Consider the following 141,912-nt stretch of genomic DNA (forward strand, 5'->3'; position numbering starts at 1 on the left):
AAACACTGAACCCAGAAATGACAGATGGAGAGGGTGTGATGAACAGGTGTCGAGTGCCCAACATTGTGCTGTCTGCTCTGCCCTTCTCATACCATCACCTGGACAGTAGCATGTTGTCAAGACCTTACAGTGTCTAGCCATGTGAGAACATAGTTTCCACTAAACTCTCTTGAAAACAAGTGAAGGATTCAACAATACCATAGAAGAACTTTATTGGGTTCACCAAAGAACATTTCAGTGGTCAGTTCTTAAAAGAACCATTCTTTCTTAGTGTTGAGAACATTTAATAATCTAAAGAGCCTTTTTCCACTATAAAGAACCTTTTATGGAATGGAACGGATCCATGGATGTTAAAGGTTTGTCATGGAGTCAGTAATAGATAATAATAAATCTATGAATCAAATCATAATTATTAGATGAACAGTCAAAATAAAAGTCATGATTCTGAGATAAAAATCAAAATTTTTAAATTTTGCCACAATTGACTATAATTTGATTCATAATTTTGATTTCTCATTTTGACTTTTTTAATAACTTTGACTTTATCTTATTTTGACTTTTTAACTCAGAATAATGACATCATTGTTGTATCCATCTTTGAAGTCTTATCCCTTTGTAGTAACACATGGACACCCATTTCCATTTTACCAATCAAGCTAAAGCACATTTTTTCCTTTGTCTAACACAAGCACATCAGTCTTATGACCAGGAGTGTCATGCCTGCTTAAAGTCAGGGGCAAGAGGTTCCTAAAAATGCCTTTTGATGTAATCTGTCTTTTAATTATGCATGTCATGAAATTATATGACATCTGATGATAAAAAAGAGGCATCTGCCAGTTTTAGCTTTTCATTTAAATGGACCGTTTTATGGGTCAGTGCAATTTTAATATAAGAGATTTAATTAAGATCTGAAAGATTGTTGACTGTGAGTTCGACAAGGTTTGATTTGATACATCTCTACAAGAAGACAGTTAATATGAAATATAAATGCATACTCTAAATCAATCTATCTTCATCTTCACACATCACGTAAAATGAGTAAACCCCGTATAAAAACAAATACCTCTGTTTAACACTTTTGCATGATGATTTAATGATTTATCTATACAAATAGTTTAAAAGTAAAAAGTATGCAACATGCAAAGGTAAAAGGGTACAAAAATAATTTTAAAATAAAACATGAAACATTTTTATAGTTGATAGCAACAATTACAGCTGAGATTTCCTAAATGTGTGCTCACATTTTTTTAAACTGGATTTTGTCCCATTCTTCTTGGCAAAATTGCTCTTGCTTCATCAATTTGCATGGAGACCATTTGTGAAGAGCAATTTTTAAGTCATTATACAGATGTTCGACTGAATACTCCACTCCAGAACATAAGCCCATTAGTGAATTGTGCTTGTGTACTGAACATCCTCATCCCATGATGCATTGAAAATCGACTTTAGCAGATTAAGAATGATAATACTGTTCAAAAGGTTGGAGTCAGTAAGATTTATTATTATTATTTTATTTTATTTTAGTACTTTTATTCAACAAAGATATACTAAATTGATCAAAAGTGATAGCAAAGAAAAAAATGTTTCGTGGGCAGCAAATCAGCATATTAGAATGATTTCTGAAAGATAATGTGACTCTGAAGACTGGAGCAATGATGCTGAAAATTCAGCTTTACATCTCAGGAGTAATTACATCTTAAAACATATTAAAAATCATTTAAATTGTAATGATATTTCACAATATTAAGTCTTGGTGAGCAGCCTTGGTGAGCATAAGAGACTTCTTAAAAAAAAAAAAAAAAAAATTCATACCAACCCCAAGCTTTTGAACATTAGAGTACATATGCTTTGAATGAGTAAAGAGACCGAGACCATATCATTTTGCAATGCTTTATGGGAATGGACATTCAGTGTGATTCTTGTTTCCTCTATTAGATGTGTGTTTATACTGTACATGGTTTAAAGTCACTTGATAAAATCCCACAAGGGATGTAAAACGTGCAAATATCTGTTCCATAATTTGGAGATATCTAATATAGAAAAAAACATGTTGCCCTGTCTCTGAAGTCCAAGAGACACAGCTGTAGTATTTACAAGTGCCAGTATAACACACCACAAATTACAAGTTTATCATGTTATGACCAACAACAGAAATTTACAGTGTGTGTTTTACAAGCAGATATAAAACACACCAGAAAAGTTATCAGGTGTGCACTGACTCCAGCAGACGGCATTGTTCACATCTTTGTGTGTAGTTAATGTTCTTTGAAAATGCATTAAGTTGAAAATGCATTAAAATTCCAACCAAATGAATGCTGTGTTTAGCGAAAGAGCTCTGTGCTGTCAACTTGATTTCACAAAATTGGAGCAAAGGCGAACTTGACCTCTCTGTGCTGTCAGCTGAAGATGCTTCAGTGGCCAGAAACCAAAAGCATCTATTTAAAATCACAGCTGCTCAGAGAGAGATCGGGAGAACACAAAAATCCTTCAGATGTTTCAGAAGAAGTTGATGTGGAAACATCCATCCAATTAATTCCCAACGAAAAAAATCAAGTCCCACTCAACATTGCAGTTTTACTCTGAAATATGTCACATTACTAAAGTAAAATGGGTTATGCATGAAGAGCTCTTGAATTGTAATGGTTCTGCTTTCTTTAGTAATAGCTCAGCACATGATGGCACTACAGAGAGCCAACGGCATGTCACCAGTTTGATATTTACAGACAATCATTCTCTAGTCCCTCTCATCTCACTAAAGAGCGTGTATTTCATCACACAAATAAAATGAAGGTTCCCTGCAGCTTTCACCTCCTAAGAAAAGCCAAAAGCCCTCCACACAGCTACTGAGCATCAAATTATTCTCAATTAAAATGTTGAATGGCTGAGAGCGGTGTTTTCGTTGTTATTCCCTGAGACGGCATGTGCATGGAGGAGAAAGTGACACTCAGAGAGGAAGATGTGATGGGCATCTCAACACTCAATGATCTCATCTTTGCAGAACGTAACAGCCAGACTCCACTAGAGCTGCATGACAGATCCACAACCACAAAATGACCAGTGGGGATGTGAGCAGAACATGATGGAGAGAGATTTGACCACTGACTCTCCGATGCACACTTCAATCTGATTAGTAGTATTTTATACAACAGTCATTATTCAAAGCAAGAACAACAAGAAGAATACTAATATTAATACTATACTAATAATTAGAGATGCAATGTATTGGGCATTAAAAAACAGCTGATGATCAGGGCTGATTATTTCATGTCAATCAAAAGGGATGCAAAAATGAAAAAGTTTATTGTGTCAAATTAAGCACTGTCCAAGTTAAAGTCATAATAAAGCATTAATTAACACAGTGACATTAATCCTTGTTCTATTTGACCCATAGTTGAAGCCAGGGTTGCCAGATCCATGGGTTTCCCTTAACCAAACATTATTTATAATGCACCTCTCGTCTAATAATTGCAAAGGGTTACTTACCAAGATGTATCATTTCTCATATAAGTGCTCAATCAGCGTTTCAACCGAAAGAAAGACTGCAAATAAAACAGCTTGTGGATAATATTCACTTAACATTGCATTTACCTCAGGAAACTTATCCAGTGTTCACAGTTGGTTAACACTAGAGGGAGTTGTTAATTTGAACCTCTAATATTATGTACCAAACTGGAGGGTTCCCTGTATAGTTTACAGCATTAGCTGGGAGAGATTTTTTTTTTTTTTTAATTTATTTATTTTCCTTAAGAAAACTAAATTATCAGTATTGGTATCGGAATCGGCAGATATCATTCTGAAAAATAAGCGATCCTTATCGGCTGAAAATGTAGTATTCTGCATCTCTACTAATCTCTACTAAAACAAAGTATTTTTGTCTTGTTTTCTATGAAAGCCTGTTTCCACTATGGAATTAAAAGTAAAAAAGGTAATTGCAACTATTTATCTCACTTTTTCCCCCTCAGTAATTAATCTCACAATTTGGACTTGTTTCTCACAGTTCAGAGTTGTGAATTTTGAGATTCACAACTTTCAGAAATAAACTCAGAATTCAGATATAAACTAGCAATTACGAGAATAAAAAGTCAGAATACATAATATATACAGTACAGTAGTATACATTTCCATTACCATACCAATGTTTGGGGTTCAAGATTTCATTTTGGAAAGATCTCTAGGCTGCATTTATTTTACCTAAAATACAATAAAGTAAAGTAATAATAAATTTCTATTTAAAATAACTCTTTTATATTTTAATATATTTATATTTTAATTTATTCCTGTAATGGTACATCTTATTATTAGAAATGATGAAAACAGTTGTGCTGCCTAATATTTTTGTGGAAACCATGATACCTTTTTTTTTTTTTTCAGAATTCAGAATATAAAGTTAAATAGAAATAATTTGTAACATTGTAAATATCTTTGTTGTCATTTATGATCAATTTCTTGTGTCCTTGCTGAATAAAATTATTAATTGCATCAAAAAGTATTATTAAAATAGTATTTTAAAATAAAATTATTTATTTAGTAATAAATTGTTATTAAAATACAATGACAATCAATACTCTTTGTATTATTTACAAATACAAATACACATGCTCCACTCCAGTTATATATAAAGAGAAGCTCTGGACGCTTACTGTGTGTGTGTGTGTGTGTTTACTATATATATATATAGTATATATAAATATATATACTAATAGTGAGTGACGTGACATTCAGTGAGGTTGAGTCGACAGTGACGTGACATTCAGCCAAGTATGGTGACCCCATACTATTAGTAGTGCGTCTGCATTTAACCCATACAAAGTGCACCACACACACATGAACTCACACACCAGTTGTACACACAAGAGGAGCTCTGGCAGCCATTTACTGTGTGTGGTGGGAGCAGTTGTTGGGTGTGCCTTGTGGGCACCTAAGTCGTGGTATAGGTGGATAGAGAATACATGCACTCCCCCCACCCACAATTCCTGCCGGCCCGAGACTCGAACTCACAACCCTTCGATTGGGAGTCCGACTCTCTAACCATTAGGCCACGACTCCCCCTATAATATACATATATATACATATTTATATATAAACACACAGTAAGCGTCCAGAGCTTCTCTTCAAATATCCATGACTAAATGAGACAAGAGTGACCTGTACTTTTTTTTGATAATTCCTTCTTTTTTATTATTCTTCTTGTTTTGTACCAATCACAGTTCATTCCAATGATTAAGATGATGGAAGGGAAAGTGACGGGTGGCGGTGAAGAGGACTCAAGTGTTGTATCAGGACTCAAGTGTTGTGACTCGATGAGAAATTGTGGGCTGCGTGTGATTCCATTCAGAGCTAGTTAACACTCTCAGTGCTTTATATCTGCGGCTGACAGGGTCTTACAGCAAGAGGTGCTCAAACATTCACTGACATGTCAAGAGAAACAAAGAACATGCTAATGAGCTGCTGTTAGTGTATTGATGCACGTGCATCTCTCTCACACAGACCCAATCACCTAGCTGAAAGTAGTTCAAACTGGAATGAAAAATTTGGGTAAAAAGGATATTAAGAATATATATATTCTTAATACTGCGTTGTTACAAAGAATTTATACTATATGTAAATAAATTATGTTAATATATAATTATATATATATATATATATATATATATATATATCATATATATTCTATATGTATAGGTATGTGTGTGTGTGTGTGTGTGTGTGTGTGTGTGTGTGTGTGTGTGTGTGTGTGTGTGTATGTGTGTGTGCTTAATTAATATTTAAGGTTTATTAAATTAAGATTAATATTTAGATTGTATATATGTATATGATTTTATACTATAAATAATGTATAAATATCAAATAATTCATGTAATGGTTTTATGCTAATTTTCAAATTTTATTACTGTTGCTGAGATTATTTTTAACACCACATATAACTTTTTGGGTTTTTCTCTCAACATATGCCCATACCTGCATATCAATATATATATTGCTTTAGTAAATGTAAAACGTACAGTTTCAGATGAACGTTGGTCCATGGCAGAGGTTACAATTAATTCTCAGCCAATCCTTTTTCTCTCATCTGCTTTTTTTTCTTTCTTTTTTTTAACAATTTCCATATTCATTTGTCCTTAGAAGCTAGAAGAACTCATGCGTTTCATGTCTAACATGAAGTAAAGAGGAGCACAGACAGGGCTAATGAGGTCTCCAGTGGTTTTGTCCGGGTCCAACTTTCACTGCAACACCAATGACACTTTAGTTAATCCAATTACTCTTAGATCATGATCAAAAATGCATAAACCTGTGAAATGATCCCATCTCAGAATGGCTGTGATGGCCTTGTTACAGTCCTCTCCACCTAGACCTTCTGTTTTTGACACTTTAGTTAATCCAATTACTCTTAGATCATGATCAAAATTGCATAAACCTGTGAAATGATCCCATCTCAGAATGGCTGTGATGGCCATGTTACAGTCCTCTCCACCTAGACCTTCTGTTTTTGAGGAGGTTACAGCCTTAAATCTTTGCATTTATATATATATATTTTTTTTCAGACATTTTTCAAGTATTTCATGCAAAGTTTCCAATTTCTTGTGCTCTGTGCTCTACAAATTAAGCTATGGGAATAACATGACACACGCTTGTGATTGTTTTTGTGGTGCATGAACAACAATCTACAGGTTCTTCAGGTGCAATTCTATATCTGTTGTGCTTTTTAATATTCGGACTGTCCTATAGAGTTAATCAAACTTTGCTTAATATTGAACTTCAGGCCGCTGACAGACAGAGTCGGCGAGTTTTCTTTTGTTACGGTCAGCGCATTTCAATAAGCCTCCACCACAGAGTTTGGATGAGATAAAGTTTATTAATAATTTACAGCCTGTCTTCGTGGCCTGAGCTATGCCAGATCATTTCGGCTAAAGCACACGCCTCAGTCTGCTGTCTGCTTTCTGTCAAATGCAGCTTTTATGTCCCTATTTCCAAGGTCAAAATAGTTGTAGCATGAGATACACAGTGAGAGGTCACATCACAACACTCGGCCACTAAAAAGACTCTCAGAGCTGTGTGGATTTCAAAGACTCCTTCAGAAAGGTTCAGAACAATCTACAGAGCAACCCATCTTGCTGCTAGCCCTATGACAGCTAACTTCCTGTCTCATACAGTGTGGCCTAGAGAGAGGATGCATGGGTCAGATGCCATTCATAAACATAACACTCCACCATTCAGATACAGTGCGTGTCAAGAAGGGTGAGTTACATACTGTAGCGAACACAGATGTGCTTAAACTGCAGCTATATATATATATATATATATATATATATATATATATATATATGTGTGTGTGTGTGTGTGTGTGTGTGTGTGTGTGTGTGTGTGTGTGTGTGTGTTTGTGGAATTAAAATAATAATGTACAATATGTGAATAAATGTAGAATAATAAATGTAATTTGGAAACATATGTTTTAATTATAAATGTAAATACTGAATAATAAATCATAGAATATAATACATGTAGAATTATAAATGTAATATGGAAAAATATGTAATAATTATAAATGTTAATACTGAATAATAAAACATAGAATATAATACATGTAGAATAATAAATGTTATAAATAATGAAAAAACTAAACAATTCTTGACAAATCTCAGAATATGAAATATGTCAATATTTTATCCTAAGCTGTCTTCAGTCAAAAAATTAAAATAAATAAATTAAAAAGACATTACATTTACACATTGAAGTCATAGGAAAAGTAGCAAAAGTTAGTGAATACACAGTGAAAAAGTTATATACTATAATTTACAAGACTACACTTTAATGTGACTTTCATATGCTTTCATATATTTAGTTTTACTAAATCACAACCATCTCTGTGGATCTTTTATTGTTTAAAAATATAGTATGTATAAATGTTCAACCTAAGCTAAAGTCCTTTCATAAGAGAACTTCTGGAGAAAACTTAGAGCAGATGATGTGCATCTAGTCAGGGTTCCTCAGCAGTACATCAGTATTCCCTTTAAAGTGAGGCACGTGAAGGCGTTCATCAGCTGGCTGTAAGATTGTGGCTCATGGTGGGAGTCTGATGTATAGTTTTTGTGTAAAAGGGCGGTACTCTGACAGGGACACAATGAAAAACAACCCCTTCTACATACGGTCCTGCCAAACTGTCAGTGAGATGGCTTCATCTGCCATTCCTCACAGCTGCAGGATACAATGAGCCCGCCAGCAGATCTGAGCTCAGAATACACAGAAACACAGACTCCTGAAAGTCACCAGCCTGCACGAGACTTTAAATAAATGTCAATTACAGTGCTTTTGTAGATTAAAACCTGCGCTGGACTGTCAAATCCTTCATTTATAAGAGTAAAGATATTTGGCATCGCTTCAGAGTTTTGACATTAAAGTTGCAAACTCCCTATATATATATAATATTATATTGTATTGATATATATATATATATATATATATATATATATATATATATACATGCATTTTGATATGTTCCTAGAACCAGACTTAAAAACAGGGGTGAACGCGCATTTGCGGTCATAAAATCAATAACATATAATATATATAAATCAATAATCAATCTATCCTCTCTCTCGCTCTCTCACTATATATAACTTAACATTTTTAAAATAAAATATAAAAATAAAGTAATACTGAAAAATGTATATATACCTATATATATATATATATATATATATATCTACACACACACACACACACATATTAAAAACATTTTAATTTTAAAGTTAAACTCTGATGAGTGATGAGTTGCTAACTTAACATTAAGTTAAAACAGAAAATATAAAAATAAAAACTTTATAAATAAAACAAAATTAAATATTAATAAAAACTAGAATAATATAATACTAGAATAAATACTAAAATAACACTAACTAAACCTTTTGTTACTATGAATAAAATTAACTTTAACTTAGATAAAATAATAATAATTTGAGATTTGATAATAATAATTATAATACTAATAATAATTTCATCTAGTTGCAAGGTAATGTTTATAATTTTTAACTTGATTACTAAAATAAGAAAACTGAAAAAAAAAGAATAAAATTCTATAACAATAAATAATAGTATATATACATACATACATACACACACACACACATACACACACACACACACACACATATATATATATATATATATATATACACTGTATTTAAATAAAGTATATGATAATATAATATATACATATGTATGTGTATGTGTGTATTCTATAGATATATAATACTACATTACAATAATAAATAATAAAATCACACTATTAGAATTGCAGAATGGCATTCTACTCTTATTATTGCATATTATTGTATATAATATGCATGTGAATTGTGCATTAACACATTTCAAAATGCATGAATTCAAGAATGCAAAATTAGGACCATTTCCATTCATGTACATAATGTGCATAAAGTTGTGTAGAGTGTAAACCAAAAAATGAAATCAGAAAATACTTCCATCAAAGTCTTGGAGCTAAAAACAAAGCAATGCTAACTTTAACATTAGTTAGAAACCACATGGGTCTTTGTGTTTAGCGTGGACAGAAACACGTTTAAAGTGCCAATGATAATTTTGCTGACTGTCTTTGTCTCCCCTGATTTAAGCAAAAGGGGTTTGATATCTGTTTTTGATATTGTTCAGCTCAACCCAAATAAAGAAATCTCTTGAGCCGCTCTCACCTGCACTCGAAAACAATTATGGCAACTTGCATTTTCTCCAGCATGCACAGACACTACATCTGAGCCGGTTCTGCATTGCTGTCCCAGTTCTTCACATCAGAAGGAAAATACCCAGTCCACACGCTCAGTGGGATCATCCTCTTTACCCTTACATTTTCAGTGTTTGTGAGAAAGTTTTATGAAGAGAAAGCTCTATTGCTTGTCCGCGGCGCTCTCAAGTGATTTGCTAAGTACCTCTGTAAAGAAGTCTTCTCCAAAGCTTCTGTATTTGGTTGGATTCTTTATCAGGCCTGAATGCGCTCTAGTGGATCTGGTAGATGTCACATCTAATGACTTCTTTTTTGCCATCTTGCATGGCTAAAAAAAAAAAAAAAAAAACACTTGATTAAGCAAAGAGAAATACTGAAACAAAGTCAATTAAGATACACAGATACACAGAAGCCTGCAGACATTTGAGTTTATCTGAGTGTTTCTCAAATAAATAAATAAGCAAACAGATGCAGATATACTACAGAGCAAAAGTTTGGGGTCGATATGATTTTATAACGTTTTTGAAAGTAGGCTTCATTTATTTGATCAAAATATTGCATCAGAACAATATTGTGAAATATTATCGAGTCAAAATCTGTTATAACAAAAAAATGGAATGACAGTAATAATGGGTAATAATGGAACAACACTTTTAAAAAGATTGTTCATGATTATTTAAAACAGCATCTGCATTCATCGGTTTTCATAAAATAGTTTTGTTATAAGACACAATAAAAACAGCTTTGTGAATCAAAATCACTCCTTTCCTGTAAAACCTATAAAGATAAACTTAAAAAAATAATTAAATAAATAAATAAAAATAAAGAAAATAAAAAAATAAAAACTGATTCAAAAACAAATAAAATAATAATAACAAAAACTATAATATTATCTAGACCAGTGGTTCCCAACCACATTCCTGGAGGCCCCCCAACACTGCAGGTTTTCCATGTCTCCTTAATCAAACACACCTGATTCAGATCATCAGCTCATTAGTAGAGACTCCCAAGACCTGAAATGGGTGCGTCAGACAAAGGAGAGATGCAAAATGTAAAATTACACTGTTTTAAGCAGCCATTACTTCAGTCTTCAGTGTCAAATGAACCTTCAGAAATCATTCTTATTAATATCAATGTTGAAAACAGTTGTGCTTCTTAAAATTTTTGTGGAAACTGAGATACATTTGTAAAGGATTATTTGATTAAAAAAAAATAAAAAAGTTCTAAAGAACAGCATTTATTTGAAAAAATAAATATTTTCTAACAATATAAATGGCTTTAACTTTTGATCAAATTATTTATTCCTTTCTGAATAAAGCATTAATTTCTTTCATAAAAAAAAATATTAATAATAAATAAAAATGTTATGGTGTTCATGTCTGTAAACACATTGCATTACAAGTTACACAAACAATAGTAGCAGTGATGCTTGACTTACTGTAGCAAGCACCACTAACAAACATGTGGTAATTACTGAACATATACAGCATATAAATGAATTTAATTTCACAAATGGTTTCATATTTCAACCCCAAGAGCCCTGTTTTCTGAACCACCTGTTCTGCTGCTCTGCACAAGTGGGTGTAATTGCTTTTTGGATGAAGTAGCCGACGTGCTGTATTGTCTCCAACTATTTGCATGGCAGTGACAGAAAGCCTTTTATCCCATCTATGTTATCGCTGCTATCTGTAATACAGATGCCAGGTCGGTCGCCGGTTTTGGAGTCAGCGATGATCAGAGGCAACACAAATAATCAGCCCCCCCGCTGTATTATGGAGATTGCATCTGAGGGAGTGACTGATTGTTCCCAGTTTATCTGATATTTGGGGAAATGGATTATTCAGACGCTTTAACAATTGTCTGCGGAAGCCCGTGGCGAGAAAACTCTTTCGCCTGATCCTGAAAGATACAGGCCCAATGTGGCCGGACGGCTTTCTTTATACCACATGGGAATTTAGAGAGAGGAAATTTCCTGCCTCTGAGGATGAAATATATGTACAACAGATAGATTTATTTATTTTTTTTTTTTTTTTGCCATACATCCAGTTGTTTGTCATAGAGAGAGAGAGGGAGACCGCTGTATGTTTGTAGTGTTTTTTTTTTTTGACTTCTGTTTTGATGCACTTGCAGCCAGTCTGAGTCACACGGATGTTATTCAGCATCTTCTGAACATGAGCACGTTGACATTAAGCGGTGAAGAGAAAATGCCATAATGGAGAATAAATATAAAAAGTGCTGCAGTTGCACACATACAGTAAGGTCACCAAATCCGGTAACCTGTTATGATTCCTTGTCAGCTTTGGTGACTCTACTGTATATCTGCAGCTTTACACAACAGAGCAATATGCGTTCTAAAACACAGAATAAAGATGTTTAGACATCACCAGCTGTATATCAGTATATCTGCAACTGTTCACATCACAGCAAAATGTCGCCAGACTGAATTTGGTAACATTAAAGCCACTTTATGTGAAATAGAAGAGATATGGCTTGAGATATGGCTTGAGTTCCTCCTTCAGTGCAAGTCTGTGGGATGTTTTTGCCCATTTTATCATCCAGCAGGCATAAATAGTAAAAAAATAACAATAAAATAAAATCACATTTCCCCCTCAACATGCTGCACAATTTAAGATACTAGTAAGTTACATGAGCTATTAAACAGAGTTAGAGTGTAGAAATATTGGATATAAGAAAATATAATTTGGTCAGAACTGCTGATGGCTTCATGATTCACAAGTGACCACACACATGTATTAACAGTTGAAACCGAACCCATTGTCCATGGCACACAATCTCCACCATGGAGACAGGTGAAACACCAGTCTATATAGCACCACACAGACACACATATTGAGTAGCTTCAACACTGATAAAAGGAATAACCCATTTGAGTTAAATGAGGTTGTTCCTCTGATGGAGCAAAATGACTTGAGTTACAGGTCTTAAGTAAAGTACCGTTCATTAGCTCTGTTAGTCATTAGCCTTTGCGAATGGATTAGACTCGTCTATCCAAAGCATCTCACTTATTTATTTTACAGGGTCTTTTTGTAACTGTACACATGTACACACCAACCACCTCCACTAAAATAATAAGAGGGGCAAAATAATTGAGGGGCAAATTACACTGAAGCATTGGAGATTGCATCAAACAGGTCAAGACACAAAGTGTGTGTGAGAGAGAGACAGAAAAATGTGTGATTGGAAAATGAGTGCGACATTAAAGCAAGAAGCTTTATGATGTTAAATGGAGCTCTGGCAAATGTCACTCAACCCTTGAAACACTTTGATGAATCAGACATGTCACCACAGAAACAAGGTTTTATTGAGCTCTTAAATATTCAGTTTGGTCTTCTAAATCATTCCTGTCAGAACTTTGGAAAACCATTTTTATAAAAAACATTTTTAGAAAATCTTCTATTATTAAATCTTCTAAATCTTCTAAGGTTTGCTGTTCAAAGGCACCTTAAAGAAATACTTTAAAATTAACTAAAAATGTGCTCACCCTCAGGTCATCCAAGATTTAGAGGAGTTTGTTTCTTCATGGAAACAGATTTGGAGAAATTCTGCATTACATCACTTGCTCACCAGTGAATGGGTGCCGTCAGAATGAGAGTCCAAACAGCTGATAAAAACATCACAATAATCCACAAGTAATCCACTCCAGTCCAGCAGTTAACATCTTGTGAAGTGAAAAGCTGCAGTTTTTGCAGGAAACAACTTTATCATTACGGCACCCATTCACTGCAGAGGATCCATTGTTGAGCAAGTGATGCAATGCTACATTTCTCCAAATCTTTTCCGATGAAGAAACCAACTCATCTATATATTGGATGGCCTGAGGGTGAGCACATTTTCAGCAAATTTAAATTTTTGGGTGAACTATTCCTTTCACATATACAGTATGCTCACTGTCCCTTATTATCAACATCCGTCAGATGTACTTGATGCAACATATTAAAATTGAAAGTAAGTCCATAATCATATTTGCAAATATTACTCTCACCAGCAGGATTTGAGCACTGTATATTTGATAAGTGTTTGCATTTATGCATGTGGCAGACACTTTTATCCAAAATAACTTACAGTACATTGCATTCAGGTCATGCATTTTAAGTTCATGCACTTGGAAATGAATAAATAACCCTGAGATGGCTTGCATATGCTGTTTGCTATTGTAAAATGCAGATATTTGAGTTATTGATCGCATGCATATTCTGTTTATTAATTACATACTTGCATTTGTACTCTATTAATGCTTTGAGAAACCATTAAAAGCTCAATATCAGCAAAATGACTTAAGGTTTCTGTAGAGGTGAATAACTCATTCATAGGTATCTCATACTGAATTCTTTCCAAAACTGATGTAAAGGAAAAAGATGCATTTATGCTTATGGAAGCAACACTAGTTTGGTCTGATGCTCATTATTTTACATTGGCTCACCTCTGCATGTTGTCTGATATTGAAATGCTGTAATTTTTGTTTTTATGGAGTATATTAATGTGTGTAGGAGAATAGTGCTGATATGTATTGCTAGGAAATGTATCAATGTGTGGAATAGCTGAGTTCCTGTCAACAATTTTATTATAGTAATGGTTTAATTTCAGTATTTGTCTATTCTTTTACCCACAAAAATCTTAACATTTCTGAGAAACTGTATCGGAGTGCAGTCGTTTTCCATTTTAGCTATAATGCATGTCGAAGTGTTTTTTTTTTTATAATGCATGTCGAAGTGTTTTTTCAAGTGTTTTTTTTTAATGTTTTTATTAGCCAAGGGAAAATGATTTGCTTGCTTTGACCTTGTTGATGTGAGCAGGATGGAAAACAGAGAACCACTGGAGAAGATCCATTTTGGATCTTAAGGAGACCATCTGTTGGTAGACAGAGCTAGCGTGATGTTTTGATGACCCACAGAGAGAAAAATATGGCTGAATTTCATAGAAACATGTCCAGGTCACATTAACTCTAATTTCAAAAGAAAAACACATTTTTCCCCTCATTGCATTTGACTGTGTACTCTAGAGTTTTATTTTTATTTTTTTATTAATTTAAAAAACAGAATAAATTATAAACATCACTCCACATGAAATACTACCAAAATACTTTTTAAAGATAATTTATATAAATGTTATAAAAACAATTTAAATAAAGGACAAGAGTTCCAAAATATTGAGTTCCAAATTTTATTTTATTTTATTTTATTTTATTTTATTTTATTTTATTTTATTTTATTTTATTTTATTTTATTTTATTTTATAGTAATTGGACAAAAATGACTTTTTTTTCAATGAAATCCATTAACTATACTTTAGTTTGATAATGTTTATTTATTTATTTTTATATATATATTTTTTACAGAACTTTATGGTACTAAATTATACTTATGGGATAGCTATGATGAAATATATTTCCAAAACATGTTTTACCATAAAACTGCAAACTGAGAACATCTAAGGGATACTCCACCCCAAAATTTAAATTTTGTCATTAATCCTAACCCTAACCCTAATGTTGTTCAAAACCCATAAAAGCTTCGTTCATCTTTGGAACACAATTTAAGATATTTTGGATGAAAACCGGTAGGCTTGTGACTGTCCCATAGACTGCCAAGTAAGTTACACTGTCAAGGTCCAGAAAAGTATGAAAGACATTGTCAGAATAGTCTATCTGCCATCAGTGATTCAACTGTAACGTTATGAAGCGATGAGAATACTTTTTGTAAGCGAAGAAAACAAAAATAACGACTTTATTCAACAATTCCGTTGTTAACAGTCTCCTCTGTGTCTCTCCATGCTGCGTATGCTCTTCTGTGTCATCCGCGCCACAAGGATGCACTGTTTTCTTTCAAATCAAAGCTAAATACATGTAGAAACAGCACATCATCAGCATACGCACCTACCCTGCTCTTCATGGTGTAGGCTTGATTTTTCCAGGTTTCAGACACCGTTTGTCTCTACAGCATGGGAAGAGCAGTCACAGTGCAGGAAAGACATCACACTGGATTTATGGGTGACTGAAGCACAGGGACAATCAGGTGTGTAATCATGATCTGTCAGTGTCCTCTCATGAGTCTGAACCTGAGCTGCAGACAATGACATGAGGAGAGACAGATCATCACAATCACAGCCTTTAATCATACAGTACATAAATGCATGAACAGACACCTCAAACAAGCATGTTTACACTGGACAAACTCTTGCATTTAAAATCAGAAAAACAACAAAAGAATGAAACAGGTTCTTGTTTTGTATAAATGTTGAACAGTAGCAATGCTAATGGAAAATAAATCTATTCAGTACTACCCAATATGCCAAAGGGTGCAGTTTTCTCCAGTATGGTCTATGATTGCATTCAATACAGTTATTGTATTTATGGATGAGATATTTATGGACAGTTAGTAAAATGCTAGCTTTGATTTATGAATGCACAGGCATGTATCTGATGTCAATTTAAGACTTTTGGTAACTCAGCCAGTGATGTGTTTGTTAATTAAATACTAAAACTATTTTAAAAATTTTGTTAATTGAAATAGAGCTAAAAATAAAATAAAATATTAGATGAAAAACTTAGACTTACACTTAAAACTTGAAAATCAGACATTTTGCAACTAACTGGAATAAAATATATATAAGTATGAAAATTACTGAAGCACTGAAAAATAATAAATTATTAAATAATAAATATAACAAATAAAAAATGATAAAAATGACAAAAGCACATAAAGTACAGTAAAAATAAAACTTAGTTTGTATATATTCTATATATATATATATATATATATATATATATATATATATATATATAGCATTTAAACAAATAAATTAATATAAAAACCAAAAGTAGAAAAACTGAAATAGTATTTTCTTGTAAAACATACTCCAATAATCTTTATTTACCATGTAAATTTTTACAGTGTATAAAAATAATTAAAACTATAATAACACTTGGGTAACTCAACCATAGCTAAGCCACACAGAAAATATGCAAACTGCATTTTAAATTAAATTAAAAACATAAATATGTAACAATGTTATTTAATACATCAACAATTCCAGCATCTTTCCTTCCTTGCAGTACCTTGCATGTCTCGCTCCATTTTTGATCCCACAAAATGAATTGAATAATACCCTATAGAAAATGAATCGAACATGGACAGCTAGGTTTCCATTCACTCCCAATATCTAAATCACAATATTTATGCATTTTGACTTTTTTATTGTCATCAGGTATATGCACTGTACTATGAAGACATAAAGAGACAAATGTTCATGTTCATTTCGCCACAATGCAAATGCAGCATGAAAACATGCATGAAATCCACTCCCTCCATTTTAGTGAATGCCACATATGAGCATAAATGATTGAATTTAGATACAGATGAAGACACTACTATGCTCACATTTTAATTGTTAAAACATTTTAATTGTTAAATTAAACTAGTTACATTTAAACCAATATGTCCATGTGGAATAAAGCAGTATAAATCTTATGATGTACACTGGAGGCCAAAAGTTTAGAATAATTAGGATTTTTTAATGATTTTTGAAAGAAGTCTTATGCTCACTAAGGCTGCATTTATTTGATGAAAAAAAATAAGTAAAAACAGTAATATTGTGACATATTATAACAGTTTAAAATAACTTCTCTGTATTTTAATATATTTCAAAATTTTCAGCATCATTACTTCTTCAGTGTCACATGATCCTTCAGAAATCATTCTAATATGCTATGTATTTATAATCATGGGTCTGTAGCATTTGTAATGCATCTGCTTGCACATGTCAAAATTATAACTCACTAACCACCATTTATCTATATCACACAGTACAAGATCAATAAACATAGCTGAACAATGCAATGAAGTCAGAAATGAGTTTACAACAAATATCTGACACAGAAGCAAAAAATACAGATGCAAATTCAATCAACCGTTTCACAGCACTTTTGCATGCAGTGTTTCAGCGAAAACACCAGCGTCTTACTTCTGTCTCACTGTGGACTGTGCCTTATTAAAAAAAACACACACGCACTATTTTCCCAATTAGCATTGCAGTAATTCAACCTACAGAAATCAGCCGGTAAACAAAATTATGTTTTAAAAGAGATGTTTGTGCACATTTTCTATTGATCATGGCAGCAGTAATTCTGCTGATGATCAAATGATGGAGGACAACATTATGACTAGGCACACATCCAGACGTACGCTGCACTTTTGGCATTTTAAAGAGACAATTCTACAGTCTGGATTACAGATTGAGTAATGCATTAAGGTCCTAGTAATTTCGCAACATAGCAACACAACCTAGGACTCAGAACTGACCTGTAAGATCAAGAATTGCACAGCATAAATGGTTTTAATGCTGAATTTGTGAGAGAATCTGCTCTGTTTACTTGTTTTAGTGAATTGGGCACTTAAACAATGCAGGCAGCATGTACAAATAAACCCTGCAATTCATTTTTAATGCATTAACCCCTAAAAAGTGCAACAAAAAGAATAGGCCTGATTATATTATTTTCGTGGATGAGTTTGTATCTCTAACCAATATAGAAAAACTATTCTTGCAGAATCAATAACCTATATGAAAAACACATATGTTCCCGATATTGTGTTTAGACAGGATATGCGATTGTAATTTCTCACTAAAGGCACAGTATTGCTAAAGACCTCAGGGTCAGAAAATAATAGAAAAGACAATATCCTTTAAAGTGGTTCACATTAGTGACATGATGCACCTGGTGGGTAAGCTCATAAAATGCAATCAAATATATGAAGTTGTAAGACAATTCATATTAGTAATGGAACCCGGGCTCTGCCTAGAAGAGAGAGAGAAAAAAACAAACAAACAAAAAAACCTATACATACAATTTACTGCAGTTTCCAGCACATAGAGCCAGTAATAGACCAACAACATTTGTTCGGTTTTACACAAATTTTGATTGCATGGGCAGATTATTGATTAATAAAGACTTATTTTTGTGTGGTTCCTTGCATAATTCTGTTATGATGACTTTAACATGCTTTTACTAGTGCATGATGTGCAAACTAATACATTTTAATGTTTGCATCACATAATCAGCTCCTTACGTATGGCTTATCTGATTTGCTTGGCAGTGCACCCGGTACAGTACTGCACTTGCATGAATCACAATAAAAGAGCTCAAATAAATAGTCATAGAAGCAATCTAAAATGTTTTGCTTCAAGTAATGTATTTTTATCTCACGTTTGCTTTAGTTAACACTCTCGGTTAGGTTAAGGGTAGGGTTTGGAGTCGATAACAGGGCTAAAAAGGTCGCTAGCTGATGTCCCGGGGGCTATTGTGTCAGTTTGGCTACCAAAATGCCTAACCAAAATTTTAATTACAAGGTCAAAATGCGGCAGGGATGTTTATATGAATGTATCTTTGAAGGTAACCGACTGTGTTCAGAAAAGTTTTCAATGGCATTTTCATTTCATCTTACCTGCAATCCCTGATAAAGTAGTGTGTATATATATATATATATGTATATATGTATATATATATATATATATATATATATATATATATATATATATATATATATATATATATATATATATATATATATATATATATAATGATCTTTCTAGGTGGGCTAGTTAAAATTTTTTCCAGGCTACCAAAATCTGAGGAGTGCCTAACTGAAGGGCTACCAGGGATTTTGAAAATTTGCTCGCAAATTAAATTGCGAGAAGAGAAAATTAAACATGCTATTTAGCACTAGACATGGGACATTTCTTTAGAAAACTGCTTTGAAACATGCTACAAAGAACATAATATAAATTTGCAATCATTTTATAACCACAGGCATGTTTCTGTATGACAAAACTGCATCTGAAGTAGAGCAAAGAAAAATAAATAATAAAAATAAAAATAAAAAGATAACACTGATAGGGCCTCTTGTGGAAAAGTGAAGCAAAATGTACCAGGAGCAACATATTTCAAGTTTTTCAGAAACATAGACAGTGACACATATTTCCAATGAGCTGGAATCATATACTAGTGTTTTCAGCAGACACTGTTAACAACCGGCCCTACAATGCTTGCAAAAATGCAACAGTGGACACGCTCACGGAACTGACCTCCTAGATGCTTCGGAAGGGATTATGCCTTTAATGAAATAATCCTCACCTGATCTCCATCGTGTTCTGTGTTTGATTCGAGAAATTGTGTGGGTGTTTGGTTCTCTCTTTGAGTAGCAGCCGAGTCGATGTCACGACGCACAGCCAATTACTGTGCCATACTGGTTGTCCTACGCATCACCAAGGTGCCAACCTGCCAAAAACAAAAGGTGTGAGAAGCGTGAGCCTTTGCCAATCCTGTGCGAGATCTTTTCCAAGCCTTTTGTATTATGTATGTTTCTTTAAAGTTCTCAACATAGTACTCACTGAGGCATAACACATTCTAAAATTACTAACCATCTAACTGGGTGCAGATTTAAAAAGAAAACATGTTTCGAAACAGGTGGCTTTCCCAGCTGGTGCTCTGGAGTAGCGTTCAGTATTTCTCTGTTGTTTACAGGAAATCAACAATGACTGTACTTACTTTTATTAAATTTAAATTCCAGGTCTATTTTCTAGGTTTATATTCGTCTTAGAGTATACAATCACAAGTGGTCAGTCATTTACATCTAGAATTACCATGTATCTCATATATATCAAATGCATATGTTGATAATGCACAAAAACAGTTTCTCCAAAATATAAGTAGCCTAAATGTCATAAAAATAAAATAACAAATGTCAGCAAAAGGCCAGTGTGTTATAAGATATGGTCTGCAAATTTTAATCTAACTATAAATGTGAAATGAGTTACTTTAGTGGACATTATTGGAAGTTTTGATTAGATATGATAATCAAAAAATGTATATTCATAACATCATTAGATTAATAGAATGTACAATATGTATATATACAGTATATGTGTGTATATATTTTTTATAATTTTGCATTTAAAAAATATTAATACATGTATATAATATAGAAATGAATATGATAAAATCCCCTTTTCTCTTATTTTGAATGTTATCTCTATTTATCATTTATAATTCTATTTTTATATTATAATTTATATTAATAATAATAATTTATTAATAAAATTTACAATACAAGTTTTTTTTTTTTTTTTTTTAAGAAGTAATACTTGCATTCATAGTCTTTCATCAAAACGTAATAGCTTAATTACATGTTTATTTTTTTTCAAGATATACAGTCTTTGGGGTAGAAGAAAAGACTTTTGACCCTCCTCTCAGATGTTTCATTTTTGCAGATGGACAGCAACTCCGACTCCACTTATTTAGACAGCTTGTGAAGGAAGGAAGTGAAGAATTGCTTTGTCATCTCATTTAAATCCTGTCCATCCACCAACCACTGATTGTTTCACCTGCCGACATCCACCTCGCTGAGACGAAATGCCTCCAGGAAAATGAACTCGAGGGGGAACCGAGCACTTAGATTGTTCTGGCAGGGGTGAACTGGGTTGGCAGGGTGTTGTTTGTAACACACTTTATTTTCCCACCACATGCTGAACTTAGCAAGTCAATCGACAGATCAGCATGAGGGCTATTTGGAGGCTGTTGCCATGGTTTTGTTAAACAGTGGACTAATCAACCTCTTCACACATAACGATAACTCACTTTCACAGCTAATGGCTATAAATGCTATAAAGTTTTGCTTATGTTTTCTTAACCAGGACTTCGGGTTGGTGATATAAAAATCTGTCAAATGGTATAAATTTTTTGAGTACGTTGAGTATATTGTGTGTTTTCTGTACTATTCTGATACACTGCTGAATCTTCAGTACCAAGGTATAAAGAGATCATTTAGCCAAGAATGTATTTTGAAAGTTAATTTTCTCTGTGAATGTGAATACATTTAGATAAAAAACAGTATAGATATATGAAAATGTATAAAATATTAGTAGGTGGCCAACCATAGTGTGCTTTCTACCGCCGCAAGCTATTGTTATTAAACAGTCCTTACTTACATATACTGTATATATATATATATATATATATATATATATATATATATATATATATATATATGTAAGTAATGACTGTTTAATAACCATAGCATGCGGTAAGAGCCTTTAGTGTAAAGGTCTTTCTTTACATTTTTGATGCGTAGACTGTAGCCTAAAACTATCCCATGTTTTGAAATTAACTCACTGTAAATTTTCTAATGGTTTTTAAGTATGTTACAATGTTATATTATAATGTTGTTGTTGTTTTACTTCGTCATTTCATCTCGGTTTACAAACCAAAATTTTACAATTGCAGTCAGTTTGCAACCTGTGCCTTTGCGCCACCTGGCGGTATACGCAAATAACACACGACTGACTTGCAGTTAATGCCGCGGCCCTGCGGCGGCGGTACACGTGGCAGTATTACCCATTACTGTACATATTCTTATAAATATTTTTATTATATGTTAGGGGTGACCCCGAATAGTCAAAGATTCAATGCTTCCATAGGAGAAGCCTGATTCGACTACCAATCTCACGGTATATTAGCCTGGGTGCCAGCCCGAACCCTGCCCACAACGTCAGGCTAACGGTATATACCAATCTCATCGAATATTTGCGGGGTGTTATGATCATGCCATTTTGGCTATATAGGGGTGCTCAAATGTCTGATTTCGCATAGAACATACCGGTTTTCTCCCAATATAAACAGCCTATTTAAATAATGCTGTAAATAAGAATCTGAAAAGAAAGAAGCTTCAAATAAATATTTTAACCTGCGTGAATAAATCCAACCACCCCTATAGATTTAAGTTTCACTTTCCATAATTCGTGACCTACAGAGGAGCAATTGCCAGCAGGGATTTAAAACTTTAACAAGACTCAAATTGACACAGGTACTGTAGAGTGAAAGACTAGATTTTTTTTCGATCAGGTAGGGTACCATCGATTTCAAAACATTATTGTGTATATATTATCTCATAAAAGATGCATTTGTTTGAATTGCACTGCAGTAAAGCACTTCATTGTAGCTACTACGGTGATAATCTCTTCAGCGCGCAGCGCGAGCAGGACAAACAACAATGCAGAATATTAATAACTATGACTGGGACTGTCATATACTGTACTTAACAATTATAATGAGAACACTATTATAATAAAATGCTGTGAACGCGTCCACAAAAGGAGTTCATTCAGAGCTGCGCAGACATGTTTGTGCATTCAGGGCATTTTGTGCCCGTAAGTCGTAATATTAATGTTATGTTGTATAAATAACAAAGCATATTCTATAAGAGGAAAATGATGAGTTAAATCCCATTGATTAAAAATCTGTTGCTTCATTCTACTGGTCATCTTCAGCGTGCACAGCTCAAAACAGAAATGCAGACCATTAATAACGGCTGTCATATAGGCCTGCATAACGTTAAAATGAGAGCACTATTGTGAAAAAAAGTGAATTCTTAGGGTTTCGCTGAAGTTTAATGTTAATCTTTTAATCAAAACATAAAACTTTTACTCCGTTTGTATCTGTGAGGCGTCCGTTACACGTTTTCTCTGTGTGTGTTAACGTAATTATGACTGTTGACTGTCTGATTTGACTCTTGGTAATGTATTTTGCCCCACCCCCAAAGCATAGGATTCAACTATCAGTCGAATATCGGCAAGATTCGAAAATTCCAATTCGACTATGAAAATCCTGAGTTGGGGACACCCCTTTATACACGCACGCACACACACACACACACACACACACACACACGAAAGAGAGACAGAGCACACAGATAGATAGATAGATAGATAGATAGATAGATAGATAGATGGATAGAAAGCTCACCCTGAAGCAGCCTTGAATGTGTTAAAAAAAACAAACAAACAAAAAAAAATAACAGCAGCTCAGCACTGATTAGCAAGATTTACAGAGTAGAGTTGCAATGAAAGAGTCACGTTTTGCCACACACCACTAGAGACAACACATAGAATACAGAACTAGCAATAAAGCGTTTCTACACAGTCTGCTGCTGATGAACCAGAGAACAATGTACAATAAAATCTATGATTGTACATCAAGTAAATGCCATAAATGGTGTTGTGAAAGGTCAGTGTGTTGTATAAGAAATGGATTGTGAAATTTAAATCACAGTTGGTGCAAGAAGCATTGTCCTGAGCTGCAAGGTTCAGTGACCAACACTGAGTTTCAGCATGTGTAAATAAACTCAACTAAACTTGCATTTGGAGCTAAAACTGATGAATAAAAAAAAAGAAAAAAAAAGAAGAATCAAGATGTTACATTCTAATGGCAAACCATTTATAAAAAAACGCCATCACAGCTTGACTCCATTTGCCCAGACACTTCGTCTCCACCTCCTTGTCTTTCCTCCGTCACAGTCCTCTCATGTTTACTTATTTCCTCTCCGAACACATTATTCCTGCATTTACTCTGCCAATCAAATCTACATGCCCATTACTGAATGGAGACTGGAGCGGATCACAGCTAATTGTTTCTCCACACATCAGAGCAGTGATCTCACACATTAAAGAGGCTCTGGCTCTGAAATGAGAACAATGCAAGAATCTGTGCATGTTTGGAGTAATAGTAATTATTCTAATAGCCAAAATGATGAGTTTAGAGAGAGAGAAAAAATAGACAGAAACATTGCAGCAAAAAAAGGCCTGTTTTGACAACATGATCACTTATTAATCTTAAACTGCTTTAAGTCAGACAGATAGGACACAAAGAGAAGAGAAAACTCAACATGTTGTCAAAAAGCAGAGATGACAGTAGGACAGTAGGCCTTCTTTTAGTAACTGAGCTGTTCTGAAGGGTTTTTAGTCATTAGATACAGAAACTGACTAAGTCTCGGCTCAAATGACAAGATCAGAACTGAGCTTACTGCAACAATTGCTCTAATTCAGAGTTGGAAGGAACAGTTCGTCCAGAATGAAAATTAAGTCAATTTTAATCATCCTCATGTCATTTCAAACCCAAGTTTGATTTGTATTTTTTCTGCCGAACACAAAAGGAATTTTTAAAGAATCTTAATGCAGCAATTTTCCCCTCAACAATATTTCATAGTGATCATGAAAACTCCAAAAAGACAAAAAAAAAAAAACAACAAAAAAAAAAACTTCAATTTTATATAATTTTAAAGTTGTTTTTTTTAAATAAATAAAAAAATAAAAAAATAAACATGCATATAAGAAGCATTATATATATATATATATATATATATATATATATATATATATATATATATATATATATATATATATATATACATTTAAATAAATTAAGAGCCTGAGCTTATCTAATATGAGCAGGTAGTGCATTCCAGAGTTTTGGATAAAATAAAAAGCAATATAAGAATAGCTCACAAAATCACAAAAATAGTGTATTTCCACAAGCCATTTTGTTTGTCAATATTCATTCATATTTATTTATTTAGCAGGCACTTCAACTATCCAAATCAACTATCTGGGTGGGAAGGTTGTTTCACCAGCAAGGAACCACATATTCAAAATTCAATTAATCTAAAAAAATGTCTTAAATTTTTTTGACCCCCTAAAATTTTATTTCATTTTCTACTGCCCTTGCTTTTTGTTTTGTACTGATCACAGGTGAAGTCAAGGCTGGTAGAAATTTGGCTCCATATTTGGTGGAGCACAAATTGTGGGCTGGGTTGTGGGCTGGGCGTGTTGAAGGGTTTCCCAGGGGCTTTCTCTTTGGGCTGTGTGGGAAGGTGCAGATTGGTTCCACCGCAATGCAACCCACAGCGACTGACTAGGCCTCCTCTCTCGCAGTTTGTCACCAGCCATGCGCCAAACAGATGGAGCTCAGGCAGCGTCATGCCGTGCCATGAGCTACCTGGCACTGAAAAGAGAATGAGGAAAGGGAGGGTGGATGAGAGAACTGGCGAGGACTCATTCTGCAGTCGGTCTGACTCTACTGGATTCTGACATTGTTGATTTCCAACATCTTGATCTCTTTCACAACTTCTATCAGATGTGGTCCATCCAAATTAACCTTTACAAGGCAAGAATAACAACCTGGATGTCAAGATTGCAAATGCATGGTAAACTATGCTCCTCGAAAATCAGGCTTGGCTTAAACAAACACCAGTGCTAAATTCAAGACGACTACAGGAAAGTCTTCTTGCTTCAGAAAGAGAATCAAAATGGACATCCTAATAGCAACCTTGGATCAAAACCCCTGATTTGCAGAGCACTTTGTGGTTCATGGATATGAGGTCCACTGTATAAAAAAATAAATAAACAAACCAGTAAATAAATCACAAACTGAGACCCAGTGGATTAGGATTAGCAAAAATATCCTACTACATACTGTAAGTAACAAGTAAAAAGCACCAGCAAAACAGAATCAGATAAAATAACTAAATAAATAACTAAATAAATAACTAATATATATATATATATATATATATATATATATATATATATATATATATATATATATATATATATAATTTATTTATTTATTTTATTTATTATTTTACCAAGAGACATGAAAGAATCAGCATCATATTGCTAAAAACAGATAATGTATGAACTCATAAAATGTATACCTTAAATGTATGCAACTTGCTTTGGATAAAAGCCTTTGCAAAATACATAAAAATGTGAAATGTCAGGGCATTCACGGTTATCTTTGGAAGAGTACAAGAATAGTAACCCAATTAGATTGAGCATTATTATTAAAACAATAAAGGGAAATTATTAAAACACTGGACTGAAATGAGAGTAAAAGTGGGCAAACAGGAATGCAAAATGGGAATAGGCCCAAAAAATGCCTCAGTCTCATGCTGTTCCAAACCTTTAATATTTTTTTCTTTATATTTTGTATAATATTAAAGGGATAATTAACCCAAAATGGTTATTTACCGTAAAATTCTTTTCCTCAGAAATCTACCACAGAAGAAAGTCATACAGGTTTAGAATGAAAGGATGAGTACATATGACAATTATGTATGTATGTTTGCATGTATGTGAAAAAAAAGGCACCATAAAAGTATCATTCAAAATCCTTATGACTCAAGTCTTCTGAAACAAAACGATAGCTCTGTGTATGGTAAAAACTGAAATGAAAGTTGTCATTTGCAGAAGATCGGACAAGACAGAATAAATGGTGACTTCAGCTGACATCATGCTTGACAGTAAATCACCATCCACTTTCTTATGGAAAACAGAAGCCTGGACATTCTACAAAACTTCTGCTTTGGTGTCCGACGGATAAAAGAAAGTCATAAGGGTTAGAGCATGATTAAAGGCAGGGTAGGTGATCTGTTTCAAAAACATTTTTTGTTATGCTTTATGAAAGACTCTTCACATCAGCAATCACTAAGTTAAGTTGTTTAAATGTATTAATATCATCTGTGGAAGGCATGGGACCATAAAATGTTCCTCCAATCATATCCCTCGATCCGAGGGCTACGACAGGTTGTCATCAGTGTGTTCCATTATGCTACTGCAGACCGAGTGAGAATGGAAGGTGTTATTATTGTAATATTCTGCGCTTTGTACTGTAATGTTTTCTCAATGTTGAATGAGATATGAGGTTATCTGACTCCACCAACGCCGTGTCGCTGGTTAGCATCTGCTCTGCCTGTGTGCTTTCATGTGTTTTGAAGAAGGATGGCATTGGAGAGTGATTTGCAGGGAGGGTGGGATCTTATGCTTTCAAAGCTAGCTTGCTATTGCTAACTGCCTACCCTACCTTTAAATGCTTTGATGTTTTGAGAGCTCTGTTCCTTCAAATTGAGAATATAAAGAACAGAAGAGCTGACACCAAGAGCGACCCAACACTAAGAAATAAGTTCTAACAATGTTAAGACTCAGCAGATGTAACCTTCCCAGAGACGAGTACAGGCTGTTCTTGTCTGCACAAAGAACTAAGAAGAAACAAAACTTACTTTTTGTAAACTTACTGTACACAAATTAAGAACACATTCTTTCCCCATTTTGGAAAACCAACAAACTCCCATACCTGCTATGAAAATGCCCAGAACGTGCAAACATTGCTGCAAGGTATAAGGGAAGTCAATTTGTAAGGACCTGCGGGACACAAACTCTGCTAAAAGTGGCCTTACTCAGTCAAGATTGGCCTCTTTAGATATTAGTGTAAACGAACAGAACGCATTCAAGAGCAGAATCCACCAATAAGAATAAACACTTGTGCTAGTCCTAAGGAAAACCACCAAATGCCTTCTAATCCCCATCTGTGAATGATAAAGCATAACACTTCTAGTTTTGGATCAAAAGGATAACTTTACTTAACTTTTCCATTTGTTCGTGCATGGAATCAAAAGCCTTTGCTTTGAACAGCAGTGGTCTGGGCACAATGGAGTCTGTGGATTAATCGACAAGAAAATGTGTCTTTCAGTCGAACAAATGCTCTGGGCCCGGTTCCCCGATAACGCTCACTCTTAGCGCGCTAAGAAGACTCGAAAGATATATCTTACCAAAGTTGTTTATGTTCCTAAGTGTGTTCCCCGAAGTGTCCCTTAGGAAGCTTCTTTACACGCTGCCTCTTACGTTCGACATTACAAAGGCGCTGTCCCAAGTGAAGGTGCTGAATAAGTTGGCATCGATTGCTCAGGAATCGATTTTCCACTTCACGCGAAGGTGCATTACAGCGTTAAGAAAGACAACACGTTCTATGCAAATGAAACATTCCTCAAATTATTCCAGTAACATTTATTTTAACATAGTTTAAGTTATCCGTAATATATAGACTATTAATTAAATTGTCAGTAATATGTTCACACAGTATGTTATGACGGGTAGACGAACCGGGTATCCCTCGCTAATCATCCACCCTCCTTATCCCGTTGTGCCACTTGTGCTGCTTCTTGACATGGGTTTAACGTCTTCTAAAAATTATGTAATACACTTTTATATTAATGGTAAGGTACTTTACAATCAGAATTCCCCGGATGTAATCCCCGGCATGGCCCAGAATCGTGCCATAACGTTAAGAGAGAGGTTAAGGAATAGGTTAAGAACTACTTAGAGATAAGAACGTTTTGGGGAACCGGGCCCTGGTTGCTTGATGTTTTTCAGATTATTTTGTGTGAGCGGTGCTCTGAGATGCAAATGAACTTTCGAAATAAATCTGAATGCCACATGGGGCAGAGATGGGGGGAAATGAAATTATAATTAGTAATGCTCAACAGTGACTTCACATGAAGCGAAAGTCAACATTAATTCTTCTGGGATATTTTCGTTCTTCTTTGTCTCACACAATTTTCTGATGAATTTTTCCTCTATTATTGATAGGACATTTGAACTTTTTCAAATAGTGAAAAAAGCAGAATAGCTGGGTCGTTATATGATTTAGGGTACATTTCATGTCAAGTGGTGATAATTCTATATTTTTATGACGATTTTCTTCAGAAACATCAAATTTGACCAAATAAGAGAATGCATATTATAATCACACAATTACATTTTGTGCACCCTGGTTTTCATGTTTGCTTTAAATTGCTGTTATGTCCCTTAAATTACAGTTTCTGCAATGTCCACTTTTTGACTGGATGAATCTCGACTTTAAAATAACAAAAAAATGTAAAAAATCAAGATTATCTAATTTATTTCTGTTTTATTTTATTTATTTATTTTTTATTTTCAATAATCTAAATACATTAGAATAGAAAACATATTGAAAAATAGATTAAAAATAGATTGAGTTTAATTTTAATTTACATTTGGTGCTTTAACTTTCTTTGTAATAAGAAAATAATACATTTTACTGTCCTCAAAAAATCTGTCAACTATTACTGTTACTAACCAAACGCCCCCCTGATAAAAAAGGTTAATCACAAAACCATGTGACTAGTATCATGTGATGTAATTTCTTCTGCAGTGGACATTTTAAAAACATTACGGTAAATGTCCTACTATTTTTTTTTTATATATTTAATTTTCAATTATCTATTATCAAGGAGTATATTAATTGACCCTACGCAAAGATAAATAAATAAATAAATAAATAAATAAATAAATAAATAAAATTGGCAAATCAAGCCTGCCATTGAAATTATGAGTCAAAATGGTCAAATGTTACAGCCCATACAGTTTGTCCATAACATAGTTGAGAAGCCACAGCATCTTTTTCTATGTAATATCAAAATGGTGTAATTATTAAATTTCAACTAAAACCAACAGTTGTTTTATTGAGAAAGCATATTGTTTTCACGCTTTTCTCCTGATATAAAATGTACCCTAAATTATAGAATGACTCGGTTCTATATTCTATTACATGCGAATAATGCTCAAAATCTAGCAAATATATCACGCTGTCAAAAACTGTGTGGTCTCATCTAATAGACAAAGCACCTGAAGTAAATCGCTTCTGTTTTAGCCAATGATTATTATTAAGTCCTTCTGGATGACAGAATAAGAACATGTATGAGAGTGTGATAGAGAAAAAAATTGGACAATCTGCTGCCACATCTAACGCTTGCACAAAACTGTCAATTAAAACATGATGCCCAGATGTTTGGCTCCCTTCGTTAAGTTTAATCGAGATTTCTCCATCAGTTATGAGCTAAGCTCTCATGGTCCGTATCAAGCGACGATTGTTCAGCACTTTATCAAAGTGGCAGTGTTCTAGAATGCTACTTTACAGGGACAAAAGCAGTTGGGCGTCCATCCTATGTTGTTTGATAATGACGTTTCCTCAAATTACTCGCCAGTAGCTGATGGGAACCCTGTTAAGGACTCGTTTTTCCTTCTCACCCGAGCGTGGATGTTTGAAAGTGTTGGCTGGTCTACAATAAGAAAGCCTCACCTTGAATCTCATCTTGGAAACCAAAGCAAACAGACAGAGTTCAGATTAAAGACTCTGTAGGACTGGGTTGTGTATGATCACACACTGTGTGATGGTAGAAATGCAGAAATACAGAAATCTTTGGTTTGTATCAAATTCCAAATAAAAAGAGAAAATAATCAATTGAGACGCAGTACCTTTTGTTTAAGTATTTGGTTCAACTGTATTATTTGAAAAAAATAAATAAATAAATAAAATGTGCATAATTATTTAATATACAGTTTAAAGAATCACGCCCATTTAAAATAACCACATTTTGTTGCTTTGCAGCCTGAAATGAAGACAGACACAGTTTTTGTTTTATCCAGCTTTATAACATCCCAGTGAAAGATATAACACCAACATGTCATAAAAATAAATAAATAAATAAATAAATAAATAAATAAATAAATAAATAAATAAATAAATAAATCTGACACAAGGAGATGCTGCTTTTTCTAACTCAGTGTTTCAGGTTTTTTTTTTTTTTTTTTGGTGTTACATATTTCACTTGGATGTTAGAGTTAATATGGCTGGATAAAACAAAAACTGTGTCCGTCTTCATTTCAGACATTTATAAAGCTGAAATATATTAAATAAATTTTGTTCACTGAACTTTCTATTCATCAAAAAATCCTAAAAAAAAGTATCATGATATCCACAAAAATATTAAACAGCAAAAAACTGTTTGTAAGTAATAATTAGTACCAGTATTACCAATTGAGCACCAATTATTATTGATAAAAACTAAGCATCAAATCAGCATATTAGAATGATTTCTGAAGGATCATGTGACACTGAAGACTAATGATGCTGAAAATTCAGCTTTACATCACAGAAATAAATTCCATTTCACAATATATTCAAATAGGAAACAGTTATTTTAAATAGTAATAATGTTTCACAATATTACTGATTTTTTTCTGTATTTTTGATCAAATAAATGCAACCTTGATGCATGTTCTAATATTTCTAATATGCATTTTCTTAACTTTTAATAGTTAGTATTTATTTATCATTATGATTATTATATACTGTTAATAGATTTTGTTCATACAACCTACCTGTGCTTATAACTTTTCTCTGGTAAATAATAGTTGTGCCTTGCCCTCTTTTTGTGCGTGTTTAGAAATAGCAGAAGGATGCGGAGTCTAAATCTCCTCTAAATCTCAAATCTATCTGTGCTGCTATGCTGGAAATTACAGAATGTAGTTCAAGACCTCTTGCTGAAAAACACAAACACATTTAGAGCTCATACAGATTACATGACTGGACCCTGGGGAGATAACACTCATCTGTGAGTGAGACTGCACACGCTGACATTGGACAGGGGCTTTATCAAGCCCAGGGGTATTGTGGGATACAGAAGGACCGAACAGATCATCGCTCAGGGGACCAGGGCTCCGGGTCTGCCTTTAATACCTGCTTGCATTGAGCAAACCCAAGCACCTTTTCACATTTCCCTGTGGATGGATGAGTGATTGCTCTCTTCTCATACCACACATACTGGTTTATGCACAGAAAGAGACGCGCAACCCTCGTGGGCTAGACAAAAGCGCAGTACTGAGAGAACAGACTGGCACCGGAGAACAGTCAGGCTCATGGGAGGCTGGCGTTCTTTCAAGACATGAACAAGGAGTTAGAATCCGGTGCCTAAAACGGTGCTCTGATTCACAATCTACCCCAAGGTGGTGCTGTACTATTAGCAATCTTCTGGTTTCATATTGTTGCTGCCATTTGAATTTTTGCCCACATTTGATAATGACACGCAGTGTGTGTGAGGCTGAATTTGGAGAGGAAAAATGAGTCACATGCTGATGAGATCAGTTTTCAATATCACGCCTGCTGAAGTCGCGTAGTAGGAAAGCACAATGGTGACTTAGAAATGTGAACTCAGATCTATATTTTAACTGGGTGTCTGCATCTTTTAACAACTGCTTCTCAAAAATACAATTAAACTGCAAATGAATAATAAAAATCATTGATTAGGCTCAGAGCTGCAGTTTTGCAATCTTTACAGCTTATAAAAAACAAAATTGTGAATGCTAAAATTAATATTACGACTGCTAATTGCATTTCAGAGCACTCTATGTGCGAATGATTAACAGCTGTGCTGTTAATTTCAAAACTGACATGCAAATCACCATTTCAATTAGTGGTCATTTGTTGTGAAGTCCTGACCAATCTTCATTCAGAGCTTCCAGAAGGCACACAATACAACAATGAAAGCCTTACTGTGCAATTAACATTCAATTGCATTTCCCCCCCACAATAAACAGGTACCTATAGCCATAAACTCCAAGTGAAGCATGCTTTAAGACTTGGACATTTCCGCTGTAGAGACAAATACATTTTAACTTGGCAATTTGGAAAGCAAAACAAAGAGTTTTAGATCTTTAGAAGTTATTAATAAAGGGTGTTACACAACACAGCAGATTTTTAGAGTTGCTTATCTACAGAACATGTGTAGTGCAGCAGGTATACAGAAGTCTAGGCTAAAACCACTTCAAACATGACTCACCATCAGAACTCATGTGTTCTTTGTAGTTCATCAAAACAGACTTGTGTAGCGCAATTTACAAACAAATGACTCTTAAACCGGTTCTTTAGTGAATCAAAAAAAAAACAAATGTGAAACCATTGTGGATAGATTCATGAGAAAATGACCCTTATGAGCCGGTTCTTTATAGGCAATCAACACATAGGCTACAGCGTAACCACTGTAGTCTGATTCTCAAAATAAACTTATCAGTCGATTCGTTTAATCAGTTGTTCAAAAAGACAAGTTGCCAGTTTTATTCAGTCTGCCGAATTGAATCAATCAGAGAGGTTACTTTATCAACATTCGACTCACTGAGCTGGAAGTTTTCATCAATGAATGAATGAATATTCTCATATAGTGAAGGAAACTCTGAAAAACTGAATTTTATAGGAAACACTTATATGATATTTAATATCATCTGTAAATAAATATGTAATTTCCACATTTTTCATGAAACTTTAGGAAGAAATGCCACCGATCCCAAATGCATACATGACTATAAATGCACACGCATGAGAACGTGCTCACTGAAAATGAATATGTCAGATGATTATGATAGATTGTGAGAGTGTAATGCACTGCAAGAATGATGACTAGAGTGAAATTTACATATGAAAAAAGAGTTCAATCGGAGGTCTTCTTCGTACATTACTGTAATTTTCACTTGACTGAGTGTATGATTTGATTTTTTGGTTATGAGGAAGACAGTTTGAGCCATTAAGTCGACAGATATGCTGACAAATAACTATTGGTTAACTAGGGTTAAAAGAGTATCTGTTTAAAGACTTGCATCACGTGGATGTGGCACATCTATTTTTGTTACCGTAAAGATATCACCGCATGACATTTGTAAATGTCATCAACACTTTTGCACTCTTCATCAAATACAAGCAATAATTTGGTACAGACGTGTGTGTTTGTGAGCATAAGCATGCGAGGAGCAGCAGGCAGTCAGTTGGAGACTCAGAAAATGTCATGAAGGGTTGATAGTGGCTGTGTTGAGTATAAAGGAGCTGTGAAGCGAAAAGACACATTACTGTGACATTAAAGAGGTCTGGGATGTGCTCATAAATCAATGCGAGACGTGCTGAGGCACCACAGATGATGTGCTTTGTGTGAGAGGGCTAAATGTGTCTTGCACAGCGAAGAAAAAACCTGTATGATCTTGCAATCCCTGGTTAAGAGTCAAGCTGACCGGAGATGACTTTGCACCTTGTGGATCTCATATCAATCACATAATCAAGAAACATGTTAAGTGATAATTGAAATTCACATGTGCGATGGGCCATGCATAAGAGGATCGTTCATTTAAACATGAAATAGGTCAGTTGCTTACAATGATTTGAGAACTTTATATGTTCACTGACATTAAACTGACCCTCCCATTAGACAGAATGAAATTTCAAAGGGTCTGTCATGTGGACTGAGGGTTTATTTTTATCTCGAAGACCCACAACCAACAATGTTCAAGTTTATTTAATTTTTTGTTGAAAAATTTGAGCTGTCAGCATAAAAAAATGCAATAAATAAACAATTAATAATGTTTTGTTTGATAATCAGCATTTCATGTAATTTATTTAATTTAAATTTTTTATATATCACTGATACTAGTTTAAGTATCATATACTATTAGTTTTTGTTAATATTTTGAATTAGATTGCATTTTAGATTTTATGTTTTCACTTTAATTTGAAATATATATATATATATACATACATACACTACACTATTTGCTGAATAATACAGATTCTCCTGACTATTTTAGTTTAGCAAATTTTAGTTCTGCAAGATGTTAGAGAGAAGTTTATTACTTTTACACTTATTAGATATAAGATGGTATGGATATTGGAGAGGAATTTGAGAAGATTCATATTTTGAATAAACAAACAAACAAATAAATAAATAAATAAATAACACATAATTATGCAAGATAAACCTACATCAGGCACAATGACACTGGTGTTAACAAGTATAATGGAGTTTTGTAGGCATCACTAGAAGTCTAATAACCTGCCACTGTAAAGCCTTGTGGAGGACATCTTTAAGATACAGTTCAAAAATGCACTTTACCGGAAATGCAAAAACAACCAGAATGAGCTGAATAGCGTTAGATGCTTTTTAGTAAACCCTGTGTTACAGAACAGCATTGTTTACAGGCTGATTAGGTAAATCATTTGGTCTGCCGTATGGACTAATTGGCAAATTTGCAGTTTTCGTGCAAATTTTCTAGCTGAATAGAATAAGCTAAGAGGTTTGTTTGTAATCCCTATAGAGGTCAGAAATGTTTCGGGAAGTGATTGTCTTATGATGGTCTTATGAGAATTTGGAACTCATAATTAAAGTTATTATTTGTAGAGGTTTGTCACTGGAGCCTGTGAGTTTTAGCATTTGAGGATCAAACTATTATTTCGATTGACAGACTGACGGAAAACGACTGGCCGACTCTCTATGCCAGCTCAGTTTTACAGACAATTGTCATCTGCCGGAGCCAGGAATAAGATCACAACCTTTCAAACAGAAATCAGTTCTATTGTAGAGCTCTGTAAGGATGGAAGATATGGCAGCTATATAAGCGGACAGCTATTCGCCTTGCAATAATGTAATTTAACACCAAGTGGTCTTGCAACAATCTCTGTTCAGACACACTCAAGTCATTAGCTTTTCTTTTCTTCTTTTTTTTTTTTTGTTCAAGATGCATTGTCTTAGATTGTGTGGTAGGGTTTAAGATTTAAGTTTAACAAAGCTGTGTAACACCGTTTTTTTGTTTGTTTGTTTGTTTTTTAAATAGAGGCCTAATGCAAGTGAAATAACTTTCATTCAGTCTTCAAGTTTCCATGCACTGATATTTTGCACTTCTAATTGATATATTTTCTTATCTGACATAAATTCAAAAAGACAGCTTGAACAATAATGCAATCTTCAAATGCATCCAATGTAGCATAAAGACAGTGATTACAAACTTCATAACTGACATCATGATACATCATGCAAACTGGGAAGGTTTAAAGGAATAGTTCACCCAAAAATTTACATTTGCTGAAATTTTTCTCACCCTCAGGTCATCCAAGATCTACAGTAGATGAGTTTGTTTCTTCATTAGAAGAGATTTGGATCCTCTGCAGTGAATGGGTGCCGTCAGAATGAGAGTCCAAACAGCTGATAAAAACATCACAATGATCCACAAGTAATCCACACCACTCCAGTCCAGTCCAGGAATTAACATCTCGTGAAGCAAAAATCTGTGCGCTTGTAAGAAACAAATCTATCATTAAGATGTTTGTACATTCAAATGAGTCTTTTATCCATAATATTGTTTTCTCAATTGAAAAAGTTGTTTTGTCTGAATCAGGAGAGAAATCTGCACAGGTCAAACACCATTTCCAAGCTAAAACAGAACAAAATAGTTCTAAACAAATATGTGGGTGGATTTTGATGTTAGAGGACAACAGGAGATAACTTTTTCACTTGAGGAAGTGTAATTATAGATTATGGACTCTATTTTGTTCTAAAGTGAGAATTTTAAGTGAACTTTTCCTTTAAATGCCAAATACCCTATGCTGCCCTGCTCTCATCATAATTTTATCATAATAATAATAATGCTAGCTAGGAATTGCTGGATATTCCAGGAACCAGTAGCTGCACAGGGTGCAGTTGATCGGCCATTATTAAAGCCCTGCAGAAATCAATAAAGTCCTGTCACATTAAGTGGATCTGTATTCCCGGCACAAACAGGCTGGAATTTAAGTACTTACCTGGACGCAGACTGGAGGATCAGTACCCAATTATTGTTTTTAAATAACCAGTGCGGAAAGGGACGGTAAACATTGGGAGTTTGAGTTATAATATTAATTTTTTTCCTGTGGCTGGAAGTGCCTGGAGCGAAATTCCAATCACGTTAGCTGAGGACACTGTGGTGCGTGAAGATTCATGCCATGGGGAACATACAGTATGTAATTATGCAAAACTCTCTCTGTCATGCAGAAACACATATTCATATGCCAAATGAGATTAGTATATCAGCGGCACATATCATACATCATATGCATCACTATAAAAGATCCATTATCCCAATCCAGCATGGAACACAGCAGCAGAGATATTGGTATGTGATGGAGGTGGAGGTATTACAAACAATCAACACTTTAAATCTACCACAGTACTCAGAAGAGACTGTAATTTACACCAGAAAAATGTGGTTTGCCAATCTGAAGTGCTCATGCTGAAACTACCATTGTATGTGGAAGTACATAAACGCAATGAGAGTAAACAGTGATAATGGTGCTGTATTAAAGATTAAAGTTGCTGTGAGTTTAAACATGTTCAAGGCAGAGAAAGGGGAAGAAATTAGGAAATTGTAAATAGTTTGTGAGGCCCCTGCAAGCATTTCTCTGTATTACTCTTGTTTCATCTGCTAAAAGTAACTAACATTAACATCAGAATTCTGTGAATCGTGTTAGTTAACTTTAACTAAACGACTAAAATTACTGTTTCTTCAATATAATTTACAATGCCTATGCATAACTGTGCATAATGCATGATTAAAGTTCTCATGAAGCTAGTCACTTTTTATTTTTTATTTATGAACTTAAAGAGGAGAGAAATTGCTGTATTTTATTTGACCTTACATCATTTAAACATAAAAAGACTAAAATATATATTTTATACTAAAATAAATGAAGACAAAAAAACAAAACAAAACAAAAAAACCTTAAGTTTAAATTATTAGTAGTATATTATTAGTATATTCACCTCAGCATCCCAGGAATAAATTGCATTTTAAATATATATTCAAATAGAAAACAGTTATTTTAATCTGTAATAATTGTTCACAATATTACTGTTTTTACTGCATTTTTCATCAAATAAATGCAGCCATGGTACGAAACTTCTTTCAAAAATATAAAACAAAAATCTTACCAAACCCAAACTTTTAAATGGTAGTATATATATAACACCTTGCCTTACAAGATTTCACACAGTTTTCCGAAACTCCAAGCACTTGTGCAAGAACACAACAAATACGTGCTCCATGGGAATCAGCATGTACACCATTTCTTTTTGTTGTGCTGTCATTAATGTCAGACATGGAGCCATCTCTGCGGAGTTTGACCTCAACTTTTATCTCCGCACACACAAAGGTCCTGGACTTGCCTTCCAGAGTCTCTTCAGATCCTCTATTAGCGATCCCCTTGTGTGGTGAAGAGCGGCCGACAGCATTCATATTTAATCACTACAGATCAATTATTAAACTCTGGGATCTTATCCCCCTTCCCTGGTGTGAAACATCTAATAGGATTGGACATATCCCATGACTCCTTCTCTTTCCTCCTCTTTTCTTTAGCCTCCCCCACCCAAACGCTCCCCCATTGAGGAAATTTGATGTGGAGCAGCAGTGGCACTCTGTTGGAACACTACCGCAGGGCTCCCTTTGCGTTCTGGGCCTGGAGCGAGGAAACCTGACCTGATAGTCTAAACAAGCCCATTTGCTCTGGATGAAAGTGTGGTAAGCATGAAATGAAATCTCTTCATCTACTCATAGTGATGGAGGATAACAGTAAATAAGGAGACAGAATGCATGTTACCGAAAGAGGAAAATGGGAAGACAAAAAATGGGAAAATTATCATCCTCATTGAGTTCTTTAGCAGACTGCCTATCATGTGTTCAGCAAAACGTGTTTGAAAACAATCATTTTTTTTGTTTTGCAATGTGAGGTGCTACAAGGTTTATTATAGTTGACTAGAATTAACAAGTAAAATTTATTTCAAAACAAATGTCAGAAATTACTATTCAATTTCATAAATATTTACAAAGTAATGGCAAGTAACCGACTGAATTTATGCTGCGGCACCCGGGGAGCAGTTGGGGGTTCAGTGCCTTGCTCAAGGGCACCTCAGTCGCGGTATTGCCGGCCCGAGACTCAAACCCACAACCTTAGGGTTAGGAGTCAAACTCCCTAACCCTTAGGCCACAACTTCCCCACGACTTCCAAATAACATTAATTAAAACTACATAGACATATAATTACTAAATGAAAATGTCTAAATCTTAAACTGAAAAATTAAAATGAAAACAAAATATAAAAATAAATTCAAAATATTCAAAAGATAGATAGATAGATAGATAGATAGATAGATAGATAGATAGATAGATAGATAGATAGATAATATAATAATGATAATTACAAATATATAACAATAACTATTTCATCATTGACAACCACAACAATTCGATTCCAGTAATGTTGTTTCTCTGTGCCATTATTGTTATAGTTGGGACTCTGCTATTCTTACAGTATGATGATCCTAAAATAACACTGGATGACATCCAACACCTGAAATGCACTCAAGTGGATTCTAAAAGTCTGTTGCATGCAACTTGTGTGTCACCTTTCCAACAACAAGGAAAATAACTTGAGAGTGACAGACATACTTCCACAACTCCGTTCCTCTTTCCTTTCAGCTCTGTCTGTGGTGCTCTTTTTTTTCCCCCACTGAAGTAATCCCTGGAGGTGCTGATATTTTATGAGACACGAGGGCTGCTTGAAAAAGACATTCAGACCCATGGCGGACTTTAGAGAATGGAAAAGCTCTTCGTCTTCTATTCCTTCCCCGTCTGCTCCTCTCTGCTGCTTATTTCAGTCATTGTGGTTGAATTGGAAACCTTTTGTTGGTAGTCGCTGCTGTATACAGTATGTGCATTTGTGAGCAAAAGATGCTTAAACATATGTACATGTCTATATGTCACTTGAGTGGAGTGAAATAGGCTATTCAGTGAGGGAGGGACTTTATTAGTGACCATTCTTTTATTTACACTAATAAAATAAATTAGAATTTTGGTTTCATGTTGATTTTAAATTCCAGTTCAGCTAAAAACAGGAATCAGAATTGTAAACTTGTAAAAAAAAAAAAAAAAAAAAAAAAAAAAAAAATCTGAGAAGAAAGTTGCAACTATCTTTTTTTTTCCTGTGGCAAAAAAAGTCAGAATTGCCAGAAAACAAAAATAAGATATAAACTCAAAATTGTGAGGGGGAAAAAAAGTCAGAACATTTTATTTCTTTTTGAAGTCACAAAAGAAATAATGTTGTAGCTTTTTTTTTCTCATTCTGTGGAAGAAACAGGATTCCATAAACTGCCATAATTGTTGTGTTGTAAATGTAGACATAATAATGAATGTATTTTTGTTTTTCCATTTATCATGCCATTATGAATTACCCCTAAATATACCGTCATGTTCAAAACTCAGCATACAACTAATTAGAAATTTACAGAAATATAAGCCGATTTAAAAATTTGTAATTAAATACATTTTATTAATAATAAAATAATTTTTATTCACATACATTTTATAAAATAAATATTTAATAAACAAAATAAATATAATAAATAATTTAAGAAATATTTATTTTTTGCACCATTATAGAATCATCCATTTCCCAGAATGCTCTATTATATAATTTATAAGTTTTTATGCATATATGTATTTCTATAAATGTATAAATATCACAAAACATTAGTACAATTTTTTTTTTTTTTTTTGTCAATATTAAGCTTAAGGAAATATGTCCAATTAGTTGAGGATAAAATAAGTCTTTAACATCAGGGGATACAGAAGCATAATTATTCCAAATTAATGGTGTTAATTTATGTATTGTGTCAGACTAATGAAATTCTTCTGTAATTCCAATTCAAAATCCAACTCTAAATTTCATCCCTCAATTTTCTTTATTTAACCTTTATTTTTCCAGGAAGGTCGCATTGAGATTTAAAGAAAATCTCTTCTTCCAGGGAGTCCTGTATGAAGGTCGGATGACTTCCACCCATCTTCACTTCACTTCCAGATGCAAACCGCTTAGCTCTGCATCAGAATGCTTTTGGTTGCCAGGCGACAGTGGCAAGGTTTTTTTTTTTTTTTCTCTTTTTTTTTCTCAGTGATAAAAATTACTCTCTGTAGCACAATAGGGGTCTGCCACAAGTGATGGAGTCCATTAACAAGGTTTAAATGTGCAAATATGAAGTAAATTAATAAATAAATAGCAATCCAAAATTGTCATTATGCAAAAGGTCTTTAAAGGTGGTCACCATTAGAGACAGGCTTCGAGGCTTGGCTTGTTTAATTCATCAGTAGCTTTTCCAACATCTAGAAATGGATCACATTTTTTTCATGTTGTTTTGAAGGTTTAATGAAGGGATACAGCTAAAACTAAAATAAAAACTACTTTAAATCACTCTTAAATTTACTGTTACTCCCAACCTCAAGAATGTTATCACTCTTTTTTCTTAAAACAGCAGCAACAGTGATGTAATTTATGTTCAATAAATTGTTATATTTATTATGAATAGTAATGGAAATAATAATAAAGTGCATTAATGGCCACCCACTTCTTCAGTGGCAATGGTTTTAAGTGTTTTAAAAGCATAGAGAGATGGACTTGACTACAGCATTTGCTGTGCTTCATAGGAGTGGGCGGAGCTCTGCTTGTGGCAATTCTCTGATTGGTGGAATTTTCTCTAAAGCATCATGGGTTTACATCATTGGATTACGCTCGTAGACACGATTATTTAAAACATAAGTTTAAATAATAATAACTGATGGCTTCAACAAAGGCATATACCATCAATTAATCTCAGAGCTTACAGTATGTCCTCATGGAGAAAATGAATGCCATTTTTACTTCCATGCCTGTTCCCCTCTATTCTTACACCAAGTAATATATATAATCAGTAAATGTATGATGTTTTTCTTTTTAAAACCCCATATCATAAAAGTACAGTCTATGTGATACAAAGCACTGCACACAAACTTTACAGAAAGTAAAAAATTGACATTAACAAGACAGTGAAGATGAAAATGTTCAGTGGGGCTGGTAACGTGCGAGAACAAAAAAGTAAATCTTGTCGAAATCAGAAATGATTTCTAAAGTCAGGAGGTGGAGAAGGCATTCCCAAAACTAGAAACAATTGAGCGCAGTGCTCTTTGACATACAAATGAGAGACTTCAAAGGCTTCCTTCGAGAAACTGTCAGCTACACACGACAACTATTATTCCCTGATGTGTGCGCCACTCTCCCGGAGAACTGTGGCTCTGAGCTCAGCAGAAAAGCATGCTTGGTTCTGGGTGCGCAGAGAAACAGGGTCGCGGCTCTCTGAGGTTTTTAACCTTATTTCTGAGGATCCAGTAAAGCCTCAGTCCTCCTAAGATGTTATCAAGTGCCTGAAGGGCAGAGAAATACAGTAAGTATATTAGGGTTACCAAACATGCCATTTTCCCAGGACACGTCCTGGCCAGGATTTCTACTGTATATTGCATAAAATATTGAGGTTTTGGCTTTGGTTTCCTGTTTTCATACTTAATTAAGGTAATGATTGTTTGACCAATAACATGCAGACATTGTATGTAATCAACCGATCGTGGTGCGTGAAAAGTTGGGATTTACAGAGAACGGTCAAAGTGATGCAAATATGTTTACATATTAGTGTTCGAAGCAGCACTGAGCGTACCGATCGGTGTATGACATCAAAGTATTGTGAGAGCGATTCAAAAGCACAATAATCTGTCTGCTCTCTAGAGCTCTCACGGTACTTTGTCATACAACAATTGGTCTGCGCTGCGCAAACAAAACCAAAACGTGGATATTTTAGGCAATATAGAAATCTGGGCCAGGACGTGTCCTGGGAAAATGGCATGTTTGGTAACCCTAAAGTATATACAACAGCATGTAGTCTGATAATTTTAACCATATTTTGAATGCCATTTCCATAATGTAATCTGCAAATAATTTATGAAGTAATAAAAGATTATTGGAGGCCATTTTACAAAATGCTATTTCACATCAAAATTCCACAATGTTACTTGTCGATTCTTTGTAATTATTTGTGACATTTACTAGCAATACCTTAGTGAATTTTTTTCAAAGCCAGTTTGAAGAAACTGAAACGGAAAATTAAGATTTTTGCATTGTGACCTTATTTTTATGATTTTCATTAAAAGCAAATTTACTCTTCTTACTCTTCATTAAAAGCAAATTTTCCTTCAACATTCTTATTACTTTAATGCATTGTATGTAATCATTACTCTCAGTGGTGTTTTGCATACTTTAATGTAATAATAAAATATAAAAAATAAAATAGTGTAAATTAATTTTATTGCCATAAATTTAAGACAGTAAAACAAATATTAGCATGATGTATTTATTTTAATGGAGAAAACTAGATTTTTTTTTTTTAATTACTTCCAAGCATATTAAATTCCAGAATTCCTATTACTGCTATGCATTGGATGTTTTACTTAGTCTCAATGGTAATGATTTGCATGCTTTTATATAATAAAGACTACTAAAATCTGAATCTGTGGGTGAAATTTAATTAATATTCTACTTGAATTGTCATGAAAATTATTTCCATAACATAATTTCCTATTTTTGTCTTCTGATTTCATAATGAAATATATAGTGAAAATATAACCAGGACCAGACATGTTCTTAACAGGTTATGTGAGATTCACCCAAACGTATTCAGACACGACAGCAGCTGCTTTGTGAACAGACTCACCGCTCTCGACGATCATACAAACAAGCAGCATTTTTCACTCTGGTCTAAACTGAGACAAACCCCCTTCACAAACCACCTTCATTAGAGCTCCACTTCACATGGCTCCAAGCCTCGGCTTTAAATAGAGAATTAGCCGCTGGATCGCTCTCTCTTTCTCACTCACGGCTCAGGACTCATTACCCACAGTCTCAGGCAGTGGGTGGCCTAAGTGTTAAAATGATTTATTTTTGTAATAAATACTCAGTCTCTCTCCAGCTCTCTCCATCCTCCTGCGTGTTTATGCATTCCCCTGATGTAGCTGAGCCAGACTAGAACGCTTTTACTAAGGTGACTTTGATTCCAGGGGGTTGTTAATGTTTTAACAGTCTTATGTGGCTCTACTCACTTTCTTTTCCTATTCCAGGCCTTTATATCGGTCTTAATGTGCTTTTTCTGTGCGTCTGTTTTCATGCAAAGCAGATGAGATGTGCTGTCCGGGTCACGGCACCATTTTATGGGCAATGGTTAATTCTCTCTCTTAAAGTGTTATGAAACCCCTCATTTCAACAAAGGTCAGTTCTTAACACTATTTTAGAAAATGCATGAAAAAGTAGTTAAATCACACTGCAACAAGGGGAGAGAATAAAACGACTGTCTTTAATGGATTGAACAGTTTCTCTCACAAATGCTCGCTGCAATTCACAAATGCATGCAACAAAATACTGAAATATATTGTACACCATTTAGTATGCTCACAAAACAAATACACACAGTCTATTTTATTTCTGTAATTTAATGCACAAATAAACAGAGTGGTTTGCATTTGTATTCTGCATCTAAAATGTATGTGTAAAGAGAGGAAAATATATGTGTGAATGGAGATTTTTTAGGCTGTTTTTCCACAACAACATTGTTGAAATCTCACTGGTGATTTCAAATTGAAAAATAAAGTACTGAAATCTATACATTTTATTTATTTAACTTAATGCACAAATAAACACCGAGCTGTTTGCATTAATACTCTGCTTCGATACAATATATGTGCAAAAAAAGAGGAAAACATTTGCGTGAATGCATGTTTGAATTTTTAATGACTTCCGAGGCTGTTCTCACTGGTTCAACCTGAAATCTGTAAATTAACAGCTTTACTATTAAGATTTTAACTTAGACATGCTAATATTAAACTTTACAAAAACACATTTATAGATCAATATATCTGTCTTCATCTCATAAAACGAGTAGGTCATATCACATAAGAGATTTCACAGTTTCTCTCATAAATACTCGCTGCAATTCAGAAATGCATGCAACAAAATGCTTTTGTATGCTCACAAAACAAATACGCACAGTAAATTTTATTCTAAATCAATGGCGATTTCAACCTGCAAAATGCTTTAAAATCTATTAAAAAGTCTAAGTGCCACACATTCTTATATATAAACTAATAGATAATCTCACATAAACAGATTAACTGTACAAGGAATTGTTCAAAAGCAGAGCTCTAGGTCTTTTACAAAGTGTTTTTTTTTTTTTTTTTTTTTGAGAGCCATAATTTGTAACATCAAAGCTGATGTGATATTTTGTGAGCACTTTGAAAACTACACAGCATTCATAGTGTATTAGTTAAATATACTTTACACCATCTGATTAACTTCTGATTGCTAAAATTATGTTATAAAGAAACAAACTGCATTTATTCAAGCAAAACTTGATGTCAGCTCAGCGGCACCAACCCATCCTAACTGTTTACGACTCTCTTTGCACTTTCACATAACTTTCCCTGTATGTTGGAGCGTGCACTGCACGTGTCTGCAGGGAAAACACTGGATGTGCTGACCTCTCTACCTTTGGCCAAGGAGCCGTGAGATTAAAACAGCTCTGCACAGAGGCCCTCATTTTCTCGCTATCATCAACAGTTTCGCTCACTCAACTTACTGGCCCCTTAGTCAGAATTATAAATTCAGGTTATCCCTCAGAATTAAGTAGATAAGGGTCTGTTTCCAGAGCTTATCCTTAATTTATGCAGATACTCTCGGAATCCCACGTTAAGAGTTGGATTTGGCTCCAAAGTAGTCCAATTAGATGGTCAATTTGGCTTCATCATACTTATAATTCAAATTGTTTGGCTGAGTGAGGTTTATGCAATACAGGTAATGATGAGCAGTAGAATCTATCAGCATTCGCCAATTGAGAGTGTTTAATATTTATGACGAGTCAAGATGTCTTTCCAGCTGAATACAAATGCTTTTCTGAGCGTGCAAATCAGCTGAAAATTCTCAATTTCTGCTCCTAAAGTGTTTCTGTCATTCATGTCTTCTGTTTTTTTTCAAACTACACTGAAAAACAACATCAACACCACCATAAAAAATAAGAATCCACACTTCACCAGGCTACATCTTGTATTGTTAGATAAATGTGGCACGAGTTGGGTAAGAAATACCTGATTGGCATGACTGGCCTTTGCTGTCAGGAAGGAACCAGAGTGAGTGCTTTGCGGTTTGTTTTGTGTTTGCTCTTTTTATAAAAAAAAAATGCTCACCTTGTCATGCAAAAATGTGCATGTTTATGTGCCCGTCCATCCGTCTGTCGTTCGGTTGGGCTTATAAAGGAAGGACAACCCGACGGCGAGAGTGATTTGATTGCCTGTCGATTTGAAATAAAAATGCATACATTAAGAACCATAGAAGCGACATTCAATCAGACGGCTGTAAATTGTCCCTCAATTTGTGTGAAAGACACATGCAGTTCATCAACAATTCCCCCAGACAGCTATAACATAAAGAGACAAAAGCCATGCTTCACATTTTGTATCAAACTAATGACAGGAGCTTCTGTAACCTCGTTCTCTCAGCTGTGAAATTACAGCTCTGCTGTACCAGACCCATATAATGAACAATAAGAGTGAGGGAGGGACACGATGAGTTAATAAAGAAATCTAGAGAGGAAAACATACGGACATTTGTTCAGAGACAGACCCAGCCTTCTAGCCCTGTTTAGGACAGTAAATTCAATAGGTTTGCTCCTTAATTCAATTTCCTACATAAAGAATGTGTTTCTTCTACTACAACTTTTTTTGTTGTTGTTGTTATATGAAGGTTGTATTTTTTTCCAATACCTCTTTCTCAATGTTTGATTTTTATTGTTATGTCCATATCCTGGACTCACACTTTAAATCTTAAAATATGAATTATTGTGATTTAAAAAATTGTACTATGGTTAAAATAAAGAATTGAATAATGATAAACCAGCTTGATTAAAAAAATATGTAAAGTATGGGAAAAAATTGAAAAGTTGGTATGATTCTTTAGGGTCTTCATGAAATGTCTAACATTCTTTGAATAAAATTCCTCAATGGTCGTGTTTAACAACACCCTTTTTACCTGGTCTAAAACAGCTCTATTCACAGTGACCCATTTTGGTGCATGTCTCTTTAAATGAAAATGAGCTATTGCTCACCCTGCCCCTCTCTTCCATTTTTTGTATTCGGTGGCACGTTACCATCAAAAACCAAACTAACCCATTGTATCCTCTAACTGGGGCGCCGCGGCAAAAACGGCTGCCCACTGCTGTGGGTGTGTGTTCGCGGTGTGTGTGTTCACTACTCACTGCTGTCTGTGTGCACTTGGATGGGTTAAATGCAGAGCACAAATTCTGAGTATGGGACACCATAATTGGCTACACATCACGTCACTTTTGGGGTTTGGGAAAAAATAATTGGATTGAATTGATTTTTATTTTTGTGGTGTTGTTGTGTCTGGTTTGTGGTTAATTTTTGTGATTATTCTATGTAAAAGTGAATTTTGCATTCAATATCCCCTTTAATATGTGTATTTATGACACATAAAATGCTCTTTATGTTTTGGACAAACTAGAGACTTTTAAAGTGCATTTTAAAGTAATTTTATAGTGTATTTTAAGGAAATGTATTTACCTTAAAAGTGCCCATACTTGTATACCGTGTGTCTGTTTGTTTCCGATATGTTTTACAGTATAAAGCTCAATGTCTACCTCCATCAGAACCTTCATGATGGGTTCAACAGACATGTGACAGTCAGTCCTAATCACTATACCTCATTCACTCTCATGCCCTCATTTGACTCTGATCTCATCCGCTCTCACAAAAATACAAACTTGCATTTTGCATTTCAATATCTTCCACCCCTAACCCTTGAGCCCAGTTCTAGATGTGTGGCACAATATGGATGAGATGAGGTCGTGCGCAGCAGGGAACATGCTGGAACATGCATCCAGATCCTCATTTATGACACATGTCCTAGATTTGCAGCGGAGAATCAAAATAAATCCACTCTCACACTATGAGATTGTGGTTTTAATGCAATTCTGTGCATGACGTGTCTATTAAAGAGCCCAGAACAGCATTTCAGAAAGTCTGATAGATATATCTGCTTCTTTTTTGGGGATATAATACAGCATGTTCTAGCTCAAATAAACATTGAGCACATAAATCAAAAGACAATGGATGAGGAAAGGTTTAAAACTTAAGCTTGATTCACCTGGAGTCTCCATCCTTAGAACGGATTGAGCACCCACGTGTTTGACATCACAGGGTCACAAACAGCACCAAAATAAACCCTCGTGGCTGGGAAATAGAGGTAAAGGAGTAGTCATGGATAAAGCCTGTCGGAGCTCTTCAGCCTCAGCTGCAATAAAAGTCTTCACAATGACCTCGACCTGGACTTTGACCTTCAAGAAGAACATGGAAGACTGACTCAGGTGCCACTATTACAACAACATGACGAGAAACTCCTTTATATAGAGTTCCTAAAACAACCTCTGACCCAAGGATTTCAACAAACTAGCTAACAAACCCCTTTGTTAATCACAATAAAGTCTTTATTTGCCACCTGACAGCAGCTAATGAACTTCATTACGCAGCTTTGATGATGCACAAATTGATTACATGGCATCTTGTCATTCAAAATCTGTATGATTTTCTTTATTCAGTGGAAGACAGCTTATTTTGCAGAATATACACAGTTCTTATTTTCATAATAGAGATGTTTAAGCTCAAAAAATAATAAAAAAGGTCCACATTGCCATACGGCACTATATTCCAAGTCTTCTAAAGCCATATGATAGCTTTCTGCAAGGACAATGTCAAAATACAGCTATTCACTTTACAAATCTGCCTTTCTCCATAGCACTTAAATCTTAATCACTTCAAATACAACAAGGAAAGTGGTGTCCCACCAGGTTTGACGTTGACAGTGCTATTTTAGTATTACTTATATACACTGTCAACATTTTTTTTCACCTATTTCAGTTTAAAAACTTATATTTTTAATTTATACAGAAGTCATTTCAACTCAAATTACATTGAACAGACTTAAAATTTTCATTTAATTTATAAAAAGTTGAATCTGCTCAACTTGTTTTCATGGGTTAAGATATTGTAAAAAAAAAAAAAAAAAAAAAAAAAAAATAGGATTACAGCATGTATTAATATTCTGAATTGGATTTTATTTTTATATTTTCAGTTTTTAACTTAATTTTAGTATTAGTAGTTTTGTTATGTGCTTTGTCATTAAATTGGAAATATTGGAATGGAAAAGGAAATATTTTGATTTAGCTTCAAATTATTTTTCAGTTACTTTAGTGATTTAACTTTAGTCTCTCAGTAGTGAATGTTCCACATGGATCAGTAATAACTGATAGTTCATGGATGACTTTTGGTTGCTTTGAGGTGTCAGTCTTTCAGTTACCAGACCTGATCTTTAACCGCTAGGCTACAACATCACCGATAAATAAGTCCCATTCCTGCACACTTTCATTAAGAGCAGTTTGTCTTCATTCCTCGACACCTATACGAGTTTGTAGTTCAGCCAATGGCAGAGAGCTGTTTGGATGTGAGTGATGACCTAGGTGATGTACAGGGACAGAAGCTCATTCATCCCATGGAGGATGGACTCGCCAGTGGTGTGAGGCATTTTATTTATTTATTTATTTATTTTTACTTCTTGCTTGCTTTATTACTTGTTGCTTATTTTTTGAGTGACAGGAAGCTTTCAGTTTCCCTCAGGTCATGGGCAAACTTAAACAATAAAACTCTAAAAAAGAGTGTGCGTTTGTGCCTGGTGAGGGTGAACGAGAGACTTGGGAAGAAGGAGAAAGTGTGTGAGTCTGACTGATAGACAGATATAACAAAGTTAATGAAAAAAGTACACAACGGCAGAGCTTCCTCTGCTTACCTGGGCTGCATCACACGGCTCAAATGCTGATACCCACCAGACATTATTGGTTTATGAGCGCAAGCTGTCAATCAAGGGTTTGGCAGATACAGTACTAAAGAAATGAAGGAAATAACCAGTTTGGTCATGCATAATTTCACACTGTTATCGAGTCCCGGTTGGCCTGAAGCTCAATGCCTGCTTGCTCACGATACACAAAATTTCCAAAACTTAAAATAAAAAACAGAAATATAATCCTTATATTTCTTGTTTTGTTTTCTTGTTTATATTATATATATATATATATATATATATATATATATATATATACAAAGACTGATTTGTAATAAAGATTGATTTATATTCATATATACTGAAGACTTATAAAAACAAATTAGGGATGCATTATATTTTTACCAGAAATTCTACATGGAATTTTTTATTTTATTTATTTACTTACTATAAAATAAAGCTACTGGTTCATGCATCCCACTATATCCATTCACTCACAGCACTGGACACACATTAGGCCTATAGCACTGATACTGTGCTAGCTTGAACTGACTAATGAGTAGCAGAATTCATCACTTTGATGTCTATAGTGACATGCTTCAAACATAACTCACACACATTACACATTAATGGCCAGTGTCTCAGAGGGGAGGCCTGTTAAGGGGCTGCCGTCACAAATTCAGAAATAGAAACACAGACAGATCTCGAATGTGAGAACTTTTCCAAGAACATGTGATGCCTTTATCTTTTACATCATATATAGTTTTTCTTTCTGCAGAGGTGAATATGTTCACAATGTCTTGTCTCAGAAGGTTCTAGCCCTAAGCTACAGACTCAAATCACATATATTACATTTACATGAATGCACTGACCAGAGTTAAAGCTACTGACAGTGCATTTATATCAGTATTGGTAGTTGACTAAGGTATTGATAAAACTTTACACAAAATATATCCAATACTACATGCATACTTTTTTTTAACTGTTTTTGAAAGACTTATCATGCTTACCAATGCTGCATTTATTTGATCAAAAATACAGAAGAAAACTGAAATATTGCTAAACATTATTACAATTTAAAATAACCATGCATTTTCTATTTAATTATATTTTAAAATGTATTTTAATTCTGTTATCAAAGCTGAATTTTCAGCATCATAACTCCAGTCTTCAGTGTCACATGATCCTTCAGAAATCATTGTAATATGCTGCTCAAGAAACATTTCTTACTATTACCAATGTTGCGAACAGTCATTCTGCTTCATATTTTTGCAAAACCATGGTAATTTTTTTTTTCAGGATGCATTGAATGCATTGAACAGATTCAAATTTACTGACAGTACATTTACATCAGTTTTTGTAGGTGACTCTGTCATTGCTTATAGAATGTTCATCAGTTAAGCTACAGAAACACATTAGGTAACTAAATTAAATCTTAGCTTAAAAGTCGATTGTGTCAATTAATTCATGGGTAGAGAGTACATTGCTGCGACATTCGATCACCTGTTTGATTTTGAGGACTGCTTCGGTTCCCATGGAGGTATTGATTGTCTGCCAAAGTTCTTAGAGAAGCCTTTCCGAAATTGAAAACGTAAAATCCGAGGGCTGAAAATTAAAAGCAACAGGACATTTTGACCCAGCTTGAGCAAGATTAAATTGAATGGTCACTTGATTAAGAAAGGCAAAGTTAAATAAGAACAATGGACATTCACTGACCAAACAAAAATGGACATTTTGACCTCTCTCAGGGCTTTAGACTAGAGCCTTGTGGTCAATTTGTAGTCAAGAGTTTCTGACATTCGGGATATGATTCATGTGGTTTGCAATCTGTGAAAGCAATTTAGATTTACTTGTGGAAGTGAACAACTGCTGATGATGTATAATAAGACAATTGTTATTGTATGTTACTGATCTTCATCTGAAGTTAATTCAGTGTAACCTTATTTAATGGTTTTACATCAGCAAAAAAAAAAGAAAACATCTTTTCTATTGTAATACATTTGAAGCGTAATTTCTTTCTGTGAAGCAAAGCTGAATTTTCAGCATCAGTACTCCAGTCTTCAGTGTCACATGATTCTTCATAAATCATTCTAATATGCTGATTTGCTGCTCAATAAATATTTCTTTAAAAATAGTTTTACTGCTTTTTGTGGAAACTCTTTTATTTTTTTTCCAGGATACTTTGATGCATAAAAATCAATGTAAATTTTGTAGGAATGCATATAATTAAATGTCATATGTTACTTAATATTTGATATGTCTGATGTCCCCTGCTCTGTGGTACATCCTAAGTGAAGCTTCTTTATAGTTTGGTTGTGCTTTGTGTGTGAAAAGCAATGAAGACCTTTGATCATGAAAAAAACGAAAGAAACATGCCTATAATTGCATAATGAATTTCTCACACCATCCCTTACAGTGATTCCACATAAGATTGGCCGGAAGTGTGTTGGTAGGAAAAACCCATGAATAAAAATAGAGCAACTGAGCAATTACAGGTAAACATCAATACTAAACAGCAACATATGCTGCTGACACAAGCGCACTATGATTGAGGAAAAAAATAAATAAAACACATTTCTTGTGTTTGTAAACTCTATCCAGGTTTGAGTTGCATTCATGATGACCTTGTTTCATTGCTTTTGTGTTTTGTTATTCTAGGATGGTCCAGCTCGCTGTGTGTCCAGGACTCGGTGAGACACTCGAGCAGAAAAGGTCTGGCTGGGGGTTCTTGGAAATGCACCAGGAGCCGAGAGAGAACAACTGGCACTGAATGCTGGGCAGAAACGCCTCTGCTCTCCTCAAGGTGATCAACATGCCTAGTGGGACCACCTTGAAACGCCACACACACATAACTGTTTGAGTAGAGGCCAAACAGATGACCGCAGTAGGAGCTGAAGAGTGCCAACAGGATGCCAGTGAGATGCATTAACCATCACCCAACAGGGATAAATGATGAGCAGCCTTGCCATGCAAATGCCTGCCACAGTGAATCACACCCCAACGGAGGGGATCCGCACATCCTCCAAGCCTAATCTCTCGAATGCCAAATCAAACACCTCTCTCCAGCTGTTCTGAAAGAACCAGGACACGTGAGGAGGCGATTGAGACATCTCTGCAGGGTCGAGGTTTATAAAACAGTACTTGCAGATATAGCGATTGACGTACAGGACACGTACGATGACACACATGTGGTGTGTTTGTGCATGCTGGGAAGCACTGAGCATAATGACAATATGGCATTACCCAGTCTTGCGTAAAGCAACACAAACATCCTACAGCAATAGACTTTACTACTCCCAACGTGGAGGACAGTGCATCTCAACCAGACAAACGTCACATCAAGTCTGTAGCCTCAGGACTAATGAGGATGTGCTTGTAAATGGAGACAAGTAAAGATGTAACAGTAGTTAATTGCGAACCTCACAATCTGAGCCAACGATTGGCTCCCTTGTACGACAATCAAGATCATTAACCAATAAGAGTCTGGAATTGCTAATTGAAATCAATTGGAATTGAACTGGAATTAAACCAGACCTTGAGCAGAACAAGGTAGAAAGCTAATGAGAAGACCTGCTCATTAGATTTCTTAGTTATGTTTCATACTGTAAAGGTGCAATGACATTTACCATTGCTCAGCCAATTTTTGTGGTTAGAGTAAAGTAAATTCAATAGGAATTCACGCATTTGGGTTTGTGAGTAGAAATGAGGCCATTGGGAAGAGCTTTCTCAGTTTTGATTCATACTGTAAAGGTGTGATCACATTTACAAATTGTCTTGGTTCAATACTGAGGCTGAGATTTACGCATGCATATTTCATATCGGGCTCTCCTAAAATTCATTACGGGTGACGAAAACAGACACAAATGAGTGAGTGAAAAATTGAATGAGTTTTTGGTTAAATCCCTGGTGCTATAATGTGGATACATGCTCAAGATGTTTCCACATTTAACTCTGCAACATGAATAAAGCAGTAATTCTAGTGATTTTATTTATTTATTTTTTTGTTTTTGTTTTTTTGAAGCCTTTGTCTCGAAAATTTTAATTTCTTACAAATGGCTGAATGGGTCTAGGATATTAATGCCATCATAGCGAACAAGTAAACTCATCTATTCACTAGTCGACTAATCAATAGTCAATTTGTGATAAGTGACATTGAAGTCATGGGACTGTGGTGTAGTTTGTTTATAGCCTACATTTAGCTTTCTACTTCTGACGATTTCGTAAAAGCTGCGTTCATTTGTGAACATTATCATGGGGTTTCCAAACTCCTGCAACTGTCCTGCAGAGTTTAGATCCAACTTGCCTCAACACAAGTGCCTAGAAGTTTTAGTATTAGCTGGTTTAGGTGTGTTTAATTAGGCTTGGAGCTAAACTCTGCAGGACACTGGCCCTCCACGACTAAGTTTGGATAACCCTGATCTAATGCATTTACAAGTTAAACATTATTTAACAACGGTCATTGGGAAATGATTAGATCATGAAAAGAAGACATCAAATACCAGAGTTAAGCCAAACTAAATTTGTTTTTCTAAAATGATGCATTATTGGATATTTGGCTACTGGTTAGCATCACTGAATAGTGATGTCAGCTAGGACAAAGAAAGGAAGAGTAAATGGAAGGAAGTTTTGACTCCATTTTTTCCCCCTTTGGAATAGCATGTACTAAGAAACCATCATAATTAGATCAGGAATATGCAATAATAAACTAAATCGGATCATTTTACATTTCAGTTGGTATTTTTCATTCATATGACTTAAATTATCTTAGAAAATCTTGCTGCCTGATATTGAGCAATGGATGGACTGACAAGCCGTAAAGGTAGAGGGTAGAAGGGGATAAAATGAGCCAAACGCATGGCAACAGACCAGGAAGTCTCCGACTCGGAGGAGAATTCTGCCTAATTATATTTTTCTGGGTGGCTGAGCAGACCAGGCCTAGTTAGCACTGCACCAGTGAAGACCACAGCTACATTAACAAGAGCTGCCCTGCCTGGGACAAGTGATAATTATCATCACTAAGCCCTGAGAGAGTGACAAGGACTAGCTGCTCTCAGGGGCACGTCTCTAATGTGGTAGAGAGGATGAGCGAGAGCACTAATTATCAGAGTGAGAGAGCTCCTATCAGCCCTGTTCCTGCAGCACGGAGCGAACCCAGACACCGATCAGCCGGCATTTTATCAGAGCATGCATGATACTCGGGAGGATTGCTTGGACACTTGTTGTAAAATTGAACGCGATACAAAGATCCAATTTCTGGGAACCACAGACAGACTTTTTTTCAAGAGGCAATAAGAGGATGATAAACATCCAGCAGCTCCTTACAGCACCATGAGAAATGACCATGAGCAAAAGCAAAAGCAAAAAAAAAAAAAAAAAAAAAAAACCGTACAAGATAATTCCAACTATGTAATATGTGTTTAAATATATTGGATAAAATATTCAATTCACATTTCTGAATGATGGAAATTATTTTAGGTTCATTTCTTGCAGAAAATTACAAGTACATAAAAAAAAAGGTCTCAAAACAATTTTTACTCAGAAATTGCTTGTAAATTTAAAAAATTCCAACAAACAAGAACTTATTTTACAGTTTAAATAAATGTGTCAAATTGTTACTGCGTTTAATATATATATATATATATACACATATATATATATATATATATATATATATATATACATATATACATATATATATATATATATATATATATATATCTATCTATCTATCTATCTATATATATATATATATATATATATATATATATATATATATATATATATATATATATATATATATATATATATATATATATTATAAGTCTTAAGAAATATATCGAATTACAGAAACCAGTATGGTAATATTAACATTTAAAAAGATAATAAAAATTTAAAATACCCAATAAATATACATAAGAACAAACAAACATATGTATGAATGAACAAATAAAAAATTAATTTAAACGAATTTTAAAATAAAATAAAAAATATATCTTTCTTTCCATTTTTCTCTTGCAATCATATAAATAATCGTTATAATTAATAAATCTTAAGTGTCTGAGCTTGAACAAAACATATTTACTAGCCTGCCATACAATTTCATAAAAATACGTCCTTAAATTACAAGTTATTTTAACATTACTGAGACATCCTGCATAAAAGGATTGACTCTCCAGCTAATTTCAAAAATACAAATCTCTCCTACTTTCATCTGTCTTTCCTGCCATTAGTTTTCCATCAAACATCAGCAGGCCTTAAGTTACCCATCAGGGGGGAAGATGGGAGGTAATTACAGTAACCTAGCAATAAGTCCAAAGAGCTGCGACAGGATGAACAGATGGAGGACAGAGGAGAAGGATGACAAGGATAAAGCGGGTAATGATGGCACAGAGACTGCTTTGAAGAATACTGTATAGTGTTTCATACATATTTTCCAGCATGCAGTACCTGCACAAATATAATAATAATAATAATAATAATAATAATAATAATAATAATAATAATAATAATTATAATAATAAAAGTTCTCTCTCTTATAAATGTTTTGTTAATTGCATGCAATTAATCATTTAAAAAATAATAATCATGCTCTCAAAATACTAACTAGCATGCACTGATGTGCTATAAAACCAGCATAACTACTGTACAATAAGATGATGAATGTTGCTTTGTGGTAATTCTCAGATTGAAGAGAGTCATCAACAATGGCCTACAGATGTGATTATAATGCTGAAGTGTGATGGCAAGCGAAGTCTATGAGGGTGAATACGATTAGACGGCGCTTGTAACGAGCCTCTGAAAAGGTTAAAGAAATCAATCAACAATGCAACAAGCCACACTAAAGACTGTCAGCTACTCACAGCTATGTGGAATAACAAACGTGTAACTCATTTTCCATGGAATTACATTCATTTTCACAGTCTGTGGGTGCCGATGAAATACATCACATTGCTACACAAGTGAGGCAAGTTTAAACAACATAATTTTCCAATGTGGAATCACTCTTAGGAAGTTGGGAGGAAAAAAAGAGCAGCATGGGAGTATAAGCTCTCAGACTTGTGTGTTTTGTTGAGTTGTCGGCGTAATGACTAGGATAGTTTCACAAAAAGTCTTACAACAGGCCATTTAAAGTTGAAGATAAGGTTCCAGTTGATTAGACATGATTTTTGCAAAAACATAATTAAAAAATTTAAATGGAATCTAGAAATAATTCGGGAGAAATAAAACAGAATGAATTTCATAGTGCCCTAAAATAATTTTTTTTTGTTAAAGTTTTAATATATTGTTGTAGAATTTTATAAGTTTCATAATTTCAATTAATGATACATACTTTTTGGATTAAAATCCAAAAAGTATAATAATAATAATAAATAATACTAATTCACTAATTAAACGTCCGTAAGAATTAAATGAAAAAACGTACAAGCTATTTTTGCATGTATTTTTTAACCGTTTTTATTTGTAAATATATATATATGTATATATGTTAATTTTTAAATACATTCTTAAAAATATTTTTATAAATAAATAAATACAGTTTGCTTGAATAAAAATAAAATAATAATAATTAATTGTTTAAAGTAAAAAATAAAAACATTAAATGGGTCATCTGATGTGATTTCAAATTTTCCTTCCTCTTTGGAGTGTTACAAGCTCTTGGTGAATAAAGAAGATCTGTGAAGTTGAAAAGACTAAAGTCTCAAATCCAAAGAGATATTCTTTATAAAAGTCAAGACTCATCCACGCCTCCCTGAAACGGCTCGTTCTAATACGCCTCCACATCTCAACATCAATATGTGGGAAGATTTGCATAACGCTGCCCAGATGTTCACGCAAAGAAAGAAGGCATACTTTTTATTCTCTTTGTAGTATTGTTGTTGCCACCGCTGCCGCCATGTCGCATAGACGCTGTGTGTTTCACCGCTTCATCATGCCTGGGGCTGATCCGTGCTGGTCACTGAGGAATACATAAACTTTGTACTGTGGATCACTGAATCAGCTTTCACCGTGGACGCAGTGGTGTCCAGCCCGGGGTCGTCACAAATGAATCATGTTTATATCATGTTTATAATGAGTTTTATGTTTTTGTCTCGTCGCTCCGGCCGGACAAGGCATTACAATATGTTAAGAGGTGTAACATTTCCATCACACACTTGAGGCATTGGGCAATCACAACGTGCTGGATAGCTGGCCAATCACAGCACACCTTTTTTTTTGGGGTGATGGGTATTGTTTATATACTTGATTTTAATAGTGAGGGGACAAATCTATACTTTAAAATGTACAGTATGTGTAAAATAATGTTTTTTTTTTTTTTTTTTTTTTTTAACCTTAAACCGCATAAACACATTTCATTACACCAAATACACAAAGTAATGTTCTTTTTAGCAGCATCATATGACCCCTTTAAAAAAATCACTGAAAGGGTCAGAGTATGATTGAATTTTGTTTTTATTAAGATTTTGGGGGAGAAACGTGACCCAGGTGTGTTTATGTGTCTGGATACTGCAGTGACTCTATGCATTTTTATGTGTTTGTGAAATGAAGGCAGGAGGTTGTTCAACTTTGAAATTCCACAGGCAGCCGTGTGCTATCTGTGATTCTCACTCTATGAATGTGTTTTTTTTTTTTTCTCTGGGTGGCTGGTCAGCAATGGTAGGACTCCACTATTGATTTCCGCATAGCCTTGTGGGTCTGGATAAAGTGTGTGACACAAAACAGAAGCACAAACTGAGAAAGGGTCCTGTCACAACAACAAAACCGTCATTCCACATGAAACGAGGCCTGTGTTTCCTATACGACAAGGTATTTGAGGATGTAAGCGCGCACAGACACACACACTCCAGATTTCTGTACAGAGAAGAAGGATTTGTGTTTCAGGCTAGATGCCAGATTATCTCCACTGACTTAGATAAAGAGGAAGAAGGAGAGCGAGGGAGAGATATATGTCACACGTAGCAAAACATGGGTCCTCGAAGCAGGAAAGAACTGTTATTATGCATTAATGGTAGATAAGAAACATGCTATCTAAAAACCTGTCAATGTCATCTTGCTGTTATCAAAATCTCCCTAAAGGGATAAATCTCACAAAACTAGTCAAGAACATGTCCAGGGCATTTTCACCCCAAAATCAAAAGAAACAACAATAATAATAATAAAAGAAAAAGATATGTATACAGTGTGTGTGTATATATATATATATATATATATACACACACACACACACACATATATGTGTGTGTGTATAAAAGAATATTGAAAATTATCATTTATATTTACACTATATTACAATAAACAATAGTAAATGTCTTTCTATTTTTTAAAGTTTACAAAAATGTCAAACCAACATTAAATCCAGAATCCAAAATAAGAAAAAAAAAAAAAAATCTAATTTTAAATTACAGCTTAAACTATACTACTTACCAAACATTTATAAATAAATTTAAACATTTGTATATTGTATTTGAATATTGATGTATTGCCATTGTTGCTGGAACAGCTTCACAGACAACTAAACTTTGTGCCTCTCAGCAACACTTTACTGAAGTAAAATCGCTGTAAAGCATGGCTTTGAGTGGCTTATACTTTATTGAATTAATAAAACACAAGAGAAAGTGCTGTTTTCTTAATATAGTCATGCTCTGTATTGCCCAAGTACATGGAGCTGTGGGGGTTATAGAACATCTAAAAATCTGCGAGACAAAAGGAGCAAGTGATATCTGGGACAGCAGAAAACCTCCGAGACGCACAATTCTGGGTGAGAACAATTCTGTCGGTGCAAGTACGCAAGCACCTGGACACGGCTGACCTGAACAGGACAGAGGAAGCAGCTGTGCTGGCCAGAAAGGCCAGATCAGGATGTACTTTCAGACTCGGGTCTTTCAGCGAGTACAGCTGCTAGAGCAAACGCAGGCAGTTTTTTTACATTGTAATGTGCTGAGGAGGCAGACTCCGCCCTAACGACTCCAAATGCTCAAGCAAAGCAATCAAGTAGGCCAACTGTGTTATCAGACTCAAACTGGCCTGACTGGGGGCAGCGCTGCAGGATGTTTGGCGTAACGCTCTACACAACTTCACTGCATCCGTCACTGGAGCTGCTTGATTGGCTGATCAACATGTAAATCTGTCTCTGGGCGACTTTATGGACTGAATCATTCAGTTTGACCCTGGAGCACAAACAGGATTGAACGAGTGAATATTTACATGACATTATGACAGTCTATCACACACAAGTCTAGATATGGACTCAACTTTTACTGCCTGGAACACAACTGACAAAGAAGTGTAGTTTCCTACTGGAATAATTGGGAAACAATTACACCACAGAGCAAAGAGAAGACAAAACACACAAGAGATCACACATACACACAAATATTTAAGTTCATTTAATATTCTCATTCCTGGTGCTACACGGGAGTGGGAGTGGTGCGACTCTGATTGGAGGAATTTTCTATATAGTATCATGGGTAATGTAGTTTTTCACCATGAATTCCACTATTAAACAATTATTTTCAAAATAAGTTGAATTAATGCAAACAGGTGGCTTTAACAAAAGCATACACTATCGAATAACAACCTCAGAGCACTGAAAAAGGTCTGTCTTTAAAGTTTTATTGGTTGTTGTTAAAATCAAGTTCCCCGTGGAGAAAATAAATGAAGTTTTTACTTCCAGATCCCAACTGTTGCGCTCTATTAAACCCTGTTATTGACCAATGCTGCCTTAGCAACTGTTGCCATCTGCCATTCTATTAGAACTTTCACTCTTTTCAAATATAAACCTATAAATGTTTTATGTGAACATTTGGTCAAATGTTGTTGCTGGGTCATATATATAATAGTGACACAAGGTACCTCTTCCAATCTATCATTATTAATGTAACTGAACATTTTATTTAAAAGAACATCAGATACAAAAGCTCTGAAATGCTGCAATTTATTCTTGCCCACTTAATATTTAATCATATCTAATCCATTTTTACCACTTTGAGTACATTTGACTGAAAATCATGCTGTTCACTGAAATTTCCAGTTCATATGGGACAAAGCTTGAAGAATTACAAGAGGCTACTTTTTAATAGATCAAAATAGATGTCTCCCAGCATGCAGCATGATATTATTAGCACTTTTATGCACTACCAAAGAGTCTTCATCTGTGAAAAGGTAATTAGCAGATGTTTTAGTATTGCATAATTCAGTCCAAAAATGTTCTATATGAATAAACTCAAGTCCACTTTTGTTCTTTTGTGTTGCTGTTGTTTTCCTAACCTATGTGGTCATCTGTGAGAGAGAGACCCCGTATAAACACATCCTCTCAATTCAGCTCATGCAAATCCAACCGAACCGCACCGAGGTAGATAATTAAACAGTTTTAATTGTGTTTGCAGATGGCTCTTCTTGAAAGACCTGTGCAATTGAGAAACTGACTTGAAGTAGACCTTTCAATGTCATGTACTTGTGAAAATCTCCAGTCATCTGCCACAATTAATGAAAGTATGAATTAGCATTAGCCTTGTGAGTAAAAACACAAATTAAATAAATAACAGAAAAAATGAAAAAAAAAAAAATGACAAAAATATATTTTTTCTTCTTTGTTTTGTCGATGGGATGTGACATGTCAGGTTTAGAGTAATTATAAACTGTAACTTAAAAAGACATGCCTATAGATTTAATTTGCAACAACACTGATAGTATTTCCAGACATATCCAGACACATTTTCTGGCTGTCCTCGTCTCCAAACTGATCTGCAGGAGGCCTGTGCGCGGCCCGACGCAGGAGGAAACACACCAGGGAAATGCAGGAACCATAGTGACTGGAGCGCATTAAGGAAAGCGATACGCCTGTGAAAACGCATCAGTATTCTTGCATGATAAATGTGCTATATTTGTTTTCTATGAAGTGAAATTAACTAATCTTTTCATAGCAGTGAGCAGCAGTGGAGTTTGTTATTCATCAAGTCCTCCTGAACTCAAGACAGAGACTATTTGCAAGAAAAGTTGAGAAACTGACTGTGGAGCCAACACTCACATATGTAAGAGAATTTGTGACTTTATGCCTTAAGCTTCAGCATAAGCAGTAAACTACATACTGTAAACAGTTTAATTAATAAGTAAAAGCAGTCACACATGCTATTGTCAATAGTAAAAGGGGAAAGAATTGCAAAAATAATACCTCTCAGCACATGAAATTAAAGCATTTCATCTCACATTCATAAAGCTATTTAGGTATTAACAAAGGAAACACTCATAAATTTACAATACCAGCAGCTGGCATTTACCCGAGAGGAAATTTTTATTGCGTAAAGGTTGCTCTGTCATAGCCTGAGAGACTTCATCAACCTCTCTGTTATGATTCATTTAAGTATCAACTTTGCCTCAGATGTTTCTTCTAAACAAATGAGTAAGAATATAGAAGCTACAGAGTGCAGATTCATATGAATAGCAAAGATAATTTAGTCTAGGTTGAGAGCATATTGAAAGTTTGACTTTTGGTAACAATTCTGAGCACAGTTTGAGGAATTTTTGAGAACAGTTCTGAAGTTATAAAGGGAATGTGAGATTGCAGGGTCTTTCCCTATAGAGAAAAATCAGAAAAGAATCAGAAAAAGCTCTAAATAGTAATACAAAGTATGCAAACAGCTGAGTTTGTATAGTAGAGAAAACATCCAGAGCTAAATGTCTAGCAAGTTAATCATGTCACATTTATTTAAATAGTGCTTTATACAACGCTGATTAAAACAGCAATATTAATGTTGCAAATTTCTTCAGTTAAGAAACAAATTAAATATCAGCTGTAAAAAGACATTAGTGTCATTATTCAGCTCAATTTAGATCAATGTTGATTTAATTTAGTTCAATAACTGTGTGAATGTTCATTAGTTACAAATGAACTAAAATTAGTTAAATAAAGCAACTCTACAGAAAACAATAGCATAATATTTCAGCTCAATTCAGTTCAATGTTGACTCAGTTCAGTTCAATAATAGACCAAAATTCATCCAATTATAAAATAAGTTCAAATCAGTGATAAGCAGCTCAAGAAAAGATTATAGTGTCATTTTTGGTACAGTGTTGATTCATTTCAATGGCTGTGTCGATTTTGCAGGCTTCATCAATTATGAAACAATTTTGATTCAGCTATAAAGAAGCTCTACAGAAGACAATAGAGTCATTTTCCAGCTCAGTTTAGTTCAAGTTTTGATCTCATCCAATAGTGTCAAACTGATATTACTGCATATTAAATAATTAATATAACCAAATTAGTAACTGGGTTAATGATGACTGTTGAACTGGGCAAGAAAAAAAAGGCATAGGCTTACTGACAAAAACTGACAAATATATGCAGTCAGACAAATTTAAATGGATGTCCAAGGAATGAATAGACTATAATAAAACAGGAAAGAGGAAGCATGTGTCACTGGTGAAATGGGTTTGTGCACAACGGCTCTGCTCTGAAATTTTCATCAGTTAGCAGAGAAAAGCATACATTTAGACTATTGCTTTAACCAGTCCACGCACATCTCACAGCAACGATTGCAGGACAGATTACATTCTGAGATAAGATTACACAGACATCACAATCATCTGCAGAAAAAAATAAAAAAATAAAAAAATAAATGAAATGTGCGCACACACACACACACACACACACACACACACACACACACACCTGTATACATTATTTATTTACAGGTACATATAGAGAATGGATATGTCTGAATATCCACTGGTTGTCAAGAATGTCAATGTCAAATTTCACACCAAAATAAAATGAAATTATATATTACGATATAAGATATTTCACATAGAATACATTTGCATATAGTCCACAAGAGAAAATAATCGTTGAATTTATAAAAAATGACCCTGTTCAAAAGTTTACATATGCTTGATTCTTAATACTGTGTTGTTACCTGGATGATCCACAGCTGTTTCTTTTATTTTTTTTAATTTATTTTATGATAGCTGTTCATGAGTCCTTTGTTTGTACTGAACACTTAAACTGCCTGCTGTTAAATCCTTTAGGTCCCACAGATTCTTTCCAACAATGACTGTTGAGATCCATATTTTCACACTAAGGACAACTGAGGGAATCATATGCAACTATTTCAAAAAGTTAACTTAATTATCATGAAAATAGCAACAATGGAAAAACTCTTACAGCTCCTATGAATAGACATTTACAAATAGTCATATTTATGATTCACCCATGGTTTAAAAAAAAAAAAAAAAAAAAAAAAAAAAAAAAAAAAAAAACCTTAAGAGGGTCTGAGGTTCAGAGTTCAGTGGTGCATGGGGAAAAAGAGGGGAGTAGGGGCAAGGTTGGGAGGGAGTTCAGCTTCCTGACAGCCTGATGAATGAAGCTGTCCTTCAGTCTGCTGGTCCTGGTCCTCCCTGATGGCAGCAGACCGAAGAAGCTGTGTGACGGGTGAGTGGGGTCACCTGCGATGCAGAGGGCTTTACGGGTGAGAGGGGTTCCATGTCCTGGAGGGAGGGGAGGGAGACACCAATGATCTTCTCGGCTGCTCTCACTATGCGTTGAAGTGACTTGCGGCAGGATGTTGCAGGCGCATACAACACAGTGATGCAGCTAGTCAGGATGCTCTCGAATGTGCCTCTGTAGAAGGTGCACATGATGGGGGACGGGGCTCTGGCTCTTCTTAGTTTGTGGAGGAAGTAGAGACGCTGCTGTGCTTTCTTGGCCAGTGCTGCAGTGTTGTCAGTCCAGGAGAGGTCCTCTGTGATGTGCACACCCAGGAACTTGGTGCTGCTAACTCTCTCCACAGTCAACCATTGATCGTCAGAGGAGCATGCTGAGTTTGCACTCTCCTGAAGGCAACAACAATCTCCTTCATCTTCTCCACGTTCAGAGAGAGATTGTTGTCACTGCACCACCCGGCCAGGTGGCTTACCTCGCTCCTGTAGTTTGTCTCATCTCTGTTGCCAATGAGACCCACCACAGTCGTGTCATCCGCAAACTTACTAAAGAGGTTGGAGTTGTGTGACGGTGTGCAGAGTGGGTCAGCAGAGTGAAGAGGAGGGGGCTCAGCACACATCCTTGGGGAGCCCCAGTGTTCAGTGTGATGGTGCTGGATGTGTTGCTGCCGACCCGTACTGCCTGAGGTCTTCCAGTCAGAAAGTCCAACAGCCAGTTGCACAGTGAAGTGTTGACCCCCAGCTGGACCAGTTTGTGAATGAGCTGTTTAGGGATGATTGTGTTAAATGCTGAGCTGAAGTCTATGAACAGCATTCTGAGTCTTTTTTCTCTAGATGTGTGAGTTCTGAGTGGAGGGTAGTGGCGATGACATCATCGCTTGAGCAGTAGGACCGATATGCAAACTGGAAGGGGTCCGGTGGGGTGGGGGGGAGGTTGCAGACTTGATGTGGTGCATGACTAGCCGTTCAAAGCACTTCATGACAATAGGGGTAAGTGCAACTGGACGGTAGTCATTGAAGCAGGATGGAGATGGCTTCTTCAGGACTGGAATGATGAAGGAATGAACCAAGACCATTTACTGAAACTACGCTGAATAAATGACTCAAAATCATTATGGTACTGACATCACAACTACAGTATGAGCTCAATAACAAATTATTCTATAACTATTCATCATTATGCTCTGATCCACCCTGATAAACAGTGTGAATTATAACATTTCAAGTCTTAGCAGTACAGAAGTAGTAAAGAAAATTATAAAATACATATATACATTACAACAAAAAAAAAAAAAAAAAAAAAAAAAAAGCAGTCCAAGACCATTTCCCAGTTCACCTTCATCTGACTGCTACATTTTGACCTTCTCTTACACTAGCAGGATAATTAAACTCATTCATGACAATAACAATAACAGTCATTATAACTCCCAGGTGATCTTTAATAAAGCCGCTGTGTGATCCGTGTGTAACAGTGCATATGTGTGTGTGTGTGTGTGTGTGTGTGTGTGTGTGTGTGTGTGTGTGTGTGTGTGTGTGTGTGTGAGTGTAAATGCCACACTGCCCAACCGGCGTGTCACATGGAGCAGCAGTGACGTGATAGGCAGGTGTGACATTTACCCTTATAATTTCATCCTCCCCTCTCTCATCCATCTATGTCTGTCACACACACCTCTGCTCACGGCTGAAGCTCTGCTCTCTGTGTCCATGCCTCCATGTAGTCTATACAACTCCACACTAGACATGACTAATTATCCTAACGTCAAATAATTACCATATTATCTGCTGTGGCTTTTTTAAAGGTTCCGGAATTGTGGGTTAAATCAATGCTAATTTGTTATATGAGACCTTCTAAAAGTTACAGGATTTCACATCTATCTGTGTGTGCGCATGTGTTTGATTTCATATGGGTGAAAAACGCAGTGTCCCATTTTGGTGTTGCATCAAATGAACTGTGGTTTTAAGGATAGTTGCAAAGATTGGTAACAATTTAAAATCACAATTAACCCTTTGCAAAGACCCCGTTAATCAACTTTTCTTTCTGATTTGTTTGTCAGACAAAATGTCAGATTTGGTGTTATGATTGGTCAGATCACCTGTCAATTAATGAGAGAGTTATTTTATTTTGAAAATGTTATTAATGTTTATAAGTTAACATTCAACCATCAACACTCTCACATGATGGTGGTGAGTTTAACGTGCAAACCCCACTCCACTTAATTTTGTGCTTTAAAATATGGGGGTGGATTGTTGATGCCGTTGGCCTGTTTTGCTGTTAGCAGTCCAGAAGCTGATCTACGGCATAATGAATTCCACCAGGTGTCAGCTACTTCAATATTTCAGCCCAAATCCTGACCAGCTTGCCAAGAAATTAAAAAGGCCAAAATAGTGACATTCATCCATACATAGTTGTCAACACAGAAGTACAAAATCAATGTCAAAGTCAACTGACTGAAGAAAACTGCTCTGAATAGAGCTGGAAGACAATCAATGACTGTAGCTGCATTTCCATTACCCTTTAAATTACACAAATCGAAATTGGGAATTAAAAAAATACACCCAATGGAAACGCATCAATTTCCCAAAAACTCCCATATATGGCAAATATATAAATTCAAAAAAATAAATAAATACAAAAAAAGATCGAAAAATTTGTATTTTGCAGTACTGCAATGGAAAAGTTTTTCCACGTTTATAGGTCACCTGGCGTACGTAAAAGTCACATGATCATTCTTTAATGTACTATAACCTCCAAGAAACACCTCATACAAGGCCGCTCTCAAGTATAAGGGGTTTTTCTTGCCATTTCGCAATATTTTTTTTTTTTTTTTTTTTTTTTTTTATCAAAATGTATTAAATATCAAAAATATTTTGCTTAAATCTGTGATGGAAACAGGGCTTGTGTTCACACGCACAAAAATATTCAGATGTCAGATGTTAATCTGAATGCAACTTCAATGCCAACAATAAGTTCAAAATAAAATAAATAAATAAATAAATGTATTATTATTTATTATGTGTGTTTAGGTTTTGCTTATGGAATACAGAAATGTTCCAATAGCTGTGGAGATGATAATAATTCACTTTAAAAAAAATTAAAAAAAAACTCCTCAAAGTGCTCATTTATTTATTTATTCATTTATTTATTTTTTTTTTACAAAAGGAGAAGTTTGAAGCAGATCTTTACAATACTAAAACATTCCTTAGTTACCACATCTGTGATACTCAAAATATAGACCTTAATAGACATGCATGTCAACATTGGTTAATATCTGTCTAAATGTCTCTCTAAAAATATAGAAACGCATTAGCTGTAAAAAAAAAAAAAAAAAAAAAGAAAACAAAAAAAACATCAAGCAGTACAAACACAAAGCCACTGTGGGTGGCCTGCTGATCCATTTCAGCTATTGTGGATAGTTTCATAGTTTTATCTGGCACTCTGTTGACAGAGTTTTGGCAGCTTTGAATGTGATGAACAAAGCGGCAGCAGTGCAGAAATTTGAGTGAGCGGCACAAAACACAAAGCTAGATAAATTCAAAGAGAAACATTTTAGAAAATGAGAATTCTGCTCATATGACTTTTAGGGACTCGTCTGAACCCGGAGGAAATAGTGAGGGGCTTTAAAAGTCCAGGGCATCACTCTCAATTCCACTCAATTCCTTCCGAATGCATGCTGCTTGCTGTAATTTTGCATGATTTATTTACTTTTTGGCAGAGGGTGAGGCAGGATGCTCAAAGATTAATCCAGAATCCCTGCTTTTTCATACAGACACCAGCATCTAATGCAATGCTTCATCACATTAGAAAGACTAATTTAAAAAGATTTTATATTTTTAGTTTGACGTTTTAATGTAATTTCACAAAGAACACACTTCTGTCATCAAAGGAGCCACATTTAACCCTTTGAGGTTCAGGTATAGAATTTTCTTCAGATATTCTGTTTAAAGAACATTTAACCTCCAATGGTCATTTTAAACCTTAATCTTCATTCTGAATGTCATTCAACACCCAAAAGTGAACACAGACCCTTCAGAAGACATCAGAGTCCAACTGGTTGACAAAAGCACTAGCAGTCCAAAAATCTACCAACCCGCAATACAGTATGTCTCTGAAAATATCTGCTATTTGAGTGTTTTGTCTGTGAGTTTGACGTATTTTCTTTCGTGCGTCACTGAAAATGTTTTTTCTACTGAAATTGCTGGATCCCAGTCACACCCTACCAAAGAACACAAAAAATGTGCATCAATATGACAATGAAAATCCAATGCAGCAAATAAATATTCACAATATAATAAACATAATTCTCGTTCATATCTCAATTTCTGAAAATACAATTGCACTTGTGAATGTGAAATTTTAATACAGCAGCAGGTAGTTTTAATTAATTGCCAATTCCAGTCTATACTTTTGAACATAATGATTAATTGTATGGAAATATTCAAAATAAATAATGTCCAAATTCCACACTTGAATTGCATCATTTATTCATGATATATTAATATATTGAATTTATCATTGTTTAAAATAAAAAAATGTTTTTCTTAATATATTATTTAAACCACAATATTATATTTTATTTTATTATTACATTACATTATTATATTATAACTAAAGTAACAAACTGTAAATGAGTAACGAACTGTAATTGAATCAAAATGCTATCAAAGAAAATGTTTACCTCACACTTCACAGATGAGAATTATTAGAAGCTGTTGTCACTGTTTACTAAGTGATTGCTACGTATAGCAGAGCACAGAAAACAGTCAAATCAATTAGCAAAAAGTGGGAAATGGCTGCCTTCGCCTCACATGAAAGCTAGCTAATCCATTTGGAAGATGAATCCATTGTTTACACAGCTCAAAGACATCTTGGCTGGATTAATCTGTCTGTCTGTCTGTCTGTCTGTCTGTCTATCTATCTATCTATAAACCAAACCAAATCTAATTAACCTTTTACAGTGTTTCCAAATCAGAACCCATTCACCACATTCTTCTTTCTCCCTCTCCTCCTTCTTCCATGTCCCTCTTTGTCTCTTTCCCTGGGCTCCAGTGCATACGCATATTGCCTTTAGACAGCCTATTCTCTCTTACGCACCATTTGAAATGAGTTCTTCAAAGTTGCAGCCTAATCTATTCTTTATTAGCTTCCTTAAAGTAATTACTCCTCCAGGGCCGAGCCGCCACACTAAAAAGGAAATGAAGAAGTCGTCAGAGCACCGGGATCTTTCCCTGTGTGCTCTGCGACTCCATCGCTCTGCTCTTTGACACGGCTGATTTGAAAGCGATGTTTATTATGGCGGCTTTGACATCACCCTTTTTTGGTTCACGTCTAGGTGCCGACTTAGTTTAAGAAGATTTTGCCCTCGTCAGACTTCATTGGGCAAAGCAGGTTTTTATTTTCTATAGATTGTCTCCCCTTTGTTTGCTTTTCTGAGCTGTTAATGTGGGCTTATTTGAAAGCAGAATTTCAGTTGAGTTCCTCTTGACCTCCTCTCTCCTGTGAGATTTCTGAATCCTCAGAGCTATGATTACTGTATTATATCGACTCGGCCTGTTATTATTTCTCCTCCAAAATGATTGTGGTTTTTACATTTTCTGAAAACGCGAGTGGTGCATGCCTGCAAAAAACACAGTGTTTTGAACAATGGGTCAAAGTTCACCTGACCTACTTAGCCCTGCTAGTTGATAACTACATCATCTGGACCAAAAAATAATCTTTCTCCATTGATGGCCATTCAAAACTTATTCTGCTAGTTTTTGGAAGCATGAAATGGACTTGCTCTTTTTAGCATCACAGCTCAGGACAGTCTGTAGTGAACAACTCCAGTCTGTGCATGCTCTTTTGATGTCATCAGTCAATCACTGCTGTCATGATGTCATTTCCTGCAGCTCTAAACTGATTAATCACTTGACATTTACAGCTCAAATGATCAAATTAATTAGACTCAAAATAACCTGGATAACATATTAGAGGTTAATGTTCATATTTTACTCCTGCATAAATTACAGTCATAGCTCAAACATAATTTCACATATTTTTAAATGAACTGTTAAATTCTTAGCAACTGAACAATGAATATATATATATATATATGATATAATGAGTTATAAACATTAATAATACTGACATATATTTATGCTTCTAATGTTGTACTTTTTAGTCCTTATTTTTCTTTTTTTTTTCTGCCATCTCTCACTATCTCTATTTGATCTGTTAATATCCATCCTGTGCACTCAGCGAGCGCTCTCTTCTTCCTATCATTACTAGACACACACTTTTCTGCTGATTGGGGTTGAGTTTGTTTTGGGACTCAGTCCGACACTGTGGTCAATTTTTTTTTTTTTTTTTTTAAATCACTTAGTGCACCATTAACTCTATCATTTCAAACTAAAAGTTTATTTTGCCTGTAGTTTTTTTATGCTTATAGGAAAAAGAGAGTCATCTTTAAACCAGATCAAGGACACAGGTGCAGCTCTACCGGCCCTAAAAGCCATCACAGGACAGATATATTACAGCACTCATGTTTGTGAGAGTCTGATGCCTTTAGTTTGACTCTGCTGACTTACTTCCTGTGCTCCAAATAAGAGACAGGCGCCATGACAGTAGCATTATGAAGATTCCATTGCGGCTAAACCCTTGAACCCCAGAGAAACCGTGCTCCACTTTAGATGACGCTTGACCTGAACCTGAGTTGAACTAATCGCTGCTGAAAATTAACTGCTAGGCAGTTTATTAACAGAAACAAAAAGTTCTATTCATAGACTGGAATGAAAATAAAGAGATGAAGTTCAAGGAAAGGCCAATTTGAAAGTGAAATAAGATGGAACATTTAGTATGCATGGATTTAAAATGGGAAACGGTCTTAAATGTTTGGAAATAGAAATATTCAAGGTTATTTACGGGCTGCATAAGTGGACTTATAAGTGGTCCATAAGTGGTCAAACAGGTTTGAAACAACCTAATGGTGAGGAAATGATGGCAGAAGTTTTATTTTTGGGTGCTTAAACAAAAATACATGCTTTGCATTTCTACGAAAACAACTGAAAATGAAAGTAAAACGTTCTTTTATGAAGTCTCTGGTGAACACAAGCAAAACCTGGGTTGAACATGATATCTTTGCTACATTGAATTCGATAAGAGCGTTCATCAATCTGCGTGAGGCGATGCGAGTGCACAGTTCCTTTCGCTGCACTTTCATCTAGTGCACACTTGACAGAGAGCAGCAGTATTGACTGCTTCACATGAGGTAAATCTTAGGAGCAACAGCTCACAGCTTTTAGCCAAACAAAACACATGACTGATGGACACTGCTGGTAATGAGGTTAATGGAGAAAGTTACAGCTGAAGCATTGCCAACTGCATAGCTGGAAAATAATTCTTGCACTGGCGTCTCTATAAATGCTACTTTGGTTAAGCAATGGCCTGTGTGTGTGTGTGTGTGTGTGTGTGTGTGTGTGTGTGTGTGTGTGTGTGTGTGTGTGTGTGTGTGTGTGTGTGTAGTTATTTGTGTTTGTGTTTGTGTTTGTGTTAATAATAATAATAATGTTTAATTCAACAATAATGTTTAATTATAATACAATAAATTTATATTTATAACATATTGGTTATGTAATAATACAAAAAAAAATAATTTTAATAATGAAAATCTATATTTAGTGTATTTTTGCATCAAATATGCAAAAATATATAATTTCAAATTTTTGTTTACATATTTTGTACGTTTTTTATAATTTCCTATGTCAGGCTTTACAGTCGATTTACATATTTTTATTTATAATAACAATCATCATCATCATCATCATCATCGTTGCCATCAAGTTTAATTTCATACAATATTTTTTCATTATAATAATGTCATTATAATAACATATTTTAATAAAAACAAAATCTATTTGTAATAAAATAATTATAACAATTATTTATAGTTAAATATAAAATTAAAATACTGATAATTTTATAAATGTTTAAAAATCTATATTCATTGCATTTATGCATTATATAAGCAAAAATATTTATATTATTCTAACTTTATTTATTTCATATTTTGTATAGTACAATTTCTGTGATTTTCTATGTCAGGTTTTACAGGGTTAAGAAGCACACACACACACACACACACACACACACTGCATTTAATTACTATTACCCATTCATAATGTTCAGTACTTATATTAAATTATATGTACAGTCCATGTTACCCTTGTTGGATAAATCTGGATTAGCATACTAGCAAACTCAAACTTTTGCTATTTCTGCCATATCTGCTATGAAAAACTTTATAGTGAACTTGTTACACAGCATTTTGAGATTGCCTTATTTGCAAAGGATGTGGTGCTGCCTTAGATTTTGGCTGAAATGAGGCATCATCTTTTAAAAACACAGCATAGTTAAGCTGCTCTTTGCAACTGCTTTCACACTGTGAGCAAAGCTATGATGCCTCTGCTAGGTGTTGGAAAAGAGCTGATAAATCACAAGTCAGTCAAACTGTCAGGAGTGTTTAGGTCATGGAGAGAAAGCCCTGAAGAACGGTGTTGATATTACATTACACGGGTCAAGGAGGAGGCCAAAATATGAGCAGAGGCCTCCAGCTCTGCTCTCCGGTCTAATTAACTGCTGAACACTTGTCATATCCTGATCCAGAACTTGGTCGAAATCCAGTTATTACCACATTCAGTAACGGACCACAGTCTGATATAATTGTGTGTACAACACGAGCGTATCTGAACCCAGATCCGAGCAATAATTGAAGGCAAAAGCATAGCAGCCATTACTGAAATGTCTTTGGGAGAAAATCATTGCATTAACAACTTTCTGCAAGCATTTAATCTCAAGCGACACTACTTCAACATCATACCTGCTATGAAAATCATAATGGACTCGTTGTTGGGTTGTCTGTCGAATAGATGGATTTGGATGTTCACACATGTTCTTGTGTTCAAAAACACCTGGATGTAGCACAACAGACTGGAAGAGAACACAGCAGGTTCCTCATTCAGTCAAACACAAAGGAAAAAACACTGCCGAATGTCCACATAATGGGGATTGGGGCTGTTAGACTATGAAAAAAAAAAATATTACAATCTAAAATACTTATTTTCTATTTGAATATATTTTGAAAAAAAAAATCAGTTTCTCTTCCCTGTATTTTTGAGCTCATCGATGCAGCCTTGATGAACGTAAGAGTCATTTAAAACGACTTTTAAATGTTTAGACATTTAAAACATTTAAAAATCATGTTTCCAAACTTTTGACAAGTACTGTATAAATAATTTAGATTGTTTTTATGTCTGCAAAGGCGGCATGTTATCTATTTAAAACAAGACACTAAGACAATGGCAAAGAGTAAGGCGGCTCTTTAACACCATTCATTTTCTGCCCCGCAGGCACTGTTCTTTCCTTCAGCAAATGCATCTGAATTAAGCTGAAAGCACGAATTCTGATCACAACACATTTTTAGCTTCTCTAGGCTCCAGACTTGGCAATGAGGGATGAACTGTCTAAAAATACAGCAGTGAAATGTCACATCTTGGTGCGGGGACACACCAAAGTGAATAAATTCTAACTTACAACACCAGAAACAATAGCTACCCAATGGCGCCGTCCCAACCATGCACTGAGGCTGACAGTTTCAGAAGTGTAAAATTAAATGAACACAACTAGCAAAGAAAAACACAGGTGACAGCTTTTCAAAAAAGCTCCTGGGGTATCGGTCCCAACATGTCGCTTATTGGCAAACTGACAAAGCAAACTTGAAATTATACAGGGAATGGGATTGGGGAGAAGGTACTGTGAGTGGGATCATTGAATTTAGACATTATAATTATGGCTCCCAGGCTCACAGCATGCTGTGGCAGGAGTCTGTGCTATTCGCCACAGGACTGTCGAGGTGAAGGAATCACACACCACAAACAACTCCGAATTCTTTTCTACTTCCAATTTATCATTATATTTTTACAATTTGCCTTTTTATCTATTAATGTGTTAGAATGGCCACCACCCACAGTAAAACCATATAAAATGTAAAATCAGCTGCTCTTTGCTTTCATCGTATATTTAAAAGGAAAACCCACTATAAATTCTGTTTTTGTTTTGTTTTTTCTTATGCTTTGTGGTCTGAATGTGAAGTGCATTACTTTTGAAATTGCAAATAAATAAATGTTATTATAATTATAATATAATTAAAGTTATATTAAATGATTCATAATAATATCAATTAATTTTACTATTATTAAAATATTAAAGTAGACATGATAAATTGTATCGTATAATATTAATTGCATATTGTTATTGTAAAACAATATATATAAAATAAACTGGGAATTGGCAGTGCAAATATACATATATTTATAGTAAAATAGTTTACATTATTAGTATATTAATTATTATATTACACATTAGAAGTTATATCAATACTGCTAATATTAATTACAATAATACGAATACAATGATTAATATAATAATATAAAATAATTTTAATTCTATTATATTTTTAAAAGCTATTTTTTATTCTTTTTTGGATATATTTTTAGCTATGTTTGTAATTCATTTGAGTCTGCCGGTACAGATCTCTAGAACAGGAGAACAGAAAAATCAAGGAATAGTGATACATGTGCAAATGGTTCAGAGAAACACTTGCAGAATATAACATAAATTCCACGTCTCTCCCGTCCCCTCTCTGCTGTTCATATGGCAGATCATTGGATATTCCTTTTGTTTCCAGAGGGATCGTGACGAGTGTGTGAGCCATCACCCCACGCCCGTCAAACCAGGTCAAGATGCCAGCGCTTTACAGACTAAAAGTAAGTGAATCATGAACAGAACTAAACTTATTTTCTTTGGATTTTATTTACCTATTCCATTTGCTATATTAAGAGTTAAGTAAACAGTGGCATGACATACAGCCAAGTATGGTGACCCATACTCAGAATTCTTGCTCTACATTTAACCCATCCAAAGTGCACACACACACAGCAGTGAACTCACACACACACACACCGTGAGCACACACCCGGAGCAGTGGGCAGCCATTTATGCTGCGGGGCTCGGGGAGCAGTTGGGGGTTCGGTGTCTCTGACTGGCCATGACTTCCCCATGTGTCACAAATCTATTTTTTATCTCATTGGTTTGTGAGATTAAATGGAGAGCAAATGGACTTTCCTGAAATAAAATGTTCTTCCATAGTTTCCCTTAAAATAACAAACAAAACAACTCAAGCCAACAAATATGACATCGAAAATAAACAGATCTATATTTGAAGAAATTAAACTAAACAAAAAATTTGTTCTTTTATTTTTGAGATAAATAACATTTTCACAACCTCTTCAGAGCCACTAACCAACCTATTGAAGCTTTTTTACAAGCCCACAAGAGACAAACTTGAAACTTTCAGTGAATAAGTGTTCCCTCAAGACTGAAAGCAACAGCTCTGTACTGCATGTCTGTGTGCAGTAACCGAGGGGCTTTCATTTAAACCCACCAGGACACAGACCGAACGCGGTCATCAAAAAGCACTGTCAGCATCCATGTGGTCAGCCTTTCATCAGCAGGTTAGAGTTTCACGGCGAGTCGCACTCTATGGGGATACACAAGGTCTCACGTGTGTGTGTGTGTGTGTGTGTGCACTATCAGTTGTGTTAACTCACGTGTTACTGAGAAACACACCTATGTCAAAGTGTGTCGCATCTAGAACTTTCCTTTAGAATACCAAAGACAGTTCCTCTGCTGAGGGGTACGACTCCACATGGCAAAGATTCTAAAAGAGAAGTTGATCAACAAAGTACATATTTCTGAGAAACAAGTTTTATCATGTAACTGAAACTCATTTTCTTTGCAATGTTTACCATTATCATAGTGGATTTCAGTTCATTTTTCCAAGTTAAAAAACAGACTTCAAAGTATGTTATTTTTGGCTTTTCCAAGTAGGAAGATGAAGCTGAATAGAACACAGCTCAAAATCTGCTGCCAGACTGTCAGTCTGTGTATTAGTGGTGGGGATTTTACAGCGAGACTTTCCACAAGTTACATTGTTCCACTAGTGGGTGGTAACAAGTGACTTTTTTTTTTAAATGATTTGTTCATTCAGGACTGTCTTTATGATTAAATCATTGTATTACTCACTCAACCAATTTGCTTAGTTCGGAAATAATGATTCATTCATGAATGAAACCAGGGTTCTTTCTTTCTGAGTGAGTCATTCGCTCAACCGAACCAATTCGTTCAAACAACACTGGTCCATTCTGTAACTAAACAAGCCATTGCCATTTTGAGTGAATTAATGAATCATTTATTCAACGGAGTCAATTTGTTTTGTTTTTTGTTGTTGTTTTTTGTTTGTTTTATTTATTGACTAATTTTTTTTAATCACCTTTTATTCAGCAACGATGCATTAAAGTGATCAAAAGTGAAAAATGAAGACCACCATAAATATGTACCACCAGCCATTTAGCATATCTGAATGATTTCCAAATGATCATGTGACGCTAAAAGACTGGAGTAAGGATACAGCTTTGAACACAGGAATAGATTACATTTTTAAATATATTCAAATAGACAACAGCTATTTTAAATTATAATAATATTTCATAAAAATATACAATATACTATTATAATGCACATTTTATGCTACGCAAAACACAATGGTCGGATTCCTTCTCCTTACACTGTCTCTGACTGTAGGCCAGTTCAACCTCCCTAATGTTAAAAATATCACAAACTGCACAAGATCTTTCTCCATCAGAGGTCAACTACTGCTTAGAGAGAAAGAGGAAAAAAATCAGAGCAACAAGACTAATAGAAAGAGATTTGAGCGTCTGTATTTAGCTGCCGTTTGCTCACACTGCCTGTCATCTCCCTCAGGAACGCTTGTGAAAAAAATTCAGGTAAACCAGTTTTTAAATCACTTTTCATACATTTTGTATGGCAGTTATATTTGCCTCTGTTCACTCTTTACAAGAACAAAATGTCACAGCTGGAAATAACAACTGTCAAAACAACACGTACTTACGTCTGGTTATCAAAACACTGTCCATCCAGTAAAGCTGCTGGTTGACGGACTGAATGAGTTAAATTATCAGAGAGTGAAGGTTTCAGAGAGAGAGAGAGAGAGAGAGAGAGAGAGAGAGAGAGAGAGAGAGAGAGAGAGAGAGAGAGAGAGAGAGAGAGAGAGAGAGAGAGAGAGAGAGAGAGAGAGAGAGAGAGAGAGAGAGAGAGAGAGAGAGAGAGAGAGAGAGAGAGAGAGAGAGAGAGAGAGAGAGAGAGAGAGAGAGAGAGCGAGAGAGAGAGAGAGTGAGAGAGAGAGCGAGAGAGAGAGACTGAGAGAGAGAATGCACTGAGAGAAAATGGTATTTTTCATTTACAGAATTAACACTCAGAGGAGAGGTCAAGTGTGTGAACAACTGCTTTGAACAACTGTATTATATGCATTAATGGGTCTGATCTACTCTCTGACGGGTTCTCCACAGATGCTTAATCTATATCTAATCACTCAGTTATAACAGTTAAAATAAAAACCAAAGGCTGTTCAATTGACAAGAAGTGCACAGATGACAGGCAAGTTTGACACCATTTCGGTGCTACAAAAGGTGCTTTGGCCTTTCATTTACTTTAGACACCTTAGGAGTGTTTATTAAGCAGCTGTGCATGAGTACATATACTATAAAGGTTGTTATATATGAAAACTGTAATAATAATTATGATTCTGTTGAAATGTGCCTTGGTTTCTTTATATTATGTAGAAGTCTTCTGAACTACTTCAAAGCATGGTTGTGATAATGACTCATATCTGGTGCACCTTCTGGTTTTATACTCATGAACAGCTGCTGAATAAACACTTCTGAGTTGAATAAACATATACAAGTATATATGGAAGTGATATGTACTCTTACAGAAAACCCCTGCTGAGTATGCGAACACTGTGTAGGGACTTGTGCATTTGAATGCAGCTTCACTGTCAGCACACAATAAAAAGAAGATATAGCCAAGAAAGGACAGGTAATCTTCGCAGCCATTCTGCTGAAATTCAAAAGCAGTTTCTCTCTCTTTTGCTTTTCACCTCTCCATCTATGTGAGTTTGGGGTATTTATTTGGGCACATCTATCTCACTCTTTGTTAGTGACAGCGTGGCGCTCACTGAACCTGACGATGAGTTTAAGTTGAGGACACCATATTTTTTTTCCATTTCCTACCTCATAACAGTCATTCTGCTGTGACAGTGTGTTGTTTTGTTATTCTTAGCAAACTGCAGAGCTGCATCTGTTCTCCTCTGCCTTGTTAGTGGAAAGGCAAGTGACAACAAACCCCTAACCCTAAGTACTAAACTTCACATATTCACACACAATTCACCCATCATCGCTTGTGCTACAGAAATGAATGATACCACAGGCTATAAGTTAAGATGTCAGACTGCTGGATGGTAAGATATATGAGACACTTTTACACACTAAATAAGAGACTTGAACCATATAGTCTTAAGCTGGCCAGTAAGCAACCACATACAGTAGCAACAAACTAAAACAGGTACAAAACTGACATCTAGAAATGAACAAAAACACTCCAAACCCTCAGCAACTGCATAGCAATGTGCTAAAAACACTCAGAATAATTAAGAACACATACTGTATAGCAACACCCTGGCAACCACCCATAACACCTTAGAAACAGCATAGCACCCACGAGAGGATAGCAACCACCAAGAACCTCAGTTAACGTTTTCGGACACACCGATACACTCAACTGTCGCAGCTTTAATTACGTAATGAAGTGGGAGTGGCTTTCAAACTCTGACAAAATAACATTATAAAATTCATACACTACACGGTCAAGTCACGAGTGCCTAGTGTATAAAACATTATTCGGGATGCAACTTATGGTCTTAACCAGCTCGTCCCATTTTGTTTTGCATATTCCATGGCCGGGAATTCTTGAGCTTTGTAACCCTTCAGACCTTTATTTATGCTCAAACAGCAACATCACACACCAACTAAAATTGAAAAAAGTGAAAAAGCATAATAGGACCTCTTTAAAACTCTCAGAACACCCTAGTGACCACATAGTAATATCTTGGCAAAAACCCACACCATTCTCAGAAGTTGGCTGCAACTGTATTAGTACGACTTGAATTTTCTTCAGAAAATAAATCAGGTCATGAGTAATGTCTGGCCCAAGCACCTGTGTGAGGAATACTCTCTCACTCTTCATTCTGCTATCTGCCTGTACTAGGACTGGAGAACTGATTGTAAAACTTTAAACAGCTCTCCGGGGCCCGGGTCCTTTCCTCTGTCCTCGCATCATGTGCACAGCACTCTGTTATTCCACAGCTTTTAGCAAAGCTCCACCGCAGCTGCCAGCTCTCCCTCAGGAGAACAATACAATGAAACAGGCCTTGCAGAGAAGCAAAAATGTGCTCTGTGTGTGTGTGTGCGTGTATGTGTGCGTGTGTTTTGATGTGGTGATACATATGAGAAATGTCTTACAGTGGTACGATACTGCACACGTTAACCACTGTTTTACACAACACAGACACTGGCCATGAAGAAGGTGATTACACATATACATGTGCTAATGAAGTGAAATGCAATACATTTTCTTGTCCCCATCGACAATATGGTTAAACCTATTAATCTCACATAATTTAAAATGGAAGTCATATTAGTTAATTTACTTTTAGCACAAGATCATAATTAAATGAACATAAGGGTGGATTTTCAGTACTGCGGCGTGAGCACGTTGAGATTTTCTTCAATTGAAAACTAGAAGAAAATCAAGAAATATTCCAGGTGTTTCCACACTTTTTTCCTTTCTCTAATTAAATTGTTTAAAATAAGATATGCTTTTTTAATTGACAATCATTTATAGGCTTCTAGTCCTGAAAATTTTGTGGAAAATTTTGGAATGAGCAAAAATAAATAAAGTGAAATATGTAAAGCCTTCACCTCTTCACACCATCTGATTCTCACCTGCTGTGCACTGAGCCGTGAGTGATGGAGAGGAACTCTCAGCACCACGTCCGCAGGGACGTCCCAACACCCTTGCCTGCTCCACACCACTACAAGCCATCAGCAGATGGCCACGCCACCTGCCATACTCCATCAACAAAAGGTCCAATTATCCCATAAGCCCCTTCACTCACCTTGATATCCCACAATCCCTCTTTCCCACACCTGTCCACTCACATTAAAGCCCTCACTAGTCATCATACTGGAGTTTATCACCTCAGAATCTGAGTGAGAACATGTTTGCTTTGATGACCGCTTTGATGGCAAACTCTTTTGATGAAGTGAGTTCATCATACTCCACAAAACCTAATCAGTTGATCTAAAAAGTTAAATAATAGTTAAACTATGAATAAAAAAAAATTAAAAAAAATCATAAAAATCAAATAATTCTAGATGTCTTATCTGAATTGTTTTCAGTTTCCATCAAACAGTAAAAAAAAATATACAACAATGACAGCAACAAAAGGAGCAGACGAGCTGAATGAAAATGCAAATTAACTCTCTGACAGTAGGTGGCGTTTTGGACAAACAGAAATACAGCGGTTACCATAGTTTTCCCTAGTGGACATTTCCTACGAAATTATATTTAATTTCCTTTATTTGCTCCGTAGGAAATGGCCCGAAGAAACTACATGCATGCAAGGTCTGAGGTGAAATTAAAAGATTTTGTTTTTTACTGCAGATATCCAATTTTCACAATAATATATTATTTTTAAAACACAACATTGAAATCACTACATTTCGACTAGTATTTCCAATGTTGACTAGAAGCTGCAGTTGTGTTTAGTTGACCAGACGTCTAGTCTCACAAATCCCTAATAGTAATATAATTATTATTGCAATATTGTTATTTTTAAGCCAATGAGATGTACACAAAACCACTGAAATTACTTAACAGCTCATTTATTTATTTATTTTTATTTTTTTTCCAATTTCACCAAAACAAGAAGAAAAAGTGTTTATTATACATTTAAAAGGCTTTTATATTTTGGCACTGTCATAAAACCAACATAAACTTAAGTTAATCATCCAAGCAAGCTGGTTATTGGCTGATGCTGGAAATCTTAAAATAATGCTGTTTGATATTTTGGCATATCACTAAATGTTACTTATTTCATGACTTAAATATACACTCACCTAAAGGATTATTAGGAACACCTGTTCAATTACTCATTAATGCAATTATCCAATCAACCAATCACATGGCAGTTGCTTCAGTGCATTTAGGGGTGTGGTCCTGGTCAAATCAATCTCCTGAACTCCAAACTGAATGTCAGAATGGGAAAGAAAGGTGATTTAAGCAATTTTGAGCGTGGCATGGTTGTTGGTGCCAGACGGGCCGGTCTGAGTATTTCACAATCTGCTCAGTTACTGGGATTTTCTTGCACAACAATTTTTAGGGTTTACAAAGAATGGTGTGAAAAGGAAAAAACATCCAGTATGCGGCAGTCCTGTGGGCGAAAATGCCTTGTTGATACTAGAGGTCAGAGGAGAATGGGCCGACTGATTCAAGCTGATAGAAGAGCAACTTTGACTGAAATAACCACTCGTTACAACCGAGGTATGCAGCAAAGCATTTGTGAAGCCACAACACGCACAACCTTGAGGCGGATGGGCTACAACAGCAGAAGACCCCACCGGGTACCACTCATCTCCACCACTACAAACAGGAAAAAGAGGCTTCAATTTGCACGAGCTCACCAAAATTGGACAGTTGAAGACTGGAAAAAATGTTGCCTGGTCTGATGAGTCTCGATTTCTGTTGAGACATTCAGATGGTAGAGTCAGAATTTGGCGTAAACAGAATGAGAACAGGGATCCATCATGCCTTGTTAGCACTGTGCAGGCTGGTGGTGGTGGTGTAATGGTGTGGGGGATGTTTTCTTGGCACACTTTAGTCCCCTTAGTGCCAATTGGGCATCGTTTAAATGCCACGGCCTACCTGAGCATTGTTTCTGACCATGTCCATCCCTTTATGACCACCATGTACCCATCCTCTGATGGCTACTTCCAGCAGGATAATACACCATGTCACAAAAGCTCGAATCATTTCAAATCGGTTTTCTTGAACATGACAATGAGTTCACTGTACTAAAATGGCCCCCACAGTCACCAGATCTCAACCCAATAGAGCATCTTTGGGATGTGGTGGAACGGGAGCTTCGTGCCCTGGATGTGCATCCCACAAATCTCCATCAACTGCAAGATGCTATCCTATCAATATGGGCCAACATTTCTAAAGAATGCTTTCAGCACCTTGTTGAATCAATGCCACGTGGAATTAAGGCAGTTCTGAAGGCGAAAGGGGGTCAAACACAGTATTAGTATGGTGTTCCTAATAATCCTTTAGGTGAGTGTATAAAGCCTACTGTGTCATATTTGATACACATTTTTAAGGTCAAAAACCTGTTGCACACAATCAACTTCATGTCGTCTAATTAATAGTTTATACTTTAAGCAAAAATGAATATAAACACATTTACACAAATACTCACCCTCAGGTTGTCAGATAAAAAAATAATCAGGCTTTTGATGAACTTATTTATTAATCTCTCAGTCATCACTGTATTGCATTATATGTTTTGTAGCTAGAGATTTTATAATAAAACTAAGCATTTAAATATTATCTTACTAAGACATTATATTGGGAGATTTAGAGTGACAACTGATATTTAAATGCATTTTTTTAAGTTGTCTGCTTTACTGTTATAAAGATAGCATTGATTTACATTACAATCTCAATCAGAATCTTCTCACTTATGGCCATATACATATCAACATCTGTGCCAAATTGCATATGTTTGCTCATTGGGCCTCTGAATAAAGCTGAGGGTTTTTTGCTTTTTATTTTAGATTTTGTCTAAAGTGGAATAAAATGGAACTAAACGGTTCCATTTTTTAATAGTTTTTCTTTTTTTTTTTTTTTTTTAAATGTATCAGGCATACAAGGTAGATATCTGCTTTTGAATAACAGAAGAATCTAGTACCTACACATTTGCTCAAATTCAGCAAGCATTATCTGTTAACTCTGTTGAACGCAGAAGTAATATTAATTATATGGTATAAATGTCACATTGTAAATGCGGAGAGAGAAGCCATGTGGTAATGGAACCTGGTTTTGAAAAAGAATGAAAGAAGTCATTAGCAGATAATGATTTTAATTACACTCTTTGTCAGCTACTATGGCAGCACTTGACAAGAGGTTCCCCCTCTGCATAATTACAGTGTGATTGACATGCTAAATAAAGAGGGTCTGAATGACACTGATGGCACGCAGTTGCCAAGAGCAACAGGTAGATCGAGGAACTGGAAAATACATGTTTGTGATTAGAGGCTAGCGGTGTGCAAAAAGCTCCATTTTTATTAGACTCTGGCTAAGGTATAATTTTAGTTTGTGGATTCGGTTGTTAGAACAGTCTGTGAAGAACAAAGGCTACAGGTCTGTACTTACAGACGTATAATGGACTTGAAACCTTTCCTGCCCAGAGGAAAAATGTCATTGCTCGGAGGTTGCTCTTTCAAAGCTCAAAAGACTTCATGAATATATCAGCGTTTCATTTATGTTTTTGATTTCCTCCTAAAATTGTGTAGGACACAAATGATGAGACAATTAACACATTAACACGTTAAATGTGGAACATATAGCTCAGATAATTTAATCTTGGAAGAATTTGATGAGAAATATTCATACTCATCAGATCTCTAACATACTGGAAAATCCAAGAAACATTAGAGACATCATTGAGATCACTTCTGAAACTTAAGAAAAGATTCATGTGAGATTACCGGATCTTCGTTTAGTCTTCAAAAGTCTCCATTTAGTCATCATTCTAATACACTGATTTTGTGATTAATTACTACCAATTATTATTGGTACTCATTTATTGATTTTATTCTGTTGTAAAGAGTCTTTGCTGCTTTGTGTGTGTATATATATATATATATATATATATATATATATATATATATATATATATATATATAGATATAGATATATATAGATATATAGATATATATATATATAGATAGATAGATAGATAGATAGAGGAAATTTTATTTATTTATTTAACCTTTGAATGGTAGTTTATTACTATTTACTACAAAAAAACATTAAGCTGCAAAAAAAAAAAAAAAAAAAAAAAAACTTTTTATAGATAAATGTTTCTTGAGCAGCAAATCAGCAATGATTTCTGAAGGATCATGTGACACAGAAGACTGGAGTAATGATGCTGAAAATTCAGTTTTACATCACAACACTAAGGATTTTTTTCTACTGGCCAGTCAGGTCAAATATAAAGTTCAATCATTATTAAAGACAAGTGAACAGTCTATAAATAAGAACAAATTAACAAGTTACTGTATAATTATAATAATAATAATAATAATAATAATAATAATAATAATAATAATAATAATAATAATTAGACTGTATAATTTCAAAATTTGAAGAAAAAACAGAATGGTCTAATTTTAGCTTTGTGAAATAATGCTACATACAACACCTGCATGAAACGGAAACAGCAAACAGGCTGAATGAGATCATTTCACTCTCTGCCAGCAGGTGGCACTTTTGGAACAGCAGTGTTTTCTTGGTTACTGCTGTAAACAAAGCAGCGCTGTGCATATTTGCACTACTTTAAATGCATTATACCGAACCAAGATGAAAAGAAAACTATGTAAGCTTTTCTGAAAACAGTCAGTTCCCCTCAGGAACACATCCATTTGAATTCTATATTTAGGATTTTCTTCCTATATTTTGCGCATCGTGAACAGTGATCTTGCTCTGCCTGCTACAGTATTTTCAGCATCGCAGACCTCTGTTAATAATAATAATAAACTGTATAATAACGTAATATTTCCACACAAACGTCATTTTGAAAAAAAAAAAAATAAAATAAATATATATATATATATATATATATATATATATATATATATATATATATATATATATAGCTATGCAGTTTGTGTGCAAGCACGGAACAGAGATAGTCTTTGAAATTAAACAAAAAATGCCTAGTCGATCGGTGCATCTCTACTCCTGTCACGAATCAGACCTCTTTGGCTCTCTCCAATGGCCACCGGAGGGCACCCTCACCTGAGTATTAACTTTGATCCCAGACTCCATTTTCCATTTTCATCACTGTCCTATTTAACCAGCGTGCTCACACTCATTGTGAAGACTTGTTTTGCCCTGGCTGACATTTCAAAGCGTTTTTCCCTGCCATTCTGAGTTTCCCTGTGTATGACCCTGGACAGTTTGACTTCTCTGATTTTCTGCCGCCTACCCTTGTGATCTTGCCTTCTGGAACTTTGCTTGTTTGCTGGTTGCCCTGAATCCTTGCTGGTGTAGTTTCTGCCTCTGTCTTGCCTCTGATATTCCTGCTACTGTCGATTGACCATTGCCTGTTTTTGACCTTGCTTTATTCACTAAAGTGCTGCAAATGGATCCACTTGCTTCTGACCGATCATTACAACTCCACTGTATAAATTAAATATAGAATAATCATCGATTAAGCTACAAAGTTACTCACCAAGACAGGTATCTTGACACGTTTTTTTGTATGTATTTGTCCATTCAAGCGCAAGGATGTGGAAAGAAACTCAACTCGGGCTCGTCCGTCAGAGACGCAGCTGTCTGCACATGCTGAACACACAGAACACAGTGTGCGAATACTGAATTGAGTTGTTTTTAGCACCTTGCTGGAATGCTTTTAAATTGCTTGATTTTTTAATTTATTTATTTATTTATTTATTATTGTGTTAATTGTCCGGTAGTCCTTATTGATGAGCCCAGCACAATAAATTACACTGAACAAAATTATAAACGCAACACTATTTTTATTTTTTTTGCCCCCATTTTTCATGAGCTGAACTTTTTCTATGTACACAAAAGGCCTATTTTTCTTAAATATTGTTCACAAATCTGTGTTAGTGAGCACTTCTCCTTTGCCGAGATAATCCATCCACCTCACAGGTGTGGTATTTCAAGATGCTGATTAGACAGCATGATTATTGCACAGGTGTGCCTTAGGCTGGCCACAATAAAAGGCCACTCTAAAATGTGCAGTTTTATCACACAGCACAAAGCCACAGATGTCGCAAGTTTTAAGGGAGCGTGCAATTGGCATGCTGACTGCAGGAATGTTCACCAGAGCTGTTGCCCGTGAACTGAATGTTCATTTCTCTACCATAAGCCGTCTCCAAAGTCGTTTCAGAGAATTTGGCAGTACATCCAACCGGCCTCATAACCACAGACCACGTGTAACCACACCAGCCCAGAACCTCCACATCCAGCATCTTCACCTCCAAGATCATCTGAGACCAGCCACCCGGACAGCTGCTGCAACAATCGGTTTGCATAACCAAAGAATTTCTGCACAAGTTGTCAGAAACCATCTCAGGGAAGCCCATCTGCATGATCGTCATTCTCATCGGGGTCTCGACCTGACTGCAGTTTGTCGTCGTAACTAGGGCTGTGCAATTAATCGAAATTGTAATAAAATCACGATTTGAGCGTGCGCGATTTCTAAATCGCTTTATATCACGATTTTCCGTGGTCCCGACCTCCCGCAGTATGCTATCCGATCCAATCAGAATGCAGCGCACCTAAGTGGAGCGTGAGAACAGAACAGAATGGGCATATGCCTAACTCCAGGTTCACACTCTGTCTGTGATGTGTATTTTTTCCAAACCCATCTTAATGGATCAGAACGTTCACACTGCACGCGGTAAAAGATGCGAACAAAAAAGGTTAGAAATCGAAAGGTGCGAAAAGAATGAATATCTAGCGCATGAGCATAGAGAGAGTTGTGAGTGAGTGAGTGAGTGAGAGGAGAAATGTTTTAATTGCGCGCACTCTCTCCGGACAAGAGCAGCGTGTATCTGAGCACGCGCAGGGACGTCGGACTGTGGGTAAAACCAGTACTGATTACCAGGGCCCCAAAGGAAGAGAGGGCCCTTGAAAATTCTGGAATATATTTTATTTTACCTGGATATTTTCAAGGGGGGGCATGGGGGCCCATCAGGACTGCATATGCATAGGGCCCGGGATCTTGTGCAACGCCCCTGAGCACGCGTGTGTCTGGTTTTGTGACAAAACAAAGGATTTGCGCTCGCGCATTATTTGAATGTGCTTTCGCGTTACAATAACGCGGTCTTACTGCTGCTTCTGCACCGCATACACATACTATATACGCACTGCAAACGGAGTACGTGTGAACCTTGAGCAATAAATATATTTCAGCACCTGAGGCACCGCAACAATGAGCTCTATGACCAATGCATGGCAAAAAAAAAAAAAAAGCCCTGGACACGGGTTTTATTTTATTTTATTTTATTTGTATTTTTTTACCATATCTCTAGACATTTTGTTTGACATTTTTACTTAGTGATTATTTTGACTTATGTCTGTTCTAGAGGCATGTTACAACCTTTTTGATAAAGCTCTCATTGGTTTTCTTTTGGAAATATGTTTCAAATTTATACTGAATGCATTTATGACTGTAAAGCATGTCTGTGTGTGTCAAAATCGTGATTAAAATCGATCAAAAAATCGTGATAGGTTTTTTTTGTCCATATCGCACAGCCCTAGTCATAACCTACTTGAGTGGGCAAATGCTCACATTCGATGGAGTCTGACACTTTGGAGAGGTGTTCTCTTCACAGATGAATCCCGATTTTCACTGCAAAGGGCAGATGGCAGACAGCGTGTATATCGTTGTGTGGGTGAGTGGTTTGCTGATGTCAGCGTTGTGGATCGAGTGGTCCATGATGGCAGTGGGGTTATGGTATGGGCAGGCTATGGCCAGCCTAAGGCACACCTGTGCAATAATCATGCTGTCTAATCAGCATCTTGATATGCCACACCTGTGAGGTGGATGGATTATCTCGTCAAAGCAAAAGTGCTCACTAACAAAGATTTAGACAGATTTATGAATAATATTTGAGAGAAAAAGGCCTTTTGTGTACATAGAAAAAATCTTAAATTTTTGAGTTCAGCTTATGAAAAATGGGGGCAAAAACAAAAGTGTTGCGCTTATAATTTTGTTCAATGTATGTTTTAATATTTTAACAATATATTAAATATATTTAATAGAGAGAGAGATAGAAATTATTTGACCTCCAGGTCTTTTCTCCTCTCTTCTTTTCATGCGCATTGTGAAATTTAACATGCTAATTAAAGCAACCTGTTAGTTCAAAGCAGCAAACAGATTTTTGGAAGTTTATGTAACATCAGGGTACATTTTAGCGTGAAGATAAACATCTGCTGATGGGAGCCACCAGGGATGCCGGACCAGACACTGGCTCCGTCCCTTCTGTTCATAAAACTGCAAACTGAATTAGACACAGACACACGTGGCCTGAAAAAAGCTACATCTAAATGATGGATTAAAAACAACTGTGATGTTTCTAAATCCACTGGCTATAAGAAATGAAAGGATTTAATCTGGTATTATGATGTGAAATCTTGTAAACATTTTCATGCATTACAGGTGGAAATATACATTACAAACAATTATAAAATTTAAACAAATTTAAAAATCTTTTATGGAAAACCCTTTTTAATAAAGGCTGTTTTTAATGTAACAAACGATCGAGTGAACTTTTTTGCCACTCATTATCACACATTCTAATATTTTTTTTCAACAAGTCATCTATTTTTCTAGTTCCATATAATCTGTTTGGAGAGCATCTAAATTATTGTTAACAATGTATTGAGACTAAAAGGGTCTTCTTATATCACAAATAACTTAAAGCAATGGTTCAGTAAATTAGTAAGTAGGTTACCATCTCATTATTCTAAGAAAATACATTTTCTTTCTGGGTTAATAGTCTTTTGTTTACATAAAAAATACACAGAAATGGAGCACAGTTGGGTTTCAGAGGTAATATTACATTCATTTTCGAGAGAGAGAGAGAGAGAGAGAGAGAGAGAGAGAGAGAGAGAGAGAGAGAGAGGAGAGAGAGAGAGAGAGAGAGAGAGAGAGAGAGAGAGAGAGAGAGAGAGACTCTAAGTACTACACAGTACTACAAATACTACACCTGGCTTAAAATCCACAAGGAACTGCTCCCATCCAGAAAAGATATGTTCTCCACATTAGAGGAAGAGACAAGCCACTTCCAGGCCCAGGGAAACATGCTCATCTGTGGAGACCTGAACGCAAGAACAGGACTACAGCCAGACTTCACCGACACACGAGGGAGCAAATACATCAACAACAAACTGACTATTATTAATAACACATTCTCCCATATCCACAGAAATAACCATGATCATATAGTAAATATGGGAAAGACCTCCTGCAGCTCTGTCGAAGCCTGGGTCTGTATATCATCAACGGCAGGTTACGAGGAGACACTTTAGGGAGATTCACATTTAGCTCACCTCTTGGGAATAGCAGTTGATTATATGATAACAGACATAGATCCTTCATCTCTCAGATCATTCACTGTTAGATAACTAACCCCTCTGTCTGATCACAGTCAAATCACTGTGTATCTCAAAAAGACTGAAAATAACACTAACACAAAGCCCAGTAAACTGTACAACATCAGAAAACCATACAGATGGGCTGAAAACAGTGTTGAAGAATATCAAAAAACACTTAGCAGTCACAAAAATACAAGCGCTGATAGATAGCTTTCTAAATAACACCTATGCTCACACTAATAAAGTTGTCAATCTTGCGGTCAAAGATTTAAATTACATATTTGAAAAATCAGCAAAACAATCCAAATTAAAAACAAAAAAATGGAAAAAAATCAAATACCCAAAAATGACAAAAATTAGTTTGATCAGGACTGCCAAACTATTCGCAAAAAAAAAAAAATAAAAAAAAAAAAAAAGACAACTGAGAACACTGTCAGAAACACAGAGATCCAAATAATGACGAGATCAGTCTTCTTTACTGTGAAACACTAAAACAATACAAACATACACTCAGAACCAAAAAAGCACAATACACCCAAAACCAACTCACAATAACTGAGAAGTCAGTGAACACAAACCAATTTTGGAATAATTGGAACAATCTGAAGAAAAAAAAAAATGATCATGAAGAATTGGCAATCCAAAATGGAGAAATATGGGAAAGTCATTTCCAAACATTATTTAATAAAGTACAAACAGACACGAACTGTAACCAAAACCAAACAATCAACCAATTGGGAAAACTAGAATTAGCTATCAAAGATAACCAAAACCCATTAGATTTCCCAATAACTGTTAAAGAACTTAGAGAAAAAAAATTAAAAACCTCCAACTCAAAAAAGCATCTGGACCTGATGGGATATTAGATGAAATGATAAAACACACAAGCAGTAAATTTCACTTGGCCATTCTAAAACTATTCAATGTGATTCTGAGTGTAGGTTACTTCCCTGACATCTGGAATCAAGGTTTGATCACACCAATCTTTAAAAACTGAGATAAATTTGATCCTAACAACTGCAGAGGCATCTGTGTGAGCAGCAACCTGGGAAAGTTATTCTGTAGCATAATAAATGCTCGACTATTAGACTTCACCACACACAATGTACTGAGCAGAAGTCAAATTGGATTTTTACCAAATTACCATACATCTGACCACATCTATACATTAAATACTCTAACTGAAAAACATGTTAACCAAGACAAAGGTAAAAAATATGCATGCTTTATTGACTCTAAAAAAGCTTTTGACTCAATTTGTCACCAAGGACTATTTTTACAAACTTATTGAAATTGGCATAGGATGTAAAACCTATGACCTTATCGAATCAATGTACACTGAAAGTAAATGTGGCGGCACCAAACGTAAAAGGTATCTTTCCCAAGAGTGTGGAGTGAGACAGGGCTGCTGCTTAAGCCCAACATTATTTAACATTTACATCAATGAACTGGCGAGCAGTCTGAATTGATCTGCAGCCCCTGGCATCACCCTACACACCTCACAGATCAAATGCCTGCTGTATGCAGATGATCTGGTTCTGCTGTCTCCCACTCAATATGGTTTACAGCAGAACCTGGACCTGCTAGAACAATACTGCCAGACCTGGGCCCTGACAGTCAACCTGAAGAAAACCAAAATCATGATCTTTCAGAAAAGATCCAGATCCCAGGGAACACAACACACATTTACATTAGGCACTAACCAGATAACACACACATCACACTACCTGCGTTTGAAAATCACATCCACAGGAAACTTTAATCATGCTGTGAATGAACAGAGATAAAGCACACAAGGCATTCTACGCCATAAAACAGCAATGTCCAATAGAAATCCCTATTAGAATTTGGACGAAAATATTAGAATCAGTAATTGAGCCCATTGTCCTCTATGGCAGTGTGAGGTCCACTGACAAATCCAAATCAAGATTTCACTAAATGGGAGAATCATCCAATTAAGACCCTGCATCCAGAACTCTGTAAAAATATATTACACATGCACAGCACACAACAAATAATGCATGCAGGGCAGAATTAGGCAAATATCCTCTAATCATAAAGATATAAAAAAGGGCAATTAATTTCTGGAAACATCTGAAACTCAGTGACCCCCAATCATATCATTATAAAGCCCTGCAACACCAAGAGATGAGCAAAGAAAGCAGTCCCCTCCCTCAGCTGATCCAGAGCTTCAGTCCTGATGCTTCACTAACATCTACTGATGCTCTGAATCACAACATCAGAATCAATCAGATTACTGCACAAGACAAACAGAACTACATCTCTGACTGGCAAACCCAAACACAACAACAGAGTAAAATGCAATGCTATTTGGCCCTAAAGAGAGAGGACAGTATGGCAGAGTATCTGTACACAGTGTCAGATAAGAAACTGAGAAGCACATTGATCAGATACAGACTCAGCGGACACAAGGGGCAGCTGTGGCCTAATGGTTAGAGAGTTGGACTTGTAACCAGAAGGTTGCAGGTTCGATTCTCGGTGCTGGCAGGAGTTGTAGGTGGGAGGGAGTGAATGAACAGTGCTCTCTTCCACCCTCAATACCCATGGCTGAAGTGCCCTTGAGCAAGGCACTGAACCCCCAGTTGCTCCCCGGGCGCTGGATATAGCTGCCCACTGCTCCGGGTGTGTGTTCACGGTGTGTTCACTTCTCACTGCTTGTGTGTGTACACTTGGATGGGTTAAATGCAGAGCACCAATTTCGAGTATGGGTTACCATACTTGACAAATGTCACGACTTTCACTTTCACAAGCTGATGATAGAGACGGGCAGACACAGAAAAACATGGCTGCCTCTGGAGCAGAGATTGTGTTCACACTGTGATCTGAATCATTTGGAAACAGAACTGCACTTCCTATCAGAATGCTCCAAATACACAGACATACGGTCAGTGTTCTATGATAAAATACAGCAGGTCCATCAGACATTTAAAACTCTTTCGAACCAGGAGAAACTGCCGTATCTGTTAGGAGAACACAAGAACTGCTGTGTGTTTGCTGCTCAATATGTGTCTGCTTGCCATGATATAAGAGAAAACACTCAACCTGCCCTGATCTGATGTTTCCAGCACATGTAGATTATGTTATGCCATATTACTCTATTATATTACTTAGATGAATATTTTGCCTCTGTAAGTCTAATAGTATATCTTATTTTATTTCTAACTTATACATACACCAATTCATTTTGCACTAGAGAGAGAGAGAGAGAGAGAGAGAGATTTTTAAAAATAAAAATAACTGAACATTTCAAGACAGACCTACCATAATGTCTGTCATTCAGTTTTGGTTTTAGCTGATATGTTGAAGTGTTGTATTTTAGTGCATATGTTGATGCTGATTTGATTTTCTTGATTTGGTGGTGAATGAACTTCATACAAACAAAAATTGTGAGTGCAAAGCTTAACTTGTGCTGTTTGTATGCATTCATGATTTTTTTGTTTCTGACAGGTAAATGACAAACGTTTCTCATTTCCGATAGCAGGCTGACCTACTTTTTATTTTAACTGCAAAACGTAGTGGAAAAAATGAGACCAACAGCAAATCTGTCATTTCCATCTCTATTATGCCCTAAAGCACCACATACAAAAATAATATGCTTTACAGTATCAAATAAATCTTTTTTTCCATCTATGTTTAATATAGTATACATACACCGTTTACCCTGAATCATTGCATATATTGTGGTAGGATTTACTAACAAATCTTCTGCCAGTATGTTACTCTTTAGAGGGTCTGTGCACATGGAAATTGAAAAAAAATCCATGTCATTTTCAAACTCATGTGTTTGCTATTTCCACGCAACCACATTAGTTGTGTGAATAACAACAATAAATAATAATAATAAATAATAATAATAATAATAATAATAATATATAATAATAAATAATAAAACCTTTATATAAGTATGCCTATATATTTCATGACCATTTACTTATTTGTTCCATCCACCAGTCTCACAAAAAATTAAAAAGAAAAACTAATCGATATTTCATGTCCATTTATTTGTTTGTTCATCCATCAAGCTCTTTAAAAAGAAAAACTAATCGATATTTCATGTCCATAAAAAATACATAAGATTTAACATTTGTAGATGGTTTAAAGGCCAGTTGTACAAATTCTAAAAATCATTTAGAGCTCCTTGTATTTACCAAAACGTAGTGGAAAAAATGAGACCAACAGCAAATCTGTCATTTCCATCTCTATTATGCCCTGCTTTACAGTATCAAATAAATCTTTTTTTCCATCTATGTTTAATACAGTATACATACACCGTTTACCCTGAATCATTGCATATATTGTGGTAGGATTTACTAACAAATCTTCTGCCAGTATGTTACTCTTTAGAGGGTCTGTGCACATGCAAATTAAAAAATCATGTCATTTCAAACTCATATGTTGCTATTTCCACGCAACCACATTAGTTGTGTGAATAACAACAATAAATAATAATAATAATAATAATAATAATAATAATAATAATAATAAAACCTTTATATAAGTATGCCTATATATTTCATGACCATTTACTTATTTGTTCATCCACCAGTCTCCAAAAAAATACCAAAAACACCATAAAATGTAATTTGGTGCTCCACAGAACAAACCATATGTAAAGAAAAAATAGCATATGGGTTTGGAAAAACATGAGGCCAAAAAATACATAAGATTTAACATTTGTAGATGGTTTAAAGCCAGTTGTAAACATTCTAAAAATCATTTAGAGCTCCTTGTATTTACATTTTCATAATCCATTTGAATAGATATTACACATTAATGAATAAATCTCTCTCTCTCTCTCTATTTGTATATATTTTTATATATATATATCATTTAATATATATATATATATATATATATATATATATATATATATATATATATATATATATATGAATAGATATTACACATTAATGAATAAATCTCTCTCTCTCTCTTGATTTTTTTTTTTTTCATGTAAACTATAGCTTCTGTTCGGACCATTACATCAAAACATACTCGTGATTTTATGACATCAGTTACTGCTTTATTTAATCAGAAACAGGATCTTAATCGTATTTGTGTATTTTACTTTCATTTTATTACAAGTAGGCCAACAGTGTCCCCTAACTAAGGAGGGGGCCCATGATTGGGTGTGTTGAGTAGATTGACTGGAGCGCCGATCGCCAAAGCCATCACACCCACCACTTATTAGCACTGTTTTTTAGTTGAGCTTTTCCCTAAATTCCACGCATTACCATTTGAGATAGAAACGTAAAGACTGAATTTGGTTCATCAATGAAATGCATTTATTTATTATTTATCTTTTTTTTTTTTGCATCACAGGAATAAATTAGATCTTAATGTATATTAAAATAGAAAAGCATTATTTAAATCATAATATTTCACAATTACATTTTTTTCTGTATTTTTGATCAAATAAATGCAGCCTTGATGAACATAAGAAACTCCCGTAAACATTAAAAATCGTTCTGATCCCAAAATTTTGACTGGTATTGAGTGTGTGTGTGTGTTTTTATATATATATTTTTTATTAATTATACTACTTGATGTTTTCTGCTTCATGGTGTTGTTGTTATTCTGTGATGTTCTTTATGAGGAGTTTTTATGCTTTGAAGTCCAGAGTGCCTCTTTCACAGATAGGCAGTCAAGATGCCCTGAGTGAAATGACCCTTGAGTCAGACATGTATTAAACCCCAGAGTTCTCACCCATCAGCCAAAATCACTCTAGTATCCGGCAAACACAGTCGCAAATATTCCATCAGATCCTTCATAAGCTGTGAGAGCACATCTGTCACTTACAGGATGCAGTATCTGAATCAGTGTTTCTGTAAGAGCCTGAGATTACACTATAAACTTTGGGATCACAAAAAGGCAATTTTCACAGGAAACAAGGATTATCTTATGCATCAGTTCACAAATTGAACCCTTCAACATTAAAAATAATTGGATTGGAAAGAGTCAGTGAGACGATTATTGGATTTCTCATTTAAAGGCCACATCTTTTCCATTGCATGAAAAGTTTGACTCCATTTTGGAAGAAATGTGCATTTCTTTTCAGTTTTTAAATCACACTTTATGCATTGGTTTTCTTTTCTTGGGTCATAAAAAAGTAAACAAAATCACAACATTTATTTTGTATATTATGCTTGCTTTATTATTTTATTTTTTAATTAATCTTTCACTAAAATTGTCTTTCCTTATTTTTATTTATGATATAATTTTAAATGCCTCATGTTTCTGTTCCTTGGTCTGTTCATTTTGAATAAACATTTTTATATAAAATATGGATGAGAAATAGATGCTTATTTTGTCAAAAAAAAAAAAAAATCATTATTGCACTTCATGATCATAAAATGTAAACAAAATCATACAATGAAACTTCTTGTATAATATTCTTGATTTTTTAATTCATATTTAACCAACATCTTTGACTTCATGTTTTTTTTTTTTTTTTTTTTGGGTCTCTTTATTTTGCTTTGTAAAGCACTTTGAATTGTATTAAATATGCATGAAAAATGCTTTGTTAAACTTGCTGTGTGTTTGAGTTATTACTTTGCACTAAATTAAAATAGGTCCCCTTTAAGATTTTGGACTTTGTACTGGTTAACATTTACCACAGACAATAAATTACACTCATTCTTCAGGAAAACATCTACAGGACAATGGAAGCCTTACATACAAGCTTGCTGTGCAAAGAAAACATTTGTAAAACCTGCAGTATTCATTTGCAGGTATAACCAAACACTTGCACGTAAACGTACATGTACTGTAAAACCAAGAAGAAAGTTATCTGCTAGTATCCCCATTTATCTAAATGCCACTTGCTTGGCTGGTCCAAAACCCCTTAAAGAGATACAATCATTTACCAAGGCTGTCTGAGCAAAGTTACATCCAATCTCTCTCTCTCTCTCTATCCCTCTCTCTCTCTAAAAAAAAAAAAAAACATTTAGCTTGAAGTCAGCATAAAAAGACAATGGTAGAAATCACTTTGCTTTCACATAACCAGAAGTTGTAAAAGGACAATTTGGCTTCACAGTTCAAATAAAAACTTAAAATTTTTACCGAACAATATATTTCTGTGTTTATCCAAAGAACTTGCCTGGTAGGCTTCCACTGTAAGCGTAATACTGTACGACTGAAGGACATGTCTGTGGTAAACAACAACATAACTCAAGTGTATTGAAACAGCCCAGAATACTTGAGAACACAGTGAGTTCGTTGGTATGTGGATGTTTACCTAAATGAAAAAAAATATATATAAATAAATAATAAAACAGGCTACTTCACTGCCGAGTTGCGATACTATCATGAACTGCCACAAACTTTTACATCTCGTTCTATTAAATTAGTACAGTGCTGCCTGAAGAGATGTCTTTGAGGAATGTTCTTCAGTTCTCAAGTGGCACTGCTGTGATCTTAAATTAAAAACCTATTCACTTGCCTCACAGATGTGGATTCAGTTATAACTCCAGGCATTAGTTCTACTTGTTTTATCCTTCTTTACCCATTACGCTGAAAATGTTCACATTTACAGCCATTCATTTGCATCTGTTGAGGGCCTGACGTTGCAGTTTCTTTCATCCAAAATCTGCTATTATGCCCAATAACCGGCCATTGTGCATTCTCAATCTGACCAATTTACATTTACCTGCCTTTGCAAACATCTTTTATTTGTGTTTTTTTTTTTCTTATTATGTTGTGTGTTTTTTTTTAACTATTTTTGGTGTTATCACAGAGTGTGAAAAACTCTGAGTATGAGTTTTTTGTTTTTCACATTTTACAGGAATTCTTTTCAGAAAACCTCAGAAGTGGATGGATGGATGAACGGACAACCTCAGGCATGGACGGATTGATGGATGAGAAACCTCAGATATGGACAGACGGGTGGACAGGAAACCTCAGAGATGGATGGATGGAAGGACGGACGGACGGACAGATGGATGGAAAGTTCAGAGATGGACAGATGGAAGGACATATGGAAAACCTCAGAGGTTGGGGGACAGACAGATGGACGGACAGAGGTAAACAGAAAACCTCAGAGGTGGGTGGATGGATGGATGGATGGATGGATGGACGGACGTGAAACCTCAGATGGAGAAACGGATGGAAGAGAAACCTCAGATGGACTGATAGACGGATGGAAAGACAACCTCAGCGATGGATGGAAGGATGGGAAACCTCAGAGATGGACGGATAGATGGACAGACAGATGGAAAACCTCAGAGGTTGGGGGACAGACAGAGGTGGACAGAAAACCTCAGAGATGGGTGGATGGATGGATGGATGACAGATGTAGTTTTACTTTTTATATTAACGTCATTTTTTCATACTCAAATATGTATGTATACTTAAATGCATTTAATGAGTTAATTTAATATGAATAATTTTAATTTTTTCATACTCAAATATAGAGAGAGGGAGAAGGTGGCGGCTCGTGCTCGAGCGATGCTGCGGAGAGAGAGAGAGAGAGAGAGAGAGAGAGAGAGAGAGAGAGAGAGAGAGAGAGAGAGAGAGAGAGAGAGAGAGAGAGAGAGCAATAAACTGAGTTAAGGATGCCTGTGCACTGTCTAATGGAAATATTTCAACTAAAATCAATATTTTATGTCCATTTATTTATTTATTTGCAAAGTATCCATGTAATCAGCTTCATGTCTGGTTCCCGATCACTCTGTCTTGGTTTATTTTCTAATAATGACTGGCTGACGGCACCTTATCCCTTATGTATATCTTGCAAAGCACAGTGAATTATTTAAGTCACTTGTTTGCTTTTGTAGTCTCAGCGTATTAACGTTTGGAAAAAGCAAAAGGATTTGCTGAGAATACAGGATGCCTGCACACCCAGCTGGGGAGAAGGGCTTCAGAGCTTTCCGCAAATGGCAGGAAGAGAGCACATGCAATGTGGGCCAGTGATAGGCTCCTGCCATGTTTAATAAATGACTTGGCAAAGTCTTAGATGGGCTGTGCCATCCAAAAGCCAAGCTTGGTGGTGGTATCATTACGAAATTGCAGAGAGCGGCAGGCCAACCCGTGGTTCACCCTGTCCTGCCGAGAATGGAGAAAGGCTGAGCTTGAGCTCCACCCAACAGTAAATGAATTCACAGAGTGCACTTAGCCTTGTTAAGAAAGCATTTCACAGTAAGAGTAAGAGCTGATCAGGGTTTATGTTCATTCTACCTTGAGCAAATGTGATGTTGAAAAGCAAAACTCCAGAATCAAAGGTCTTAAAGCAATGAGTGTTTAACTTGAATGACTAGAAGTCTCAGAACTTATGATACTGAAACCAGGAATCGTTTCAGTTTCCACAGTCCCACACCTGAGAGCTACATTTGAATTTTTGGTTGATGTGGGAACTTTTTAATTTATTTGTGTATTGGATATCATTGTGGAGCACTTTCAGACTGATTTAGCACTTATTTATACACCGGAGAGTATTGTTGTAAAACTATCATCATTAAAGCTTGAATATGCAGTTTCTGCGCTACCAAAATTAGGGACCTATAAAATGTTTTATTTTCACAATTTCGGTTTTTTTTTGTTTTGTTTTCTGGATTCCATTTTTTTTTTTTTTTTGACTCATTTTTAATGGTTAAATTCAATTTCATTAATCAAAAGCATGTCTTTTTAATTAAAATCATGAAACAATTTAACATGTTAAAATTTAACATCAATATATTAAAAGTTCAAAGCTTTTAGGGCCATATAAAATATCTGAAATTATATGTATTTCACATTCTGTTTTATTGTTACCAAATTCTGTGTTTAAGCATGTCTAATTATTTGAATGCACAAATACAACTTAATTTATTAAATTTATTTTTACAATACCCCTATATTTATTTATTTTTTTAATTCTGTGTTGTGTATTGTAGTTTTTCTGGTTATCAAATGAAGACATATAACTTCTAAATCATCTAAGCTAACTTAGTGTGTTAATTTAAAAGGTTGGATGACCAATAATTTTCTCCTATTAAATTCGGATAAAACAGAGTTATTACTTTTTGGATATTACTTATTATGAAAAAATAATAATAATAATAATAAATAAATAGTAAAAAAAATAACCTTACACAATCTCATGTATTACAATTTGCAACTAGACGGATGAACTGTTACTTTCTCTACAGTCAAAAATCTGGGTGTTATATTACATAGCAACTTTTGAAAATCAGTATTACATAGCAACTTGTCTTCTGAAAAACATATTTCCCATGTTTCAAAAACAGCATTCTTCCATCTTAGAAACATTGCCAAGTTATGAAACATTACCGTTACAGCTACAGTTTACTGTACAGTTTACTGTTTACTGTAGCAGATCAAGAAAATATGGTCATATTACCCCAATACTACAGTCTCTGCACTGGCTACCTATTAAGTTCCGTATCAGTTACAAAATATTATTACTTACCTATAAGGCCCTAACTAGTCTTCTATCACGCTACAATCCATCACGCTCCACAAGGTCACAAAACTCTGGACTTTTGGTAGTACCTAGGATAGCAAAGTCCACTAAAGGAGGTAGAGCTTTTTCGCATTTGGCTCCCAAACTCTGGAATGGCCTTCCTGATAACATTCGGGGTTCAGACACACTCTCTTATTCAAATAATGCATCTCATAATATTGTACTGCAGTTATATCTGATCAAATGAGCATTATTATTCTTTAGCTTGGGTTAAACTAATCAATTTTGCTTGGTTGGAACAGCAGCTATGCTAGTTATGTCTCTATTTGTTTCTCTGTTTTTGCATTATTAGGATTTACATATGATTCTGTCTAGATCCAGAACACCTGAGAAGAGATGATGCCAACCCCTCAGAGGACCTCAGATGATGCCAACCCCGAAACAACATACGTACAGAACTACCAATTTTAGGCATGTTTGATTGCATCATATAATAATTGCTTTTAATAGTGTTCATTGTCTGTTTGATTACATCTTTAATTGATTTTTCCGTACATTTCTGCCATGTGTACGTTAACTGACAGTCACCACTGATAAGCTACTAATACATTTTGTAGAAACTTAATTTTCTGTAAAGTTGCTTTGCAACAATTTGTATCGTGAAAAGGGCTATACAAATAAACTTGAAATGAAAAGTTTACTATTAAAATAAAAACATGGGAGAAATTATTTATTAGTAATAGTAGTAGTAGTAGTAGTAAGTTCTTTCTACTGCATATTTCTGACATAGTTTTCTCCAGTTAAACCAAACATTTAGGCCACGTTCACACAGCAGCAGAATATGGTTGTCAGTCCTGTATTTGAATCCTTAATACGGTTACATTCACGCACAGTACGGTTGTTTTCAGGGGTGATAACCGCATTCTGTAACTGAACTCACACCCCTAAATGTTCAGGACTCACAACTGCATTCTCAGAAAACACACGCAGTGTGAATGGAACAGGACTGGACAACTAATCATGCAGTGCGAGAGAGAGCCGCTCTGCTGCACAAAGCGCGTGGTCACTGTGTGTTGCTTGGTGCCATGTGTGGTTTCAGTTGTTCATGCAGTGCGAGAGAGAGCCGCTTTCCCGTGTTTGGGGGGTTTGTTGTTTGTTTTTTTTTTTTTTTGTGCGTGACTCAAATGCTCCTCCCTCCACCCAAATATAAAATCTGCTGTCAGTTAATGAAAATTTTACAGATGAAATTTGCGGCTCGACTGGACTTTTGTCATGTCAAAAAGTGATAAGACTTTCAGTTTTATGGACGTCGCCATCTTTGATGGATATTATGTTGATCACTTTTTTTTGTCATGTCAAAAATTGGTGTTTGTTTCCCATTGCACGTTCCTACAGTATTCTAGAATAGGGCTGCACGATAAACCGAAATGGAATCGAAATCGCAATTCGACAAAAGCTGTGATTGTCATGCGTATCTTTCAATGAAGCATGGTTCTGTGATCAGCAGTAAATCTCCATCCAAAAGCCAGATGGTGCTCTCACACTGAAACTCCAAATACGGCTCACAGAAGAAACCCAGGAAATGAAGATTTAACTGTTTTTATTGATTCAACGTGACTAATAAACACACGATTATGACAATATATGGTATATCTAAATTATTATTATTATAACTTTCATTAAAATAAAATATATTTATAATGCAATGACTTTATCACTGATTAAATATGTTGCATGCCTTATTCTGTGTAAGAAGCCACATCTCACAGAAGGATTTATTTCAAACACTGATGTTATGAAGTGAGTTTGGAGTAAAAATGTTATTAAATGTGGTATTTTCGCATGCTTTCAGATAGAGCAGCATTTACTACACAGAGCCGTAGTTCACTGAGAAGCTATGCAAACAGTTGTCATTATCGCGAACGATGTCTTTGATTTCATAAGGTTTTTTTTTTCTTTTTGCTTAACTTGTCAGTGAACTACTGCTCTGTGAAGTAAATCCTGCTCCATCTGAAAGCATGTGATGATTATTTACTGCTGATTACAGAACCGGCTTTACTAACAAAATGCGCATGACAGTCGCATTCGATTAATCGTGCAGCCCTATTCCAGAAGCTACTCTAAGTTGCTGTGTGAATGGGACATTTCGAGACTCACACCTGTTGGTAAATGCGGTTGTAATTAAAAAAAAACAAGTAAGTAAAAACGGTAAGTAAAAACTGACAGTTTGAACGTAGCCTTATTTTGACGGGTTGCCGTGAATACCTTCTGTGTATACGATATGACAAGTTTTACTCTAATTAGGGTGACCATATGCAACGTTCATATGGGACACGTCCCGGCCAGGATTTTAATATTTCCTAAAATATCCAGGTTTTGGCTGTTTGCACTGTGCCGGTCGATTGTTGTGTGACATTCACGAGAGCTATAGAGAGCAGAGCAAATGGCTCCTTGCTTTCGAATCGCTCTCGCACCTACTTTGGTGTCTGTTTTTGATCGGTGCACAGCGATGCTTCAAATCAAAGAACGAACAAACACGTGTGCATTTTTGCATCACTTTGATCGTTCCCTGTAAATCTTGCCTTCTCACGTGCAGCCCCACGACTGGTCAATTATGTACAATACCTGCATGTTATTGGTCAAACTGCTTTGGATGTTTTAGACAATATTAAAATCCTGGCCAGGACGTGTCCCATATGAATGGCTCATATGGCCATCCTAGCTCTAATGAAACAGTAAAATGCTCAGTAAAGTGACTCACAGAGCAGTTTTGGAGATGTTGTTCATGTATTTGTGTCTTACTAAGACAGCAGCAGACGCAGAAATCACCACGAGTGCTTCAGTACGTGTAGTGAACAAAACCGCAATAATACTGCGCTTCTGCTCCATTCATTTACATCGAGACACGCAGAACATGCAGGATTCATATTTAAAGTCTTTTTGGCTTAATAGGGCTATTTATAGAGACAATGACCTACTTTTGATTAATTCATTCAAACTTTGACAAATTCCGTGACATTTCTCATTATAGGCTACAGTAAATTCCATTTTTATGACTGAATTCCATGATCCCATCCACGTTTTCCACATCGCGGAAATCATATGGCCTTTCAATACTTAAAATACTTTCAAACAACCTGCCTCCCTCAACTCACACATCACAAACACAGCTCTTACAGCTATATAAAAGAGAAGGCATGTCTCAACAGACAAAAGTAGGCTATTAACAATAGAAAGTCCAACATGTTAGAAATATATTTATTTTGAAGTTTAGCTCACCTGTCGGGGAGTAACTTTGCGAATTCCTCAGATGGACTGAAACCCAAACATTTCATTAAATTCCACCATCTTGGAAAAAAGATGCCTTATTTTAAACTGTTGTCTGCCAAGTTTTTTTTTTTTTGTTTTTTTCTCACAAGTCTTCAAATTTTGTCTCACACTTCTGTAACAGAACCTGATTCTGAATGTCTTTTTCAACACTCTCTTGCTCAGCCTGCTAGGGCAGGGTCCTATAGAGTTTAGCTCCAACATAATCCAACACACCTGAACCAGCTAATTAAACTCTTACTAGGTATACTTGAAACCTCCAGAGAGGTGTGTTGAGGCAAGTTGAAACTCTCCAGGACAGAGATCGGAGACCCCTGCATTAATGTTTAAAATTATGATAGAATTCTAAAACTTTTGTTTTTAATTTAGCCTATATTTAACAGGTCACTGCACTTTTTCATTGCAGATTATCTTGATTCACTGGAATTGAATATTTGAAAATGTCATTATCCATCTATCCATCCATCCATCTTTTATTTATTTAGCAGACTCTAAAATACAAGGCAGTGCTAAAATAAAAATACTAAATGTTATCTATCTATCTATCTATCTATCTATCTATCTATCTATCTATCTATCTATCTATCTATGTGCAGACTCAAAATGTCAGTAAATAAAAAAAATAATAATAACTTCAAGCAACATGAAACAGGATGCGATGAATTAGGGCAGGATCTGTTTGTTTGACCAATGGTATTGTCAAATAACACATTTCACCTTCAGCATTCATGATGTGTCTTGTTTCCTAATTAATCAGAAAGCTCAGCAGTGAAACAATGTGGGGCGCAACTTAAATGGATCCTGAAAAGTTTCATATTACTGTTCCACAGCTGCCTTGCATATGTCAGCAGGAAAGAAAAAGTCACATTTTGATGAAATATGATCAAAACAAACATTTTTTTCTTTCTTTCTTTAGAATAATGCACACTGACAAAGCGTGCCTGGGACATTTACAGTGCACACACAAGAAAGTATTTTTTATGCATGAAATCAATTTTACGTCTTGAAAGAAATCAGAAATGTGCAAACTTTATGAGAATGTCTATTTTTCGAACATGTTCATTTGTATTATACTCCAGATTTACTGAAGATTGCATCATGAATTCATGTTTGTAAAGCCCCATGCAAATAAAGATGAGGATGGAGATTTTTATTCATAGAGAATATGCAAGGGTTCCAGGCCTTAATGCACTCAATGTAACTCAGTTCCATGTTCCGGAAAGATTATTCATGTGTAACAGTTCAATTTATCGGGGGTGGGGGGTGATTAGATTGAGGGACGTTTTGTTATCCTCTCACTCGGGCCATCAGGTGAGGAGTGGAACAGGACCTGGTCATCTCTCCAGAAATCAATCAGTGTAAGCGAGAACTGATCCTTCTCCCCGCTCTCCCTCACGGGCCGTCTGAACAAATCATTTTCCCCTCATTCATTCCCGTGGCCTCCTCCCAGGGCATCTGCCTGTCAGAAAATCAGCCTCTTTCACCTAACAGATTACCATTGAGAAAAAAATAAATAAATGTGAGGAAATAAAAAAAAAAAAAAAAAAAAAAAAAAAAAACTCTGTGTTACCAGGGAAACCATTAGGGGAAAAAATACTTTCTTGATGCAAGAAGATGCAGAATGACATGTCTTTAAAATATAAAATTGAGAATTAAAGTTTCAATTTCCATGAAATCAAAACTGAAGTTACGTCTGCTGGTTTGGATTCCATTTACATGCATGCTAGTGTACTTAAAAATAAAAATACCATCAAAAAATAATACAAAGGTAATTTGAGATATGATTCTCATGATTTATAAATCTTACACTGGTGCCCAGTTAATGATGGTACTGTAAAACTATAGTGCTACTAAAATATGAAGCTACTGAATTGCATATTTGTAAACTATGTGTGTTCCTTTTTTCAGCTAGGCAAGTGTTTCTCAGCAGGATGCTAAAATCAGTGGTGAGAGAAAGAGAAATAAGCAGTGGGTATTCATTACTGCAGGACTGAGTCCTCAGCGACTGATCGATCTGCTAAATGAGAAAGTTCAGAAGTGAACTCTAAAAGACTTTCAGGGTGAATGTTTGGATTCTTAAAAGATTTTCAGCTAAAGAGAGAGAGTGAGAGAGCACACTGTTAGACAACAAATATGTATACATACATACATACATACATACATACATACACTACCATTCAAAAGTTTGAGGTCAAAAGGGAATTTAAAATGTTAAGAAAATATAATGTTATTATATAATATATAAACATTTCAGTTTATCTATCTATCTATATTTGTATCTGTATATCTTTTTATATATATTTTCCTCTATCCATCCATCCATCCATCCATCCATCCATCCATCCATATTTTTCCATCCATCCATCCATTCATTCATATATCAGTTTGTGTTAGTTTTATTTCTTACTCTAATGAATTCACTTTATATGCAGGCCATGAAAACAAGCTCCAATTATTACAGTAAATATTTGAAAGACCTTGAATTTGGCATATGCTTTAATAAAAGACAAGCAATGGAGCAAGGTTTTCAGGCATGTATTCATATGAAAAATAACAACAGACATTCAGTCCACAGAACACATGCCTTCTGATAGCATGCTTTCATCAATATGTCGAGTAATTGCTTGAGTGACCTTTACTGATAAGAAACTGTGGCTCCCCAAATCTCTATCGCTCTGTCAGGATCTCTTTTATTATTCCTTCGCCTCTATACATTCAATTTATCTCTGTCATTTTCTCAGTGTCCCTCTGGCTTCTCTTCCAATCACACACAAAACAAAGCAAGACTTGAGCAGATAGTCAAGGCCTGACTGTATGAACTCTAGATAGCAACTTCACTGTGACTATAAACAACAACACTGGCCTGGAAAGTACATGATAAACACAAAGGCAAACATGCGGGCTGTAAATACACAAGTGTAAACAATGCAACAAGATCACATGACAACAAGATAAACCTAAAGACTTTTGGGAAAGGGCATTAGTTAGTGGATAGGATGTGACACACACACTGCATTCAGACATGACCTCTTACCTCTATACTGGACAGGAAAGGAAGTATTCTTCGGCATTCAAACACTGAGGATCCAATGGATACAATACATGAAACAAGATCTCAGAAGACATGGTGATACTTCAAAATAAAAAGCAAACATGAACCTGACCCTTAAAGATCTGTACAAAAATCATTACAGTACACTACGGATTTATTTATTTATTTGCGTATGTGTGCATGGTAACAATTTTATACATATATATATATATATATATATATATATATATATATATATATATATATATATATATATATATATATATATATATATATAAATGCATATTATATATATATATATATATATATAAATGCATATAAATAATAATAATAATAATAAAATAATAATAAGATACATTTACATTTCAACAATACATTGACAATTTACAGTGCACAACTTATTGTTTTTATTTTTTTGTTTGTTTATATGTATATATATATATATGTATATATATATATATATATATATATGTGTGTGTGTGTGTGTGTGTGTGTACTTATTTATGTTATTCAATTTTAAGTTGTAAGTGAAAATGTGGATATTTGTTTTGTATATTTAGTACATACACAGTACAAAAATATAACAACAGTCCAGATCAGACCGATTTCAATAATAATAAAAAAAAGAAAAATAATAAAAGTATTATAATAATAATGAAAAAATATAACATTAATAATTGAATCAATAAAAGTATATGATCTGTAGTGTATAAATGTATCTGCACATTCTCGAGAGTTTACAGTGTGTTCTTGTGCAGTCCAGAGAAGGCTTTAGTAGTGTCTTCACTCTTCAGTAGATGACAAGATGAGATTGCTCACTGTGTCCTCTCGATAGTCCATCAGGCTCAGTCCTGATTGAGTCCGGGCCCCTTGGGCCCCTCATGCCACCAGAACCCTGATTACACATGCTCTGCTTCTAGGCTCACATTCTTCTTTCAAACTCCTGGACCATGATGATGTTGTTAAGATTTTATCAAGCATCTCAAGACCGTGAACAAATACAGCCACAATATAAAACGATGAGTTATCAAGCCTCATTATTTATAGTTTTTTGTTTGTTAGTTTTTTTTCTGCCCACTGTGTCCATGGTTGTTTCTGGTTGTGGCATGAAAGATAATGGTGACTTGGCTCCAATTGTCGAAATTAGTGTTAATAAGTCAGTCAGTCAGTCAGTCAGTCAGTCAATCAATCAATCATATTATAGGAATAAAATATTTTGGATGGAGATTTCTGGCACAGTGCATGAGAAGAAAAAAAAATACAGTGAAAAATGTGATTTGTAATTGAAATCTACAAGTGCAAACAGTTGAAGTGTAATGAAAAATATTTAATTTCCACTACTTAAAAAAAAAAAAAAAAATCTCAAAATTGACCCTGAAAATAAAAAAAATGGTTTTAGTCTTGCCTTTAATGATAAAACTTTATTTGGACCTTTTTATCTTTTACCCCAGTGAAACTGAAAGATTTATTCAATAAAAAAAAAAAAAAAGACTCCTCATTGATTATTAACCATGTTTCAAAATGTATTTGAAATGGTTTTATTTCATCAAAGGATAATCCTATTTGCATCAAGAGTATTCTGAAGAATAAAAAGGCTGTATAATATTTGGTATTGCCAAAGACTAGCCTGAAACAACATTTTGAATGCTATTTGAGCATAAGAAACAACATTTATGAGACAGTTGTTGTCATATTTGATGGGTGATTTCAAATATGAAATTTAATCAAATGCTTTGGAGAATTTTATGGCCCTGTCCCAAATCAAACCCTAATCCCTCACGATCTTCTGCATCCGCACTTTTGTGATGAAAGTGACAATGGAAGGCGATGATCCTTACACTGTACACTGATTTTTTACTGTACACTGATTTTTTAATGCATAATGCTTAAAGGTGAAATCAAGTCACATTTTTCATGATCGATCATTGCTGTTGTTTCCCTGTACTCAGGTGTTCCTCTTTTGGTCCTTCCACAGCCCAGTGTTCAGCTAAAGTATTATTGTAATGTTGTTTGTGAACACACTGCACGTCTTTATGGGCCGTTGGCTGCTGGTGTCAGACTCAGTGTCTCTGTGGTCAGGTGAAGAGAGCTGATTCAGCATCTATCTGCCTGCAGACTCCTGACTCTCAGCACTTAGGCCTGCTGAGAGCCTCGCTCACATCCTCACACATCAAACCTTGCTCTCTCTCTCTCTCTCTGGAGTCTAATCAATCCTGTACCATCTCTCTGCTCGAATCAGAGCAGCTCAGTCTGAGAGGATGTGCTCATGTCTGGGAGGAACAGGAAGAGAGAATACATTTTAGTCTCTCTCAAGGATTTTTAATTTACTCTGCTTGTTGGCACGCCAAAACGGCACATTTGTTTAGCCAGTGCAGTACACAAGCAGTGAAACAACAGTAGTGCAGACTGTAATGTTAATAAATAAAATTTACATTTTAAATTTTGTGTAGAAAACATGGTGTTTGGCCAACAAGAGCTTGCCACCATAATGTTGGAGTCAGTTTGCAGCATTGCCAAGGTATTTTAGGTTTTGGGTTGCTAGGATGTTGCTAGGCAGTTACTTATCGACCCAAGTTAAAAAGAGCCCATGGCCAAGTCTTTATGATGAGAGTGCCTAGATAAGACTTGGGTCACACCTTCAACATTTTCCTATTTGTAGCCTATAGCCTAGATTGAAATCTTTTTTTTTTTTTTTTACAAAAATATACCCAAAAGCCTTTAATTCCTAAATGATAATTCATAATAATAATAATAATAATAATAATAATAATAATAATAATAATAGGTAAGCAAATGTGACATGATTCTAAACAAACATGAAAACGTTTTTTAATAACAGTTGAAAGATGAAAAGTTGCCATCTCTGATTTAGGTGGTTAAATAACGTGTAATATCTTTTTAAGCATGTGCAGACACAAAACAAAATCAAATAAAAATACTGATTGTTAAAAAAAAAAAGAGAGTCATTAATTCTCTCTCTCTCACACACACACACACACACACAAACGCCTCATAGCTGATGAAAAAAAAATACATATTTTTTTTTTTTTGCAAATATTAAATATACAGTATTAGGGGACTGGATATGGCTCAGGCTCTCTCTCTTTCCATTCAAAATGCTGTGTTGGCATTACTGTATGATAGTGTTGATGGCATGACTTTATTGGCATCTCTCTATCTCCCTCTCCATCTTTGGCTTTTAGATTGCCGGCTAAATTAATTGCATTAATGCACTAGTCAGGCTGTGTGCAGTGCTGAGTCTGAGACACAGGTACCAATCTCAGTAGAGTCAATTTCCAGCTGTCAGGCAGCCAGCTGTAGAGAGCAGATGGGCCCTGATGCAAGTCCCTCCAACTTCCTGTTCACCAGGCTTTGTGCACAAATCTGAATACCCGCATGGACGTCTGCTGCCCCAATCTGTGCCCACAAAATACAGGTGGGCAGACACACAGGCCTGGATAACATAAAGGGGGGGGGGGGGGGGGGGGAAGTGACAAGAGGAAGCTTTTCTTTCTTTCTTTCTTTCTTTCTTATTGTGCTGCACATGTGTAATGTAATGTAGAATATGCATAAAGCAGTGATGTCATCCATACGTCTAAATTAGTTATTTAAAGCCTTTCTTAATGCCTTGGGAAACAAAATCAGTGGTGGTTTCAGTGTCCTGCTGGTGCATTATGGAGTGTGCATCCGTTTTGTCAGTTATATTGGTGTCACGTCTTATTTCCTCCTCCTGCGGGCTGGACTCATGCTGAGAGTTATGTTCAGTTCCGGGTTCGAGTCATGCACTGTAGTTAAAAAAAGACCTTAAGATGTGTCTGACATTTCATAACTGCACCGACAAATGTGTTGCAGTCTTAATATACTGTATATTAAAACATATATTGACATTATAAATGCCTTTAGTGTCACAGAAAAATCTAATGCATCCATGATGAATAAAAAAAAAAAAAAAGAATAAATACAAGACTTACCGACCCTTAAACTTGAACTTTATATAAAATTTTGTCAGGATACGATTATTTCAAGATAGATTTCAAATGGATTTCCATACATATTTTTTTTTTTTCATACATATTTGAATCTTCCTTTTGTTCCCTTATTTATTGAAACATCCTCGTTTGTACATTTCCTGCCCTATCAAAGCAGCAAGCTGGAAAAGTCAACCAATCTGATCGCCAGACTCTCACTATTAAAGCTTAAATGTCTTTACATACCAACATCTTACCCATGCTCTCCGGTTATGACTTGTTTTCTGTAAATTATTCAGATCAGGTGTTGAGTGCTAAATACTTGAGAGGCCAGTCAGGCAATTAAGATTAATAATAGAGCAGGTAAATTAAATCAGAACAAGAGTAGCACATTTGGAGAGTGTGTGGTTATATTCCACAGCAGATTTGAAAGGCAGTTCCATGAATTTGTAATGTCAGCCAGATGATATTTACTTGAAATGTCAGTCTAGCCAAGTGGTGCTTTCAAAAGAGTTCACGCTACAGAAGCTAATTTGACACATTAGCAGTGTTTCTGAGTGGGTGGAACCACTCTGACGGGCCTCACGGGAATTAAAACTGGAAGTCTTTGATAGTAGGACTGACCACGGGTTCATACAAGTTAGTCGCACAAGATCAAGTGACCAAATTGGATTCAGACTGCACAGTTTATAGAGCTCTTTTTCTGCGGCACAAGTCCCAGAATTACATTAAAGAAACTGCATAAGACATAGAAGGGCCATTAGTAAATATATAAATGGCAGATTGTGTAGCTCTCAATCAGGTGACAAGTCACAATTCACAATCACATTTAAGTAGCTGGCTAACATTTGCAATCATTACCTCTAAAAACTCCACTTGTTTCCATTTTAAAGGAATAGGTCACCCAAAAATGAAAATTAGCTTGAAATGTACTTACCCTCAGGCCATCCAAGATGCAGATGAGTTTGTTTCTTCATAAGATTTGGAAAAATGTAGCACTCCATCACTTGCCCACTAATGAATCCTCTGCAGTGAATGGGTGCCGTCAGAATGAGAGTCCAAACAGCTGATAAAAAATAATCCATAAGTAATCCACACCACTCCAGTCCACCAGTTATGGTATTTTTACTTTAAACCATCACTTTTGGTAAAAAAAAAAAAAAAAAAAAAAAAAAAACTTTGTCCATAATCCATAATTAGGCTTCCTCCAGTTAAAAAGGTTATTCTCCTGTTGTCTCTCAAGTCAAAATCCACCCACATATTTGTTTAGAGCTGTTTTGGACTGTTTTCGCTTGTAGATATTTTGCAAAAAAATCATTTTTCAGATAAAATTTAAGAGCAAAATGTGTAAAATGATCTACTATAAAATAATTAAATATGTGTGATATATATGCTTATATGCTTTACAGCTAATTCTGAATGACCATTAGTGCAGAAACAAATGTGTAGTTGCAACAACCACCAGCAAGGGCTAACTGAGCCATGCTAACCAGCCAAACATTTGCCCTTGGTAGTGTAAAACCTTACTAGAAATTTGGTATTTTGCACTTAACTTAACTTAAGTTCACTTCACTTCACTTCACTTCACTTCACTTCACTTCACTTCAAGGCCACATCTTTTGTTCATAAACTTTTGTTCATCTGTGTACAGATTCTCAAACAGAATACCAGAGGTTTATTTTATATTGACATGCACAGAATAATATTTATTTATTTATTTATTTATTTTAAACTCTTGGCATTTCCATGTATTCATGCTGGGCATTAAAAAAAGAGTGTTTTTTTTTTTTTTTTTTTTAAGAAGATTTCAACAGCCACAAAAGTTATAAAAAATATGCAAAGTCATGCAAGGTGTCAAATAATTTTGCATTATAATTCTTATCCCATCCTAAACAAAACCAGCTACAGTATGTGCTGTCATAGCACACAGTACCCTTTAAATTTAACAGTACCTTGAGATTTTTTCTTCATGCAATATTTATACCACATAAAACGACAAACCATGAATTCAAGTCATTTTTGAATAATCACTGTGGCGAATTAAAAGGGCAAGACAATTATGTAGGAAGTGTTTTTTTTTTTTTTTTTTTTCAGCTTCCATGAATATATGTGGCAGCTTAATAGTGAGCGATCTGTGCTGCTAACACAAAGGTTGTCTGTTTAATTCCAGTAAAGTGAGCCAGAAATTACAAATTTGCTGAGATCACAATCACAGTGCCTTTGAGGAAGGTACTTAACCCCAAGGTTGGTCCAGAGGGACCGGCCCTACAATTAGTGAACTGTAAGATGCCTTACATGAAAAGCATCTGTTAAATGACTTGTAACTAAGTAAGCCACTTGTTCTAAAATAACAATCAGGAATCTGCAAAAACCTCAATCCTTACAGTAAATATTCACTGATGCAGTCTACTATGGTTTATGCTTGTTTGGTTCTAAATCCATAAAGCAATGTCAATTTTATATACTTTTGTGAACCCAGCCATAATGAAAGCTCCAATATCAAATTTAATTTGTGATTTAGAACTGAATGCACCAAAAATCTCCAGCATAATTTAAGATGACAGTGATTGGCTACAACCTGCATTTTTTGCCTGCCATAGACAGTGAACTGGAAAGCTTTGCTCTGTGACAGTGGAAACATGCAGCTAATGGCGCTTTTCCACTGCATGGTACGGCCCGGTTCGGCTCGATACGGTTCGACTCGGCGCGGAACGGTTCGGCTCGCTTCGCTTTTCCACTGCTTGGTACGACTCGACTTGGTACGGCACGGTTCGGTTCGCTTTAGCTCGGTTGCTTTTCCACTGCAGTTAGTACCGCTTCAAAGTGGGTGGGACTGATCGTTAATAGTTGCCGCCTCTACTGTCATGACATCATCCTAAACGGGCCATATTATCTGTCTATTCTTTTTACTGTCGTGACTTCAAAAAAGCCACAGATAAAAAGAGAGAAGTACTTTATTGTTCCAATAAAGATACAAATTCCAATTAATAGAGTAGTGCAACTAACTGTGAATTTCCCTTAAAAAACATTCCCCAAGTTTACATCATATAGATTTGAAACAACATAAAATACAGTATTTCTTTAATGCCATTGACTATTGAAATCTCACCCAATCCAGAAATCCTCTCATTTTCTTGTCATGTGACCGTAAAATGACTTTATAATCACTAAAGCTAAGACAGAGCCCATCATGCTAACGAGGGTTCAGGGTCACTGAGGAAGGGACAAAAGGTTTCTTCGACAAGTTTGGCAATTGTCCAAGACAAAAAAAGGTTAGATTAGGGCACAGCAAAATTATGTTGACCGGGAGCTGCAAATTAGACAGAGTAGCCATGTCTAAATTGAATGCCCCCATGTTTATCAGCCAATTGCTGGAACACTGTCTGGGGTGTAAATGAAAGTAAATGAAAGTGTGTATCCATGTAGTTGCAATAACTGGTCATTTTTAACTGGGAATGGCTGGAAAGGTTATTTAAACCCACGAAAGGTTTTGTTTAAATATGACCGCCTTAGACCGCGTCCTGGTGAAGAAATGAGTCATCATTAAATGCAACCAAAAAAAGAGATTTCACTTTACGCTGCTGTCTTAAAAATATCAGGAAGTGACAACCCCGGTGTGTTAATGTGGCAGATGGGAGGACAGAGAGGAGAGAAACAGCAGATGAGGTGGAGAGAAAGTAGCACCTGCCCTACTAAGAGTTTCAACATTCCATTCGTTCTCCGATGCAAACAAGGACGCAGAATTTCCCGCCACGACCCCGTGAACACCGGCGGTGACTGGATGGACATCAGAACCTCCTGCGACAGTTGGCTAATGAGAAGCTAGAAAGCGTGCACACAAACAATGCAGAAGATAAACAATTATAACACATGCGAACAACGCAGATGAAGGCTCAAAAAAAATAATGAAACGTCTCACACGCACACCTGCTTGATCCAGCAGAGCTGCAGTCAGGCATAACTGCTCAAGATGGGCCCCTGTAACACTGCCAAAAACAGCTTCCTTTAAACACAGTGAAATCGAGAAGAAAGAAAAAAAAAAAAAAAAAAGGTGGTTTAAAACATCTACTTCTACAATTAAGGCACAGCAAAACAAAAACAAATGTTTAGGGGGGAAAACTGTATAGAAGCTTTGGAGTAAAGCAGACAACAGTCAACAATGTTTTTTTATATATAAAAAGCCAACGATATAGGTTTTAGGCTTTATTCATCCCTCTGATGGAGAGGTTTGTTGAACAACACAAGTTTGGTTTACAAAAAGTAGTTGAATGAAATCAATAGAGAAAAAAAAACGAGGCAAACATTTGGTGAAATGAGTAATGATTACATTTGAAAGTTTTAAAGCCTACCTTGTATAGATCACCTAAAAATGAACACAAATTAATCTTTAGAACACAAATTAAAGGGGTTTGAACTTCAGTCAGTGTGTAGTGTGTATGTTTGGGCATACAAAAGATCAAAGTTATGAATCTCAAAGTCCACTCCAAAGGAAGATATTTTGTTTAAAAAAAAAAAAAAAAAAAAAAAAAAACTTTTCAAGAACTACAACGAATGGATCGTTTGGACTACAGCGTTGTTTTCCGGGTTATGTGATGTCACAAAGCGGCCCATTTGAAAAATTTTTGAACAGCCAAGCATGAGAGCATGTTCTAGTACACCCCCAAAACAAAATAAAGCAAATGGTTTTGGATTAGATTCCCAGGGAACACAAGAATTCAATTTAATCTGAATGCAAACACATCACCATTCAAAAGACTGTCATCAGTAAAAAAGCGGCATTAAAGGCATTTATAATGTTGCAAAAGATTCATACTCAAATAAATGTTGTTTTCAATTTTCATGTTTATCAAAATCTCGAAAAACAATATGAAGCAGCACAACTGTTTTCAACACTGATAATAATAAGATCAGTTTCTTGAGCAACAAATCAGCAATATAGGTTTTCACCATTTTATTTCATCTTTCACTTTTATTGGTAAGGAGTAGGCTGAATGTTAAAGGTTTGGTATGACATGAGGATGAGTAAATGTGTTTCCGTGCTTGAACTACGTGGGATCCTAATTTTTAGTGACGAGTTCTTTTGTAGGATGTCTGACTCATTTTTCTGAAATGTATATTTAAGAAATGCATATTTTTAATTCAGCAAGGATGCATTAAATTGATCTAATGTGATAGTCAAGACATTTATAATGTTACAGAATTTTTTTTTTTCAAATTATTGATGTTCTTTTGAACTGTTTCCAACAATGATAATAATAATCTTTCTTGAGCAGCAAATCAGCATTTTAGAATGATTTCTGAAGGATCATGTGACACTGGAGACTGGAGTAATGATGCTGGAAATTCAGCTTTGATCACAGAAATAAATATCATTTTAAAAATATATTTAAATGGAAAAATAGTTATTTTAAATTGTAATAATATTTCACAATATTACTGTATTTACTGTATTTTGACCAAATAAATGCAGCCTTGGTGAGCAGAAGAGATTTTTCATTTTTCTAATTCTTACTGACTAATCCTTCTTGGAAGCTCAAACAGCAGAGCTAGTGCTGACAACGCCAAGGTCATGGGTTTGACTCCCAGGGAAAGAAAGAACTGATAAAATACCTTGAATGCAATGTAAGTCAGTATTGGAAAAATAACATTTACCAAACGCTTAAATGTAATGCTTACATCACGATAACTATCACTGTAGTGAAAATGTAGTGCTTTATGTTCGGAAGCCCAGAGTCTGGAGGTTGATCTGTACTGCAGTATGACATCCATTTGTGTGTGAGAGATGAGCCGAGAGAAACGGGTGAGTATTAAACTGACCAAAAGGACAACTGGGGGTCAGAATGTTTGTCATTTAAAATGGCTGCTGTGTCATATGATTTATCTGTCTACTGTTACATATTCTCTTCAAACGCTTCCTGTCATCACAGGGGCTGGAGCATCAGTAATTCCAGACAGCACCAGTTTGTTCCTGTCTAAAAGGAAAAAAAAAATGGACAAATTCAGCCAATACATCAAGATTTAACCAAGAAAAAAGGAGAACTTTGAGAAAAATGAACACAACTTCACGGATATACTGAGGCCTTTGATTTCAAGCACTTAGTACCATGGTGTTCTTTGAAGTACTGGAGAAGCATGTAAATACCATAGTACATTATAATTGAAAAAAGTCTTAAAATGTATTTTGGACATTCTTTGAAGTACATTACATGCGAGTAGGAATATGGTAATCATTCAGCATCATGGTATAAACTACTGTTCAAAAGTTTGGGGTTGGTAAGATCTTTTCATGTTTTTGGAAGAAGTCTCCTATGCTCACCAAGGCAGCATTTATTGAGTGTAAAACCCCAACATTTTGAACAATAGGCTCATCCTTTCCCACCATATTCAAAAAAATAAAATACACTGATTTTATGTTGAGCTGATGTAGTATCAAAACTTATTTTTCCTAAAGTTATGACTGAACCCTCTGAGGACGGATGGACAGACAGACAGACAGATAGATATTATTATTTTATTGTTATTATTAATATTTTTCAGGGACAGGGCAATTTTGGTAATTCAGTCAAATACTAACAAATTGCTTAAGTGTATGTTTTCCCTTCTTTCAAGAACATTGTGCTGAGAAAGGGACAGATTTGGTTCATTTCAGAAAAAAAATGAGTCAGATGTCATACAAAATAATTTGTCACTAAAAACTAAGGATCCCATAGTTCAAGCATGGAAACTCATTTACTCATCCTCATGTCACACCAAACCTTTAACCAGAATATTCAACCTACTCCTTTCTAATAAAAAGTGAATGATGAAATAAAATGGTTAGGGTTAGGGTTATAAAAAACAACATATATACCACAAATATTACATTATACTACATATATACACAAATAGTTTTACGTTGTAATAGATGTTGTACTAGTGTTAGATATTATAGTAGATTATAGCAGAAGTACAGGGACTGTGCATGTTGTTTTTTTACCAAATTAATAATTAATAGCATAGCAATAGAGTAATAGCATAACAAATGCTCTATGAAAACAAAAAATAAAAAAAAGTTCCTAAAACACACATAAAAAATGTACATAAGCACTTGAGATGGATAAAGGTGTTTTATTATGTAAAAACAAATGAATAAAGTATAACAGAAGAGGTTACTAATCCAAGATGTGCATCAAAAAGCCATGTGGCTAAACAATTTGCACATGATACTTCATGATACTTGTTGCTGGCATATTGAAAAGATAGTGGTGGTTAAAATGCACAGCAGTGTTCGGACTCTTGTCAATCGAAACTCAACCCCGCAGCATTTCTACTAGACAGAAGCAGGATGGGCCAAACGCTCTCTAGGCCTGATAGAGCTTAATCTACACCCAAACGTAGCATGTCTCCAGGGTCACGGCTGGAAGCTCAATAGTAATCACACCAGTCCACCATTCCCAGCAGGAGCATTTCTCCAGCGGGCCATCATTACAGGCCCCACGCTGTCATTCATTCATCCTGTTCTGAGGGAGCTCCGGTTACTTCAGGTTCAGCAAGCTCGAACACAAAACATTTAAATCGCTCTCAAAATCCAAAACTGCAGAGCCAGACAGACACTCAAAAAACTGTGATTATACAGAGCCAGACATGATCTAAATCAAGAAAAACTAAATCAAGTTATTGTGACTAAATCAACACATAGGAAAGAAAAATCACGAAAGAGGTTTCTTTAACATTGAGAATATTGAGATTTAACATCAGGATTTTTTTTTTTTTTTTTTTTATCCTGGGGGAAAAACAAAAACCAAGTAATCACAAAAGTGTTTTAGGAGACATTAAATATCTCAAATTGTGCTCAGATTTGCTCAAAATGAAGATCTTAAAATGAACTCAAAAATACACTATATACTTGTGTATGTTAACAAATATTTATTTTTTGCCTAATTAACTTGATAGAACTAAAAACTTTGAACAGACGAGCATTTGATAATATTAAATAATCTAGCCCTGCTATTTAAGAGCATCATAAAACTTACATTGGCTAAACCATCAATAATGAATTTTGCATGGTTTTACACTTCCGTCATTAATAGACTAAATATTTCATTAAACATTTCTTCAAATACATTAAAAAGGCTGCAAGTGCCATTGAGGCAGTGTTCTAATTATCTTCACGGACGGCTCCAGGGACAAGGCCTGGTTGTATGAGAACACAGTGCAACTGAACTTGTAACTCGGCTCCAAATCAAAGCATCAGTGTCCCAGGGTTCAGGCGACAGGAACAGTGTGTATTTCTAAAATGAAGGCTGTTAATATAGCAACCTGAGTTCAGTCCATAGAGGACAGAGAAATTACTGTAGTGTTAAGATGAGTCATAATTCACAGAATGAACACACAGGAAAACAAGTGTATGTGCATCACATACTTCAATGTGTGCTTGAATCTCAAGGCTAACAGTGACCTGACACACTAAAAGGAGGCACCTCCATTATTGTGGCCTGTGAGAGTAAAATAAGTTTTAATTACGAAGCTTAAAAGCTAGGTAATTAAATTTGCCAATTTGTTTTGTTCCTGTATCAATTGAATTTGTCTAGGAACGTTATTAACAAGACTTCAACTTGTTTTAAGGTTTGTGTTAAAATGTATCATGCATTAGTCGGTCTGTTTTTACATTTTACTACATTCATGGACTGCAAAACACTGAATGAATGACAGACATGTGTTCCCAATCAAGTGCATTAAAGGTGGGGTAAGTGATTTCTGGTAGCCAGTGTTGATATTTTAAATCACCAAAACAAACATACCCTTACCCCTAAAGGGGTCTTGTCCCTATTTTGATATCTCTGCCCCACACATACGTACGGAACCCAGGCCACGATTATGGCAGAATCTGCTGTATTATTATCTGCTGTATTAAACATATTATCTTACTTTTCGGGCACACTTTGGGAGCTGACGCTTGAAACAGACAGTGCAGGAGGTTTAGACGCTCCAGGCTTACAGGGTGTGGAAATGAATGTGTCTTCATCATAGCTGAAAGGAAGGACAACACAAATGCAGATGAACAAACAAGGGAACATGACACACGAGCATATTCAAGCAAAAGCCAGCATATATCAATTCTGTGAAACAAAGCAAAACCAATGTTACTCACCTATCAAGAAGAAACAAAGCAACCTCGGCGTCCGATCGCAGGCCTTCCCACTCCTTGAGTTCTCGCTAGCGCTGGAAATCTGATCTGAAATTTACAGTCCTACTTCTTGCCTTATCGTAAGCCTTCTTTTGTTCCGCAGATGTTTTCCTCTTTTGCTTTTTATCCGCCATCTCTATCTTTCTGTCGTCGCTCGGCTTGGCTAATATCCGACCTATGCACTCACTAAGCACTCTCTCCCCCACATCATAAGTAGTCACGCCCCTACTGCTGATTGGCTACAAATTTGTTTTGGTAATACTCGGCCGACTCAGTTTACTAAAGCGTTTTTTGAAAAAATGCATACCCCACCTTTAACTGAAAACAAAAGACACATTGAACTTACATGCGAAATATTAACACTTGCTGCCAATGAAGAGCATTTCAAAGTCAAATCAGTCACGTCATCACAATGATGACTTTGGACTCAGTTAACTAGTGATTTCCAATTCACAAATGAATGACTCTTTTGAGTCAGTTCCTCTATGTCGTGTTGGCACTATGGTTTGAATCGGTTCGTGAATCATTTGGACAGCAGTCCCTCACGTGGAGAATCGTTTAGAGGTTTCCAAGCTGTGCTATCCATAGATAAGTACAGATATGTATACATGTTTATGTTGCTGTCCACCTTACTTTGACGTAGATTGGGCGTGGCCATTTGTAAATTTAAATGTGCAAGACTTCTGGTGTCATTCAGCTGTCATTTCAGCCATACAAAAACAGTCAGTCATGCCACTTGATATCGCAAACTGGTATTTATTGCTATGTTATTTTAATTAATTATCATAATGCAGATAGTTTTAGTTTTACTGCACTTTTACATTCTTCTAATTATTTGACTATCCACTATTTCCTGAGTAACCCATAGATGTATAAGTGCTGTAGATGCCTCAGTCGACAGCTCCAAGCACATAGACGCGTCCAACTTTGGTCAATTTGACATCATTCACCATGATAATCACATATTAATCAATGAATATTCAAAGATGTCACAATCCTGCACAGCCGATGTTTGTAAAAGCCACCAGGATTTAAATTCCTCAAGAAACGGGATAAACTTTCACAGGTGAGAATGTGAGAGAGGGGCGGAACCATAGATATGCAGGGATTGTAGCATCTTTTGAATGTTCATTGTTCATTATGGTGAATGATTTCAAGTTGACCCTTCCAATATGGTGGATGGCTTACGTATAGTGGCCCATAGAAACAGTCACTAATGAGGCATCTACGTATACATATCCATGGAGTAACCGATGAGTGTTACCAAACTTCCATTTGGATGCTGTCATATTCTGGTCTCCATAGAAATTCATGTAAAAACGGGGTAAAATGATTGACTGAATCAATTAAACTTAAAGTAAACAAAGAAAATAGCTTACTTTGAAGTTGCAAAATAAGGTGGATAATTTGTAACAAAGAATGAAAAAATGTGCTAAATCCTTTTGTCGGAATTAGCACATTTAGTACATCAGAAATAAAACGGATCAGTTTACTGTCAGTGATTCGACGCAACATCCAGACAACATGTTTATATATTTTTTCTTTTGACGCAATGCAAGCATCCAATTTTTTTTTTTTTTTTTTTTTAGGATATATAACCTGTGAACAGCTTGGTACATGAATACAGTAAACATTTGGTACCATGATATAGTACAATAGTATTTGCCAACCCTCTGACAGAATCATTCCATGATGTACAGTGATTGATGGGATTGATAGTTTGCATAACACTACCTTAGTAGATAGCTGCCTAGGCAGTTGACAGCAGGGCAGTTCATCTTTTCTCTCCCTTTCTTTGTCAAACCACTTCACTAGTTTCACAATATGTTGAATAACAACATCACTGAAGAGACGTCAATGCTTTGCATTCTGATGACTGAAATAAGCTGATTGTGAGAGTGTGTCCTGGTCAGGCTCTTGGATGTAAGCCAGGCTATTTGAGATGCACACTGAGCACTGACTGCTTGTTTTGGCAGGCAGAACTGTTGCAGGCAGCACCAGACAATATATTGCACACACAAGCTCAAAAATAAACATGTGCTTTCTCATTTAATGGGGGAAGAGAGCATCAAAATTACCTTGAAATGCAAAATGAAGGTGTATTCTTCACTGCAGTGCACCTCTACCGAAGCTCAATGACGTCAAGCTATATCAGTGTGTGCTGATATACTCCCGGCACTGGAGGCATTATGGGTAAGCTCACATGCCTTATTTCACAGAGCCACCGCTGTGTTCCCAGCTGGTCCTCTGAGGGTAGGCAGGAATTTGTGAAGATCATGTGTGAACTAATTTGAGCTGATGTGCTGCCAAAAATAAATGCACTTGATTTCCTAGTACTAGGACAAACTACAGTTCCGGGTGCTTGCATGCAAAGCCTGAAACCACAATGCTTGGATGATGCTGGGTGGTTACCTACTGTACTGTAGGTTGGTATAAAATAAAAAATAAAATATTGAAAATATCCCAATGAAATAGAAAAAAATAAAATAAAATAAATAAAATAAAAAATAAAATAAAAATAAAAAAAATATATATATATATATATATATATATATGTTTATATATATTTATTTATACTTTTTTTTTTCTTTTTTAACATATATGTTTAAATATACATTGTATACATTTTTATTTCAGTAGTTTTATTACATAATGTTAAACTAAATGAAAATTAGAAATATAGGCAAGCTTAAATAAAATACATTTAATGTTTTTTCAATATATTTTATTTCAAGTAACACTTTTTTTTTTTTTTTTTTTTTTTTTTTTTTTTTTGCTTTTAGTCAACTATAATGACCCGGATATGCACAGTAAAAATAACTAATAAATAAATCGATAAATTCAAAGTTCAAATTCAAAGCATTTTTTTAAGAAAATACTATTTCAGTCTTTCTGCTTCAAAATTGTGTTTGTTTGCGTTTTATTCATTGTGAAAATTTCCTCGTAATTTCTACACCATTTTTTTCTTTTCAGAACATTTACATACACACATAAAACACACGTTTTTTTTTTTTTATTTTTTTTTTATGTAAGCTACAGAGACCTCCAAAAGGGGCAGCACTGATCTCGTACCAGCAAAACTCTCTTAGCATTTCTTTTCATGGGAAAGAGATTATGCCATCATTATATGATATATCAGGTCTCTGATGTCATAGATTAACGATTAATTAGACATACGGTACACTGGAAGAACACAAGGGGGTCGTAGTGTCTCCAGCAAGCGTTTGCAACAGCTGCTCATACTGGCACAGATCCGCCCCTCGGCCGCCCCACTCATAATGTGAGCATCTGTCCGTATGTCTTACATACTGCGATACTGCTGCCCACTGCTCAACAGTGAGTGTGCCGTTCATCCACAATTTTTCTCTCAATCTGTTTTATTCAGTTGAGGTTTTCCCAGTTGGGTTAAATATCACATCTAATTACTAGTTGCTTAATTGTTTTTAAATGACCCGTCCTTTTATTGCAATTAATTTGTTTGCCTAAAATGCAAAAAAATAAATAATAATAAAAAATAAATAATAATCCATTCTTTAACCTTATTAGTCCTTACCTTCTTTAATCTTTTTAGTCTCATTTAGCAGCTGTTCATACAGCAAGAAAACTTTTGAAATCAAACGCGCTAAGAGTATGCATGTTGTTAAAAGGGATAGTTCACCCAAAAATGAAAATTCATTTACTAAACCTCAAACCTGTATGACATTCTTTATTCTGTTAAACACAAAAGAAGATATTTTGTATAATGTTGGTAACCAAATAGCTGTTGGTCCCCATTGTATGGAAGCTCATTTCCACCACTGAATAAAAATAAAAAAAGGTAATTGTGAGAGAAGAAATAAAATGGTAGAGAGTTTGATTTCATGCTTTCGATGAATAACTGTTATCTGCTCTTTAATCATGGTCTAAATGGACTAGACATTCATTTTCCCATTAAAAAACATTTGGTGCGGCTTTCTTTTATCCACTTTTTTTCCTGTAAGAGGGGGATTACACAGAACAGCTGGAAGCTTCAGAAAGTGAATTACAATTTTTGATTCTGACAGGTAGCATGCGAGCAACACGCCTGCAAATCATCTTCAAGAACAGCTTGCCCTGGTGAGAACCCACCTGCTCCCTTTAAAAAACAACCACATTGCTTGAGTTTGAGTTTTTATACCTCACATACACTCTCTTAAAATTAAGGATCTTCAAGAGTTCTTTGTTGCAATTTTGTTAAATCTTAAGAAAAAGTTATCGATGTTATTGACATATTATGTTCTTCAGATTAGTGTACTATTTTTTGGTATTATCTATTATTAAAGGGTTACTTCACTCCAAAATGAAAATTTTGTGATTAATCACTTACCCCCATGTCGTTCCAAACCCATTAAAGCTTTGTTCATCTTCGGAACACAATTTAGGATATTCTGGATGAAAACAGGGAGGCTTGTGACTGTCCCATAGACTGCCAAATAAATAACAGTGTCAAGGTCCAGGAAAGTATGACAAGCATCGTCAGAATAGTCCATCTGCCATCAGTGATTCAACCATAATGTTATGAATTGATGAGAATACCTTTTGTATACGAAGAAAACAAAAAATAACGACTTTATTCAACAATTCCTCTCCTCTGTGTCTCTCCAGTACGCAGATGGCGTACGCTCTTCTATATCAGCCACGTTGTGCTGATGCACTGTTTGCTTTCAAACCAAAGTGTAAATACACTTAAAAAAAGTATCCTTGTGGCGCGGCTGACACAGAAGAGCATAAGCCACTTGCATACTAGTCAGATTTCACAAAATGATGCAACGCTAATTTGGAGAGACACAGAGGAGTTTATTGTACTCATGTACATTTAAATTTATGCATCCAGCAGACATTTTTATCCAAAGCAACTTACATTGCATACATCAGTTCATGCAGTAATTTACACACACTCACTGTAAAATTATTTTCATAAATTATTACAACTTATTTTTGTGTGTCTGTCAAATCAACTTAGATAACTAATGTTGTTCAGCTATAATAGTATACAATACAATACAATACAATATAATATAATATAATATAATATAATATAATATAATATAATATAATATAATATAATAAAACATAATACTTTGAGTGTCTGTTGATTATACCTTTCTCTTTCCTTATATTAACTCCATTTTTTTTAACTCAAAATTGAAAGGCAACCACCTACTTTTTTAAACCAACAATAACTTTATACAGTTTTATTTTTACAATTATTTTTTATTACAGTTAAAACATTTTCTCATTGCTATAATGTTGTTGGATGCTGTTTTAATAAAAAATTCAATTTAATATTTAAATATAAATAACAAATTGAAGTATATTTATTTTCATGCTAAACTGTAATATATATATATATATATATATATATATATATATATATATATATATATATATATATATATATATATATATATATATATATATAATTGAAGGCAGCAACTAAACTAAATAGCTGGACTTTGATTTATTATAAATATTTATTATTATTATTATTATTATTATTATTACAGATTATTTACAGTGTACAGTAATGCAAATTAACTTATTTTAATGAAAATTATGTGGAAATGCTAAATAGTCTTATTATTAATAATAGTAATGTTTGTATTGTACTTTTTTAATCACAAAAAATTATTACATAGGGGTTAGTTTCTTTAAAAACCAATCAAGTCATATGAAAGAATTACAGCCTGATCAGAGTCAGATGGTTGTGATCAGTGGATGTTCTGTCGACAGTATTAAAAACCACAGAGCCTCATGAACAAGTTGTTTATGCTGTAATTAATTGCAAGGCAAAAATAAACAGTTTTTCATTTATGTCCTTTGAAAGATGTCAGCTGTGAAAAAGAGTTTTCAAATGAAGAATGTACAGCGAGTGTAAGTGCTGACCAAATTACAATATACTATTGATGCTGCTTTTTTCCTGCACTCAACTCTGTGTGTCATAATTGAGATATTTCTCCTTGACTTTGTCCTTGTGTCGATGCATAGATATGTAAGCAGGCGTGGCTAATGATGAGGAACCGATTGTAATGATTGTTAGCACTAGACAAAACTGCTATTTTATTGAATGTCCTTTTTTGTCATATTTAACTTGATAATTTTCCGTTTTCCCCCATTGCTAATATTTTTCGCCTCACTTCGCCATCTGCTCGCCAGCCCAGTGTTTCACAGCAAATTAATGCCTGGCATTTGCTGAAGTGAATCCATATGTTTTGGAGGTCTTCAGTAATAGCAGAACTCAGTGTCGTATTCAAATGCCACCAGGAATTTAGCAGAATGCTACAAACTACCAAAAATACACAGGAAGGAGAAACAATGGGCCGTACTGGCCCATATGAATCATCAGTGACCTTTTGGCATTTCGCACACTTAATATTGCTGGACAGCTTGGAGAAAAGAAAAGAAAACGAGAACAGAGGCCAAGATGAAGGAGGGAGAGCTAATTAAACCAAACCGCAGAGCAAGCGATCTCTTTTTTTTTTTTGTTCTTCTTTTTTTTTTTTTTTTTTGTGGGTTGGGGTTAGGAAGAGGTAGATGGCTAACAGCAGACCAGGATGAGATTGACCAAAAAGTGATCTAGATGAATCTGCAAAGTACGGAAGTTCTAAGCGGCCATCCATTATAATTTTTTTCCTTTTTGTTTTCTCGTTATAACGACTTAATTTTCTCGTTATCTCGAAATAACGAAAGTCGTTTTCTCGTTATAACGACTTAATTTTCTCGTTATCTCGACATAACGAAAGTTTGTTTTCTCGTTATAACGACTTAATTTTCTCGTTATCTCGACATAACGAAAGTTTGTTTTCTCATTATAACGACATGAAAGTTTTACTGTTGCTATAGTAACGAACTCAACTTTGACAGGCATCTGATGGACAGCCATGCAGGCTTCGCCTAGGTAATAATAACGTCTACAATACTGTATAAATAAAGGCTGATCAATCACTGTTGATTTTTTCCAGAGACAGTACAACGAACGTTTTTTTGTTTTTGTAATTAACATGTTTAAATGGCAACACCGCGCCATTAAAGCTGCTTGGATTAAACTCACTTTTAATTTTCCCTTTATATGAAATAAAATTATATATAATTTGTAATTTGTAGTAGTCATTATGTGGCAGATATCATGTGTGTTACAAGCTTCTGTTTGAAAAGAGCGTTCATGTGTACGTGTAGTGTATATGTGTGTGTGTAGAAAAAAACCATTACAACACTGAACAAAACTGAATTAAATTAGCCTATGGATTTTACATATACATCACATTTTCTCATCAATATGGTTAACAATAAAGATTAGTAATAAGGAAAGCACATCAGTCTACATCGTTAAATCCCGTCCTACTGTAGATAAACAGAACATCTCCGCTTATTAACTACCTAATCATTAAATTAAAATTAAATTTAAATTAATCATGAGCCTAAAAGAAGCACAAATATAATATATAGGTGAAAACAGAATACAGTGATGTCAACCTTGGTTTTGATAAGCAGTTATTGATGAAACAGAATGCGTTGGTGAAACTCATGCATCTAGCAGGAACTTAATACACAAAATATTCATATTGATTCAAGCATTTAACATTTATGAATTAATTAAATGTCAGTAATAAACAAGACTGCACAAATTATAGCGATCACGAGGAAGGTCCGCGTACAGTAAAGTGGATAGTATACAACACCCCATCAGTTATATTCAGGTCTATAGTGCCACCTGCTGGCGCAGTTTTGTAAATTCTTAGAGAAAATTAAGTCGTTATAACGAGAAAACGAACTTCGTTATGTCGAGATAACGAGAAAATTAAGTCGTTATAACGAGAAAACGAACTTCGTTATGTCGAGATAACGAGAAAATTAAGTCGTTATAACGAGAAAACGAACTTCGTTATGTCGAGATAACGAGAAAATTAAGTCGTTATAACGAGAAAACGACCTTCGTTATGTCGAGATAACGAGAAAATTAAGTCGTTATAACGAGAAAACAAATAGAAAAAAAATTATAATGCATGGCCGCTTAGAACTTCCGTAGCAAAGTGGTAATTGGAAGCTTGTAATTAAATGCACTTGGTGCATGCAATAATGCAAACACAGCTTCCTGAGCTCTTGTCAGTGTTTGCTTTTTTCTCTCAAGTCTGATTCCTGAGCTCACCTCTAGCTGGGTCAATCTCACGAAACCTGAAGAGGATGTGCGGGTTATATTTTAATGTGAAAATAAATAAATAAACAGAGAGAAAGACATTTTAGCTACTGACAGTAGCATGCATTTATAATAAAATGTACAGTAAAGTTTGTGTTTGGGTTATTTTCCGGTTGGAAGATCCAAACATGGCCCATTATAAGAGTCAGTCACTTACTGATTTTTTATCTGTTGGTATTTGATATAATCCATGATGCCATGTGTCTAAACAAGATGTCCAGGACCTCCAGCAGAGATATAGGCCCACAACATCAAAAATACAGCAGTATATTTCATTGTATACATGGGGTACTTTTTATCCCTGTGTTCACCAAACCCATCTTGAGTGTTTCCTGCTAAACACTTGTTTCATCTGATCATAGAAGCCATTCCCATTCCCATCCGTTCCAGTCGTGTCTGATAACTGAATATGCTGGAGTTTTTCTTGAAACGCTCCCAAACAACATGTGGTGATGTAGGTGCTGTTTGACAATTTGTTTAAGGTTTTCTGACCCCGAGACTCAACTTTTTTTCTGCAATTCTCCAGCTGTGGTCCTTGGAGAGTTTTTAGCCACTCAAACTCTCCTTCTCACTGTGCATTAGGACAATATAGACACACATCCTCTTCCACGCAGATTTATAACATTTTATGTTGATTGGAAATTCTTAATTATTGCCCTGATGGTGGAAATGGGAATTTTCACTGCTCTAGCTCTTTCTTAAAGCCACTTCACTAATTTGTGAAGCTCAATTATCTTTTGCTGCACATCAGAAATATATTCTTTGGTTTTTCTAATTGTGATGGATGATTATGGGAATTTGGGCTTTGTTTTCCCTCCTCTTTATATTTCTGTGAAACAGGTAGCCATGGCTGGATAATTTCATGTTTATAATCACGCTGGAGTGCTCAAAATTGTGAATATGAATTGGAATATACTTCACAGATATTTTACTCATAAGAATTTCTAGGGGTGCCAATAATTGTGTCCAACGTGTATTTGAGAAAAACATTAATTTTATAATGATATTTCCCCTCATTTTAAATTCTTATTATCCAATGAAAGGTTAGATTTGTGTGATTTTTTTATAAATTCACATTGGTTCACGCTGAACGTTTATTTATTCATTTATTTACTGTGCATTCTGACATTATTTTTATAATAAAATAATCAAGCATAATTTCTCATCCCAAGATGACTCTCATTACTGTAAAGAAAAATAAATAAATAATATTTAAAATGTAACCTATTATATGACAGTATTTAATGTTAATATATCCTCTTTAATTTATGCTGATTTCATATTAATAATAATAATTTATATACAATTTTATTTGCTTCATTACTTGCTAAAAATTTCCGTTTTCAGCCATTAAACTGACCGTTCCTCTCCTTGCCAAAATTTCATTGGTTTTGTTCTGTCCATCAGTTGTTATTTCCCCATTTACATTCTCATGTTTTATTTCTGCATGCATCTGATGCCAGAATGTGAGGCTGTTTCAGAAGTCACACAAAGTTCAAACTTCAAAACCAAAGAGGATTAGTTTGACAGTGCATGCTGGCCGAGTAAAAATAGAGAGGGAGACAGAGAAAGAGAGAGGAGATTACACGAGTTTTATCTTTTTTCTTTTTTTTTTTTTTTTTTGTGGGTTGGAGCAACAGGCTAAAGCAAAAAGCTCTTGATCACTCAGATATCTTTCCTTACACAACAATATGGGCAAAGAGACACTCCAGCTTCCCAGCAGGCTGGAATTGCCAGATCAGCACCTTGCTTTGAAATGTGCCAGTCAGTCAGTCAGTAGGGTTTAATGTAATCTCTCCTACAGACAACACAACTGGCAATTCAGCACCACGGACAGCGGCTCAATCCTCACACTGAGCTGATGCCTGAACAAACCCTTACAGTCTGTCTGAGAGACTCCACATAGCTAAAGAAACTTCATGTCTGTGGTAACTGGGAAATGTCTGCTGATATTGTTTGATACGACAGCTAGTTGAATTATGCTGATTATGCTTCTGACATGGTACAATACAAAGTGATCTCATTAGTATTCATGTAAGTCTAATTATTCTGTTTGAAAACACAGATGTGAACAATTCCAGTGTTTGGAGAGATTCAGCTTTAGAAATATGCAACTATTTATGAGTCCTCTGTTCAGTTTCATACAGTAGAATGCATTGAATGCACCAGTTTTTAGAGATTTTTTTTTATTTTTTTTTACAGATTGTAATTATAATACAATTTTATGAAAATATGTAATATGTTTAATGCCATCACAATAAACGCATACAAAAAACAAGCAAACAAACAAACAAAACAACTCTGAGATCAGTGTCTATCCAAAAAACTCAAAAATTAGTGTATATCCAAAATTAAAAAAAATAAATAGATGAAAAAAAATTACATATAAAAATAAAAACCTATAAAATCAGTATACTTCAAAAAACTATAAATACAGTGTCTATCCTAAAAAAAAACTGTAAAATTAGTACATATCAAAAACCCTAAGATTAGAGTCTATCAAATAATAATAATAATTCAGTATCTATCAAAAAAACAACAACTCTTAAAGCTTTGTATATCCAAAAAACAAAACAAAAAAAGACTCTAAAATTAGTGTACATCAAATAATAATAATAATAATAATAAATCTGTCTATCAAAACATTCAAATATGTTTGTGTACTGTATATACTGTATAATGTAAAAACAATAACTTTTACATTACATGTTAATAAGATCACAAAGCAGCAAAAAAAAAAAAAGAGGCATTTGCAAATTGTAATTAATCATATGGGTCCAAGACCACACACACACACACACACACACACACACACACACACACACACACACACACGCACGCACACACACACAAACACACACACAGAGAAATCACACAGTCATTTATATTTTAAATGATGTTTTCTAGCCAATCTATGTGTCCCTGTTATCCCTATTGAGGGGGAAATGATGTTCACTTGAATAATGCACAAGGCCCAGAGGACACACATTACAACTGCTGCTTAAAATCAAGGCACACAATCTCTCAGTCCTTCCATTTGCAACCGTGTCACTTCTTTCATTTGCTAACTGCTTGCTAATGAATAAAATATGGCACCGAATTTAGTCATATGTTGATTCGTTGGATGCATATGAAATTTTTCTCTTTTGCTTTATAGGGTAGAATTTCAATTGAGACATGAAAACTGACAATGGCTCAACTATTAAATATATAAAGGAGTTATATGTTATTCAAACAGGACAAAGGGCTTAAAGTGAGGAACAAGAATTTAAACGTCATTCCCTTTTTTTGCTGAATCTGCAACATGTAAAATAACACGTGTAAAATAACACCAAATAAGAGCTCTTGTCTATTAGTTACATTTACATATCAGTGGCTCAGTATGTAGGATAGATTTGACTGATTGTACATGACATTAAGGCTGCAATTTGTGATTACCGATACAGTAAAAAACTTAATATTATAAAAGATTGTTACAGTTTAAAATAACTTTTCTTTTTGAACAGCAAATCAGCATATTAGAATGATTTCTGAAGAATCATGTGACACTGAAGGCTGGAGTAATAATACTGAAAATTCAGCTTTGATCACAGCAATAAATTACATTTTAAAAATAAATTATATTAAAATATTTTTCAACTAATAATATGTCACAGTATTGCTATTTTTACTGTTTATGTTTATGTGTAGTTGACACTTGAGAAACTGTCATAGCCTTGTGAATCACATGGAAGGTGTTGAGAGACTGGAAAAGAACAAACAAACAAACAAACTAACAAACAAAAATCATAAAAAAATAAAAAAATAATTAAATTAAATTAAATTAAATTAAATCAAATCTTGACAATGCATAGACATATAGCCCAATTTTCCATCTCAAATAATCATCACAATTTCATGAATTCTAAAAGTACTTCCTGGAAAAGAAAAAGCCTACAAGGAAAGAACATCTGAGAGAACTTCTGTCCTCAGTGTTTTGGCTTTTGAACAATGGGCTGTTTTAGTTTGGGATAAAACAGATGAACCTGTCAGAGCTGATCTAACAAGCACTCCCATTTCTTGTTTGCGTGTACAAAAATTGGCTCATTGGACATCTGTGACCTTTGGCCGATCCAAATACCTCTCATATTGATCAAACCCAAAGCTAATTCCATTGCCCAATACTACTGAGTCATGCACGCCTCGACAGAGTAAATTATTATACTTGCCTAAATGCTCCATTAAATCTGTTGGACTAACACTTCATACAGCATGAAGCTTCCTTTTAACAAATAAACAATCATAATGTCCTCTAGTCCTTCCTCATCCTCAAGCACTACACAGTATGCAAACTTTCTGCATGAAATACTCAGATAAGACCTGATAAATTTTCAAAGTGTGTAGTATGCAATGAAAGTACACTGCATGATAATCTGTTTTTCACAATGCACTGCGCTCAGTGTGACTTTCCATTTACAGTGTGATGATGAAATGAACATGAATCATTTTCATTTGTAAGTTTTAACACATTTCCCCACTCACTGCACTGAATTTGAGGCTGCAGTTTATTTTTATTTTTTTTTCAAGAACTGTATTGAAACATAAATTACCATATGTACAGTAATTACCGCTTGCTTATTTAAACAAGACGATATGGGATACTAACACTAAGCAGTGCTCCATATTACTTAGTATACATCCTTCCTATTTCCATTGTATATTTTTCTTAAAAAAAAAAAAATTTAAAAAATAAATAAATAAATGTACGTATCAAATAGTAATATGCTATATACCAACCATTTTTGAAATGGTATTTTGCCATTTTAATTTCATCTAATTTTGTTGAAACGTGCAATTTAACTTGCAATACCATGTGCGTCCACACAATCACACACACACACACACACACACACACACACACACACACACACACACACACACACACACACACACACACGCACACACACACACACAGACACACACACATATATGAATGTTTAAAATTTATAAAAATTGTGATTTATTTTATTTGTGTGCATTTTTTTTTTTTAATTCATGCTGGTGCTCATAAAAATACCCGAACATGATTATTTTCATCACAGTCAATGAATATGTTAAAAATTATATACAGTGGATCTAAATTTAATTATTTTTCATTATCATTATTATTATTATTATCTTTATTATCAGAATATATTGATTTTTTTTTTTTCATATATTAATTTGATTAAAACTAAGTATTTTGTTTGCATTGCTTTCACAGGAAAAATAGGTATTATTTAAATTGTGAAGTTTTTTATATTGTTTATATTAATAGTTATATATGGACTGTTGAGATCTTTTCATTTTATTTACATTTTTTTTTCCCATGTAGATTTTTTAAAAATGATTTATTTTATGTTATTTTTATTACAATTTATTTTTTGTTTGCATTATTGTCATGTGAAAAAAAATTGATTATTTAAATTGTTAAATAAATAAATACATTTGATTATAATAAATAAATAAATAAATAAATCCAACATTATTTTTACCACTATCAAGAACATTTTTTAAAATCATGTGTGATCACTTCTTGATCATCTGTCCAGAAGTCCACTGGAAGTGAAAGGTCATATCAAGTACACAGCATTATAGGAAAACAATAGCCAGCACAGAAATAATGAGTAGCATAGAAGTATGATTTCCTGATCACAGATATACAGTTCAAACAGGACTGTGCCTTTAATGAGGACTGGAGTGAGATTATGACTGTGAATTGTTAGTATCTTTCCTCATTCTCCACATCACTCTTTCTCTTTCCTCCACCAAAATACAGGCTATATATAAAATGTGTAGTGTAGTATGATTATTTAAATAGGCACCTACGATTTCATAATGCATAAAAATACAATCTTATCCTTTTATCTGAAGCACCAATTCCACAATTTCACAATCAGTGAAGAAAATGTCTTCCCTGAATAAAACTATTATCTTAGCCACCTGATACATCACACTATGGCACATGTCTAGAATAACAACAGCTCCTGGAAGCTGATGACTGGCATGCAGCTGGACGTGGTCAGCACATCTCCATTAGGCAAAGATGATGTTTTATGAGCCACCGTTCAGTTGCAGTCTCTCAATTTAAGGCCAAATAGCACTTAAACAAATGCAGATAACTGAGAGTCAGTGCCAGACTGCAGGCCTTTCAAAAGGTCTGCTCCAGACCTCCCAATGACACGCAAATTACCTTAACTTCGCTCACCGGCTAGCACGACCTCGCTTTAACTGCGCCACCGAAGTATGGATCAATACCATCTTCTCATATTCCGACTCAATTACGCCTGAAACAAAATAAACCTGAAAGTCTGCAGATCCATGAGCCAGATTACACTCAACACTAAAGAAGAAAGCCAGGGTTTGTACAGTAAAGTTAAAAAATAAAAATAATTGTGTTACTAGAGCATTCAGCCAGGGTCATTATAGTAATATAAATTTTTTGTAGTTGCCAAGGAAACATTTTCAACATCACTCTTTCTCTTTCCTCCACCAAAATACAGGCTATATATATAATGTGTAGTGTAGTATGATTATTTAAATAGCCAGATACAATTTCATAATGCATAAAAAATACAATCTTATCCTTTTATCTTCTGAAGCACCGATTCCACAATTTCACAATCAGGGAAGAAAATGTCTTCCCTGAATAAAACTAGTATCTTAGCCACCTGATACATCACACTATGGCACATGTCTAGAATAACAACAGCTCCTGGAAGCTGATGACTGGCATGCAGCTGGACGTGGTCAGACTCAGCACATCTCCATAAGGCAAAGGTGATGTTTTATGAGCCACCGTTCATTTGCAGTCTCTCACGCAAATTACCTTAACTTCGCTCACTGGCCATCACGACCTCGCTTTAACCGTGCCGCCAAAGTATGGATCAATACCCTCTTCTCATACTCCGACTCAATTACGCCCGAAACAAAATAAACCTGAAAGTTTGCAGATCCATGAGCCGGACCAAACTCAACACTAAAGCAGTCAGCCAGGGTTATTACAGTAAAGTAAAAAAAAATAATAATAATAATAAAAAGTTACTAGAGCATTCAGCCAGGGTCATTATAGTAATCTAAAATTTTTGCAGTTGCCAAGGAAACATTTTCAACATTTCTCATTTTCAGTTGAACTGAAAGTACTTCACAAGTTCGCACTTACATGTAATTGGATTGAGCAAACATTAAGCATATTTGATGTGCTGTGCTGAGGGAGGGCTCCGAGCTCGGAATATAGCCTGAACCCAGAGTACCCCCCCCCCACCACCAATCCCTAGTATGGGATGAGAATAGTTTAAAGTGAGGAGCTGGGGTGGAGGAGGGATGCTGGAAAACTGTTGTGAGACAGAGGTATGTTGGCTGCATATGCCGAATTGGTTGATTATCTGATCATGCTCCTCTCGAACCTAGTTAATAAAACATCATTTAAAAAATAACTAAAACTAAAACGTGTGTGCACACACACACATACATGGGTTAGATGGTTTAGAGTTTGCGAGGAGGAGGAAGGGTGACCGGGAGAGCTTGTGCAATGCTCAACGGGGGCTGCGGCTCGTAGCGTCAAACGGCCGAGCACTTCCTGCCAGTGTCTCACTGCAACGGAAGGGAGAGCCCCGTCCGATGCCGAGTAAGCAATAAGACTCGAAATTACGGATGGGGGGGCTCACACTTTTTACCTAAAAATTAGTTGTCAACACTGGTGGCCTGCGCCACTAGCGGAGGCAGCCTCGCATTAGCATCTGCTACAGGAGCTGGAGGGCCGGCTGCATATGGCGCTGCGGCTGGAAGAGCTGCGATGAAAAGGTGAGCTGAAGCGGGAAGCGAGTGAGGCCATGCTGATGTGAGATCTGAGCCGCGACCCAGGATCACTGAAGGCCTGCCGCTACGACCCAACGCACAGTTCTCGCGGAGAATGAACAAAGTGGATCTGTACAATCTATTTATCACCCTGCAAATCAGCCAACCTCACTGCTAAATCAACTCCAGCCCCCAAGTCAGCCAATAGATCTGACAAAGCTCACAAGGCCCCAAACTTGCCTCGCTTGACAGCACCAAATACTGTCCACTTTCTGATCAGCGGAATTTTTGGCACAGTTGAATGATAGGAAGATGCCGGAAAACTGTCCATGTCAGAAAACTGTCGTGGGACAGAGGTAAGCTGGCTAATATATATATATATATATATATATATATATATATATATATATATATATATATATATATATATATATATAATATTATATATATATATATATATATATATATATTACAAATTAGCTTTTTAGCAGCAAACACTCAAGATGGGTTTGGTGAACACAGGGATAAAAAGTACCCCATGTGTACAATTAAATATACTGCTGTATTTTTGATGTTGTGGGCCTATATCTCTGCTGGAGGTCCTGCACATCTTGTTTATATACATGGCATCAAGGATTCTATCAAATACCAACAGATAAAAAAAAAAAAAAATAAAATTCGTTACTTGATTTTTTTTTTGTGACTTGGCTTTGTTTGTTTTTTCTAGGAGGATAATCCAAAAACAAACCTTGAACACAATACAGAAATGGGTCACTGAGCACAAAAGCAAGCTTCTGCTATGACCATTCCAGTCCTCTGACCTGAACCCTACGGAAAATGAGTGTGGTGAACTGAAGAGAAGAAACACCAACATGGAGCTGGGAATCTAAAGGGTCTGAAGTGATTCTGGATGAAGGAATGGTCCCTGAACTTTTGTCATGTGATCTCTAACCTCATCAGGCATTATAGGAGAACATTTAGAGCTGTTAAACTGGCAAATGGAGGTTTCAAAATGTTTTGAATAAAAGGGTGCCGTTAATTGTGGCCATTGTTTATTAGAGAAAAACATTTATGTCATAATGATATTTCCCACCATTTTAAATTCTTAGTATCCAATGAAAGGTTAGGTTTTTAAAATAATAGATCAAAAGGATTAACAATGCAGATTAATTTTCAGAGTCTTCTTTGATCATACTTACCAAAGGTGCCGATATTTTTGGCCATGACTGTATATTTAGCTTTCATTTATTTGTATTTAAATTTTAGTTTCAGTAACTTTAGTACCTCATCTTAAACCTGAAAATATTTCTATACAGCTTTAATTTATTTGGAGTTCTATTTCAGTTTTTTTTATACTAATTTTAGTACTTTAACTTAAACTAAAATATGTCTATTTCGCTTTTATTCATTTTACTTCACTTTTAGCTTTAGTAATTTTAGTACTTCAACAAACTTATTTTGTTTCAGGTAGTTGCAAAGGTAACATTTCTATTTTTATTTTTATTATTTTTTTCTACGTTTTGTTTGTAAAATCAGATGCAAACCACAGAACCACACAAATCTGTCTAAAAATGATGGATCCATATTCACTTCATAGGTCTAAAGTTTAAAAACAGTTTAGACCTGGATGAAGGGGAAAGTGAAATGAAGCGAGAAACAGGCAGGAACCGTGGCTCAATAAATTATCCTGATTGTTTGTAGAAATCTCCCAGTGAATGTCATCTCATTAAAACATTCATATTTTATGTTTATGGACACTGCAATCTGCTGAAATGATGGTAACACTGATTGCTCACCTGAGACACACCTTGTGGCTCTATGAGGACAGCAGATGTGTGTATTAATTAAAGCAGTGTTTAGCTCTGGCCTCGTGCGCTTGATGTCTGTCCACAGCGGCGGTTGACTTTGCACAACACTCTCTTAACTGACGCTCTGAGTGCCATTATGTCAGGTGCTGTGCTTCACTTATTAATTAAATGGGTCTCTTGGCAAACCCTGTGATTTAAACTGCCAACTGGAATCCCATTCAATCTCAGGGACTGTTGTGGAGCAAACACAGCGGAAGCCATTACAGACAAAACAGCATATCTCATTTGGTTGGTCATGGATGGCTGCATTTGGGGAACTGTAGTCTTTCAGCAAACTTTACACAGAAGCTGTCTGAATGAAATCCATGGAATGCATGTGACATTTTACATATATACAAACTATTCTATATTATATTATATTATATTATATTATATTATATTATATTATATTATATTATAGATGTATTATATATTATATTATTTTATTTTATTTTATTTTATTTTATTTTATTTTATTGATGTTTTATTATTTTTAGTAGTTTTATTAAATGTTATACAATATATTTTTAATATAAGTATTACACATTATAAATCACAATTATTTAATTTTATACAATTTTATTATAGAATTATAATTACATTAATTATTTTTGAAATACTAAATATATTAAACAATTATATAAAAATTTTCTTAACTATAATAATGATAGAATATGGTATAGTAAATTGCATACAAATTATACAATAAAGTGTAATATTATATTATTAGTTATAATTATATTTATAATGTTTCATATATTTTATAAAAAATACAAAATAGGATAAATATAATTATAAAAATATATAATTAAATGATTATTACTATTAACTATTATAATAATATAATGTAATATAATATAACATAACATAATAATAACATCAGAAAATACAACTTTAAGTACATTTCTTAACTGAGATAAGACGATATATAACAATATTATACTGAAATGAGGCTTTTGTCACTATTGAAAGAACACAAGTATGCACTAAATTTGTAAAAGGTGTTAAAGGATTTCTCTGTTGGTGTCTGTCTCAAATAGGGGTCGACCGATTATCGGCGTGGCCGATTATCGGCGCCGATATTAAGCATTTTTATTGTTATCGGCATCGGCCATTTTCAAAACCGATTTGCCGATAAATCCATTTTATTTTGAAATGCGCGATCTGGCACTGATCCAGCCACCTCAGTCAGAGCGCACCGCTCTGTGGCCTAGACTAAGCCCCCCGCCCATCGTCCGTCTGATTTGTTGGGAGTCACGAGCCTGGCCAATCTATACGGCTGGCGCGGCTGGAAAATGTTCCGCTCTCACACCGAAAGCACAGGAGCTGCTTCAGTGATCATCATCACACATCAATAAGTTATCTCTCGAAGGTAAGAATGCAGTAAACGTTCCTGAAGTTGCAATAAATCACTACACTGAAGTTGCAAAATACCTAAATATAATCGATTTATGATGACAAGCCCCGTTCAGTTATTATACCTTGAATTCCCGGTCAATGTCCGTCATTGCAGTGATATGCTTTAACGGATCATCACATCAGTGCTGAGATAGTGAAACTAAAACCTACTTCTCTCACCCATTCGGCCAACTTAACATTGTATTGTGAATAGATTATCAACACGAATGAATTCACTCACGTCTGCTGCGGTTTTTTTTTGTGTGTTGTTCACATAGCTTCACTGAACAGTGTCCGTTCCGTTAGGGCTCTTAGTCAAATAAATTGCGCATATTTGGAGAAATGTTGATTTATTCTAACATGATTGCAAAATAATTTATCATACAGTTTCAATATTACCATTATGCAATTTTGAAGAGCTGAAAGGGCATCAAGCACGAGCTCTGACGCCCTGACGCGACGCGAGCTCCCTATTCCTGATTTAGTTATCTCCGCGGCCGCGCTCTCTCATTTGACTAATAACCAGGGTGCGATTTGCCGGGGGGGATGGGGGGATTTCCCCCCTTCTGGTCTATGCATCCCTGCCTCTGCTAAATAACTTTTATCCCCGGTGGGGATAAAAACATCTTGCAAACCCGCTCTGACGTCCAGATCTGAATCAAATGATTCGCGATACGCGATCCGATTGAAGCGCATCGAAACAGTGAATCATTTTGCGACGCAATGGTTTAACTGATTCGGAGTTTCAAAAAGCTCCGTTGTGTCTTTCTTTGCTCGCTTTCTCTATGTAATTTGTTGTTTGAATAACCGTGGACATTAAATCATTACAATTAATAGGCCTAACATAGGCTTACAATGTTTTTATTAAACTGAGATCACACTAAATACAATTTCCGTCGTATTAAAAACATTTCATAAAATTTTTCAAAAGCATCCCCCCCTTTGTTTATTTCACAAATCGCACCCTGCTTATAACCCTATGCTAATAACGTAAATTGTCAATAATCTCACATTGCACGTTTCTGGATGACGCTGTCCTGTATACTTCCTAGTTTGTATCGCCGTGATAAACAGTCAAACAAACATTTTACACAACAAAAAAAAAAAAAAAAAAACACTATTACAATATGGGTTGTGTGTGATTTTAATGCAATTCTGGGTTGCAAATAAAGTGCTAAATATAACACACACACACACACACACACACACATATATATAGAGAGAGAGAGAGAGAGAGAGATTACATTTATTTTCCATTATTTGTTCATTTGTTGCTGTTTAAATTTGCTTTAAGTTTTACTTTGTTTATAGGATGCTGCTAATGGATGCAAGTTTTACTTAGTTTACAGAATGCTGCTGATGGATGCTCCCAGCACTTTTTATGTTTTGTTTTTTATTATTAATATTAATGTTGTTATTATGAACAGTTCTCAGAATTAAAGATGTGTTAAAATAATTTAAAGAGAGTCTTTGTTAGAGGCCTTTTTATTCTTAATTTTGACATTAATTTTCATTTTTACACAAGACACATATCGGTTCAAAATATCGGTTATCGGTCTCCTTGATCTGTAATAATCGGTATCGGCATCGGCCCTGAAAAACGCATATCGGTCGATCCCTAGTCTCAAACATAAACCTTTGTATTGATATGGCATCTCTGTTTGACCCTATAGCATTCATTCTGCTGTGATTTTATCTGCTTTTAGTTTTGGTGTTTGCTCTGGAGAGTATTGATTTGGAAAACTCCTGAAGACTGATAGGTGTGCTCACAGTCAGGCTATTACCTTTCCTTTTAGACCCAGCACTGTGTGAAGCTTTTTCAAACCAGATGTTACACATTTACAGAGTTGATTCTGCTATAATTCCTTCTCTACTGATTCCCCTCAGTCCTAGTCTCTGTTAACACTATAGAATCATTCTTCAGCTATTTTGAAACCCTAGCTTGGCGGCAAACTATTTATAATTTAAAATAATCAGACAATTTAATTATAGTTTATTTAGAGCAGTATTTTTGTAGCACAACATTGTTTAAATTAAATTAAACTTAAAAAGACACAATAAATGCCCGAAGTTCATATGTTCATAGTTTCTGCATGTAGTGTACATACACTTTTTACATAATCCATCTTTATAATATGTTCACAGAACACCTATCTGTATATCATGCTGATAGTATTTAAAAATCTGTAAATTATGTCCATAGTACTGCATTATCTGTGTATTTATTGTACATTTGTAACATATTGTAAACACTGTATATCCTGTACTTACTGCTTATTGCACTTCTGGTTAGATGCTAACCGCATTTTGTTGCCTTGTACCTTACATGTGCAATTAAAATAAAGTTGCATCTAATCGAATCTAATCTAAACTTTGAAAACAGTGATGAACATCAGTTTTCACTACATATTTTACAAGCTTACAGATCTGAAACTGTTTTGTTGTTGTTGTTGTTGTTGTTGTTTTGTTTGTTTGTTTTTAATCATTTTAATGTTATAATGAACTACTTTCCACCAATCGTTCTTTTGAGCTGGTTTGCGAGGATTACCGAAGGTTCTGATGAGTAAGTTGATGATACTGTACAAGCCTGAGGCACATACTGGAAATATGCTTATTATGACTGTTATTAATGTACATTTTATTAAAACCTGCAAAAACCCTTTCTGTCGAGTGTTGTCAATAAATTTTACAATAGTTTATTGTGCATGCATATTATATTTAAAGTTGCTGAAGTAAAAATCAGTTTATAACTCCTGTAAGTATAAATATACTATAGACATGTAGAACATATCTGCAAAACTGTGACCACAAACACCATTTACTTAAGTGAATTATATGGTAATAATCAGCAATACGCTTTCACACAAATAACTTTATTTTTTGAATGTTTCAATATGTGTTGACACAAATGACTTATTTGAATTTTTCATTGATACAATATTGCACTGAGTTGTTAGAAAAGAAATGCGTAGAGTTACTGCTTGATGACGTCAGGAAGCTTTTGAACCAGTTCAATGAACCGATCTGTCCGAAAAGAACTGGTTCGCGGAAATGA

At 35.1% G+C, this 141,912-nt stretch overlaps 1 long non-coding RNA gene across 2 annotated transcripts; it reads right to left on the bottom strand.

The window, feature by feature from the left end:
• Nucleotides 1–9,361: 9,361 nt before the first annotated feature.
• On the bottom strand, nucleotides 9,362–103,838 carry LOC122148614. 2 transcript variants are annotated; one of them, XR_006162512.1, is made up of 5 exons: nucleotides 103,352–103,838; nucleotides 46,136–46,239; nucleotides 19,875–20,018; nucleotides 15,625–15,807; nucleotides 9,362–10,055 (listed from the first exon to the last, which is right to left on the bottom strand). It is a non-coding gene; the product is annotated as an uncharacterized LOC122148614 (long non-coding RNA). The 2 variants fall into 2 exon arrangements; XR_006162511.1 differs by having other exon boundaries at nucleotides 15,621–15,807.
• Nucleotides 103,839–141,912: the final 38,074 nt, after the last annotated feature.

The sequence above is a fragment of the Cyprinus carpio genome, chromosome A18 (genome assembly GCF_018340385.1).
Source record: "Cyprinus carpio isolate SPL01 chromosome A18, ASM1834038v1, whole genome shotgun sequence".
In the NCBI taxonomy this organism is placed as follows: domain Eukaryota; kingdom Metazoa; phylum Chordata; class Actinopteri; order Cypriniformes; family Cyprinidae; genus Cyprinus; species Cyprinus carpio.